Raw genomic sequence first — 117,682 nt, forward strand, 5'->3', positions numbered from 1 at the left:
CATGGCTGCGCACACATGTAGGTATTTTTCTGCCCCTGAAGAGAGTAAGTAAGTAATCTGTTCCGTTTGTTTGTCTGCCTGTCTGTTTGCTAGCAGTCTAGTATACAGTTATTAAGATATCATTTTCAAATTTTGTGTGATGCTAGATACCGACAATAGTTCGAGACTATTTATTTTTGGTGAAAAAATCACTCCAAAACTTTTTATTATCCACATTTTGATGGATCTTCTCAAACTTCATAACAATATGCTAGGCCTTGGGGAAAATGAGTACCTAGGTTTCAGTAAACATTTGTCCTTTACCTTTATTATTCGTGCCCAAGGTCAAAGCTGACCTTAAAAAAATTCAAGAAATTGCATCAAATATTATGTATCATATGAAAGGACATGGAGATAGTGGTACAACACACTTTTTTTTCCCAATATGACACCCTATAACCAAAGCTCTTGGCCTTCAGGGGGAGTTATGCTCTCTTTTTATGTCAAGTTGGGTGTAATTCCTCTGTTGTTTTGTCCTTTGTTCTTGATGTCCTGAGTTTTCCTATTATTAAGGTTAGGTTTGTTTTGTATTCTATCCTAATCATCTATCATTCTTTCTTTGTTGTCCCCATGTCTTGTCAAGTTTTGTTTGTCTGTGGTTTTGTGTTTAGTTACTTCCTGTTTTATTTTCTTTAGTCCTTCAACTTGTGCGCTCTTAGTTTTGCTTCCCTTATTTTCTAAGGAGCTTGCAAAGAAAGTGACTGGACTTCTTAAAGTTTCGTGAAGACATTTCACCTTTCATCTGAGTGGCTCCTGAAACCTGGAATACCTGGGGTTCTCCAACATTTGGTTTTAGAACTGAAGAAGCTTCTTGAATAAGAAGTGAAACATTTTCACAAAACTGAAAGAAGTTTACTCGCTTTCTTTCAAAGCTCCTTAGAATACCATAACCTGGATGATTGAGAGCCTACACAGACATATCTTCCTTTGTTTAGTTTTCCCCTATGAGTCTTAGCTATGCACCTGTTTCCACTCCCCTCATTATCTTGGGAGTATTTATTGTCTGCACCCTTCGTTCAATGTCACATCCTCCTCCTGTGCTCCTTGTTCCATGTTTCCCAAGATTTCCAGTGTTTCTTAAAGTTAAGAACAACCATCAATAAAGGCTTGATTTTTTTTTTGTTCCACTTCCAATCCTGAGTTCTGTATTTGGACCTACAACCTGCTTGCTACACAGCATTCCCACAGAAGACCCATCGCCCAGAACTATCTCCTGTTTATTGAACTCTTGTGGTTCCTGTTTTTGTTCAGTATTTTACTAATGAAATGTTGTTTACTGAAACTAATGTTTAACCAAAGTTTAGTAATTGATTAGTTGCTGTGAGGGGATATGAAAAATAATTATCTTGTCAGGCTAGTGGTGTTGCACATAAACATCTCACAATTTTGCATTTGAATTAATTACGAATGTTTCATTGTTTTAAGCACTTTTAAAGTGTTGTTCTTAAAAACATTTGAATTTGAGAATTTGTGGTTTTAACAAAATCAAAATTATTGTTAGTAAAATAATTAATCTGTAAAGGCCATTACTAAAAATTTTGTCTTGTTATCTTATATGGTTATAATTGGGTCTTCATAGCACTTTACTGGGGTTAACAAAACATCATTGGCTGGTTTAATAGTTGACTAAACTCAAACAAAAGACTCAGTATGTGAGCTGCTGACAGTTTTGCCCTTTGTACTCTCAACTATTCACCCCAACACTTCCTAATAACCCAGCATATAAATGTAACTTCAACAACAATAAATAAAAATGATGATTACTTTTAATAATTATTAAATGTACAGCACCTTGGTCAACAGTGGTTGTTTTAAATGTGCTATATAAATAAATTTGACTTTGACTATTATTGTACTGTGTAATTTTACATCAGCCCAGTCCTCCAGCCACAACACCAGATGTATATACTCTTATGTAAGAGTATATACTCCTTTTATCCAGGTAGGTTTCACAGCATCAAAACAGTTCACCGCTGCTTTGCCTCTCTCTCTGGACTTCCGGTTTTCACTCTCTATCAGCTATCCCAGTAGGTCCAGTCCAACCATTTTTGCTCTGCTTCTCCCAAGAGCAGAAGTTTCGTTCATCCCAACACCTCTTCTCTGTGGAATCTAACATCCCTCTATCCCTGTGCAGGGCTGATGGACAGAGAAGAAAATGGAGGAAAAGAGAGTTGAGTGAGAAAAGCACTTACAGTGAGTGGATTGGTGGTTTTAACATTTCCAATAAATTATCAATGAATTGGGTGTGTGCTAATGTTATTTAGTGTCATATACACACACAAGGCAGAGTGTGTTTTTAAAAGTTTTATGGCATGTAATGGACTGACGGTTGAGACTGTTTTTAAGCAGAGCTGTACATGAAGGGATGTGTATATGCATTAGGTTTATGTCAGGAAAGAAAGATTATATTGCATTTTTCCATATTTAAAACCTAAAAAAGTACATTATATTAGTCATTCATTGGTCAGTTTACAATAAATTGTTTACAGCATCTATACTGTATTCATACTGAACTGAAAGTAGGCACTTTAACATGTACAGAAATTCTGAACAGTGACTGCTAATTTGTATTTTGTGGCCAATTTCCAAAAGGGATGTGACTCCGAAGATCGTTAGAGCACACAGGTATAGCAGAAGCTTCAGTCAGTGTCAAAAACTAGGCTGATTCAAGAGAACAGCCTGGAGACAAGGCAGAGGAGGCAAAACACATCAGCGAGCCAGCCAGAGGACTGGGAATGGAAACGGAGCAGTTCAGGTGGCTGGCTTTGTTTCTTGTGGAGGAGATGGGGCTCCTGGCGAAGGCCTAGCAGGAAGCCAGTGTCGACGAGGACATAACCAACAAGGAGACAATTTCTCCAGAGGCCTGGCTGGCGGGCCGGTATTGGAATAGGAGACAAGAGCCTTCAGGGTGCTAGGCTGCCAGAGGAGACGAGACACTCTTGGATGGGATGGAATCAGGTGACTGTGGCAGGACACTCAGAAACAGAATCTACTGAAGAATCTGGTGGCTCGGGCAGAGCAGCAGTGACTGGTGGGGACCCCATAGCAGGCCCTGGATAGATGCAGATGTAAAAGCAGGCTATGGCTGGGCCCTGCTTTGGCAGACATGGGCAGAGTGGTACTGGCTAGGGGGATGGTAAGTTATCTGAAAAACCTCATCCACAGAAACCTTATGTGGTATGTGCTACACATTTTTCTGCAGGTCATATCTGCTATCCTTCTCTGGTTGTCAGTATCTGCATCAAGGCTACTTTATCTCCTTATTCATTATTTACTTGTGTACCAGACTCAATCTGAGCTGTGTTTTGATGTCATGTGGGTCCTTTTTTCCAATTCTCTTTTGTCTTTGTAGACTTATTTTCCTCCATTCTTCTGTGCAGAGATATTTTTGCCCGTAAGGACTTTCTCTTACACAAGAGTGTGTATTTCTATTTTTTTTTCCTTTTTCTTGATTTTTTTTATCTAGTGGGTTTGTAAATAAAGCAACCCAAAACTACACTTTACCAAAATGAAATTGTAAACCTCATGTCTCTCTGTCCTCAGCTGACTCTACATTATGCCAGTAGTTTAGCATACAGTGCTGCATAAATTATGGCCAGCATGCATACTTGCTATTTTGGTATTCACAGTAGACTATAAGTTTTTTTTTTTTTGTCTTCAGGTGGAATTTGAATAAGTATTTGTAGGAAAACAGCTTATGTGTGAGGTCATTCATAGAAATCTCACCAGCATAATATAGAGATTCAAGAGACTCTTGCAATGTGGTCAGAGGTACAAAGTGCGCATTTGTAGATGTTCAGTGTTCTGATGTTCATTGTATGACCACAGATATTGATCACGCACTGTTAATTAGCTCTTAATGAGGCTCTACAGTCCCAGTTCTAAGGAATTCAAGCACAGTAGAAACGTAATTTTCTGAGGAAAGCTTTTATTTACCTCATTTTGGGGTAAATTTATCAAACAGTTTCTGTTGTTTTGTTTGGTTTACTTATTTGCAATTTTACATCCCCATGCCCACTGAAATAAAAGTTATCGAAAACTCACCATTTATTTAGAACTAGATTGTAAAAAAACTTGCAAAAAATGTCAGGGGGCATTGCTGAGAGGGCTGCAGTGACAAAACCTGCTTCTAGAGGGATTCTAGGAATATAAATATTATCATACTCTGTCTCTCTCTGGCTGGGGGATTCTGCTGAAGGACCCTCAGAGGACTCAGTCTTAACCTGAAGGAGCTCACATCAAAGACAGACCTGATTGCAACAAACAGCTTTGATCACATGCTTCATCCTATCCCAGATGATGCCAGCTTCTACCTGTATGTGTGTGTGTGTGTGTGTGTGTGTGTGTGTGTGTGTGTGTGTGTTAGGGCTTTGGCTACCCTGTGTAGAGTAACTGGAGGAACAAAAAGATAACAAAAATATAGATATTAATTTGAAAGCATCAATTAAAATTTCAACCCATTATGTCTGTGTGATTCAGGGGTGTGGTTTGTGGCACAGCTGACGTACGGCAACTGATTATGTTCTCTCCCTAATACCGTAAATACTGTAAATTATGAACACTGACAAAAACCTACATTACATTGTTGCCTACATCATAGAGGGAGACTTTGCCCACACATCTAAACAGGAAAATGACCGGGTTAAAGTGGCAGTCAGCAGGTGGAGGAAGCCCTAATATTGGTTGTAGGGTCTCAGCATCGGGAAAAGAATCACAACTTAAAATAATTTCTATTGTGAGACCCTGTAGGTTTTATTTGTATGCAGGGTGTGATGCTGCTGCTCTGGGTTTTTTTGCTCTTTGTGGATTTACACAACTGATCTCATTTTTATGAGCTCTAATGGCCGATTTCCATCCACTACACTGACAGTATACTACTTATGTCAGAGATATCAAACACATTTTACATTGTGGGCCCAGTTTTGATCTCATATGATTCAGGCCAGTGAAACTGCCATTATAGTCAATGTGCAGATGTTTAATTTAATCCCTATGATAGCTAAATATGTAAAAGTGCTAATTCAACAGTATGTCTCACTTTCCTAGTAAATGTAAAATTACAGTAAGTAAATGTGTAAAATACAAAACTCTATAAACTAATTACTTTGGTGTAGTATGAATGACCACATGGGAAGTCATAAGTAAGAAAAGCTGTAAAACTTATGAAAAAACAATTAAAAAGCCCAAACTTTCTATTTCCTTCACATTTTCCAAAGCCATCCAGTGGGCCGGATTAGTGTTGGCATCTGCAGGGCCGATTTTGAGCCCGTGCCCAATGTTTGACAGCCCTGGTTAATACTGTCAATATTGGTATGAAGGTGGAATTTATTGAAGGAATCTAAGCATCAACAACTAAAATTCATATTAACTAAATACAAACCAAATACACCAGAAATAGTTTCTCATAACAGTATATTAGAATAACATTGGTTGTGTTCTCACTTGTTATGTACTCTATTAGTTCGTTGTGTCCCTCTTCATTTGAGTCTAACCCAGTGCCCTTGTGAGGAGGGTAGGATAGTAAGGTGACAGTGAACAAAGAGCGAATTAGACACGGTGTGAGCTGAAGTGCAGAGCAGCAGAAGTGAAAATGACTCAGAATGAATAAATGTTAAAGTTCAACACTTCCCCTGAGCAAGATACTGACAGAATTCACTTTGGATTGACCTCTAATTTGTGCAGGTGTGTGTCCTTTACTGATGTCAGAGCAGTGCCTATGGTGTACACACTTGTGCAAGTATGTCCTTTAATCTTTGCATGTCTGTGTGTATTTTGTGTCGGTCCATGTATCTGCATTTTTCTGTCCCAATGAGTGTGTGTGTGTGTGTGTCTGTGCATCTGTGTGCCCCCCCCCCGGGCTTTAATAAGCCTCTGTGTGATAAGTGTGGCTCTCTGCCCAGAGGAACAGGTTCCACTGCTGAACTTGCACTCCATCAACGTTTTGGTGTCTGACTGAAATAAAATGCCAAGCAGAGCCGGACACTCTACTCCAACTCGCAACTTACAGATAAAGCCCTGTAACTGCCTCACAGAGTTACACCACAGCTTCTTGAAGATAGTCAAATGTCAGAGCAGATGAGCACCTGTTGATGCATTTTGGTGACCAGATTACAAGACTGTTGGCACTGAGGACAGCACACAGAGAGAGCGAATAGGAGGAGTGAGTGGCAAGAGGAAATGTAAATGTTTCATTAACCTACATCTAAATCATTGAGGGCTATAAAAAAAAGGAATGAATGAAGTGATCCGGTACCAAAAATTGTGGAACACAATTGCAATTATGTATAAAATATTACTTTCACCAAGGAAAAGACTGAAGGATTGGCGATTTAAATCCAGCAGTATAGAGATAGAAGCTCAGACTTATTGTAAAATGTATAGCAAAGAGTCCAATTCATCATGTAAGTCATAGTTAATTTCAAAATTTTACATTATGTAAAAGAATCCAATACAGTTACTCAACCAAATAGTTTTCTTTAACAATAATGACAAGTTTTAGTAAGCATTTTGAAGTTTTAGAAGTGAAAAGTTTTAGATTGGAAGTTTAATCAAGTTTAGGAGACAGTGCAAAAACAAATTGCTGTAAGTGGCATTGCAGTGATTTGGTATTGCACTGCTGGACTCTCCAGTCAGCAGCCATGTTGGTGACACCTTAAAGCTGCGATTTTTTTACTAATGTACTAGGAAAGGATCCAAGGACGTATTTAAATAAAAAGACATAACTTTATTTTCAATAGTTACCACTGATTAAAAAAAAAAAATAAAACTTGTAGGATGTTGGATGACTTTTCCCAAACTTAATCCTTTCTCCTGCACAATACCTCCTACCACATGCATAAAGTTACAACAACATTACGCATCACTAATGACTCAGTCTAAAATGGCTACTTCACCAGCACACTTGGCTCCTCCCACCAGAGCATTTTAACAAATTGCATGCAAAAATTTAGATTATTGCTTGAGTAAGTCAATAAAATTCAAATACTTACCTTCTTTACCTTATACCATATTATGTGGACATATCTGCGAACATACAGTTGAAATCTGTCCTTATTGGCTTATATGGTAGGTGGGGGAGATGTTTGGCATCTTCGGGAGAATTTTCCCATAGTTTTGTTGTTAACATACTTTGAGAGGCCGTCTTTGATGGCACTAATCACAAGGGTGGACAAAGGTAGGGCGTTGTGAGGTAGCATAACGTAAGCAGCAAGGAAGGTGATAAGTAAACAGCATCAGCAGACTATTTAAGTTTCTTTTAAATATACTTTATTTCTGGCATCTCCATTTTACCATAAAACAATCCACCTGGTAGGCAAAAATCCCACTTGCTTTATACAGGACTTTACCCACACCTGAACCTCGTTAGTCGTTAGTTAGTCTAAACAAAGAACAGGAATAAGATTATGCATGAAACTGACAAACTCATTTACTCAGCTAAATGGTTTGAAAAGTAAAACACTGCAAACAATACAACTCAAAAGGCTTCTTTAAAGAAAATAAACGATACTATACACAATTTAAAACCCTTCATTTGGTTACACCCAGTGATGCAATCAATGACCTCATGACCCTATATAAACAGGAAGTACTGGGGCGGCCCTTGCCATATACCTGTCTTAAATATAGGACCTGAATAAATGGACAAACATGGTAAGTATAACCAAAGCAACATAAAGAAACATTATTTACCAGACATTTGCCTGTGAAGAGAAGAAAATTCAAATGACCTGATGGTTAGTAGTGTTTGCTTTAAAAATAACATATGCATGGATGTAATGGATGTAGCTAGTGCTACCACAAACAAACCCGGGATAGTGTGTGTTAAGCAAAGTTACACCAGCAATGTCTAAATTAAAGCATTATGGCTGACTGTAAAATAACAAGGAAATAAATTATCAATATGGTTAATTCCCAAGTGGTAAATGAGTTCATGCCTAACTACTTTGTCACAGGCATGAACAGCTAATAATGGACTATAGGGTGACTTTTACTAAAATATACTAAATCTTTCTCTTGATTGTGCTTCTACAGCACATCTTAACAAATCAGACAGTTTGTGCTGCTGTTCTTGAAGTTAACTTCCACTCCTCTAACTGTTTCATAAAACTGACAGCTCCACCTTTTAAAACAAGTGAAAGATTTGAGAGGGACGGAAGAAAAAAAGTACAAAGTAATGGGATCAAGCTCAAAAAATATATCAAGCAATCCTCAGTGTATTTTCAATTGGGACTGTATGATAAATGTCTACATCAAATATCACTCTACACCTTCTGGCAAGTAAACTAAGAAAAGGCTCCAAAATTGTGAGACATGGCAGCTTCGGTTTTTCAAATTTTACAGAGATGTTACTGTAAATTTGTTGTGGCTAATTTGTTTGTCCAAACGTCTGCAAAGCATTTTGTGAATATCAAGAATATTAGTGAGATTGTTTAGGTGTTGAGTTTCACAATGGGGTAAAAACAAAGTTCACTAAAGTTTAAAGTACTAATATAGGAATGCTTGATCCTCTATTCTATGCAGTACAACAGATGAAGGCTAAGCTCATTAAGGGAAACCTGCTGAGGGTAACACTGTATAAACACAACAAACCAGGCTCGTCTTTCTCTTTGAAGAAGTTCCCTCCTTTTTGACTGATCACAGAGCTGGTAAAGAGTCTGAAGGAGACAGTGGATCTTCTGGGCTGAGACTGTTGGAGGCAGATCACTGCCTAATTCCTGCAGAGGTGTACATGGTGCAATGTGAAAGTGGAGTACAACGAAGTATGACTTCAAGGGAGAAGGTCAAGTGAGTTGAAGGAGTGAGGAGCCATTCTGAGTTTCAGATGAAAAGAGAGCTGAAAATCTATGCTTCATGCTTTGTACTCAACAGCAGGGTTCCACTTGTGGGAGTAATTAGCACCGCAGCCTTTCTTTTGAAGTGAGCTCGAAGAAACAGTCAGGCAGAGAACTGCAGCTTGTGAGGGCAGCATAGTGACAGAGATATTCACTGCATAAAAAAATGTGGAGCAGGAGGTGGCAGTTAGTTCAATGCCATCACCTAATTTGGCATAAAGGAATGCATTAAAAAAAGAAACATCATATGGATTTTATGCAGCAATTAGAGGGGGGAAAAGTAGAGTCTGATGAACTGCAATGAAGAGTCCCTGTTCTTTTACCTGAAAAAGAAAAACCATAAAACAACAACTTTATTTCATTTTGATGATAATGATTCAACAGTTTGAGTCAAGTTAAACATCTGAAAATGGTCATGGATGTCAGATGTCAGAATATCTCAGTATTTCTTTTCCCGCTTTTGATTTAATAAAACCAGTATGAGTCTGTATGCACTTTATTCAAACCTGATGACCCATGTTTTGATCTGTCAATGTTCCAAAGTCGTCCGTAAAGGTTCAGGGAACCAGGTGATTGTGGATGAAAGTCCTCGACTGTCAGACTTCTTTGATCGTCAAGTAACATTAAAAAAACCTTTGATGTATGTATCATTCCACTGCAGAGTGACTCATACCTACAAAGATGCAAACCAGAAGATATGGGACATACCTATGCAGAATGTCTGCTGTGTTTCTTGGGTAATTTGTTGCAGATGTCTCTGTTTAGACAAGGCAAAACAACTAAAGATAAACACGACCTATTACGACTAGTTGAACTTTAACCTTAAAACAAAGACAGCAGCTGACATGTTCGTTGCATGCGTGTTAAATCAGTATACATCAGTGTTATTTGAAACTAGTTGGTACCTATAATACCTTCCATCTTGGGTGACCAGGGGTCCCACTTTAAGCATGGCTGAATTTTTAACCCTTGTCCTTCATCCCACATATTGAGACTCACTCATTTGTATTGATTCTAGTTTTCACTGCTGGAAGGGCACTTTTCAAAATTCTAACTTTGTAAAGAAAGCTGGGGAGGTGTCATCAGGGGGACACCTGCAGGTTAACCTTTCACTTTTGTCATCCCTCAGTGCAAACGCTACACCCAGCAGGGAAAATTGTGAGTCATCGAAGGGTTACAAGTTTTGTGGCTTCCTGTCGAATGTGATGGAAACTACCAAAAAGAAAAAGGAAATGCTGCCACGATAGAGACTGAGAATCACCTTTCACCAACTTCATCCTGTTGTAAGTAATTTCACAAACAGCTTCTAGAAATTTCTAGAAGTTGAAAAATTATTTTCAACTTCACATGTAGGACAATAGAACATGAAGTAGTACATTAGCTTTGAGTCACATGGGAAATGTGTAGATCAATATTCGTTGGGATCTCGTTACAGTAACACCAACTTATTTTTTCAGGAAGTTTAAGTCATGTTTGTGTAACCTGTGAATATGAGGACACATGAAAACTTGTGTAAACAAAATGTGGTGGTCTTCAGTGATTGGTTTGGAAAACTTAAATCCTTTCCCTACCTAATATATCATAACAACATACATGGTTTACTGGTCCTTTAAGATTGGATTAGCATAAAAACCAACATTATTTTATTACCAAGCCTTCCTTTCTCCACACAGCTTCATACTGATTGGGAATTTCTTTTTCTTTATTTCAAAGTACCAGACATGTAAATAAACATTCAACTGATTCTTTTCGTCCAGACTTTTCTTTCATAATAACACATAGTGGGAGATATCTGACATAAACATCCACTGATAGTATATGAAGACAGAAATTTGTCACAATCTTAGATCAAAATGAAATAAAATAACCATTTTTTTTTTTTTTTTTAAAGTAGCTTAAAGATATCTTTTAATTTTATTTTTAGGCTGTTGAATGGAAAATCCTTAACCTCACTTGTGTTTATCTCAACTACGGCTTCATTCCTTAACAACATAACATTTTTTTGCTCAACAAAGCTGGCTTTTAAAAAATCTGAGAACTTTGAATAACATCACGAATGGCACTGCCATTTTTCTATAGTCCTTGAGCAACAACTACTATGTCATTTACTTATTTGTTTACCATGTTATACTCACTGTTCTTAGGATACATACCCACACTAACAGGCACTCTGGCAAGGTGAAAATCCTATTCTAGACTAAATTGGACAGAGACTGGGGCAGCATCCAGGTCTGGAGGTGGTCTCTGGTGGGGGAATTTAGGGGATATGAGGCTAATTTGCATGTTATGTTCGCAAATACAATTTGTTGGTCTCATCTGCTCATGTTTGTGGAAATAACAGGCAACACAGATGACAATAGCAGCTGGAAGATGCCAACTAATCAGGATCTGTGCCTTCGAATTCCTCTCTGAAAAGCAAGGGCCAATTTTTTTTCACTTAATTATTGCACAAGAGCACCATGTTAGCACCCTGTTTAAACTTCCATCTTGAGTCACAGAGGTGCTAGCTTTAAATTGAAACAAATTGTTACTGAACACAGAAAATTGGAAACAGTTTACAGGATCTAACTTACTATAAAAAAATGGACAAAAATCCCATTATGTATTGATCCTGCTAAGTAGTATTTTGCATGTAACTTCATAACCTATTTTTCATCATGTCATAAATTCATACTGCAATACATGATCATGTTTCATTGTTAAAATGAGCACACAGTGTACATTATTTTATTGTATTTATTTAATTGCACAATCTTGCACAGACATATAAAATGAGGAGCTGAAAAGAGTTACTGGCTAGAATACTGACTAGTCTAAGAATGCTAGTCACAAACCTGGAGATGCTAAAGGATATTACTGCTAGAATTGTGACTTTAATGACTAGCAAGGCTACCTAGGTTACAAAGGTAGGCTGGTGAATTATTTGCTTGCCCAGTAAATACCTAAACTTGGTTAGTTCATGAAAGGCTGGTTTATCAGTAGTTAAATCATTTACTCGTTGTGACATAGACAAGCTCCACCATATTGTCAACAGCTCCTCAATACTCAAACTCCTCAATAGTTTTAAGCTAAAATTGTTCTGCAGACCTGAACTTTTCAACACGTCCTCATATATTAACATTTCTTTTACCTCCCTGCTACAAAGTGAAAATAGCCCATGTGAAAATAGACTGGGCATGTGTCCCGTAAAATTATAGTCTACAGCATCCTGCTGTGAGCTGCATGTGACAAAAAACAACTGTTTGGACATCATTTAACAGCATTTTCAACATTTCATTTTTTTGATGCATGTCTTCTTGTGTAAACTGACTTAAAGGTGTGTTTTGGATCTGCTTTTTCTTGTACTAATCAAATGTCCTGCAAGGGTTTGAAGAACTCATATTAGGAAAATGCAAATAAATGGAAATTAAATTAAAGGGGCACTTTCATGGTGTTTGTTTTATGGGACTACACCCAAATTGATCCCCAGGCTCTGGATATGGGTACGAATCAAGCATGAGCATGTGTGTGTGTTTGTCTATGAGAAGCTGGCATTTGTCAGGCATCTGGTTGGTACAATGTGTTCCCGGCAGGCGACAGGTGTGTCTCTTTAGCGGTCTCACACACACTCACACACTAATTAAAACCCTGGCTCACTGTCTATTCAGTTTAATCTGCTCACTGGAAGGTAGCCATGGCACCCAGAGGCTTCCAAGGTTGTGTGTACGTGGTGATCACCATGATGTTTATTTATATATATGTATATTTGTGCTGTTTGTAAAGAATGTGATTTGTTAAAATGATGCTTCTTTTACACCTGGAAGCAAAGAAATGAATTCCAAAGATGTGACAACTTAATATTTTATAAAAATGGAGCTAAAGTGAGACAAATGAAGAATATGAGCGATGAAGACATAAAATTTAAAACTCTAAGAATCACGACTCAAAATAAAATGTTGGCTGACTATGTAAAGTGTAAATAAAAACACATGGCAATTCATGTAAACCCTATGCTTCACTGAAAATCACCAAAAAAAGATTTCTTTTTTCTTTTTTAATATGTTCATTTTAAATTTGTTTTTTGCAAAATGTTTTAGAAAGTTGGGTAAACTCTTCTCTTTAACAACACTTTTAGAAGCTAAACTTTCAATTCAATTCAATTTTATTTATATAGCGCCAAATCACAACAAAAGTCGCCTCAAGGCGCTTTATATTGTACAGTAGATCGCACAATAATACATACAGAGAAAAACCCAACAATCATATGACCCCCTGTGAGCAAGCACTTTGGCGACAGTGGGAAGGAAAAACTTCCAGGAAGAAACAGGAAGAAACCTCCGGTAGAACCAGGCTCAGGGAGGGGCGGCCATCTGCTGCGACCGGTTGGGGTAAACTTGTTCCCATTGTTGCTGCTCAGAGTTTAGGACCTACTCTTGTTAATTTCAAAATTTTCCAGAGTTGCAAGCAAGCATCCAGATTCTTATTAAAGAGGCAAGCTTTTGAAATAGACACATGAAGTGGTTTGGCACTGCCTTGTTGACATATTTCTGATAAAATAAATAAATAAATAAAACAAACATTGTCAGGATGGCAGCAAAATCTGTAGGTATTGTTCAATATTAATTAGGACTTCCCAGATGTGCACACTGAAAATAAGGGATTGGCCAGCTCTTAGATTTATGTAAATATCTTACATGTATTTAACACAGGTGCCATACGCTATAAAGTTAAGTGTAACTATATAGTGTAGAAACTACATAATATGCAGAGCAGGTAGATTAAATTGTTGATATCATGTTTGAGTGAAGTAAGTCAATAATATAGCAATGTTAAATCCTGCGACACTGCACGGGATTTCAGTCTCGCGCGCTTTGGATCGTGGTTTGAGGAAGGCATCCATCTCAGTCAAGTTGAGCAGCCGCCTCTACTTTTTTTGGTATACCGAAAGAAGTAAATTGGGTGGTTGTTACATTAAATAAGTCTGCCTTGTAATTTGAACACAATAATTTCATGTTTCTATGAACGTAATTAAATCATGTAGGATCTGTACGAAATTCAACAACTTAATTTGTTCTTGTTGAGATGACATGATACAATCTAGTAAGAGTGGTTAGTTGCTGGACTCGTGAAATTAACAAGATCACATGAGATTTCAAACTGCAGGAAAATCACTGGAGTTATAGGAGGCAGACAACTACACACACACACACACACACACACACACCACGTGTATGCTATTGCTTTTTTATTGTGGTTCAACCTGTCAAGGACAAAAACGTACAGAAAATTCTGCATCAAGCCTTGAAATTATAGCTTTCCTACCTCTGTTAAGCCTGGATTGGTGGCATGGTGGTTAGTGCTGTTGCCTCACAGTAAAAAGGTTCTGGGTTCAAATCCACAATCTGGCTAGTTTGCAGTGGTTTCTCTCTGGGTATTTGTTTGTCAGTTGTTTGTCTCTATGTGATAGACTGGAGAGCTGTCCAGGGTGTACCCTGCCTCGTAACCTATCACTTCTGGGTTATGCACCAGCCCCCCTGCAACCAGGATAAAGATGGTAGTTGTTGTAGATCTATTCATTTTTTTATGGTAACCAGACTCTAGACTTTGTTGAACATTATGTGATATGAAGACAACATGTAGTATTTATGTGACCAAGTAGTACTGGGGTAAATGTTATTGAATAGTGTTGAAATAAAATGACAAAACTGTGAAGGATTAAAATATTCCAAGAGCTCAACTTACTTCATCTAAACATGTTTCAATCGCGTTTTATGAACACAAAATGCACAGGTTTATTGAATATGAATAAGATGTGTTGATTTAACTCAGTTGTTTAAATTTCTGCCAAAGCAAAACATTTGTGTGCAACCAATGTCCACTATTGAATCAAGTAAATCCAACATGCAATCATAGAATTTGTATCTTCAGCGTTTCTGATATTAAGTGCTTGATGATTTGGTGGACTGACTGTGCTGCATGTAGCTATGAGACTGAAGCAATGTTGTGCATGTTTCTCTGTTTGTCTGCATTGACACATATTGTTCTATTATGGTGATGTATCATAGAACTGTACTATATAGTGTATGTAAGTTTCTGTGTGTGCTATAATCAACCTAAGGCCTCAGCGAATTTATATTTGCAGAGATGTTCATTTGATTGTAACAGCAGTAGGAAACAGCAGTAACAAGAGTAGGACAGCTAAGCTAATTATGGTTAACCATTTGCAATTTAGTGAAAGCAAAAATTTACCTTGCAAAAATGGATAGGTTTATTTAGAAAGTCAGCTATTTACATTTAGTGTTCGTCCCAAGTAGGAGATTTTGAATTGAGTCTAAATTGACCGCAAATTTACTTAACTAGTTAAAATCAAACAGGCTATTACTGAAGCAGTCGAGGAATTACCTTTGAGGCCTCAGTCATAGGTATTAATGCAAACTCTAATATTACCCTAACCTTATATTTTTGTAAAAGGCAAAAGGGAAAGTGTTTCATGTCTGTAAGTTAAAATTGTTATTTTTGTTGTTTCCTGATTTATAAGAATTGGGAGAACAATTACATGCAAACAAAATGATGCATTTTGGTTGCCCATGTTTGGTATTGCTTTGGGCTTAGGGTAATCACTGACGATGACTTACACCTAAAAGAGTTCAAAATGAGAAAACGTTGCTCTAAAACATGTTGACATGGCAATTAAAATGAACAATAATCAAAATTGATCATGCAAACTAAAAGACTAAAACTTACTATGGCTACGTTCACACTGCAGGTCCTAATGCTCAATTCCGATTCTTTGATCAAATCCGAATTTTTTTTGTCTGCTTGTTCACACTACAAATAAAATGTGACAGCAAACGCGCTCCAGTGTGAACCCTCAAAGCGGCCCGCATGCGCAAAAGAAGACGTCACACACAACACGCTCTGTTTGTTTTATTGTTTAACTGATGGCCCTTAATATAAAGACTGTTAAAGGCTGTTAAATACAGTGTATTGTGCATTTCTGTGACTATTTATATTTGAAAACAATTGGGTTTTTGCATGTTATTTTTACATGTCTTTTTTATGTGACATGTACAGGTAAAATTGATGGTATAATTACAATGAGAAAAATTACACAGGAAATATTGTGGCTAGCTTTAAAGAAGAAAGATGTAAAAGAAACATATAAATGAGTGGATAATTTGAGCAGAAAAGTAAGGACTAGAAATCATTAATTTATAGAAAAGTAGAAGGTGAAAAAAGGCAGTGCAAGTGAGAAAACATGATGATAAAAATATTCAAGGAAAAGTTAGAGTTGAGAAGGGTGAAAGGTAAGGTGAAAAGTGAAAGAATGGTCTGAAAAATGTAGAGGGTCTAATGACAGGCTGTTAAATACAGAGTTAAGAGTAGAAAAAAGCGAAGATCAGAAACAGTAGATAATAAAGGGAGGACAGGATGATGGGAAGTTGGAACAAGACAAGAAATTTAAAAAGGAGAAATGCCTTAGATAAAGGAAACGAGAGAATGAGCCATATTGATCCAAATCCACCCCCTCCTCTTCACGGAGAGAAAGCTGCTGGGGAGTCAGGAAGGTGGCAGGTGGAAGAATTGTTGGAGGAAGGATTTGGTGGCTTCACTCCAGTCTGGTTGTAAAGCTCTGCAGGAAGAAAAGAAAACTTTCCTTACCAGGGAGGAGAGAGTCGGAGTAACATTTCGTGAAAGGACACTCACAAAGGGAGCAGCCACCTGCTGAGTAATGCCTTTTGATTAAACCAGAGAGGAACTGTTGTTCCTGTTGAGTTGCACTTTTCATCTTCAAAAAGGCCTTTGAAAACTTTTATTCAACATTTAGCAGTCCAGCTGAATTAGCTAGTTTCTAATAACTACCTTATCCAACTATCTTTATAGTTAAAATCAATAATTGTAGATTGTTGATCCAGAATAGTAAGAACTTACCTTACATGCATGGTTTTGTGTGTGTTGTTGGGGTTTTTACATACAGAAAAAGGAAAAGTTATTTGAAAAAAAAAAAAAAAAAGCTCACTACAGAGATTTTGTCATGAACTGACAAAAAGAGCACAGAAGGAAGTTGAACAAGTTTATTTGCAGGGTAGTTAGAGAATACAGAAATAATACAGTGATGCATTGAGATCCAGGCGAGGTGGCAAAGGTATTGGACACATACACACACCCTATCGTAATTGCTCACAGAGCTCAGAAAACACAAAGGTCTGAACAGAAACAGATTATTCCAAGGAAAGGACGGACTGAAAAGCATGACAAGACTGAGGCCAAGTATGTTACCAGCCTTACAGGTAAGCCTGATTATCCAACGATCTGCAGTCTGGTCAGCTGATCTCCGACAGGTAAACAGCCAGCAGGAAGGTGTAGGAACCAGGAGGAGCTGCAAACACACGCATACACGACAGGGACGAGAGAACGAGACAAAGACGAGGGACACGAAGAGAGAAGATAGCCCAGCGCTAGACGACTCGGAGACCATAACAGATTTACACTTACTGGTGTTACAATGCTATGTTGATTTTAAAAAATAATGTCATAAATACATAAGTATTTGATTCTCATTAAGTTCTCACTGGCTCCGCTTTAGGATTCGCAACCGTTGCTAAGTAGCATTTTAAAGACTTTACATTCATGCAAAGTTATTGCATGCTGGCTGGTCATATTTTTATACTGGAGGTATTTGCCCTCTTTGTTGTGATTAGTATTGGGGTCATTACCCCAAAAAAGTAATGTATTACACAGAACACAACAAAGTAATGTAGTACGTTACTTAATTACTTCAAGAAGAAAGTAATTCATTTTATTAATCACTATATTATTTTTGCGTTTCTGTGGAAAATTACCTGAAAACCATTGTCATTAATTACCAGTTAATAAGGACACACATATTATCTTTCTCCTAATATTTAGGTATGAACACAAAGCCGACAGCAAAAAGGAAAGATGAAAACCAGCACAGAGAGACTTCAAAGAGATCGCCACAGTGATTCTCCTGTAGAAACATGTTGAAGTTTTCAGGGGTTTTTTTGTTGTTTTTTTTAACGAGCGAGAAGACAAATATGCTCAAATTATAAGTTTTCACAATTTACTATGAAACAGCATTTCAAATTAGTTTTACATGGTGCCATGGACCTCCATCTCTCTGGCTCAGAGACAAAGGCTGCCACACCCAGGCAGTAAACACTTTTATTGTGGGTCACAGAAGCAGACATGTTAACATGATTGGTCAAAAGTTGGAGGGAAGCCACAGTTTCCCTTTTTTAACGTTTCTTATTCTGAACCTTTCTGGGCATCTCTTTATGTGTAGATGATACTTTTGCAGGCAACACTTCCATCACCATGACAACCACCTCTTGTCCTCTGGTCAGGCATGTAGAGTTCGAGAAGGGGCAAAAGAGCATTCCCTAACACCAGAATCTATGGCCCTGTGTTCTTGTAGGTATCACAACCACCACCCACGTTCCTGAGAGGTGGCCATATTCTTGTGTCTGTTAGTATCAGAGTGTAACAGTCTACATCCAAAACTATTCTACAATACTTATTTGTGTGCAGTAAAGGATAAAACAGATGTGTGGTGCAAATTATGAGGTATATAGCCTTAAATATAAAAATATATTCTTACAAAGTTCAGGGTCTGGTTGTTGGGTCAGAGATGACATTCGCTCACCTTTCACTCTGGGCTCTTGGCTAACTTAGCGTTAGCATTCTTGCAAAGCTCCAAAGTTGTGTGAGCAGCATAATGCAATTGTTTCTGTCCTCGACGCAGTTTGCTCTTTAAAAGGACGAGAGTGCGATGGTAAAATAAAATAAAAGTCCTCCTCCCGCACACAAACTGAAATCATCTGATTGTCAAGTGAAAGTGGAATCAATGAGTGTGATTGATAGACAATCAGACTAACAATTCCAAGGAATTTAACCGGTTCCCAATTGGAACAGCTTTTTGTGGTACTGACACATTCTGAGCTAAAAAAAAAAAGGCTGAAGAATTAAAAAAACCCACCATTTGATGCATAAAGATGCATTTTTTTACTAGTCATTTCATGTAATGCTAGTACAAAGGAAAACGCTTCAGTGACAGTTGATAAAAGTTAAGTGACTATTAACTTCACTCAGTAAGATGTACTCAAAAATAACATCAAACGTTAATCTGCCAATTACGCCACTTTCCTAATTTCTTGCACTGTAACATCTGCATCATTTCTCAGCCTGCTTTGTTTGGCTAGCAGTTTTTTTCCCCCAGTTTTACATGCAGCTGACCAAACAGAAAAATAGTAGATTTGTTTTATGTTGACAACTGTGGCAGACTGTAATTAACAGATGACAGGCCTTACAGTAATGCACAGATGCTCAAAAACAAACTGCACAAAAACTAGATAAATTATGAAAGTAGAATAAATGCTCACAATATGGCATCATATTGTTATATATAATTTTCACTACTTTCATATCACTCGTACTTTGACCCAGGACAGTCTGTTTTTTTTTGTTCATATATATATATATATATGAACTAAGACGAAACATGACAGAAGGCAAAGCGGGGGCAGGGTGGGGGTGGGGGTATGGAATGGTGCTAATGCAAATCCAACAATCAAATCAAAGCAAATGCAAATGTAATGCAAGCACACAGCTGGGCTAATTGGAAAATAAAACCCAATATAAAGGAAATTGCCGCAAAAATAACACAAACCCAGACAAGTGTTCAATTTGCACAGTGTGCCTTTATCATTTTGTTTTCTAATTTCAAACTGAAAAATCACTTTGTTACAACAGTCGGGTTTAATAAAAATTGGTCAAAGCCACAGTGCTAAAGTTTCACATTATTCAAGATTATCCAATTGCCTCCACGTGGATTAAAAAGAAATGTGACAGTGTCAGCAGAAGTCCTCAGGCTCTCGAGACCAAGTGGGTGAAAAAAGATTATTAATGATGGAAAGCAAAGAAAGAATGGTGAAGCTTGGGTGTTACATGAGTCGGGAGAGGAGAACAAGAGATGTTCTGCAAGAAAGAAAAGGAAGCAGCAGGGTGGATTAAGGAGAGGCTTTGGGGTGCGTGTGTGTGTAACCAAGAGGTGCTATGAAAAGCCGTTTTCTATTGAGACAAGGGTTCATGCCAAAACTGATGAGTTTGCTGCCTTTCTAGGGTCTTCTTTAAAATTTTCATTGCTAGGAAAACTATTTGCAGTTCTCTTTCTTTAATTTTAATTTTGATTTAGAGTTTCTGTTGAAGGAGGTTGAAGTATTTTTCTTTTTTAGCATGTTATAAATCCAATAGGTATCGCTAGTGGACAACCTGCTACACCTCCAAGTAAGCTCAGTGGGTTCTTATCTCATTTAATGGCCGTAGTGCTGCATTTTTACACTTCAACTTTTACAAGTGATGAGAAACTGGTCCAAACACAGCATAAAGTTGTCCTTTCTCAGCTAATAGGCAGGAGATGCTACTGGAAATCCTTTAGCAATGATTGTAGAATCTTGCAACTATCCCCACATTGGCACAATTGCGTATCACACAGCAGATTACAACTTTTCATTTTAACAAATACTTCTGTTGGGTAATAGAAAACTGCAGTGCATGTATAAATGTGGCCATATGAGTGTTTAGTTTGTGCTCTAATTTAAGGTCTGCATAACAATGCTGACATTCACATTGAACGTAGGGGTGACATGTTTAGAGTTTCACTTTAAACTTTACAATTTATGTCCCCATATTTGGACATTTAGGTGTATCCAACTGAACCGTTAGACACAAATTAAAACAAAAACAAAAAAATTACATGAAGCATTGAGCATTTACATGAAGTTTAATTTTAATGCAACTGACGTAAATGTCTATAATTGCTTTATTGCAATCGATACTCTCTAAACAAGGAAAATCCTGTGCATTAAGACAGAGAAAGAGAGATAGAAAAGTGGTGAGCCAGCACAGGACGACTGAGAGGCTGCTTTGACACAAAATAGATTTACAAATATTTAACTATTTACAAATTTACATGACTATTTCACCAACTGCTGGACACAAACAACATAAACACACCTCACCACAAGTGCACAGAGTTTAATTCATACCTGCTTAAATGTTTCATTTGTAACAGTTTCATTTGTAGCAATTACTAGAAGGCTGACTTCAAGAAGGAATTACAATAAAAAAAGGAACACAGTGAGACGGCTTTAGATATCTTGCGTTTGCATGCCAGGTTCTTCTATGAGAAGGAGGCACTGGTGTTAAAAGAAAAATTAGACAGGCTCTTGTTTTATCCTGTGAAGTCTGACATATCAGTTTTCTTTGAATCATTCTTGCATGTATGGGGGAGTAGAATCCTTTGGGGTTTTGTGTATTGTATGTCATGTAACATTTACCATTTTTCCTCTTTGAACCTGCGTCCCAAGGCAATGTAAGTTAATTTTTATGTCACCTTCCAACAAGGAAAATCCTGTTCAGGAAACATAAGACATGTAAAAAGAAAGAATACAAAATACAGATTTGAAAATGACTTCAAAGGATGGAAACCAATAAAAAAAACAAGAAAACAAAAACAAGCTCATATAAAATAAAAGAGAATACAAAATTACAGTGTTAGTTCCAGATCGAATTAATTCTTAACAGGAGTTTGAAAATCCAGCACAGTATTGACATGCACATGAACACCTTGCCTTACTTATGCCATGTCTGCATCTGCTCATGTCACAAAAAATCTGGATTCTTGTCTCCAAATGAGGCCAGATGTGGGGACAGTTTGTGGTAGACAGGCCAGTCTGCTTCAGTTTTCAACTACAGTATAATAATAATAATGCATTGGATTTATATAGCGCTTTTCAAGGCACCCAAAGTGCTTTACAATGCCATTATTCATTCACGCTCACATTCATACACTGGTGGAGGCAAGCTACGGTTGTAGCCACAGCTGCCCTGGGGCAGACTGACAGAAGCGAGGCTGCCATATCGCGCCATCGGCCCCTCTGGCCAGCACCAGTAGGCGGTAGGGTAAAGTGTCTTGCCCAAGGACACAACGACCAGGACAGAGAGGCCGGGGATTGAACCGGCGACCTTCCGGTTATAGGTGCCTTTCCCAACCCCCTGAGCCACGGTCGTATATTAATAATGATCTTATATAGAGTCATGATTACTGTAGCTGTCCACAAAAGGAAACATTTTAAGCATATAGCTGAATGTATAAGTAATTATATTATCATCACTTAAAGATCATTTACACTAGAGCTGATGCGCACTTATTAAAAGAAAAGAAACAAAGTGTTTTTATGCTGATGGTGCCAAGCCATGGGTGATTGATGGATGGGAATCCAAACCCGTTTGGTTTGGTTTGCACCTGTTGCAGCTGACTTGTGCCCAGCCTCTCCCATATGGGAGAACTGAGTAACATTTTGACTTTGACACTAAATGAGAAAATTGTAGTCCCAGAGCCTGGTGCACACAGCTCCAAGGACACTTTTTATTCAACTTAGAAGCCATGGCACTTTCACACTGAAAAAAAGGTGAGCAGGTAGGACTGTGGCGTTAGGCAAAAGGACCGTGTAAAAAGTCTGAGGACACCTGCTGGCTGAATTGAGAGTTGTGTAGTGAAGTTGTGAAAAAACAAACTGGACTGAGCCAAAAACTGTGCAACAAATTTTCCGTTAACAAACAAAAGCTCTAAGTTGTGCATTCGAGTCATTAATTCAAACACTGAGAAGCTTAAAACTAGACGGGGGGTTTTCCACTGTAGAAAATCAAGAATAAAGTTAGAGTATATTAATCATTGACTCTGAAGTTCAGCGGCACTCCCATGCAGTGCATTTTTGAGCTTATGTGTGACTGATAGGGCCATTAGTGGCAGAGAGCTTAAAGCTGTGCTGTTTGTTTACTTTTATGTCTGACTGACTTATACATCCATTATGTGACTGTGTGTTTATGAGGTGTGTGTGTGTGTGTGTGTGTGTGTGTGTGTGTGTGTGTGTGTGTGTGTGTGTGTGTGTGTGGATATCAGCATTTTACTCACAGAATTAATGACTGTGATCATTAAAAACAGCAGTGTGATGCCTTTGAGTGTTTCAGGCTTTGAGAGTAGGTCTGTCTCCAGTATTACAGGTTAGTTGTGATTTAAAGTGTGAATAATCTCGCTTTAAGTTTTATCATCAAATTACAGAACAAACTCAGCACACATGTTCACACAGAATACAGAAGAAGATGGACTGCTTATTTTGTTTTAATCACTTATATTGTATCATATGAAGTGAGTGCTGGAGCTCCCATTAAGTGGACCCACCACACAAGACTCATGTGGGTTGAGACATGGCTACTAGACATTTGCGAATAGGTCTCTTGACCAGGCCTGGCTCCAGGATGTATCAACGGACTGAAGATGGTTGCTAGATTTTGTCATCACAGTCATCACAACTCATAAATATAAACATTGTTTCTTCATTGTTAGTCTAGTGTTTTCAAAAGTTTTCAAAACCAGAGTGATATAACCTGTAATACCAATAACACCAGTTTTCTAAATGACTCATTAAATAAAGAAAAAGACTGCTTTAACAACCATTTCTTCCTTTGCTTTCACACTTCTAAGGTTGACAGCTGTAGCCTTAACTGACATTCTGGAGCCCTATGGTTCATCTTTCCCCCTGCTGTTCGGCATAATAACGAGGAACATCATAATTATATAGTGGATCAAAAGTGTCTCACTATGCTAAAGATATCCTTCACCGATAAAGATTTGTTAAAGCCCAGAGATCTCTTTAGAAATCGCAGTGACACTGGCAGTAGAAAACACTGCCAGTGTCACTGTGTTAAAATAAATTATTCTCTTTTTATTTGTAACAGTTTCCTCTTACCCAGTCAGACACCAGCACTCCCATAAACTGAGCAGCCCTGCATGGAGCTCAGCAAAAAACCCCAATTTTGATGGATGTAAAGCTTGAAAATGAAGGAAATAAAGCCAACTCTTAACTCTGACTCCCAGCCAGCCATAGCACCACAGCCTCGTCTTAGTAATGCTACAAATAATTATGTTGTCCTCTACAATCATTAAATTCTTAGTCAAGTGTTTTGAGTCCCAGACCGCCAAGTCACAATAATCTTAATTAACACAGAGATTGGGGAGATTGTGTATTAAAAAGAAGCAGTGGTAACTTAAAAGAACAAGGTAATTAGATTTATTAACATACCTCCTGCAGCATTATCGCTGCTAAATATCTTACTACTTTGCTTCCATGTTCTCACGTGTTGTTGTGTGGCTGTATTCTTTGTTTATTTAGTTCTTGGCCTCTTTATCAGACAGTGTGTCCTTTTTATGTTCTCATTAAGAACAAAAGCTTTAGGAAAAAGTGCTCCTGTTACAACTAAGGGACTTTTTTGTGCTGGATAGTTGTACACGTGTAGTTCAACCATTAATATTGACTTTCCATTTTAATTTGGTTTTCTTCACATTAGAGTTTATAACATTACCGTTGCTTTTATTGCTTGTTGTACATGATCATAAAATGCTTTATTATATTTCCCATTCATTTATGTGTCTATATGTTGTGATTCCTGTGTGGGAGTCAGAAAGCCTGGATAAATATACATTTTATTAAAACATGGTATGTCAGTCAGAACTCTGTGCACATACAGTAATGTTGATCCCTACCACTGGAGGCCAAATGTCCTCTAGTGAGATCATTCTTAAGTTTGACTGACTGTGTCAAGCAGGAGGATGTGGGTGTAACAATACAGTGTATTTTCTATTTTGTAATAGTTCCCACTGAATAAAAAAGTAGAAATGTATGAAGGTTGCTGTTGAATAAGAAGAGCAAATTATATGGCTATTTAGCCTCTGTAATGATACAGCTCTTTGTGCACTTTATAAGAAAATGTAATAAATAAAGGAAACAGCAGTATTTATTCTGTAATTATTAATAATCTGCCAAAGGTGATGACATTGTAAAGTGTCTCTTGGCTTACACTGTGGCAGTTAATAGTTTATTTGTAAAGTTCCCATTGTCCACAATCGGAAAATATTGCATGAGCATGACTTACTTTAATTCATATTTGCTTTTTGTATATTGTTTTAATTTAGCAGAAACATGGGAACAGATGTACATCATTCTGTGTCTGAACAACCACACTGAGCTGCTGAAAACACTATAAACTGGAAACCTGCTCTCATTACACCTGAGGCATTTGGCCTCCAGTGATCAACACTAACACATCATGATGTACAGAGAGACAGCTGACATATAGTCCTCTGAACCTCACTGAGCCTATTAGTGTGCTTATCTTGTATGCATTTGATTTAACTGGCAGACTCTTGCTTCTCATTTCCTCAACCCCCAGCATGCTCAATTGCACCATCATTTTTTATATTCTGTTTGACATCATTTTTTTTTGTCCATAAATCAGTTTAAAATTAATATGAATTTAACCAGAACTACAAAAGTAAATAATAAATATATGTCCACCCTATGTTCAGTAAGTTATCTGCTGTATATATGAGCTACAAGTTGTTTACAATCTGCATCTGTTTACACTGATGTATATTCATAAATAAGAAACAGGATCATGACAGATTTTAGATGATATTCATGCAATCTGTTCTCGCCGGGAAATCACAAGCAAACAAAATGGTGTATCCATTCTCCCTCATGAACATTTTGAAAGCTGCACAGATTAATACTGTTGCATTTCTACAGTCATCTTCCCTGCACTGTTTGAGCACATTCCTGTTACATTTACACCATCAGCTGTTGGTCAGTGAATTAATGTGGGAGCAGGAATCAGCATTGTAATGCTAATGTGCATGTGCAAATGCATGGATAAAATAGAACCCATGCAAACTCCACACAGGCTCTTATTATTAACATGGGATCCTATACAGTCCTGCAAAAAACTAAGTACAACCCCAACTCTTGCAGGACCGACTACTGTTCTCATCAACAACTTAGCATATGATGAAGACCAGTAGGCGAATCAGATGATATAAACATGGCTGAACAGAATCTAACTGGCAAAGCACAGGAGGCAAAACTAAACATAACACATGTGAGAAAATGGACTATCAAAATAAGAAAGGAAAAATAAACAGAGACAGAGACCCAGACTCAAGACACATAAACTTGCTGCAGGAAGAGAGTATCAAACAAAGAGACATAACTAAGAAGATAAACAGATGCACACTATGATCTTGACATGAAACTATCAACTAGACAAAGGTCAAAGGTAAACACATGCAGAGACAAAGGCTGACTACTCACAGAGGCAAGACATGGTGCAGGTGACGCAAGAAGGGACTAACACTATCACAAAGAACATGACATTTCACTATGAAGACTAAGTGTTAGTAGCAGAACCTAAATTTTTTCAAGTCCAAAAATAATTTTAAAAATCCATCAAAACGCATGGCCTACAAACCTATAACATTTATATTCGCATGAACTCACACAATATGTGCATATCATTGTAGCTAATATAACAGTTTGTTGACAAAGGTGTCAGATTGACAGGCTCTTGAGGGCCCTCAGTGCTTATCCTCATCTTTCCAACTGTCAGATGAAGCCAGACGGGACCCTGGAGACCAGTGGCTGCAAACCAGCCACATCTTGTATGGACAAGGCTCAGAAGATACATCAAAGAAAGCAAATAACAGCTTGTGATTCAGAGGCAGAAGTGGAAACAGGATTATAAGCTGAATATTCAGAAGGGTCATTTGTCTAAAAATTTATGCATATCTCTGTTGCAATATTAAAAAGGGTCACTGTTTCGTTTTCTGGGTCATTGTGTTTGGTAATATCTTATTGTCAACTCTAAATGCATGGTTTGAAGGAGTGACATCCTGTACCCTGATGCCCACTCAAACAGCTCCTGCATCCTGATAAGTTCTCAGAAGCCTTTGTTGGTTTTGTCATGCTGTGTTTGAGTTTCTTGTCACTGTTCTTGTCAGTTTCCCCAGGTTGCACTTAGCAGGAGGTTCCAAATGCTTTCAGCCTGCAAGACAAATCCGACAGTTTTCTTATTGTTTCTTACTGTCTGGAGATGAGGGCTTCATTGCAGAGATTGCAATTTGGACATTTGGTCCTTTCTTGCTATCTTTTCCAATAACATTTTTGGGGCATTTTTGACAGGTTTATAAGGTTCTTACAATATATTATACCAGTGTGTTTAATATTTCTCTATAATCCATACAGTTATTAGTCCCCTTCACCACCAGCACTCTCCTAAAGCATTTATAATCCATATTCTTCTCTCTTTTTTTAATCTTGTCTCCTTCCATTTGCCATCTAGCCATTCATCCATCACACTAACAGTCACTGGAGTGCCAGATTATTTATTCTCACCTTTCCAAGTTTCTAATTATCCACACAGTCAAGTCTCACAGCACCAAAGCTGTGTGTTAGCAAGGCAGACACTGAATTTGACAAATGGAAGAAGGTGCATCATCAGGATCTATTAGGGTCTTTGTAATTAAAGGGCTGTAATAACCTCGGTAAAAGTCTCACATCTTAAATATAGTTGAATACAGTTTCGTTTGCAGTTTTCAGATCTATAGAAGTTCAAACATTTTGTGAAAGTCAGTCAGTCAACCAATCAGAACGTTGGACGTAACTTTAAGAATTGTCATCATCTTTATGCATCTGCCGCAGATACAATCATTAAACAGTGCCACGAAAATGATTACATAATAGAAGGTGCAGCAGCACAGATTATTTTCATACCTCAGCAACCACTAAATGTTAAAAACAAACCAAAAAGTAAGATCTGAATGGCAGTACACGGTAAACACCAGGCTAGTTAACTGGATTTTGAATTTATTCATCATTTAAACGTTAACTGAGAAGAACTTGCAAGGTGGTTTCAAAACCTGTAACGCTGATTATTAGCTGATATTAGCTGACACGCTGATATTAGTTGCTTCTCTAGATTATGCAGCACATTCTCATCCTGGGTCATCACATAATTCCAGATTGTCAGATACCACTTGTGTCTCACTTTACACACATAGTGCCTTCTGGCATCAGTGCCTTTTATTCATCGAGCGAGGCAATGTTGGCCATCAAGAGATAATGGCCCCCTTTACACACTGGATCATGAGCCAGGACGGGTAGTGATGGACCAACACTGTGGTTAATGTCCCGTTTGAAGTTTCTACCTTTCATTTCCCTGAGTTGTTAATTTGTATGATTTTTATTTGGTTTCATATACTGGTGGGGCTTAGATCCTACAGACTACTTGCTTATGATCAGGAGAAAATTGTGTCTTGCCCCTTCACAAAAGCCATCCTGCACATTCAAAAATGACAAGTTGCTAACGACAACTGCTCCTCACTGATACAATAAGCAGGTGTGTCGCAAACCAGGGCCAAAGGGCACCTTGTGCATTAACTATTGACTTTGAAAAAACAGCATTACATCACACTCAGAAAATGAGTATGGGCTGCTTTTATTCATGTAATGTAACATTAGAGACACTACATGATTATGACCTTCAGTTAAAGAGGTGTACCTCATTTCAATAAAACTCTTGTTTTGTTTGTAATGTTTTTGAAGCATCTTACTGCTCAGTGTCACTGCTGTGATTTCACTGTCCTTGCTCATCTCCACAGTTAAGTTCAAGGTTTTAAGTAATGACATGCAAGAATAAAAACCATGCTGTAACAAAACACAGCTACTTGAAAGCTGTTGTAAATGCTACCATGGAAGCCTGGATGTAGCTTTAACAAAACAGCTCACTGACTCACTGAATCAATAGGATTCATCTTAGTGTAAACATGAATCATAAAGTAAATTCTGTCATTAAATGAAGGTATCAAAGCACAGTTTCAGTAGCTGCCAGTAAATGTAAACATTCAGCATAAGGACCTTACAACCTGGGTTTAACAGTAAACAACGCCATAAATAGAAACCACAGTTAATATCTTTTATCACTTTTTATAATATGATTAATATCAAACTTTGTCATTTACATTTTAAGATTTTTCTTTTTCTTTTTTTGTTTTTTTGACCAGTCAATGCTAAGGCACCCTAATTACAGCTTCAGATTTATATCCTATCATCCTGGAGGATGATAGGATATAAAATAATCTAGGATTATACATATACATATATATATATATATATATACACACATATATGTGTGTGTGTGTGTGTGTGTGTGTGTGTGTGTGTGTGTGTGTGTGTGTGTGTGTATATATATATATACACACACACACACACACATATATACACACACACACACACATATACATATATATATATATATATATATATACATACATACATACATACATTTAGCTTAATTTGTCCCACGAATGTTCATGTAAACATGGTTCAGAATTTTATTGTCCCTGGTTGGAAAGTTAATATACTTTTGAAATTTTGACATAAATTAACATAATTAAAGTCTCAAGCAATGATCACAGCTCCCTCTGGATTTGCATTCAGCTGGCTGTCAGTCTTACAGTACAGTTCCTCAAGTGCTAATTTATCTGCATTTTACTGCCAGATACTCCCAAAGTTGGGGAGAGTTGTGTTCCAATAGTATTTGTATTAGTGCAATAAATGTTATATAGGTATACTCACAATCCTCTGCCTTTACTCTTACTGGTGTCAACACAAAACATGGAGTACCCTTCTAGTGCCACAGTTGCATTAGAAATTTTGTGATCTAGCAAGGTCTCGGTGATGATTGCTACACAGCTGGGAAAATTATGTAATAACTAAATAGTTAATGTTGTCATGATAGTTTTGTGTTCTAAGGTGCTAATCTCCAATATATGGGATTCATAAATATCAGGTGAGTATTTTTAGAAATACACCACTCAAAACATTAAGGGAAATAACTAAACCACCCATGAGATCTCAGTGAATGGCATTAAAGTTGAAAATCTTTTGTATAGGTCAAGACTTTTGTACCTGAACACTCTACATTAATCTTTTCAACAAAATCTCTTTTGATGGTGATGCTACACAGATGAAACAGACAAAGGATTTTTTTGCAGCCGGTAAGCAGGTTAGACTCAAGCACAGGACTCAGAAAGTCAAAGTTCAGAGCATTTACAGTGAAATAATTACACAATAACACAATACAAAAAAGGAGAAAAGTGCTCCAGGGAGGAAGGGAATCTACACATCTAATAAGCCACAAAACACACTCTCTCAACTCAGGGTTGGCTCACCCCACACTGGGAGAAGAGAATCCAGAAGCCGCACAAACACACAGAGCAGAAGGAGCCAGGGTTTCACAAACTGTGCAGTTCAACAATCCAGCAAAGAGTAACAGACCAGAGGTGGGAACCCGAGATGAGTCCCACCCATGAACACAGACTACTACAAACAAATACAGATAGATGAGAGAGGAGAGAGAGAAAACTAAGGCAAGGATCATGATCTTTAACACCAAATGTATTTGAAACATGATCGCTGGATAATCATACACATAATGAGTAAGTGTTAGATGAGGTGGCTCAAGTAAAACATGCCACTACTTCTACCATCAACTACTACTACTGTATGGGAAGCGACATGCTGACACGCTGGAAGCACACTAAAGCCCTGTCTAAAATATCATAGTTTTAGTCAACAAAAATCTAAATGTTCCACCATACTGTGAGAAAACTGGCCCAAGCCATAGAAAGAAACTTTACACTGGATGTGAAATAAGTGTCTGCATATTCATTACCATTATAGTGTATCTTGCTCTTGGCTGAAATGTTAACAACAAAATCAAGAGAGTTGTTTTATAAAACTACAAATTCTAATAAAGACACGGTGACGGCGGTAAGGTAAGGACCCATGTTGTAGGTGACGTCAGACGCCGGAGATTTGGCGGAAAAAAACAAAACAAACGAATGGTAGCCTAGAATTTAACAAAGTTTCTTTAATCTTCAGTATTGTCAAATAAACTAACCAACTGTCATATAACTAACAACATCTGCCCTATCATCCCTAACACCCTGGAGAACAACGAGGAGAGTTTAGACACTCTCCAAGAATACATCGACCGGTGCTTCGAAGATTTAGTAATGAAGAAGGCCCAGAGCATGTCTTCCCCGGCCAAAACTGAGACGCCATCATCTAAAAGATATCGCCCGGCAGACTCCCCCGGCACAACATCGCCTGCCGGCAAAGATATCGTCGACATCCTGGAGTCAATCGATAAGCGATTGTCCAGTTTTGATGCGAGGCTGTCCCTGGTGGAGATCTTACACCGGGAATTTCAATCTCTAAAAGAATCCCTGGAGTTCAGCCAGAAGCAGGTGGAAACACTTGCTGCAGAAAACGCCACGCTACGGGACTCGGTCAAATCTCTAATCGAAAATGTGACCCAATTAAACTTAGAAAATAAAAAAATAAAAGAGACCGTTATGGATTTACAAGCCCGTAGCATGAGAGATAATCTTGTGTTTTCTGGTATTCCAGAGTCTGCCGGAGAGGACCCGGAAACGACCGTGAGAAGCTTCATTAAAATCCACCTGAAGCTGCCGGAGGACACGGTGAAAAACATAGGGTTTGAAAGAGTGCATCGCATCGGAGCTCCGAAGACAGGAAGCGGGAGACCGCGTCCTATTGTGGCCAAATTCGGCCACTTTAAGCAGAAGGAGCAGGTGAAGAGTCGCGGCAGAGAGCTGAAAGGAACGGACTTCAGCGTGAACGACCAGTTCCCCAGAGAGATCCTGGAACGACGCAGGGTCCTGTTCCCAGTCCGACGTAGTTTTATTCAGAAAGGCTCCCGGGCTGTCATCGCCGTGGACCGGCTCTACGTGGACGGACAGCTCTACCGCGACCCCGGCATCACTCCATGGCTGTATTGACCGCACACCAGATAAGAATCCGCTACGTTATTCTCTTCACTCACACTCTCTTGTATTAACTTTTGCTTAACTATGTAATATCAGTTTGCTAATTTAGTATAACGTTACCGTCACTCTCCGCCAATGCTTTAATTGGAATGTTTCCGTTCTTATTCCTTTTTCCCCCTCTCTCTCTTGTCGCTCACCTTGCTCTTTGGTTTCCTTGCTTCTCTTTTCTTTCACTATGTCGATCACCTGTTTCCCTATCCATCCACAAAGGACACTGTCTATTTCTACATGCTCACTCTGCACGAACACGCACACACATACGTTTAAAGGCAACACATTTACAACAGCCACACAGTGCACACAGATATAGGACACACACGCACACATTTGCTCATTTTAGTTATTATGCACACACATAGTCAGACCTATGGAGCTTCACGCTGCGCATTTTCTTCTCTCTATTTACCAAAAAAAAAAAAAATGATGTGTTTCCATTTTCCTCACCCGTCTAAGCAAGACACACAGCATATGTCATTAGCCACAAACACACAACTATGGGCACGCTAAGGTTTGTCTCATGGAATGTGCATGGAGCTGGCTCTAGGGAAAAAAGGTTAAAAATACTTAACCAACTTAAAAAACTACAGGCAGACGTTGTTTTATTACAAGAAACCCACATGCCTGTCACAGGTCTGAATAAACTTAAAACACCTGAGTTTCCTAATGTGTTCTCAGCCTGTTATAATTCTAGACAAAGAGGAGTAGCAATTCTAATACATAAAAATATTAATTTCACAGTACTCGATACAGTTATAGATCCAGAGGGCAGATTCCTAATAGTCAAACTATCTATACTTAACCAAAAGCTAGGTATTGTAAGTATATATGGTCCGAATGTTGATGACCCCTCATTCTTCCACGGTTTTTTTAGTGCACTCTCCGAACACTTAGATTGCACAATTGTTCTTGGGGGAGACCTCAACCTGGGACTAAATGAAGAAATGGATAGGCTCAATACAACAGGAACTCAGCGTAATTGGCAGTCCACAAATATAATCAAACAGTATATGAGCGACTTTGGTCTTTGTGATGCATGGCGCTCCCTCCACCCTAACAGTAAGGAATATTCTTTCTTCTCACATGTTCATCACTCCTACTCTCGTCTGGATTATTTTTTGGTCAGCAGCTCACTGCTGAGGGACATTTCAGACACTGAGATTCATCCTATAGCTGTCAGCGATCATGCTCCTGTATCTTTAACACTAATGCAGAAGAATAATACCACACCAAGTAAAAACTGGAGATTTAATACATCGCTGCTCAAAGTTGAAGAGTTTATCAAATACTTTAAAAAAGAATGGACTTCATATTTAGACTTTAATGACATTCCTGGAACATCAGCATCTGTCCTCTGGGAAGCAGGGAAAGCTGTGATGAGAGGTAAAATAATCTCTTTCTCATCACATAAGAAGAAAGAAGAAAACAAAAATATTCAAGAACTGGAAAAAAACATCAAATCCTTAGAAAAAGCCTATGTATCACACCAAGATCAAGAAATATTAAACAATTTACGCAAAACAAAACTAGAATTAAATGAAATTATTAATAAAAAGACTAAATTCTTAGTACAAAGACTTCGCCTGCAAAATTATGAACACGGTAACAAATCCGGACAATTTCTTGCTAACCAGTTAAAAATCAATAAAGAAAAACAACTATATGTGCTGTTAAAGATTTATCTGGGAATACAATATATGATCTTAAAAAATAAACAAAATTTTAGGGATTTCTATGAAACTTTATATACACCACAAATAAACCCATCTAAAAACGAAATTGATCAGTTTCTGGACAACATAACTCTTCCAAAATTATTAGACACCCAAGCAATGGCACTGGATTCACCACTGATGCCAGGTGAACTCCAGGAAGCCCTGATAAGTATGCCCAATAATAAGGCTCCAGGTCCAGACGGCTTTCCTGCAGAATTCTACAAAGAATTCTGGACGATTCTAGCACCAGTTTTTCACAGAGTGTTGCAGGAAATCAAGGAAAATGGCAGACTTCCATCAAATATGAACTCTGCAAATATCAGTCTCTTACTAAAACCAGGCAAAGACCCTGTATATCCCTCAAGCTATCGTCCAATATCCCTTATAAATGTAGACCTTAAAATAATCTGCAAAGCTCTCTCGAAGAGATTAGAGAAAATAACCCCCCTCTTAATTCATCCTGACCAAACTGGTTTCATAAAAGGTCGGCACTCATCAACAAATACACGTAGATTACTTAATTTAACAGACTACTCATGCAGCAAAAACATTGAAACCATAATATTGTCTCTTGATGCAGAAAAAGCGTTTGACAGAGTTAACTGGAAATTTCTATTTGCAACTTTACACAAATTTGGTTTTGGAACCTCTTTCATAAACTGGTTAAAAATATTATATAATTCTCCAACAGCTTGTGTCAGAACAAATGATCAAACATCCTCCAGCTTCTGTCTCCTGAGGGGCACCAGGCAGGGATGCCCACTCTCCCCTTCACTGTTTGCAATTTTTATTGAGCCACTAGCAGCAGCAATTAGACAGAATTCAGTAATTAAGGGCATAAAATGCAAGAATGTAGAACATAAAATCAGCCTTTATGCAGATGATGTGTTACTTTTTCTCCAAAACTCACAAACCAATATCTCTGGGGTGATTGAATTGATAAATTCTTTTTCAAGAGTCTCAGATTATTCAATCAACTGGTCAAAATCTACAGTTCTTCCGATTAATTGCTCCTTCCATAATTCTTCTCCTACACCACTGCAATCTGGAAATATAAAATATTTAGGTATTAATGTCTCTCCTAAGCTTTCAGAATTAACTAAATTAAACCACATCCCGCTTTTAAAGACAGTAGAAAGCGATCTGGCTAGATGGAAATCTTTACCCATATCACTCATGGGAAGGGTTGCCGCTATAAAAATGATGGTCTTGCCAAAAATAAACTATTTGTTTTCAATGATCCCAAATAAGCCATCACAAGATTGGTTCAGATCTCTAGACTCATGTATTTCTAAATTCCTTTGGAAAGACAAACCCCCACGTATCAGCTTAAAAACATTACAAAGGACCAAGGATAAAGGAGGATTAGATCTGCCTAACTTTAATCACTATTTTTTAGCCAACAGGCTTCAGTTCATCTCTAGATGGTTTAAACACAGCTTCTCAGATGAGCCCTGGCTAGATGTAGAACAGGCACTATGTAATAATCTAGAAATTTCAGACCTACTATTTATCAGCTCAAACATCAAAAGACATGAATGCTTTAAAAGCATCAACATCAGCTCTTCTCTGACAGCATGGTGGGAGTTTCTAAAAATGACAGCGTCCTCATTAATCCCATGCAAACGTACACCTATCTGGAACAACCCTGACATATTACAAAACAATAATATGATTAATTTTCCAGAATGGAGTTGTAAAGGAATTAAATACTTAGAACATATATTAGAGGGAACAGAATTTATTCCATTTGACAGACTAGTTACACAATATGGGATCAACAAGAAAAGATTTTTAGAATATCAACAAATTAAATCCATAGTAAAAAAGAGATTTAACCTCAGTCAAGCTGAATTACAAACACCACCAAGTGCGGTACACTTTCTTACTCTTAAATCCCCCAAATTATTATCTAAAATATACAGAACACTTTCTGAAATAGATGAATCAATATCCCTTCCTATTGCAAAGTGGGAAGCAGATTTATCAGTAAGCTTAGACCAAAACTTCTGGTCTCAGGTATGCTTAAAAACCTTTAAATTGATTAAAAATCCCAGTCTGCAATTAATACAATACAAAATACTACATAGAGTGCACTATACTGGTCATCGGATGTTCAAGATGGGCTTTACATCTTCCAACAACTGCTCACACTGTCAAGGCAATACACCAGACAATTACATCCACGCTCTTTGGTTCTGTCCACCAGTGCAGAAGTTTTGGCGTGAGATATGTGAAGACTTATCAAAGTGTCTGAAATGTAACATTCCAGCCTCCCCTTTAGTGTGCTTGCTGAGCAACTTGGATGAGGTCACTGCAGAAATAAACACAGCCCACATTGTTTTTACAGCCCTATGCATTGCCAAGAAAACGGTCCTCCTTAACTGGAAAAATAAAAATAATCTTAATTCTAATCAATATAAAAACCATCTAATAGATCACATTAGTCTTGATACAGCCTCTGCCACCACATTTGATCAATCCCTTTGGGCTCCTTTGATCGGCTTCATCACCTAGTGGGGGTGGGGGGTCATGGTTTGGTCCTGCCTTCGCTATTGTGGTTGATGTGGAGGTTGGGATGGGCTTAGGGCGCCAGGAGAACCCCTAGAGACGTTATCCCTGGAGGGCTCAACCCAGGGGGTTGTGGTCATAACCTGGTGAGTGGCTCTGGTCGCTCTTAGAGGGTGTTCTCCTCGTGGCTGCGTGCAGCGGGGCTGGGGGATGGTCTGTACTGGCGGACGTAGGTTACTGGCCTGGTAGCCTGGCTGCCCCTGAGTGGATCCGGGGCAGGCGGGGGGCTTGGGGTTCGGGGGTGCTTCGTCTCCGTGATGGGGCTCTGGCTGGGCCTTGGGGGCTTCGGTCCTCGTCGGTGTGTCGCCGAGGTTGTGGGCCGGTGGGTGCACGGGGGCTCAGCCCTGGCGCAGGGGCCTCTGGTGCATCGACCTAACTGGGGGACTCTTCAACTGGCAGGGAGGTTGTTCCATCCTTGCAGAAGTCCACTCTGCAGGTGGGGGAGAGACACAGGAGAGGTGGAGAATAAACCTAACCTGGGTGTCTGTTGTCTTGTGTAGTCTGGAGATGATTGAATGTTGGGGTGGGTATAGTTTCCTCTGCGGTGGGGTGGGGTGGGCCTCCCCAGGTCCTGTGGGGCTTAGCGGTGCTGCTGCCGTGGGCCCCGATCGGGATGGGCCTGGGCTCCCTTGCCTTGGTGGGTACTAGAGGACGGGGGTGCCTACTGGGGTCAGCCGGGGAGCTGGCCCTAAGGAGGGGCATCTTGCCCCTCCCTTCTTTTCCTCCCCATCCCCGGCTGCCTCCCTCTTCCCGCTCCACCACACCCACCCACACAGGTAGGGCCTCGGGGTGCGGGTGTGTCACCAGGGTGCAGGGGAGGCATTCCCCCCCCCTCTGTCCCCTTCTGGCCACCTGTGCCTCAATTTTATTTCACAACTTAGACATCCACATTATTCACACTCTCATAACACACACACACATATATATATATATATAGGGCCTTGAGGGTGATCACGTTAACGGCGTCCAGAGGACGGTCTGTGTATTCAACCCTACCTCTGGCGCCGGTGCCCACCTCTCAATTTTAAATCCATGTAGACATTGAGGGTTCTCGGGAGGGGCCATGCTAACACCTGCTGCTCTCTGGCAGCAGCACCATGCCCTCCCTTGTTTTAAATGCACTTTAGAACAACACGCAGCAACACTACACATGAGCGGGAGGAGGGAGGTATGGGGTCTTCACACACCCCCGTTCTCTACTAGCCATCGGGGCGGGGGGCTGGGAGGAGGTGTTGGCTGTCCGATTGGCCTCCCTGCTGCTGCGGAGCCTGGGGCGGTCTGCTTGCCTCCACCCCGGGGGAAAGGGTCACATCTCTTGGGTCTGGGTGCTGTTCCCCCTCTGGGGCGAGGGTACCTGGACCCAGGGCATAGAGTATGTTTGGGGAGTATGATTGTGTGTACATGTCTATGTATGTCTGTCCCTACGTTGGGTGAGTGCTGAGTGTTTGTATATGTGTGCATGAGGGTGGGAAAGCATGTTTATGTCTGTGTGTGCCTGTTTGTCTGTGTCTATATGTCAGGTCGAGTCTTAGACTCCACCTCCCTGGGTACTCCCAGGCCCTCCAAGTGTGGAGGCCTATCTCCCCTCACCACACTCCCTGCTGGTAACTGATGCCCTCAGGGGTTGGTGCATTGGTGGTTCTTGGTGTCCGGGGCTGGGCGCTCAGGTATGCACCAGCTCACTCCCGGTGGCTACTTGGCGGGGCCCGATGCCTGTCGCTCGGTCAGGCCTCTTCCGGGGCAAAAGGGGCCCTCGGGCCTCCGGCCTCGGGGCCTGCAACTCGGTTCACTCTGGCACAGCTGGCTGCCGGCAGAGCCGGCGGGCACGCCGGTGCAGCCCCCTCTGGCTTCTGCTCCGTGGCTACTGGGTGACCCCCTCGTCTGGGGATCTCCTCAGCCCTTCCCAGGAAGGTGGCACGGATGCCCCTCCGGTGGTACTTCTTGGGCTCTCGCACTCTGGGTCCTCTGGATGTCTGGAGCCTGGATCTCCTCCATGCCTGCTTCATGCCCTGGGGGACGGGGCTATGGGCCTCCACACCCTCTAGCAGACCGTTACATGGGAAAACCTTTTGTATACAAGCGCGTTGAGCCACACAGGTGTGCACACGGGTGTTCACTGTTCGTAGACATAAACTACACCTTTCTTAGCTGCTACTTCAAAGCACATTGTGCGCTGTCTGTCCTGCGTGCTGCACAACAACTTTCAATATTTAGTATTTACTGCTGTTCACACACAGCTAGATTAACGTGATGGTGTTGTGTTTAGTATGTTGCTTTGTTTTTGTTTGGTTTTTTTTGCTTGTCTTCTCTTCTTTTTCTCTCAACAGGTGATCCAGGAGATTTTTTTTTTTTTTTTTTTCTTTCTCTTTGTCTTTATAAGTGCCCTTTCTCACTGTCCCTTTTCCCTTCTGTTTTTCTTTTCCTTCCTCTCTTTCTTTCTCCCTCCCCCGTCATGTCTGTCCCATCTGTAACAACTGAAAATAAAATAAATAATAACAACAAAGTTTGATCAAATGGACCAATACGGCAATGCCATGATGATCCATTTGGCAAAATAAATCCATTTGGTATCCTTGTTGGTCTTCAGACAACAATTCTGACGGCTTAAGAACCAAATGGGACAGACAAAAAAAAAAAAAAAAAAAAAAAAAAAAAAAAAAAAAAAAATAAAGACACATGCATTCATTATCACTGGGTCAAAATTAAAAGTCCTCTGTGATGATTTAATTGAAACAATGAAAGTGAGAAGATACACACATGTTTCTCTTTTTTTTTAAAGGAAGGCTGGAAAGAGGAGTAGTGTTTCATGAAAAATGGTGTGGTTTGGAGAAACATCAGGCATCAACACTTAAGGTAGTGAGAGGTGGCTAGTCATCAATGCCGTGATCTAATTTGCTCAAGTTAATTGCACCAAGTACTGAGTACTAATTAGACAATTATATACTTGTGGTGAAAAATGATCCACGCAGCACCTTTAAATGATTTTAAATTCTCCCATTTATCTTCAGTGACAGCTGGGCTCTGTGAATTCTCTCTGTGCTTATCTCCACATTTCCACCTGCAGTAATTTGGGAAAAGATGAAATTACTTGTTTGACATGAACATTTGTGCAGAACCTGACGTCCTGGTAGCTCACTGCTCCGTCCTGTCCTTTGGGATGATCTCTGCCGCTCTGACTTCATGGCTAATTTGACAGATAAAAGGTGGAGATGTTAACATGCAGCTAACACAATACCAGTCCCTCTGCTCCACACTGACAGCTATAACGTCTCTGAGTATGTGAGTGGGGCTTACATGTAAGTGGCAGGTCGACTGCACTTAAACCGATCACTGCATGAGCCAGCTTCTTAGCCCTCTGAGTTCAGCCTAACTGGTCTTCATGCTAACAAGCAGAGATGGGCAGTAACTTGTAACGCGTTACTGTAATCTGATTACCTTTTTCAAGTAACGAGTAATGTAAGGGATTACTTTATATGTACACTGTAAATCTAAGAAACTGCTACAAGAGGTCATACTCCAGAGGAATGCTATGGAGTGCTATGCTTGACAGGTGTGTCCACCTGTCACAGAGAGAAGAGTTATTGTACAGTTTCACAGAGAACAGTCGAATGATTTCCTGAAGCTTCTTTATGGCAGCATGGTTGAAGAAGTCTGAGGGAGAATGAGCTCTGCTGCCTCAGTAGTGTGGAGTGGCGAGTGGAGCCGAGATGGATTGTCTGTGATGGAGAGCAGTTTGTTCAGTGACCTCTTGTCCCTCACTGACTCAAATGCCTCCAGATTCTGGCCAGTGATGGTTCTAGCTTTGGGAATTGGTTTGTTGATCCTGCTGGCATCTCTAGCACTGATGCTGCCTCCCAGCAGACAACAGCAAAGTACTGTAGAAGGTGTCTATAGCCTGGTGTACAGATTGGTAGAAGATCTCCAACATTTTCCTGCACATATTAAATCAGGGATGCTAAACTCATAGTACATAGTAGACCACTTACAGCTCACTTTGATCTTGAGTGGACCAGACCAGTGAAACTCTCCTTATGTTTGACGCCACTGCATTAAAAGATCAGAGATTTCTTTGAAAGAAGAGTCTGCTCATCCCCTTATGTGCACAACGTTACTGTTGGTCCTCAAGCCCAGTCTGTAATTTAGGTAAACATCCAAATAACTGCAGCAAATAACTGTTTCCACCTCATGTTATGTCTTCAGAACTGTCTTAATACTTTCTTGTATTTATCATCTTAACTCTTTCTTTGTAGATTCAACAAAGTGCTGGAAACATTCCTCAGAGATTTGGACCATATTGTAGAGTAGCTTCATGCATTTACTGCAGATTTATGGGTTGAATTCAAGATGACAATTTGAGTACAGTTAACTCATTGTTATGTTTCATTGTAATAAGTGGTTATTGGAGTTACTGTTGCCTTCCTATCAGTTCAAAGTATTCTGACCATTGTCCTATGACCTCTGGCATCCAGACACCCAGAGAACTGCTGGTCACTGGAAATTTCCTTTTTTTAGACCAATCTTTGTAAAAACTAGTGGGGAAAAATCCCAGTATATCAGCTGTTTCTGCAAATGTAGCTATTTATATTAACGAGCAGTTGAACAGCTGTACCTAAGAAGAAAGTGGCTGGTGAGTGTACACTAAGCTAAGAAGAAGATGCTCAGTGAAAATGTTTACAGTGATTCATAACTGAAAATATAATGTTTGAACAAATGCAGTTTTTAGCAGCAATCATTTTATCACCAGAGATACCAAAGCATGCAGTAGTTTCAATGATTTTACTTCAGCATTAAGCACTCTTGAGACTCATTTGCTGTGTTAGTGGCAATCCCTTTATAATTAAATGGTGTTTTATGGTTTTAATGAAAACATTGCAATATGTCAGTGTAAACAGTGGCATCTCTGATCACGGGTCCTTTAGGGATGTGTGATCACCCAAATCCTCTCCAATCTCTTGCCAATTTTACATTGAGAAATATTATTCTTAGTGTATCTGTTTGCGCACACAATCTTTCACATAGAGGTGAAAGACTGTCTTCCATTCCTTAAGGCTCAGCCTCTCTTGGGTGGTCTTTTTAAATCAGTCATGCACATTGTCCTGAATTCGAAATGTGGCACAAAAACAAACCAATGGAGGCCCAGTAGAGTGCAATCAGATGAAGAGTTTATTAAGAACACACGCGTGGGAGGAAGCACACAGCATCACATCAGTGCACTTCTTCGTCCAAAAATACACAAACAGTTGCTTTTATAATGTCAGGGTTAACGCCCCTTCTCGCGGTATAAGGGGCGTTAACCATTATTTGTATCTTAAGAACATTATTTGCATCTTTTACAGACAATGATCAATTTTAAGAGCTAAATGCAGACGCTGAAGTTCCTCTTTCCAGCATCTTCTTCCAAATATGGCGATGATCTCAGGCCCTGAAGGTCCCCGTGGACTTGTCCTCCTCTTTTGGTACATCTTCTGTCACCTGTTACTAAGCAAACTCAAATGTAACAAGAAACTGAATACGTTCAGGCCTTTGCTCAAGCCTGTTTCTAGATTATATGTATTATGTGTTTTGTAGGCATGTATTGCAGTTTTAACCTTCTATAGCTCAAAGTCACTTACACAATAGATCATCCGGACATCGCGCCGAATGAGGCTTACAACCTTTGATTAATTGACTGAGCTTCAACTCTTTAATAAACACAAAATGCAATGTGTTTTTTCTCAAATATGTTGTTGACATCAAATGTAATTCTTTTTCAATTTCACTTTTTCTGACTGTATGTTTTTTCCACTGAAAAGTCATCAGTATAGTAAACATAGTAAAGCTGAGCATAAAAAACATATTTTTTCATTTAGCCACAAAAAGCAAATCAGTTTCTCTGAATGTTCAAGGATGTAATCGTTTCAGTGTAATATACAAGGCAGGCTCAGGTGAGAACTTTTTTAAGTACTGGCTTCTGTTGGCTGCAATATTTCCTGGCAGAAGAACAGAGCAAAGCTGCTATTGAACCTGGAAATGTGTAACTAGGAGAGATTTCTTTGTTAACCACATTATACTTTCATGGATTTGAAAATCTTTGAAGTTGTGACATAAAGCAGTATATGCAGTATATAGGGAAGCTTTATACTGCATTATGTCACAAATAATCAAGTTCCATACATAACATGATAGCATCAACAAGAATGTACAGATATTTTTTAAATGTAATGTAACACCATAGCTTCAGCATAACCAAAAAAGTAAATGTGTCTGTTCAGCCACAGAGCTGATTATCATTTTACTATTAGAAGCTAAAGTAGTTAGCTTCTGATTAGTCAAGTGTTTACCAGTAAGGCTTCTTTCAGAAATCAACCAATGTTCCCAAATACGTCACTGTTAATTAATACTTCATCTTATTAACTGTCGCCTGGGGTGAACACACATACACCCACAGCAACATGGAAAATGATTCACATACACAAACAAATACAAATTCCTGTCTACGAGTGTGTCAGGGGGAGTGTGTCAAAACATTTTCCACTGAAGTGCCCAGAGCAAAGCATGAAAATACAATAAGGGTCATCTGACCTCGCCACGTTACAAAAAACTGATGGGAAGCCTCTGCACTGCAAAGTGAAAGATTCAGTTTGCACATAGTCCTCTCTGTGTCTGCTGAGCAGTTTTGAAGGATGGAAGAGTCTAAAGGGGACACCAGAGGTTGGAGGTCAGACTGAACAAAAGAACTGAGAAGACTTTGTGCAGCATGTTTGTGCTTTAAAGCCTTAGTGTGTTCACAAAATGCTGGGGATGTACACCTTATAAGCATTTGATACAAATTCATTGTTTTTTTAATCCTCAACATGACTAATTAAGGAATCCAGCGGAGAAACTGTGTTAATAAAATATGTTGTTAATAATTTCTTAATAAAACAACAAAAGTTTTAGAACAACCCAACTTTTCCAGTTTTTTATTGAAAAGTATGCAGTTTAATGTCTCATCACACTCTGAAATGAAAGCATAGTACAAATAAGCAATTAGAGTTAAAAAGAAATCATGGAATCAATTCAAAAGGAATTCTAAACTATTGACTCTTTGACTAATTGGCGCCTGTTTAGCATAAGCTGTGAGCATGGACCTTGTATTAGTGACAATCCCATAGTGTTGCTCCACAGTCTGGGACTGAACTCTATTTTCCAAAATGACAACACTCGCCCCCACAGAGGGACTCTACATCCAGAATTTGGGAGAGGATGGAATGGCCTGTCTGCAGTTCTGACCTCAACCCCAGTGAAAAGTTTTGTGACCAAGCTGGTGACCAGCATGAGGAGGAAATGCCAGGCTGTTAATGGTTCTTTCACAAGGCCCCAGTTTGCTATAACTACCAATGTGTCTTGTTTCTTCAGATTTCAATCATCCAATCCAGTGTACAAAACCAGAGTCAATAGCAGAATAAGCTGTTTTGCATTGGTAATTTTTTCATGGGTAAAACGCACATACTTAACACTGCTGCTCAACCTATGAATGCATTTTCCCCATAAATATGGCCTCAAATAAGGGGAAATAAACAGGTTTTCCAATGGTACAAGATTTATTGCCAATAAGCAATAAATAATCAACCAAACTCAAAGTTGCTTAGATTTTGTGCTGTTAAATTGCAACCCAGAAGTAAAAAAAAATACACTTCAGTCTGTACATAATTATTGGTTTTGAAATTTGAATGGATTGTGTATACTATTCCTGTGTCTGACTTCCTGCCCTCATAATCTCATCTGTACTGTTTAAGGTATCTTCCATGAAAAATGGACCTGGCACTATTTATTAGTGAAACTGGGAAGACAAACACTTCTAGTAGCACAATCTCTAAAATACAGCTTGTCTGGTAGAATAATAAGCATTGTCTTGAGTGGGAGCAATCAGCTCCAGCAGGCACGTCAAAGCCTAATTTATTCTCAGGAAGAGAGCTGCCTTTAGATTTCATGTTAAATTTCCCTTAACTATCTCCAAGAAAAAAAATGTACACAAAAAACAAACAAACAGTAAAGCACAAAGAAGCATTGCTCTGATTTTATAATAATCCATTTAAGATGATTGATTTTTGGAAAACAGGATCCAGTTAACCATACGCTCACTGTGAGACAGACTTTAGTTGAAAACACATTACAATAAACACAAATGCCATGCTCCAGTGAGGACTGTCCATCTCATGACAGCGCCGACCATGCTGCTTAAAGAGAAAGGGAAAAGACTACCTAATGCACAGCAGCTGTGCTAATCAACTCCAAGGAGCACTGCTCCCTGAACCAATCTGCTCCACCTCTCCCTCTGCAGCTGAGAAACACCACACAATGCTTCCAGAAAATGTTCTAAAAAAATCAATAAAAAACAGACTGTAGGTCCCGTCACACACATTTCCCAACAATAGTACAATTTATAATGATTTGTTTGCCCTGTGTTGTATCTAGCCACAGATATTTAGTATGTATTCAAGAAGGCTGTAATTAGTCAAAACTAAATCTTCACAATAGCAAAAAAGATCACTACAATTAGACTCTATTCAGACCTAGAGTTCATTAACACCATCTAATCAGTAATTGCTCTGATGGGCTGACATTGATACAATAGCTGGATATGCTAAGAAGGCTGATTGAGCTGATGAGTTCCAGTTTCTTGTGAGTGTTATTATTCATAATATTTATGTAGATTTGACATATAAATAGATGATAATCTTTGCAGATATGAGAATATCCAGACTCCAGACAAGGAACAGTTTGTCTTCTGAGCAACACTGACCAACAGAAGACTGTATGCATGTAAGCAATTTGTGCCTAATGTCTAATTTAGCTTTGCACTGTATAGCATCAGTAAGTATAAGACAACCTTTTTGTTTGCTGACCCAATACAGCCAAAAACAAAAAACTACTGGTCCCATCTCTAAAAACATAGAAAACCCAAATTGGCCAATCACATTGTCCCCTGCTCTCAGTTAGCAGACTAGACTCAGTATGGTTTGTTGGGTGCTTCGTCCAGCATTTGCTAGAAATCACCAAGCTAAGTAGAAGTTTGACTAAATACACTGATCACATCTTTGATCGCACCCTAATAATGATCTAAATGATAAGATTATTATTGTAGTCATTTATTGTGAGGCAATAATAAAAAAAATTAATTTGTTCTATTGGAAATGCGACAATATACAACATCAACATCATTGTTTGTCTCTAAGTTTAAACTTAGAGATTATTCTGTACAATGTACTTTCTCATTAAGTGTATGTAGATGTCATTACAACAAAAAAGCGTTGCATTATTTCACCCACTGTGATGATGGTAGATCTTTGATCAAAAGTCTAATACACAGCTTTTTACATCAAATACAAAGTGTTTGATGTTTCAATCTGGTAGATCTAAAATAAAGGAGAACGTCAACAACAGGAAATACCCAACATTGTTTTTTACAGGCCGTAATTTAGCTTTGCAGTAATTGCAATGCTAAGTGGTGTTACACATAGACATAGACACTCACACACACGCGCACACACACGCATGCTGGCCACACGCCCGAACATACACACATGCACTGATGAACAGAAAAGCCTGCAATACATCTTGCACACGCACATACTCGAACTCTATTACAATGTCTGCCTGTAATTAGAGTCAAGGTGACAGAGTGCGCACACACCGACACACACTGATCACTGTATCTGTCAGTGAGTTAGTTAACCTCATTTACTTTGCTGAGAAGAATTCTCTCTGGTCCCTGCACAATCAGGAAATATTGGTCTGCATCTTTTGTTGTTTTGGTCTACTGTCTATCCATTTATGCACTTTCATAACAATAAATGTACCAGTATATGTGACCAGACTATGATAAAAGCAACATTAAATAAAGTACAATAAATGAGTTACAACTGGTTTTCAACAAAATAAAAGTTTAACTAACTTGTTATTCACCCCCATTCCCATAAACGTGAGTCAGCTGTGTCTGTCTTTGTGTTATAGAATAGAATAGAATAGAATTGCCATTATACACATGTATGTTGCATGTGTTATGTTATACACATAACTGTACACATGTTATGAATAAGCTGGTTGTGTTTTTGGACTGGTAGTGTACAATAACTTATCAAAATTGGCTGTTTAGACCGACTAACGGATTAACCTCCTCTTTCGACAAAATAGAAAACAAAACAAAAAACAATGCTCACTAAATTGTGCTTTTAAATAAAAGTTATGCAATGTTAAATTTCTTACTAATGCAATGTTTGCAGGATTTTTTGACACATGTTCAGTTGAAGAAACTGACTTATTTACACTTTTATTTACAGTTTAAGTTGGACTTAAATAAAAAGCACTGGATGGATGGAAGGATCCATTAGAACAGACAGATGATTATTCTTGTCATCCCTCTGCACTGCTGAATGTTTCCACATCTAGAGTATTTATCATAATTATACTCATAGTTGCAAAAAAAAAAAAGAAGCTAAATGCTCAGTAATGCATCTGCATTGCCAAGACACTATGTTTCTCCAGCAGAAATGCTCTGTCACCCAGAATATAAATAATGAATTTTGTCGGGGTTGTTGAGTCCAATTTTTAACTTTGAAAGGAGCCTCCTGCCAGGCGTTATGCAAAACTAAACTGATTACTTCCATGCTCCAGCTCTTTATTTAAGACACAGATGGAAAGATTTATATCAGCTTTGAAAATAAATAACAAATTAGTTTATTTTCATTCCTCTGAGTGTGAGTAACCAAGTGTGACTTGCTTGCTTCTCTCAATGTTGGTGTGAACTGCACAGAAATTAATGTAGAAATAAAGGTTCATCTGTTAAGTGAGATAGAAAAAGAAGGATGTCTCTAAAGCTTATAAAATCATTGTTGTGGATTGCCCTTTAACATTGCGGTCTAGAGGGAACTGAATCTGTTATTTAGTCACACTCAGAGCCTCGTTCTAATCAGTGATATACGCAGCGTTACTGATCGCTGTGTAATCAATGGTAAAGTTCTGAGAAGAACTGTATTACTCATGCAGTGGGATCCTAAACGTGTTTACACAGTTTACATATTATGTTTTCCTTATGGAGGTAGACAAATAAATAGATAAATAAATAAAAGTTAAGGTGAAGAGATTTTTACAGACAGAAAAGTTGTGATTGTGGTTAATGTTAGACTAATTTTACTTCTCTACAGTCCTGGAAACATGTCTGTGTGTGTGTGTGTGTCTGTGTGAGCGCCCAGTACTTCCAATGCTAATTACCTACAGAGGAAATAATGAAGTACATTTTGTGTGTGTGTGGATGCGCGCACATGCACATTCCATAATTTTGCTGTTGTTAGCAGTAATGCTAATTGCTAGCATCAGTGCTGATGAATGATGAAGGACTAATACAGTGCGTGTGTGTGTGTGTGTGTGTGTGTGTGTGTGTGTGTGTGAGAGAGAGAGAGAGAGAGAGAGAGAAAGAGAGTGTGTGTCTGTGTGTGGTGTGCATATGGATAGCAGTGTGTATTTTGTGTTTACACAATGTGCATGCACCATCAGTCACTGTCCTGTCATTAGCACTCATGCTAATTGCTAGCAGACAATCTAATGGAGTGGTCCCTCCGGAACATTCAGGAAGCTCAGACTTCCTTCAACACCAACACAACTCGCTTGGGCATGTGTGTGTGTCATGATGGGAGGATTAATGAAGGAAGCAGGGAAATTATCTTTCCCATTTAGTGTGTGTGACAGAGATACATTTGCAAGTCTGCATGTGTGTCAGCGAGAGACTGATAGAATTAATGACAGCGTCCAAAAGGTGTGTGTGTTTGTTTTGATGTTTGTGTGCACATGTTACTATAGACAATGAGAAATCAGTTTTAGGTAGTTCTACCACATGTAGTTAAGAACTTCTTAGGGAAGCAGCACTGATAGTTCACACCATAAAGTAACTTTTTTTTAGGGGGGCGGGGGGATCAGTGGGTCTTTAAGCTTTGATTCTGCATCTGTGAGTCAGCAAGGATAAACTTGGACCCCAGTGATGCAGAGTTCATCATAAAATGGTGAGCTTTATTTATTTCATATCTAACCAGTCAACCACAACATTAACTCAATGCATCTACCATATACTGTAGACATAGTCAAGACAACTTGATGAAGTCCAAATCAAGCATCAGAACATTGAAAGTGACTTAAGTGACTGAAATGTGAATTAGGTTGTTGTTGGTAGAAAGGTTGTAGGCTCAAAATAACTGCTGCCAACACATATGATGCTGTAACACAAAACTACTATCAAATGCACAGCGCAGTCTTGTTTTTTGTTTTGTTAGTTTTTTTAGTTTGTTTTGTTTTGTTTCATTGTTTCAATAAAGAACTATTCTATTTTGTTAAGCCAGGACTTGATTTAACAAAAGTAACGATGAGCAGTCAGGCATGTAGCTTTGTAGCATCTATTTATACCCATACCTGTTTCTAAAGTAAAATTGCTGTGGCAATCTCTGTGAAGGCTGGATTCACCAAATTTATTTTAATGCTTAAACACTAACTAACTGACAGGACTGGTTTGTAGGCCGGTCTTCAGCCAGACCACCTGTGCGTCATCAGCCTCATCAGCCACAGTATAGAAGACCAGCTTCTGCATTCCAGTCTCAACCTTCTGCTTTGTAAGTGTGTTAAACAGGCTCTTCCTTCCTAGGCTTCTTGGTAACTCTGCATTATTGTGTGTGTGTGTGTGTGTGTGTGTGTGTGTGTGTGTGTGTGTGTATTCTGCTATTTGAAGAGGCATGACTTACCTCAGTTTCCAATCTACAGTAGACACCAGAGAATGATGGAACATATTTGGTGGGCTATGAAAAGTATCATGAATCCAGATAGCTCGTTTTCAGATTGGTGATTGTGAATGTGAATATGTACAGTATGAGGCGGTAATGCAAAACAACAAGGTACTGGCTGTTTCTGGTTTTCAGGTTTTATTCAGAAAGTAAAGCAAAGTGCAAAATGGAAAGACGATTGGAAGACTTTTAAAAAAAAAACAGGAGAAAAGTTGATGATTATTGAGCAAACATGTCAGATACAAATTATGAAGAATGCCTTTGTGTTTGCTGCCAGTATAACAAGACAGCTTTGTGCTGTTTGTATTACGCAGCTCTTACCTTTTCAACCCAAAATAAACACTTAAGATTTGCTTGAAGGTTTTTGTTTCATTTTTTTTCAAAGCTTTCTCACATGCTCAGAAGCATTCATCAGCAGCTGTAACTTGCCAATGACACATACACACGCCTGGGGCGTCTGTATCCAGGAAGGGTCCTAAGGCTAGACCCCCCCCCATGCTAAGCGAGCCTACCACAGACATGAGCGAGAGAGATAAATATGAAGTCATGGCGGCTCGGACGTCGCCTGGATCAACAAGGTCCGCGTCAGGTGTTGAGGAACCAGGGCACTCTGATGAGAAGTTGGCTACTGGAACAAGAAGGCATCGGTGGACAAGAGATGAAAACAGGGCGTTGTTGGAATGCTACTACGCAAGTAACCCCAGCGGGAAGGGTTACATGAATAGGATGTCGGAGCACTAGGTGCAGTGACTCCCAGGAACAACATGTGAGATCTCTGTGCAGAAGAGTGCAGTCCTAGGAACAGCTAAGATACTACGCAGGACCCTCAAGCTCCCAGGCCTCAGGTAGAGGACCCAAGCTTGAAGGACAGACTGCCCGCTGGGGCGAGAGGGGAATTTTTTTTATTTATTTTTTTTTTTAAAACATACATTTACACACTTCTGCTCTGTGATGGCTTTTAGGCAATTTTGCCTTACTTTCCAAAAATGAGTAACATACCAATTGCAAGTCCAGGTTCATTTAGCAGAGTTATTATAATTGCATATTTTTTGACTTTTTTTTTTTTTTAATTCAGTTTAGTTTCTGTTTCCAATCCTTACTTTTACTTTAGTTTTTCTTAGCTTCAGTGTTAGCTTTAGCCTTTTTAATCATGGAGGGCACATGTCAGAGGCAAGATTTAGGAAAATCTGTTTTCCTTTCCCCCCCTAGTTTTAGTTTAGTTTTTTAGTTTTAGTTAGCTATAATAACCTTGGCACTTACCAGCTTTTTGGGGGAGCTTCCAAAGATGGCATCTCATCAACTGCCAAATTCATTAGATTCCCATCACTATGCACAGATTATAAACTCTATCGATGAGATCATGACCTATTTTCAAACATCCCATGTAGCTCTGAACTTTTCTAGGTGTGAACTAGTAAAAGTGCATCTGAGAATGCAAATGTTGGCTTGAATATTAAATGGTCTTTAAAACAACAACTTCTTAATAGAAAATCTGTGTAATGTTTCTTGTGCATGTGAGAATAGTGACGGTAATAATCCAGTGCATTTATAACAAAGGAGTAGGTTTTATGTGCTCTGTCTCCTGTCTAAACTACACTGAGTATTTCCAGTTTGTCTGTTTCTTTCTAATATCACCTCAATTGGTGTCATATTTTGAAAATAGTTGATGCATTTATGCTTAACCAAACCCATTTCCATGAGTAAGAGAATAATAATTTGAGAAAAATGGTTTCTTTATGTGAGAAATATCAGCTCAGCCTGCAGTGCAATATCTAGATATTAACTTACTACTCTCACTGCCTCCCAGATACAGAAATATCTGACCAAACGACAAAAAAATCTTATATGGGATTTAATAAATATGATTTAATACAATTTTCATGGAACAGAACATGTCATCGAATTACCGTGACAGTGCTGTAATTTAGAGGCCTGAGCTGCTGACACTTCACTTGCTGTCTCCAGTGTCGACGTGCTGTCGTGCTGAGTTTCAAAATTAAAAACATCAAACCATAAGCATCAGTTATTACTTTCCAAAGTGTTTGGTCTAATGATTCCACAGCAGGGAAATTGATTTCGCCTGCACAAGCTTTTCCATGCTTTTTAAAGCATAAAAACACATGGAGTGTATGATCTTGTTGACTTTAGTTTGAGAAACTTCTGAAAACTAACGCTGATGCAAAAGATTTCATCTGTCAGTTTTAAATTGGGCAGTGTCCATGAGCATTTTAATCTGCTCTTTGATAAAAAGTGGAAATGCCTAATTCTATAACTCTGATTAATTTTCTGACATTGCTACTAGAACGTTTTTACTTAGTTTTTCTTCTTTCTTGTTTTCAGACAGTAATCATCTAAAGCAGTGTTCCATGTTGTCAGGGACCAAGCAGTAAGGCATAAAGGACACAGGTGTTTAATTCAAGAAAGGGGTTTTATTGACCCAAAAGTATGAAAAGAATATTTAACAAAGCCAAAACTTAAACAGACAGACCAATAAAAGAGGTCAACTTAATAGACTAAACTCAAGATAACAATTAACAAAACTTCAAACCAAACATAAGACAAACTGACCTCCTGAAATGACACATGGGGGAACTTAAATACTGGTTTAGCTAAACCAAATGACACACACGGGGGAAAACAAAATGGCTGCCATATAACCAACTAATACAAAACAATTAAACAAACATGAAACACCCCCCAGGCAATGAAGCATGTGGTTTCGTCCGATTAGGCTGTCAGTGGTACTTCAGCTCTCCCAGCCCTTTGCCACACCTTTTTGCCAGACAGGAGGAGAAGCCAAAGCCCAGGTAACTCAAACAAAGAAAGATGTATTAATATAACAAAACAGAACTTTGACCTTGCAGTGTTAATATGTGTGCACGCCATATAAACATTGGAAGGTGTGATGGAAAAATAAATACATTTAATAAAGAAACAATATTGAACAATAAGTAGAATATATTATAGTCGTGACTGTAAATTAAACTAAAGTGAATCAACTGGTGGTGAGGTGTGGAGCTTACCATGTGTGGCATGCCATCACACATGTAAAAGCAGAAAAGTCTCTGAGTAGCAATCATGGGATTTGTTTTCAGAGGATAATTGGGTCATTATGTCAAACATCAGTTTGATATTCACATATGACAAATGACAGAATGAGCTCACTAGTCAATCAGATCATGTGAGTCTTGATTAAAAGTTTAACCTCTGCCTGCTCTGGCCTGACAGCTCACATCCTGATTAATAGCAGCCATGCATTCACGTGGTACTAATATACATATCAGAAGGTCAGCTTTCAGAAAAGCACCTCATGGTACCTTTGCAGGAAAAACGTGTAGACTTTTTACAGGGGGGTGTTTTTACCCTTTTAGTTTCTACCTTATAGAGCTCAGTCATTAATTCTGGTCACAAATGTGCACCTTAAAGTAACAATACAAACAATACACATTTTTAAAAAAGTGCATAAATAAGCACACTTCACATTATCACCAAACTGAGAAGCAGCACAGACCAGACCATATACATGTTATTTAATAGTGTGTTTTCTAATTTATGCCATAAGTGTGACTAGTTGTTTTTGTTTCTTGACATACTGGCAACCTTCAGGGTAAACCCCACTTCTCAAAGCTGGCTCCAGCTGCTCCCAAACCTGAGATCCTGAATTAGATAAAAGGAAGAAGGCAGATGGCTGGATGGCCTTTTGTTAACTTCTGACTCTGTCCAGATAAAAGTCTCATCTTTTCCTATAAAATCTGCCTGAAGTCTCCCACATTTGGGTTGTCTGTACATCATCACTGTGCCTTCAATGTAGAAGACAGATGCAGAATGTAAGTTGTCAGGAGATATTATATGTTTTTGATTTAGTTTTAATGAATAATAAAATGGTAAAACTTTAAATAATAATTATTTTCTCCACCTTTCTCATTTTGTTTTTTGACAAACACAGGCTCCCTCATATCTCATTGCCTTTAGGTACAAAAATTAATGCTAGGGAGAACCTTTGTGTAAACTGGGGAAAATAAAGTTAAGATGTTAAAATATAGCAAATGATGCCCATACCTTTTTTCTGAAAATACAAGCACATTTCTGAATGTGTTTTCTGTGCTCATCTACAAGGTACTCAAGAGAAACGAAAAAGTGAGAGAAAATAAATGTGTTGGCTGAATAAAAGATGCAGTATGCCAGTGTAAGATTTGAAACGGAGGTCTAAAAAACACTGGCTCTTGAAAAGAATGCAGCTATCAAAGGACGAGCTGCAATCGATCATAGAGGCATAAAAAAATGAGCATAAATTAGGAGCAGACGAATGGTGAGTAAATGTGTTATTAGCACCATTAACTAACTATCTATCTCTGGGATTTCTCTCTTTACTTATTTTATTTCTTACTTGTTTTTTGTTTTTTTTTTAGTTTTGTTTTGGAGTTTTCTTAATCTCAACTAATTTTAAAAGAACAAGGATGTTTTTGACTGGCGTGTGAAGAAAACCAGATGTAGTGTTACTCTTTTTCTTTTTCTTTTTTTTAATAAAAACACTTTGTTTAAAGAGAAATATTGCAGTACCGTGTATAGCCCAGACTGTTCTTCTCTTGTCTGGTAGCAGATATTATATATATCTGTATATAGAGATTTTGTAGTCTTATTGATTATTCACACCACGCCACACTGCAATTCAGATTCATATATTCATACAGCTTTTTATTCAGTGTAGCAGCATCCACACCTACAGCATATTTACAGTCACCAGTTAACCTAACATGCAGGAAGCCAGAGAATCCGGAGGAAATCCACAAAAACAGATCACCATGCCACTGTAAGTCTATCAGAGCTTATGTGAATTCACTGCTGAAGCACAACAAAGATTTTTTCCAGCTTCACGTCCGAAGCTTGCTACTCACAAACCAGCGGGAGGCTTTTATTTTTAAGGGGCTATAGGAAATGCAATGCATTAATCAATTTGCTGTGCTTTTCTTTTAAGCTTTCTCCAACTAGATACCCACCCAGCTAGCCTTGATGTTTACTAAGTCATTCTACTTTGCAAGGCAAGGATTGGCAAAGCAAGAGTCGCCTTCATCCAGCTCAAGAACATTCATTCAAGTCATTCGGAGAGCTGACCCTGACTACCAAGATCCGACTGTTCAACTCCAACATGAAGTCAGTACTGCTGTACGGAGCTGAAACCTGGAAGACAAATGAAACCTCAAACAGAAAAATCCAGACATTCCTGTCTCAGAAGGATTCTCCACATTCGCTGGCCAGACACAATCAGTAACATCAAACTATGGGAAATAATCTGTCAACTCCCAGTAGAGGAAGAAATCAGGAAGAGAAGAGAAGGTGCTGGAAGAGAAGGGCACGCTTTACACAAACCGCCAGCCACCATCACCAGGCAGGCTTTCAGGTGGAACCCCCAAGGCAAGCGAAAGAGAGGCCACCCAAGAAACACCTGCCGACGAGACCTTGAGGCAGAAGCAAAAAAGAGGGGCTACACCTGGACCCATCTATAAAGAATGGCCCAGGACAGAAAACTGGAGATCTACTTTTGGCAGCCCATACCCTGGGAGGGGTGATGGGTAGTAGTAGTAGTATTCTACAGTTTTACTCTTTTACCCACTCCCTCCCCCATCACCCTACTTTTATGTTTCTCCATGAAGGTAAAGTTCTTTAAGCCAAACATTGCATCACTTACATATGTAACTTATTTAGTTTCACATGTTCAACATATGTTGAGCCAAAATAACAAATCTGAAGCAGAGCCCCAGCATGCCATCAAAGGAGAGAAGCACATTCTGTGTCTAGTTCTTTGGGGGGGACACCCTTGCAAAATGAACAGTATGACTAACATAGACTCCTAAAGGGACACTTTGAATACACATCAGATCTAAGTGTGAAAAAGAAAAAATATGCTGGATATCTATACTGATATGACTGGGTAATGTGTTAAGAATGAAAGGATGCCACACGTTTGATGAAAATGAAATGTATCAACCAAACAACCCCCTCTACCTCTTAACTGACTAGATCAGTGCCCAGAAGTTTAACTTCTGATGTACTCTGATTGAAAAATAATGTCTTTGAATATGTTTTGTGGAAAAGAGCTTATTAAGAGCCCCCCTTTATTTTTAAGTGTGATGTTCATTGGTACAGTCCCAGACATCACAGATGGATTGTTTCCTTCCCTCAAGCTATTCAAGCGTTTATTTGAAAGAATCAGACTCAGATAACAATAAAATATTATCATGGGATACTAATACACATTTATGTTTATTGAGTAACTGTGAGGACCCAACCACAAGTTTATGAAAGGGCAAATTTTAGTCTAAAACAAAGACACTATCCTCAAGCAGCCATGTGAAAGCTGGGAAAAGGTCAAAAGTTCTTAAGGCGTAAAGCTAGAGGTAGTCCTGTCAAAAATGGAGGTGCAAGGTACACCAGTCACACACACACAATCCATCACAAAACACACATTTTTTGTTTTTCTGTGTAAAATTGTTTTTGAATGTTTTACTTTTTTGAGGTTGTTTTGAGGTTGTTATGTTGTTAACTGACTCTTTTGACATGAGGGGGAGTAAATAATGAGTTTAATCTCAAGCTGCTGTGTAGCCGTACCCAAAAGCTCCCACTGCAAGTAAGTGTGACTCGATGAGCCTGAGGCAGAATGGAGCTGACAAAGAGAAAAAAACATGAAGAGTGTAATGTTCCCCTTACCTTTTAAATATTAAAGGTAATACGCCAAGATATGCTCAGAGGCAATTCAAAGCCAGCCCGCTATCATGAAATGTTGCATGACTGACATGCAAAGTAATTTTACATGTTATCACTTTTTTTTTTGTTTTTCCTTGTCATGCCATTTCTGCTGACTTACATGGTGCAGAGATGAATGATGCCCTAACACCCCCCTCAACCATATCCCATAACCAGGCACTTTATAATCCCAAGCCATTTTACCTTAACTTGTCCCAGGAATAGTCGTGCAGGCATTGTTTCATGGAAGAAGCTCAAAGTGGTAAGAAAAATGTCCCAGAAGTAGCATGATTTTTATATTTAATTTGATATTGTTACTGTGGGCAAAGCTACAAAATGAATCTAACCACAAACTTAGGTAGGAAAAACTTCCAATTCCCTTGTGTCACTGTGCCTTCTGCTGTTGGTTGGTTGGTTTGTGTATGATCTCTAACAGACACAGGAAACCTGTAAAGATTTGGTAAGTTGGTTCTTCCTGTACTTAGTCTCTCATTCCTTTCCCCTGCCTCTCCTCATTCCTCAAACATTACATTTTTTTATTCCTTTATTTTGTCTTTTGTTAGTTAATGCCGTTTCTTTGGCTCTAAATCAGTTGTGTCCCTCTGTGTTGTGGTCTTTTGAGCGAGCTGTAACGGCTGTGAAATCAGGTCCATATATTATGCTTCGTGCAGATGCTCTATCAGATTGGATTTTGTGAGGCTGGAGGTCAGGATAGTGCCGTCAGCTTTCTGTTGTGTTCTCAATCCATTCCTAGTTATTAGGGGGTGTCAGAATACATTTATCTGGTGTGGGAGGTCGCCACAGTAGAGATGTACCATTAAGAGGGGTATGTCATATTATAGACATGAGGTGAATAACTCTGATTATCTCTTCCTCTTTATCATGGCACTTGTTAGTTTTTGTGCTCAAAGTTGATGTGTTAGAAGCAGGAAAATGGGAAAGTGTATGGATTTGAGCAACACTGACAAGGGCCAAGTTAAGATGGCTAGACATCTCCAAAACTGCAGTTCTTGTGTGGTGTTCCTGGTCTGTATTAGTCAATATCTATAAAAGTGGTCCAATGAAGGGCGACGGGGTCATTGGCAGGTAAGGGTGAACTACTGGAACTCAAATTGCTAGAAGTGTTCGTGCTGGTTCTGATAAAAAGGTGTCAGAACATAGAGTCCATTGTACTTTTGTTGCATATTGCATGGTAAAAGCGTGTAATAGACACGCCGTCGACCACGTCCATTTCGCACTTTGCCTCGTATGGACACATGTGCAAAAGTTGCAGTAAGCTGCAGTAACAGCAGAGGGAAATATTTTAAGCCAACCTGAAAATAATCACAGGAAAGCGTTTAAACAGAAATTATTAACACATTTATATGTAAATATTTATTAGCCGACGAGCTTGTTTCTGGCGATTAGGGACCCTGGAGTGCACTTCATATGTTTTTTGCTGTTTTTTGCTGGTAATGCAACTTCTGCATGCATTAATTCATTGGTGGACCAGCGTTAAAATCTATAAATTGCTTTTAATATAAATGTAGTCCTGTAGGCACCTTTGAGACCACAGAACAATCACAATATATATCCCCGTAGTTTTTCACACATATACATACTGTGCTTTGTGCAAAGTTCATCTTGGGTGGCTGAATAACTGACCTGAAGGTCTCTGTTCCATCACACAACTGAGTGCAATGTCTTTATCATTTCTGTATTCACCATGTGTGTCTAGTGTGTATGAAATGTAGAAAACGCTCCACATTTCCAGTTGGGTAAACAAATGGTGGATTAAGATGTAGTGTTTAAGTTTGAATCTATTTCACGGCTTTGTGTGATCTGAATACTGACATTAGCCCCGAGGATACAGAATAAAGAGGTCAGAAAATAAATGTAATGTTTCTTGCACAAACACACACAGACACACACAGTGACCTCATTTCCTGCAGTTTGTTCTGTTGTTTTCTATTACATTCACTTTTAATCTGACTTTATGTCTTCTGTTCTGTGAAGAACAACTTTAAGGCCACCCCAGTATTATAAGTTGGCTTCATAAGTAAAATTAAATAGATCCATGAAAATAAATAAAGATCTTATACATCCGAGGTTTTGTTTTCCAACTTGGCAGAAACTGCATATGTAATTGCCAGCAATGTCTGGAAGGGATTTAAAAGACAAAGAATTGGTGAAGACCAAGGTTTGACCATCTTATGATCAGATTAAATTCAAAACAAAGAGCAGGAAATAAGGCTGTTTATAATCTCTGACCCAAAAAATAAGTTTGGAGGTTTGCAACATCTTTAGTTACACTACTCTGTTATAGCTCTAATTTTCTTTCGTTTTTTTCACTGCAATTTTGTTTTCTCTGGTTTAATTCACCATGCCTCTTCTTGCACTGGTTTCCTTTTAGGAACTAGCATTTATATGGCACATATTTGGTCTTCCAAACCATGTAAGCACTTTATACTACAAGCTGCATGATACCTTTTACTTATTTACTTTGACTTATTTACTACTTATTTACTTTACCCAAGTACTCAGAAGAAACCAAACATGCAAACTCTACACAGAAAAGTAAACTGCACCAACCTTTTATGTCTTCTGGAGAGGAGACGACATCTTTTATAAACGGTCTGTGGTCCCCGATCAGAATTTTATCTCATATGAAGCCAATCTGTTCCTATTCCCAGAGCAGCAAAGACTGCCACATTACCCATGCCCCTGCTGTTTCACAAAGGTGAAAGGTATAAGGTGTCCTTTGGAGTCGGTCCTGTGATGCAGCACATTATGACAGTTGTGAGATGGGTCTGTCAATCCCAGCTGGTCTCATATGGATGCTTGTAAAGAACAGCTTGTCATCCTTTTCAAGCTGGGATAAATATTTGTCACAAGAAGGATTCATATTTATAAGGTGATTTGGTGCAATCAATCATTTCTTTAACCTTAAAAAGGAGTTCTTAATAGAAAGTCAAATAGTGTGTACAATGGTACACAAGCTACAGACTCCTGGCTGAAAAATTTGTAACTAAGGGACTGGCATCAGAGCCTACACATAGCTATGCAGGTGTTTACTATCACCAGGGGGCAGTGTCACAATCAACTCGCTGCTCATAAATATGACAACCAGATACTGGTGACGGACTTCTCACCTGACTTTTGAAGATAGCTACTCAACAGCCACCACATATGGCTTTCCATATATGATGGATGTCATATTGTCAACCTTCATATTTGAGACATCTTCACCTTCTTCACAGCGTGTGTGCGTGTGTGTGTGTGTGTGTGTGTGTGTGTGCCTTGTTGAAAAGGGCAAGCAGCAGTTGCCTTGGCTGTGAATGTCATTGGCAGGCTGTCTGCTCTCTTCTCTTCACCTTGACACTTGTTTTCTTTCATGCTATGGCTTTTTTTAAATCTTCTCTCTTGTCTCTTTTTTTAATCTGGTCTCTCTCGTCTCTTTCTTTGTGTCTGTCTGTCAAATCCTTTCTCATTTTACATCTTTTCTTTAGTTGTTCCAGAAAGGCATTCTGCCCTCTATTTCACCTCTGTCTGTAAGAGCTTCCAGGTAATCGGTCTCTCTCTCTCTCTCTCTCACACACACACACACACACACACACACACACACACACACACACACACAGACATTTTAATCTTCTGTGTTTATTTTGAGACAAACTCATTATTCATGTTTCTTCTTAACATAATTTAAATAATAAATTTATAATAAATTTTGCATTGGATTTTTCTTTCGTTAACAGAACCCAGCAGATTGACTGATCGACTTGTGCGATCCATCTCGTTTCACAGAGCCAGTTGCTACTCATTTCTTCATCCTGAGAGACAGAGACCTAAAATGTCATTTGTTCTGAGTAACAGCTCCCACTCAACATAAAGGCCAAGGAGAAGAAAATTATTCAACTGAGCAGTCAGGGATGGGGATGGCTGCATTTATCTACATGCAGAAATGGCTGCGGACAAGATGGAGAGCAAAGAACGTGCCACAAAGAGGTAAAAAAGAAGAGGAAAACAATAGCGTAAGAAGTGCAAGGTTAGCATGCTTTGCACAAAACGAATGCTAGAAGTGCTTCTATAGGTGAAGAAAAGCAATTATGAGATGACATTCATGTCTTATTCCTCCACAGAGCCTGCTCAGTAAACAAAAACTATTAATAAGCAGCCTTTCTCTTTGAGCCTCACCTTTTCTAATATATACTCTAAATACTCACCATAAAGTATCAAATGTTTATCACTACACAGCTTAAAACGGTCCAGCAACTTTGCTAAAACTAAACCAAAGCACCAAGCTCTTTTAGACGAAAATAGTTTGTTTGTTTGCCATTTCTAAAGGTTTACATTTCAAGAGGAACCTGCAAGTTTGGTGCACAAACTTTACATAGACATCTCCTTTATTAGCCTTTGGGCTGATTCAGCCTGCACATATGGTAAATATAAAGTCTGTTTGATGTGCACATATTTATCAATGTTTTCTGTCAGGATATTGTTTTGTGTTTATAATCACACCTTAAAGTTGGATAACTATAATTAATCTAGGTCACATTTGAACATAGTTCTGAACGACAGGAAAAATGTAACATTTTGAAACTTCTTTTTTTCTTTTGTAGTATTGTACTCTTTTGATTCAAAACCAATTTGGCCAACTGTAAATGCTAAATGTCTGCAATGTCATTTTAAAGATTTGAAGAATAAAGACTCGGTTAAGATGTGAGTGTGTACCTCCTGATAAATGTCTAATGTAAGCTTTGAAAAGGCCTTTTTACACAAATATACAGTGGCCTTGAGAGGTCAAATATACTGCAACTTATGAAAAAAACACCAAGTAGAAAAAATGCTGCAAAAGCATACAAAACACATGGAAGTTTAATAAAGAATAACGCAATTGTTTTGGAGGAGACAATAATGTCACAGAACAGCTGCAGAAGTGACAAGCTAACAGTAAGTGACTAATTGCAAAGTGTATCTACAGTATTACATGAAAAATGCGATAAAACACATATTACTTTGCATCTTTGTCATCCTCAAGGCACAGAAAAAGCCTCTGCTTCTTTTAAGTGTATCTCAGCGCAGTCCTTTGCATTTTTTAGTTTGTCATTTTGTAGATGACATTATTCATTATTCATCATGTTATTGTCTCCCCAAAACTTGCATTGTGTTTTGTGAGATTTTGTGTCTGGTGTCTTGTTTTGTGTAGTTTTTTTTTAAGATGCAGTGCATTTGAACTCTCCGGGCCACCATACAATTGCCATAAGATATGGATACATGAGCCCAAATATAATATAATATAATATAATATAATATAATATAATGTGTGGGATGAATGTTACCACCTTTGAGTCCGAGGCCATGGTTCTTAGTAGGGGGAGTGCAGGAGTGGAGTCCAGGTTGCTGCCCCAGGAGGAAGCACGTACTTCAGGGTCTTGTTAACGAGTGAGGGAAAAGTGAAAGCTTGGCAGATTGATTGGTGCAGCATCCAGCAGTGCAGATACTGTATAATATACAGTCTGTTATGGTGCAGAGAAAGCTGAGCTTGAAGGCATGTGCTGTTGATTTACTGGTTGATGTTATTTCCTAACCTCACAGACGGCCATGTGCTGTGGATACTGACCGAATTATCAGAGCAGGTGTCTTGTCTCACACTTAAAGATAGGATGAGGAGCTTAGTTACTCAGAAGGGGCTCAGACTAGAGCTCCTGTTGAGGGGCCTACTGATGGGGTACATTTGTCTGACTCGGATGCTTCCTGATGAGGTATTTCGGGAATCCGTACTTATTATAGAGATAATGTCTCTCAGCTGGCTTGGAAAAGCCTCAATATTCACCCAGAAGAGTTAAAGGGACTGACTAAAGACAGAGCGGTCTGAGCACCTTTGCTCTTCTTCCCCTGTAATTAGGATCTAGGAAAAGAACATACCATATTGTGTTGTATAGCATCATATTTGTACATGGTAATTGCAAACAGTGGATGTTTATCTACACAATTCCCAGATTTTCCCACTACCAGGGTAGATAGCGTAGACCCTAGGTCACCAACAGGTGGACTGTGGTCCATCCAGACCTATTACTAGATTTTGATGCGACTTTTAGTGTAAATACAACAAGGTTTAATCTGTCCTTTGTATTTATAGCAGTCACAGTAAACACACAATCCAATTCTGTGCTTTGGAACTCACCTCGTATGATGCCACTCAGCCAATTAAATAATTTGTTTAGAGCGTGTCTGAAAACAGAAAACTCTGCGAGGAGACCAGATGCAGAAGTTCAAAGAAGTAAGTCAGGGAAACAGACAGAGAAAAAATGAGGGTTAAAGCTGAAATGGTTTACATGTGAAATGTAGCTAAGAAAAAAAAAGAAGAAAAGGGGGAGCAACTTTTCAAGACAACTTTTCAAAAGCTCTTTTTATTTTTGAATGCTAACCTTATTTTATTTATTACTGTGTTATTATTGGAAAAAAACCTCCAGTTTATTGTGAGAAATATGAATAAGTGTTGTTGAAATACTGTTGAAATGTACGTTCGCTTTACACTACTTTTTTTATAAGCAAGACCTGCAGCACTGCATGTGGCAGAAGTCACTTCCCAAAGACTTCCTTCATACACCACGCCACTGGTGATGGGTAAAGTGCAGGTCGTTATCAAACAGTCCTAACATGCTAATAAGGAATGAATGTTTACATGATATACACAAGATTTCCAACAATGTTGCTCTTGAAATTTGCTCCCAAGCTTTTCAACTTGAAATGAAATCCAAAGAAAAATATGAGGACAACATAGTTCACACAATCATTTGTTATGTCAAAATTCCAAAGTAAACCTTCTTATCTTTGTTGAAGTTTCAGAAAAATATAGTAGAGAGAATCAAAGCATCAGAAAGAATGTCGTTGTGTTTTTCAGGACGTGAATTTATTTTATTTTTTGGTCAACCTGTCCCATCACAAATCTCCCACTGTCCATATGCTGTGTGATTAATAACTATATATGTAATTCACTTACATTTTTATAGCACTAGATTACTACAGTCGTCCTTGGGGCACTTAATATTGTGAGTATAGACCTGACAATATTAAAGACAGAAGCCGAACCAGCCTCTATAAGCACCCGTCAGGCAGTACTGATGGGAAAAAAAGCCTAAAAAAAATCCCACTCAAAAACATCAGGAAGGGCAGCCATCTGCCTCACCTGGTTGCGGTTAAGGGAAAGCCAAAAAAAAAAAATGTCTGAATTCTCTGTTTCACTATTAACGTTCCATTGTATTTACAGATAAGCAGAGGACGAGAAATATAATAATACAAGCCAAGAAATGAAGGTTTCTCAGCAGACGGTTTCTTTGAACAGTAACACTGTAATAACAGTTTAAGGCACCATGTATTGATCACAGATTTCCACTGTGTTATTGTTGGGGGGTTTTTTTAGCACAATGGGACTGGTATCTTCCATATGGCGTGAGCTTAATGTAAAATTTTAAAAGAACTTTGAATAAGTGTGGATCAATATGAAATATAAACGTATGTGACTGCAAATCATCCACTGCAATACAAAGAGAAAATATATACTTGCCTTGATTCTGTTATAATACCACACATGCATGTTTGATTTTATCAAATATGCCGGTTTTATCTCACAGTAATTAGACAATTTCACCTTTCATCTCTTTTTACATTCTCACTCATACAATCTCTTTTGTCACTACACTCTCAGTGGGAGAAATGACTGATTTTCCCATTCAGTTTAGTATGTAGGACCAAAAACAATCAGTGGTGACCAGGGTTTTAATAGTTTTGCAATTTTCATTAGTTTTTATTTTTATTTAGTTTTGACTCCAGATTTTCAATTTTATATCAGTTTTAATTAGTTTTTACCATTTGTTTGCTAGTTTAGTTTAGTTTTTTTTTTTTGAAAATCCTTAGTTTCAGTTTAGTTTTGATTAGTTTCAGTTATAGTTTTAGTTGTGTTTGTAGTAATTAAGTGTAACAAAATCCCAGTTTCATCATATCAGTCATGCTCTTCTGCTTATCCTTGGGTATGTTGCTATTCCAGCTACCATACCCTGCACCCTGGACAGGTCGCCTGTCTGTCGCAGGGCTAACACGCAGAGACAGACAACTCACATTCCCACCTATGGGTTCTTTTAAAAAATAAATAAATAAATTAGGGCAGATGAACAACCGTTGATACCAGGCAACTATAAAAGGTATATCTTGGCCCCAATGAGACTATTAACTCTTGCAGGACCGGGTGTTCGTAATTTTGGTTCAAGTGAATTGATAAACTTTTTGAAGGCAATTGACTCACACAGTTGTAGATATCCCAGTCCTGTTGTCTCGGGATGGATCACACTGCCAAAGTCTCGTTTTTATTTTTATTTCCGTTAACGAAAATGTTTTTTTCACTTCTAGTTTTCGTTATTTTGTTAGTTTTCGTTAACAATAGTAACCTTGGTGGTGACTACAATTCTCCATTTGATACTTTCTATGTATTAAATTTAACACTTCCTGTATATTTTATAATCCAGAATCTCAGTAGTTAAGATCGTCTATTTCATGGTAACACCATTTTTCCAGAAAAATGATGAACTGAAGGCATGAAACAAGAAGCAGTCTGAGATAAATAAGGATCATATTAAACTGGGTTTTCTTCCCAGCTTTCACATGGCTGCTGCAGAGATAACGCAGACGATCCGAAGAGGAACAGAGGTGAACACGCACAGTATATACACACAGAGGGAAACGAGGAAATGGCACACAGCAGGGAGACACACCTGACACTAATCAGACGAGACGAGACCGGGAGGAAGCAAAACAGATTACACTGACATAGGACCTGGACCTTCAAAGTAAAGCAGGAAACACACAAACACGGAGGCAAGGATGACAATGAAGACAGAACACAAAGACCTGAAACGTGGGGCAGGAAGGCCCAGAGTAGACATAACACAGAACACAGGGGAGGCACATAATCAATTCAATTCAATTTTATTTATATAGCGCCAAATCAAAACCTAAAGACTAGAAATCATGATATAGTAAAGAACGAGGGAGCTAGACTAATACTGAAAACCGAAACCAAGACACTAGCAGTGAAAACTTATGATGAAATCAAAGATCAATAATAGTACAAAACTCAAAACACTGAGTCGCAGACCCAGGACTGTGACAGTTATTATCCAAATTAACCCTAAATAATAAAAGGCCATTTAATCCTTCAACAATATCAACAGCTGGCTGCCATTATAGCTCACCTGATTGAGAAGTTGTCCCATGTACTGAGGATTAGAGTCATTATTGCAGAAATACAGCTATTTCTTATTAACTGATGACAGCATTTCTCCTAAGTGAAGGTCTAGAGCAAACAATAGTCAGGCTAAATTTTAACTGTGTTGTTGCTGTAAAAGTGTAAAAGTAAAAGTGACCCCTGAAAGACTCTACAGGACGTGTATTGTATGAAACCTGCGGGTTGGCACTTTGGTGATTGTATTTGTTTGAATTATTGTCATTTATAATACGATATTCAACACTCAGTTTGCCCCTGCAGAGAATCAAGATTCTGTTGTTGTTTATGGTGTGCATGCTTTCCTATTAAGAACTAATGAGCAGTGTGTTTGTAACTTTTTATAGCCAGAATGAATTTCAAAAAGGTCTCGGTCTGTGACAGATTAATTATATTTTTCTTATCTACGTTATGTTTTGTATTACAAGGTGTCAACAGGTCTTCTGGACATAGTTTCAGTTTGTAAATGCCTGTAAAATAACAGATGCTCTAGAGGCGAAGCTTAAAAGAATAGAGTTGGCAGCTGGTCCCGAGTAACCAGTAACCAAGCCCTAACTGATGAACTGACAAATCATTGCCATTTATCTACTACAGTCAAGGTAAAGAGAGCATTGTTCTCTTTGTTTGAATTACAAGTGAATGGAAAAGTCAGAACATGCACAAGTTACAATTACAGCATGCTTTCTTAACTAACAACTGTCCGTCAGAATAACTGTAATGTTTCAATGCATGAATTTACATGAATCTTCAGATTCCATTACAGCAGTAGTGTTTATTTATAAGCATATAGTTTTATTATAAGTTTATTTATAAATTAAATATAAATAAATATAAGTAAAATTCATATTTGTAGTAAAGTCAAAGTATATTTTAGCATCAAAATAGAGTTGACGTACCTAAAGTAAAAGTACTCTTAAAGCAAACGAATCTTAAAAGCATGCATAATCTTATACAATACAACAGATCAAACATGTGAATTAATTAATTTGTATATAACTGTGGATCATTTTATTATTTATATACTGCAGGGCAGCTTTATTTATAATATAGCAGCACAATAAATTTGTAGATATATGTTTTCAAAGATTTAAAATAATTGGAAAGTGCAATATTTGCATCAGGAAGTAGAAAGAACCATAGCAGAGAAATATTATACATACATTTATCTATTGTGATGTGTAACACATTTGATACATGAAATTTTATGCGTTTTAGAGACCTCTGCATCAGCAGTGGGATTTTTTTCCACCTGAAAAATATGAATAAATTGTACAAAACATTTTTAAGCAATAAATTGCATAAAAAAAATGCTAGGAATTTGATACAAATTAAAACTCATATGGGAACTGATGTTTAGTTTTCTATGTTTTTTTGTGTTTTTTATTCATCAGAAGGTTTAGTGGACATTCCAGGTTCATGGTTTAGCTTTAAAGGGTTAAAACTGTATTTGAAAATATTAATGCACATTACAAAGATCCTCCTTTCATCTGCCTCACCTGAGGCCAGTCATGAAATACAGGTTAGTGTCAACTGAGACAACAAGAGACATCACCACCTTTACCTAAAGGCAAGAGTTTTCTTGCAGAACACATCAGTCATGAAAATGACCTCTTCATAGCTATCTGGATATTTTTTTTAACAAATATACTCTTAAAATAACTACCTGTGGATAATAATACAGGGAAAAAAACACAAAGAATGACCCAATTTCACTATGTTAAGAGAGCGTTAAGAGAGAGCTTGAGAGTGCTAAAGTTAAGTTGGGCAATCAGTTACAGCTAACATAATATATATGATATTATATATAAGACGCATAATAAGAAGTACTTTACCTTTATGGTTTTAATACTGTTCCTTGATAGGGCAGAGTGTGCACAGACTTAAAGAGTGATAAAATGTTCACTCACAGCATAACTTTTTTTTGATAACATAGAGAACATGAATGAACTCTGATTAACTTATTTTCCAAAACTGAAAGTACATTGCAGTTGTACCAGAGCACAAAAGCTGGGTTTCCTCATCTGTGAAAGCATCAGCAAAAGGACAAAGCCAGAACAACAGGGTGAAATAAAACTCCACCCCACTGCTGACTTCCTCGACCTGAGACAACCAATAAATGTGAATTCACAGATTCATTTGAGCTGTTGTGCAGAGAATACAGACACACACTGACAGACAATTACTTTCACTTTCAGCATAAAACTACGAAGTCTGGAAATGAGCTGCAGAAAAGAGCTCCTGATACTGTGAGTACTAGAATGTTTGTGGAGGTCACTGAGGGGAAAAAAGGATTAGGTGGATAAGGGAACCTTAAGATTTTTTTTTATCTGTGTATCTGCTCTGCTTAAAGCTTCTTTCAGAGAGAAAATGACCACACAGTCAGAGGACCATCTCTCCTGTCCTGTCTGCCATGACATCTTTGAAGATCCTGTTATCCTGTCATGCAGCCACAGCTTTTGTAAAGCCTGTCTGCAGAGATGGTGGCTTGACAAACCAATAAAGCAGTGTCCGGTTTGTAAGACGATATCTTTACAGAGTAATCCACCCCGTAACCTGGCTTTGAAGAACCTATGTGAGGCCTATTTACAGAACACAGATCAGAGAGCTTCAAGAGGTTCCCAGACACTTTGCACTGTGCATTCTGAGAATCTCAGGCTCTTCTGTCTGGACCATCAGGGGCCAGCGTGTGTTGTCTGTCGAGATTCAGCAGTGCACATCAACCACAGATTCAGCCCCATCAATGAAGCTGCGCACATTCACAAACAGGAGCTCCAGGAATGTCTGAAGCCTTTAAAGGATAAACTGAAGCTTTATGAGGAAGTTAAAGGGAAATGTGTTCAAACTGCAGAACACATTAGGGTTCAGACCCAGGAGACAGAAAAGCAGATTAAGCAGCAGTTTACGAAGCTTCGCCAGTTTCTACAAAACGAAGAGAATGCCAGGATCACTGCTCTAAAAGATGAAGAGAAGCAAAAGTGTCAGAAGATGAAGGTAAAGATTGAAACTCTGAGCAGAAAGACTGCAGATCTTTCAGGCACAATCAGAGCCACAGAGAGGGAGGTGAGAGCTGAAGACATCTCTTTCCTACAAAACTACAAAGCTGCAGTAAAAAGAGTCCAGCAGCTATCCGTGCTTGATGTTCCTCAGCTGGTCTCAGGTGCTCTGATTGATGTTGCTGAACACCTGGGCAACTTGTCCTTCAACATCTGGAGCAACATGAAGGACATTATTTCATATACTCCTGTGATTCTGAATCCAAACACTGCTCATCCAGATCTCATCTTGTCTGAAAATCTGACCAGTGTGAGACGTGCAAGGAAACAGAAGGTTCCCGAAAACCCCGAAAGGATTTATCTCTATCCTTCCGTCCTCGGCTCTGAGGGCTTTAACTCAGAAATTCACAGCTGGGATGTTGAAGTTGGAGACAGTCCAGTCTGGGCACTGGGAGTCTTTTCGAGATCTGCCAACAGTGAAGACAAAAAATGTAACTTATTAAAACTTGTTTTCTGTGATGGTGAGTACACAGCAAACTCCAGTGACGGCCCCCCAACTGTTCTCTCAATAAGAAAGAGATTTCAGAGGATCAGAGTTCATCTGGACTGGGACAAAGAAAAACTGTCATTCTCTGATCCTGATACTGACACACACATACACACCTTCAGACACACTTTTACTGAGACACAGTTTCCATATTTTAACTCGGTGAATCCACACCCACTAAAGATATCACAATGTCCTCTCCGTGTAGTTACGTAACATGTGTGATGGTCGTTGTTGGCGATAATCTTTCATCTTTTTATGGTCTCAAGTGATTTTGTCACATTCACTTTGACTCACTTCATGGATTAGCAATGATCCCAGCAGAAAGAATGTAGACCTGGCTGTTGATCCTGTGCGACCAGTAACCCGTCTGGAAACTACTGCACTTATAAATAAGGATGTAACAACTGTCATTGTTTGGTAGACTACCATTTTAAATGAAGCAAACCTAATATTATAGTACATTAAAAAAAAATCAACCAATAAGTAAAAGGAGCTGTATTCAATAATTAATTTATATTTTTTTAATTACGTTAGGTTATTTTCCTGACGCACCAAGAAGACTTGTTTGGCACCCATTAATGCAGGTTTAAGTGATGCCAGCATTAAAGCCCTTTCACAATAAAAAGTGTCATGCACTGCACTGACCACTAGGTTTGAGAGGACCCAAAAAAAGTCATTTTTGTATTTTTTTTTTAAGGTTTTTATGTGTGCTATAAATGCCCACTCCTGTCACTCTGCGTTTCTATTGGTCACATGCATGTATGTCCACCAATGTGTGGTCAAAGTGTTCCCCACCTTTAAAGGAAGTAACCTTACTTCCTTGACCTAAAATGGCTAAATATCAATCTGTGTGCTGTATGGTTTGTTTACGTCTGTGTTAAGCTGCAAAGTAAACAGTCATCTGGTTATGATGTATAATGCAAAAATAAATAAATACCTGATGTGCAGATGAAACAGATTTCAGCTGACTGTCTGAACATGACTCCTTTCATTTTTTATTCTCTTAGCATAGACGCAGCAGAGACCAAACATTGGCAGCTGCATGGTGAAACTTTGTCTTTCTCTCCTTTGCTGCTCATTCTTGTCGGATTGCATTTAAGGTGACAACAGCCAGCAGAGAGCTTCGGGTTCAGTCGATCTGCAGCTCGGGAGATTTAACCTGTAGCTGTAATTGCTATCGACATCACAGCAGCTTCCTCCTTCCTGCTGTGCGCCTAAGTGTGTAAATGGGACAGTTCTCACCAATTACAGCACTCGTTCCACCCAGGGGGCATAGCAAAATAAATTTGGAAAGCTCTGAGAAGATGCAGCAGAGGGTAAAACAATGTTTCTCATTGTTTCTAATTACAGTTTCTTTCTTGAGTCCTAAAGAATGTGTACTCTCCATACCATTATATTATGAAGTACATGAAGGTAATCAAGACATTCAAAGTATCAGTGATCATTGTGTCTCATCTAATTATTATATCCCTTTAAATGTCTGAGAGATGTGACAGACTAAATATTGCCCCTTGATCAATCGTGCTTGCAAGATTTTAATGTAAATAGACAATGGCAACTGCAGGGGTGTGTTCGACACTGGCTGTGTTGTGTTACTTAATTTCACAGTTCTGCCTAACAGACACTGGCAGCGTTATTCATGCAGTTGTACGTAGGTGAGTGGTAGGGAAAAAGGCGTTTGGCAGAGCGCTCTATGCTCATACTGGTCAACCATGCCAGACTTGAGAGAGCAGTCAGGTATGACTCCTACCATACTGTGACCTCCCAGATGCAGCATCCATGTTTTAGTGCATTATGGCACACTGTGTCACCCACTGTTGGCCGCGCCCTAACCCATCTTAACTGGGCTTTGATCAGGCTGATTCTGTGTAGTGATTGACACTGCACAATCCACTGCAGAAAACAGTTACCAGAAAATTCAGTATTTGTGAATGATGATTCATAAAAGTGACCAGTTATATCTTTCAGCTGCTCCTGTTAATGGTCACCTCAGTGAATCACCTGCCCCTACAGCAACACTCTGCATGACCTCCTCCACTACATCCTTCAACCTCCACTGTGGTCTTCTTCTTTTCTTCCTTCCTGGCAGCTCCATATTCAAGATCCTTTATCCAACATATCCAGTATTCCTCCTTTTCACATGTCCAAACCAACTCAGCCTGAGCTGTCTCACTGATGTACCCATCTCCACTGTTTATACAGTATTATATTAGCAACTTTTGTGTTAATGGGATATAGATTTCAGCCAACAATGTTGTCTTGCATCAGTTTCCCCCAAATGCTTACAAAAAAGTGACTGACGCTTTCTGCACTCTAACAGTCGTATGAGAAAAACGAACCCCAAAGGCTTCTGGAGATTATTACAACCTACGGTAACATTTGTTGCTGTAAATCCCTCTACATCTGTCATCCACCTGTCCATCATTTTTCCTAACTGTTTATCTAACTATGGTTATGGGAAGTTGGAGCCCATCTCAGCTGAAACTGAACCTGAGGCTATGTACTCTCTGGACTCTGAAGCTTCGTGCTCTGAGGCAAAAGTGCTAACCACCAAACTTCTTCCATCCATGCAGAAATTATAATGTAGTTATAAAGACATTGAGTCAGGAGGAGATATGGGAGGAAGGAAAGGCTGACCTTAGACTTTACTTCATTGGCTCAAGCTGTGCCCACTATCCTTTGGAAAAGTTGCAGCATATGGTAATTTGCATTATTCTTTAAGTAATATTCTGATTAGTTGGTTATAAACCCGGAGCCATCCCTCCAGCAGTTAGCAATAGGTGTTGATGAATAATGCAAATTTCTTTGAAATTGGATTCCTGCTTCTTCTTTTCTATGATTTTCTGCCATTTCTGAGCTCTGGAGAAAATACTACAATCGAGAACATTTTTTTAGTTTATTAGCAGAAATTCCCAGAAATCAGAAATTATTACTTATTGGATTTATAATGGATTTACAATACATGGGTTTACCAGCCAGTAACAACAGCACTATGGTAACTAAAGACCCCATGGTGTTTTTAGAATATATGCAGTTAATTTATGTGCAGTATTAGAATAAAAAATGAGGGTGTTTTGATTATTCTACTACTGAGATAAAATGGTATAAAATTTCAAAGTAATGATGTCCATCCTCTGTATTTATGTATCAAACCATTCTGTTTCTCTGTCTGTGAGTTGCATTTAAGCCTTTAATCTTTATAAGCACTGTGGCCTGAGGGCCAGAGTGTGTGTTAGAGTATGTGTGTGAACAGGTGAGGCAAATAGACTGTGACAGCAATAATGCTCCGTGTAATGGAAACAACCAGCACATCACAGTGGTGGTTCATTCTGCTCTCAGCTTCAGTTTGCTCTGTGAGTGTTACATTTAAAACTCACCTGTTCAGTCCTACATGGGTGGAGGTCTAATAGGTTCAAGTTGAAAGTGCATCACTGGGCAAGAGAGCAAGACACAGCTGGATTTCCTCTGTAGTTTTGAACTCCAGTCGATTTAATATTTCTGCAAATCACCATTATTTAATTACTACAAAATTGCTTTATAGGCAAATTACTGTTTAGCAGATTTTGAGCAAGAGATGGTCTTTAGATATGGGAGCCAAAATGTGGATACATAGAGACCAATCGTGGTAATTGACACTGTCAATGATTTTATATCTTGTGTAAATATAAAATATATATAAATATTTACATATCTTGATGAGATGATGAGATAATGCTCCCGTGTGTCACAGGAGCGTGTCGTCTTTTGTATTTAATATGTCTTGAGCATGCCTTGAGGACCGTGTCACAGAACTTCTGTTCTGATCTCTTGAATTTCTGGTGTCACCACTTGCACTTTCACGTCTGCCATTTCAAACTTTAAACTTGCACTGAGAGCAAACATCAACCTCTACGGGAAATAGATCCAGTCTTAATGTCGAGGACAATCACTGTTAACGAGAGCTACAGTGCAAATAAGGAAAACTAGTAAATGTGGTCAGAACAAGACTCCCAGAAATAGAAGATGAAGCTATGCAGGAAGTCTATAAGAGCACAAGGACACTGCCAAATTTCTGTTACATGTTTTTTGGACATGGGTTACAATACATATGTAAAGATATGTAGATATAAGTGGTTATTTGTGTCAGTGTGTTTATCCCAGCTTTTTTTTTTCACTGTAAAGAGTTAATAAAAAAAACCATATCTGTCTGTCAGTTGGCATCTTTGCAATTCAGAAGTGCCCAGAATCCAAACAAGAATTGATTTAAGATCCAAATAATGAACATTTGTATGCAACACAAATATATGTATTGTTTTATGTCAGTCTAAAACAAAACATTAGCAAGCCCAAGGTGTTAACAAATGGTTCACTGAAAAGCACTTCTACTAACAGAAGGTAACTGCTGCTCACAGCTGCTCAAAGCACTAAAGCAAAGCGCACTACTGAGGAATTTTCTACAGGCAAACAAACACAGCTACTCACTGGTAGTTTAGAAACACACCTCAAGATCACCACAGTACTGGCACTCACACTCTGAAACCGGGCAGCTCGTCTTCTCAGCTTTTATAGCTGTGTAGTTAATTGCTGCGTGGGCTGGTTTCTCAGGAGAAATGGATGGCAGCTGAATCGGTGGGCGTGAAGCACCGGCACACGGTAGGCCTGCTAAAGCCACAACAGGTGCAATGTTAAACTGCCGACACTAATACAAACCATTGGATTGCACAGAAACTGAGAAAACATGTTTAATCTCTGCTGGAGGCTCACATTATGTTCCCGTGTTCTTTTAAACATGCTAGTTCCTCAATTAAACATGTTCCTACTAGAATTATAACGAAAACATGCTCTTAATGGAAAATAACAAAAAAAAAAAAAATTTAGAGCTGAGAAACAACTGCGACACTCTTCTCAATTCATCTCCACCCCTCCACCCTGAAGCCATCTAAGCCTTTCCCACCAGCCACTTCTCCCCTCTCCCTTTGCTCCCTGTCTCCTCTGCCACATGATGTTCATCCCTAAAAGCTCAAAGTTTAATTATTCAGTGTTATGGGAGGTGAAGGAGACAGTTTGATGCCTGCTCTACACGTCTGAATTAAGAATCCACCAAGGTCACAAACACAAAATGACCTGCTTGTGAGTTTCCAAGATGTTGGGTGGTTAACACAGCTCAGTCTACACTGCTTGTTAATAAATTCACTGATCCTGTGTGCTGTGCCACTTTGATGGCTGCATAAATCATCAGAAAGTCATGCAAAGTCACTGGTATGAGTAAGTATGAGGTACATGTATGAGGATGTATATATTTGTACAAGCATTTAAGTGAAAACAAATCCGATTTTGCTATACGCTCAATCTTTCCATCCAACCTCCTTTTTACTGCTGTAGAGCTGTAACAATGCACTCAAAGGACAAACAGAAGATCAAAACCACTCCTTTCCCCATATGGCCGGTAGAGCGGTTGTATGGATGTGAAGCTTAGAAGCGACTCGCTAGCTTACCTTTTTCTAAAGACTGCTCACAAGTGGAACCACGTGCTTCCCCTGACACATTTAAATATCACCGACTGACATGCTGGGAGTTGAAAACTGATGCTTTGAAGCATCACTCAAGATTCCTCTAGTCAAGCTTTCATTTATCCATGTGACAACATGCACGCGATGCTCATGTTTAACTCATGAGCTCTGATTCCCTTTCTGCTGACCCAGCCTTTCCCTTTAAGGAACATGTGTGTAACATAGATTCAGTGCTGTGGAAAGTGAGAGATGTTTGACACTCAGATGGATCAGGTAGATGGCTGTGTTGTGATTGGTAACTTTGTTGGTAACCTTATGTGACTTTAAATCCACCCAACCATCAATCAGGCACAGATGGCAAAGAGCCTCGAGAACACTGTAACTTTGAAAAGTCATAGCTAAAAAAAAAATTGCTGTGAATCAAATCATTTCAAATACATAGACATCAGCATATCAGCTGCATGATGCTGTGCTGGAAGCAAACAAAAACTTATCTTGAGAAACAGTTGGTGTCACTTTGCCCTACCCTTTCTAATTAAGTACTCACATCAGGCGCTGATAGACAGTCACGGATGAACATGCATACGAATGCTGTTCAGGGCTCACTTATAAAAAATTCAGCTTATATACCCATGTGCATAACATGGCATAGTACATTAGAACCAAAGCTCTGTGAAGTCCATAATTTATGAAAGAGGTATCAATATTGCAATATTGTGAATATCAAAATGTGAGCGGTGGAAAATCTTTGGTGACTAAAAACAAAAACAAAAAAACCCCTGAGAAAACAATGACTTCTAAGACAGAGCAGGTCAGCCAAAATATGATTAAGTGATATGAAACAGGCCTGTCAGAGAATATACAAAGACAAAAAAACAAAATTACAGATAAGAAATCATGCATTAGTGTAATGATGAGCTAATGGCTCTCAGTTATCTTGTCTTTGATCCAAATGACAGGGACTGAGCACAAAAACACAGCGCAACTTCAAACAAAGGACACCCCTGAGGATCCAGCGGCAGTGACTTTTCTGGCCTCAGAGCAATAAAAGTACATTTGGTACTCATTATCCATAATGTGCATTACATGTTTTTTTGTGTGTGTTGTTTTTTGTGTGTGGTTATTTTAGACTTCCTTTTAAGCTTGTACACCAGGATCCAGAGGAAATGTCGCTTTGACATTTACAGCATTTATCAATTTCCATAGAAACAAACAAGAGACACTGGGTATATGAAAACATGTATATTTTTTGGTTTGGCATGTTTTTAAAATCTAGTGGATATTAAAAGCAACTTCCACCAAAAATTCAAACTAAAAATTGTGGACTTATGGGACAAAAACCAGAGAAAACTAGTTGCAAGCAAAAACCATTAAAAAAAACATAGTACCATTAATGTCTCCAGGGCAATTTGAAATCTGCCCCCCGAGGTACATTTGAGAGGAAAAATGTACAGCTGTTAAATCAGCCACCTGCTCTTTTCAAGTCTATTTATCTGCGCTCATCATTATAATTAATGCATCAGATGTCATGGACTTGGAAAGCAGATACGTTTGCCTGTCAAAGAGCCTCTCACTGTGATTTAAACTTCTGATACAACCCAAGTAACGCGTGCCGATAGAAGCGCTTATAAGGATCTCAGCACAATTCATCTGAATGAACAAATAACCAGACCCTGTACAGCCCATAATCTTCACGACAGCTAGCACGTCTGTAATTACACAACATCTATCCGTTTCATCCATGAAAATGATTTGAGATAATTACCTCAGCTGTCAGCTCTGCTCACCACTGTTTGAATATTGATCTTTTCCACTTTTTTTAATAATCCTCTCTTTCTGTATGCCTCTTTCATTGTAAATGTGTTGCAATTCACCACCCAGTTAATTCAATTCACAACTGTTACAGATTATACTTGCTCATTAAAAAGCCCATTGTGTGCAGGATGTAGGGTGCTCGTATTGTCAATAGATAATGTCTGAAAAATATGTCTGTTTGGTTTTTCATTGCACTATATATTTTTTCAGGATTACAATGGTCCCTTTATAGCAAAAGAAAAGCAGATCTTTTTCCACAAAGTCCACCATGTTTCTACAAAGTGTTCTCATTTAGTGTCTCTAACGTTGGTGCCATAATACACTGACATTAATGAGATGCGATCATCACTCTAGATTCATAATTTTTCAATGTGCATTGTTGCTGTTGCAAAGGGGTGTCGTTTTTATCTATAGAATATTTTCCTGAACATAAACCAAGCTCACTTTAGTTCATAAACATAACAACTAAGCAACAGTAAAAAAAAATAAGGGACTGGGGAAAGAAGTGAACCCAAACAGGATAGAAAGAGTCTCATAAGAGATATGTACTCACCACCTCACAACTTCCTGATGCAGAATTTTATGTCTAAATCTGAACCATTTTATCTTGCTGGGGAAAATTTCCATACCCAGTAAATCCAACGATGGTGATGACAGTAATGATGAGACACAGACACATTTGTCAGAATGTGTTCCACAATGAGAATGTGTTGTATATGCATAATGTCTGCTTTAAGGTTGATGGTCAAAGTAGCCTTTGGCAGTTTTGTGTTTACCTTTTGATTCCCTTGTTTTCACTGTTAGACAAAGCACAAAAATACCTACTACTAGTTATTAAAATGGTTGTGGCTTAAGTTAAAATATAGTCCTTCACTAACACTAATCTTGCATTTTAAAAAATATACATACTTAATGAATTTAAATATGACAAGTTGTCCATATTTGACAGAATAGAAGTGCAGACCTGTTTCACTGGAACCAGAAGTGCAACGCCATACAGATGATACAAAGGACACTGTTAGCCCTTTAACACTTGGCTGGGCACAGTTGTTAGGGTTTTCCATTAGGTGGTAAGACCTGGTACCAGGTACTTTTTTAGTACCTATTTGGCTGTGGTTTCAAGCGTTCTGAGGCAATCCGAAAACGTAACATCAACAGACAGTATGCCACCGACTGGCTAGTCAGAGGCATCACTTGATGAGTCGTGAGAGCGTCTCCTTCATGAAAATCAAAACAGCCATTTTTGAAACCGGGCAACACTGTGGTCCCCGAGTCTGACAAAGAGCCAAGTCTGATTTTTAAACTATGGACCAAGGAAACACTGGCTCTAGAAAGCATTTTTTGCTGCCACATGCCGGAAAGGGAAGTTTGGATGGTTGCTATGGACAGTCTCAACTGCCTCAAAGAAAGAGATATTGTAGCTGAAAAAACAAACAAACAAAAAACCATTGCCCCTAAACACAAGACAGAAAACTATAAAATAATGCAAGGATGTCATTTACTTCAGCCATCGGTGTACAAATGCTAATCTGGGTTATTTTCATTTTAATTAGCAGATTTTATCTTTTAAAAGATCTGCACAGAGCAACCTTTTTAATGATGACTTACCAGCTCATCTTCAGTCTCTGTGGAGTAGAGCTGCACAGAATGCATGAGTGCACGATTCACAACAATGTCTGTCAAAACTAGAGAGCAACTAATACATGAAGTGTTGTAAATTCTTAAATAATAGGAAAATTGAATTGTGCATCCAAAATAAAGCAAATCTGTCTGAATGTTAAGGGCACGCTACATTTTAATAATGTCTTTAGGTAGAATATAAACATTTCTGAACACCATAATTGTTGAAAAGAATCCATTGTGGAAAGCATCATTAAACTTTTAACTAAATTCTTCTTTTTTTACACTGTAAAAGCAAAAATGGGCAATTCATGTAAATTTGACTTCCATCTCCTTTCCCAGAAACAATGCCTTCGTTATTTCTGTAAAAGTTTGCATGTTTGTGTTTTCCAATGCAAAAAATAATCATTTCAAATTTTTCTTCTATTTTGTTTTTCTATTTTTTTCTATTTACTGCCATTTTTTGTTTCCTGCATTGAAATACAAAAACAGAGGATGACTGTTGAAAGACTGCTGGCAGACCTGTTCCACCTCAGTGATACCTGGGGGATATTTAATGGGTGTTGTTTGGGTTGTTTTTGTTACTTTATAGGACACACCAGGATTTTGCAATGGGAAACAGAAGGAAATACTGTATATTTCTGTTGTTTGGTTCAAGCGAAATGTATTATTTTACGTTTTTAAATAGAGGTCTATGGTTGAAAGGATTGGAAATACATCCAGCCACCAAATTTGATTTGACATTGTAGGTTGATTGTTGTTTTTGTTATATAAATATTTACTTGTAATATGTTTGTGAATCATTAAAATTATCATATAGGGGCTGGAAGGGTTACAAGACACCATCGATCATCACAAACCACACATCATTATTGCCACAGGCTAACGATGCAAAAGTTGCCACCATCACCAAGGGAGCAAATTTCGCTGGCTGACTGGCCAGGCTGCACCCCCAGGCTGTGTGTGGTTCTGCTGAGCGGGGGTTTTCTTCTCTAAACTGAGAGGTTTGCTGGGTGAAGACCTCGGGCAAAATAGTGCATTGTTTATATGCAGTTTATGCATCAGAAACTATTCAATAAACTGCATTTTTCATAGACAGAGGAGTTAAGATAAGAAACACTGGAAATATCAGAAAGTCGAGTTGATCTTTTTCTCTTCCATCTGTGCTTGGATTCTCAGTCTGGGTCTTTGGCTGGCTTTTCTTATGGCGTTTCACACATGTCTACTGTAGAATGGAAATTTTTTTTCACACAGCCAATTAAACTATAGTCTACTTATAGTCCATACTGCAAACATTGTTTTGTATTTTCTATCTCTCTGTGCAGGTATGTCCTATGCCCAGACTGGACAGTTTGCTGCTCTGTGAGTTGTACAGTTAAGAAGCATTTGAAGCTGATATTTTCTGTCTCTCTGTGAAGGCCAGGGCCAACTATACACCACAGCCTAAAGGCAGAGTTGGCTTGCTGAGGCCGGGGTGATTGCCGGCTTATTACTTACAGGGTGGTGGGTCTGGGAGGACAACTGCTGTTTCCTGTCGGAGTTGTCAGCGTGTGAAGTGTAGCTGATTGTGACATAGCTGGCCCTGGCCTTGCACTGCGTGTTTTATCCCTTTTGCCAGTGGGGCACTGGAAAGTTTTATCCCTCCATTTTTTTTAACATTGTAGCAGATATTGTTTCCTATTGATCTCAGCAATTTAGCTAATAACATATATTTTAGAATTTTATTGGTCGTCATCTTTTGCTCACAGCTGAGACTCTCGGCCAGGCCGAGAATCTGTGTGTAACAAATGTTTTCAGCTTTGTATCATAAGTACAGTAGAAAGTCTCACTGAGCGATACAGCGGCCTGCTATGCAACCAGCTTTCAGCGTGATCAACAACACAGTGTAATTACTGCTGCTGCCTTCTTTTTATCTAACATCTTAACATATGCACGTCTCACTTTGAGGTTGTTAAACAAATGACCAAACAAAGACACGCTGTGCACTGCACATCAGTTTGCGGGCTAGATAACTAATTAGCTGCTCACATTAAAAGTATGTAGCTCTTATCTACATATACTTGTAATACCACTCTGGCTGCCCAAGACTAATATCTACAGTAAAGGTACTTTCTTGTCTTGTAGCCTGCTTGCTGCAGAAACCAACAGAAAGAAGCTGCTCTGATTATCAGTAAAGTGCTTTCTTCTTCCACACTCTATTATGTTTACTTTCATTGCAAGTTTTTAACCACGTGAACTTTGCTTGTCTGTCTTCTGATTGCTTCTTGCTCTGAAAGTAAGGTGTTGTTGAGTATTCTCATGTGTCTTTACAGCTCACCTCACTGTCACGCTGAGACTTCAGTTAAATTCATACAGATCAATAAAAGTATGAAAGCATCCCACTCTTTGTTCATGAACCCACACCAACATCATTTGACCTAAAAAAAATCATTCCTGACGTACGAGTTAAAATGAAAAAACGCCGCGGTGATGGATTCTTCTGATCTGATGGTAGAGTTCAACAGCAGTACCGCACTCCCAATAGTGAGCTCCCATAATTCATCGGGGGCCTTGATGCGCAAAACTGCTGCTGTGTGCTGTATCCCATCATGTGTTTGATTCATCAAACGCAGACACACACGTGCAAAAATAAATGTAGTCTTCACTGGATATATTTACTCAGCGAGAACTGAGAACTCAACAAGGCAGTTTGATTATACAATGAGATTAGAACAGTTTCTACTACAGAAACTGAATCTGAGTACTGCTCACTGAACATACTGGCAATATGTGGGTAGGATTGTTTTTTGCAATATGCTTTGGGTCATTGTCTATTTGCATGTGTGCAGCATTGTCTGATGAGTTTTGTGGCATTTGGCTGATTCTGAGCAGAGAGCAGAGCCGTGTTCACTTTCATCCAGCTGCTTCGTTCAGCAGTCACATCATCATTAAACACTAGCGACCTGGTTCCAGTGGAAGACATACATGCCAGAAATTTAGAGAAATTTCTAAACTCCATTGATCCATTTTCTTCAGAACTGCGGGGGCCTGGAGCCTGTCCTAGTTGTTAGAGGCAGAGTACAGGCAAGACACATCCCCAATCTAACATTCATATAGGCAGACAATTATTCACAGTTCACAGTCACGTCGAAGGTCAGTTTTTAGAATCATCAATTAGCCCCATACAAGTCTTTAGGCTGTGTTAGGAAGACAGAGTACCCAGGGAGTAGCCACGTAGACACAGGGATGACATGCAAACACAGGATGTGAGGCGATCCTGCTAGCCATCATGCCACCCTTTGTGCTCGTTCTATTAGATGTTTTATGTCAAAGTCTAACCTGCTCTTCTCGAGTGTAACCCATGATGTGCACCTTGCTGTATCGCCTCTGTATTTCCATTCATGGTGGTGTCTCTTGATTGTAGACTGTGACGATGACACGCCTATCTCCCGGAGAGTGTTCTTTACTTGGCTACATGTTGTGAAGGGTTTTTCTTACCCAGAAAGGAATACTGTAATTATCCACTTCAGTTGACTTCTGTGGTCTTTCAGGCCTTTTGATGTTGCTGAGCTGACTAGTGTATTCGTTCTTTTTGAGAATGTAGCAGATTGTTGATTTAGCCTGAAGTTTTTGCTACCTGTCTGATGAGTTTATTTTTTATATCCTTCTAATGATGGCCTCCTTCACGTGCACTGACATTTCTTTCTGACCTCTTAGAAATGATGTACTTGATGTTCACAGCTGATTTTTTGAGAAAGCGAGTGATTAGTTTTGTAATTTTCTGCATCCTGAAAACTCTCAAGACTGTCTATTTAAAGCTGTTGGAATTCAACGTAGGGACAAAAAGCAGCATTACAGAAGATCACACTTGTTTCAGACATGCATCAAACAAATTTTAAGTATTAGACAAAGATAACCGGAGTAAATAAAAATTCAATTTTTAAATAATGATTTAATTTATTAAGGGAATAAAATGCTGTCTAAACCTGGCCCTCTGTGAAAAGGTAATAACCCTCTGTTGTTTCAAAACATTTCTGTAGCTGCACCCAGGCCTTATTACTGCCATACAATTGAATTCAGTTCAATTCAGTTTTATTTATACAGCATCAAATCACAATAACAGTTGCCCCAAGGCACTTTATACTGTAAGGTAGACCCTACAATAATACAACAGAGAAAGCCCCAACAATCATATGTCCACCTATGAACAAGCACTTTGGCAACAGTAGGAAGGAAAAACTCCCTTTAACAGGAAGAAACCTCCAGCAGAACCAGGCTCAGGGAGGGGCATCCATCTGCCATAACCGGCTGGGGTGAGGGAAGAAGACAGGGCAAAAGACATGCTGTGGAAGAGATACCTGTTAAATTAAGTGTTTGTTTGTTTTTTTAACATACATGCAAATTAGTTTTTTTCTGGAGCTTTATTTACATTCCAGTTTCCGCGATTATGAAGAGTAGACAGGGAGTTGACCTAGATGATACTGTCTAGCATAGAGGCAGTGGACTTTTTCATCAGATTGTTTAACACAATCCTGGAGAACAAGAGGATGTCTGAGGGATTGAAAAGAAGTGTACTGGTACCAGTTTTCAAGTACAAGGCTGATGTGCAGCGCTGTATCAACTACAGAGGGAGAACGCTGATGAGCTGTATCATGAAGATACAGGAAAGAGTAGCTCTTTCGATCTTTGCTGTATCTATCAAATAAAGCCAGTTAAAAGGCCAAAAAATATATTTAAAAAGAAATATGGAGCTGCCGAGCAGGAGGAAAAGAGGAGGTTTGTGGATGTAGTGAAGGAGGACATGCAGAGGGTTGGTGGGACAGAAGAGGGTGCTAGGGATAGGGTGAGGTGGACCCAGATGATCTGCTGTGACAATCCCTAAAGGGAGCAACCGGAAGAAGAAGCAAGATTTACATTCAAATTTCTGCCAGATAACAACTGCACAGATGTTACTGAAAAAAAACCAAAAAACAAATATTAATTAAAACAGGAAAAAGAATCTCTGGTGAGCTTTCTCGGTATGAGAAAAACTAACAACAGCCTTGCAGGCCAATCTGCCCCCAAAATGTAAAATGGTACCTGTGCAACAGAAGTAAACCTAAAAAATATTGAATTGAAATGGAATTGTTTTTCTTTCAAGCAACAATCACCAGCAAAGACAGTGACTTCTGGGTCTGATTAATACTTTATTACCTGCCTGCTGTTAAACAGCAAACATCCATCTGCAGTTAAGCTTACAATGAACTTCACTTCATTGAAACAAGTTAGATGTTTTATGTATCTTAATATTTCAAGCTGGATGTTTGTTGTTTTATTATTTAGATAAGATCTGCTTTCTTCATCTGTGTTTCTGAAAAATGTCTCATGTCTATATTGGAGATGCAAGATTCATTCATGTTGTAATAACACCTATTATTACACACAATACATTTTTTTTAATGTTTCCCCTGTTTATACTTGTTTCAAAATATGTTGGGGGTCATAGTATATTCCAGGTTTTATTGAATGGTTTTGTTTATATTTGGGTTTTTATAGCTTCATGCTTGCAGAGAATTTTCCTGTTTCTGTGTTCACAATTAAAAACATAAGTCCCATAAATCTATTATATCTGTATTTAAATCTACTGTTTTTAATTTTAAATTGTATTTTTTGCTCATATTTATTTATTCTGTTTTTACTATGAACTTTAATAAGTGAATTCTATTTTTTAACTCTGCTTCCACCTTCTGGAATTTGCAGGTACAACACCTGCAATGTGAGAAAATTTGCTCTCTGTAATCATTCCTTCTGTTCATATTGTTGCTTTTTTTTAAATCCCTTTCCAATATGCATACAGGGCAAAGGATGGAGACCCTAAGGTTAAAATGAAGCTTCACTGTTGCCACTTTGATAAATAAAGTGAGTACATGAAAAAAAAAAGAAAACACATCTTTTCATCATGAATATGACTTCATGTAGAAAAAGTTTAGGGGGTACAAACAAAGCTCTTCTTAATAAAGGACTGTAGCTTTGAAAGATCTTAGTTTAGTTAATAACTAATTACTTTATTGACTTATTTATTTGATTAAAAAAGTAAAGGCCTTAAATTTCACCACAAAACCCTCACAATTTATTAGCTTTCAGCACACAAATCAAACTATCCATCCATTCTCTTCTGCTTATCCTTATAAGGGTAGCAGGGGCGCTGGAGCTTATTCCTATCCCGGGGTACACCCTGGCCAGGTCATAACCAGACAGGGGCTACAAAATCAAACTTCAAAAATGAAAAAGAAGATTAAATTTAAAAAATAAAATAAAATAAAATAAAAGCAGAAAAGAAGCAAACATGAACATGTGTTATTCCAAATTATAGAGTACATGAGATGTGACCTACAGCTATGGGAAAATACAGCAGGTCTCAGTTTTCTGGCACTGACACCCATTTAAAATAGATAATTTTAGATGCTTTGTCACCTCGTCATTAAATCTTGTGTTTCTGGGAGGCTACATTGTAATGTGTTTTCACTGTCTGCCTCTGTAAAAGTAGATTAAAGATATTTTTAAAATCCACTCTGAAATAATGATTTTAAAAAGTGTATTTATAATCACATTACCATCATTTCAGTCGTTCACAGTGTCATAGGTCAGCCTACAAGAACAAAAAAAAGTTTAAAATAGCAGCAGATAAAAGTGTGACATCAGCCTTTGCAATGTAGGTCAAACTGTCTGAAAAGCCCTGGAGCAGCCACTAGGTGGGGCTATTTTCACATTTTCTTAAAAAAAATAAACTTTACATTTCATTCATTGCAAAAGATCTTGTCAGAAAGCAGCTGTAAGGGTAAAATCTGTAAATACTATTTTTATGTTATTAATGACGGAATGTTACAAATAAACGTTACTTAACCAAAAAAAATGTTGTGTAAATAAGTTGTGTAAGATTTATGTCAAGTTAGCTAGCATCTTATACATCCGGTGTACTTTTGTAGCTATCTTCACAATAAGAGCGGTCAGTATGAAGAAAATAAATACGCAATACGTTACCTATTGCCACTGCAATAGGCCCATATTCTCCACTTGCAAATGTATTTATTTTAAAATAAATAAATAGGCATAAAGTTGTATTATTTCTTTCTTATATCTTAAGTTATGAAAATATGTACATTTATATTATATAATGTATTATATAGTACTAGGATTGTGTAGTGGTTAGCCCCATTACTTCACTGCAAAAAGGTCCTAGGTTTGAATCCGCTGTCCAGATGGGATGTTCTATGTGTCTGGGTGGGTTTTCTCTCCAGGTAGTCTGGCTTCATCCCACAGTACAGTGACATGCATATTAGTTTAACTGTTGATTCTAAACCAGGGGACCCCAATCCCAGTCCACGAGGGCCGGTGTCCCTGCAGGTTTTAGATGTGTCCTTGATCTATCACAGCTGATTTGAATGGATAAATTACCTTCTCAACATGTCTTGAAATTCTCCAGAGGCCAGGTAATGAACTAATCATGTGATTCAGGTGTGTTGATCCAGTGTGAGATCTAAAACCTGCAGGGACACCGGCCCTTGTGGACTGGGATTGGGGACCCCTGTTCTAAACTGTCTGTAGGTGTGAGTGGTTGTCTGTCTCTCTGTGTTCGTCCTGTCCAACATGAACTCTGTCCCTTGCTGTGTGAAAGCTGGAATAGGCTCCAGCACCTTATGACCCTGAAATGAATACTGAATACCCTGGATACTCATTTGTAATCTTATCCATCCCGTTAACTGTCAGTGAAAATCTCAGCATCTTCCGCTCAGCCTCCTGTCTTTTTGTCAGTGACATTGTCTCCAAGCCATACATCCTAGTAGGTCTTACACCTGTTTCACTTGTTTCCACCCGTTCAACCCTGCCTGCGCTCTCTTCTTTGCCTCTCTTGTGCACTGTGCCTTGCTTTGGATGGCTGACCCCAGGTATTTAAACTCTTCTACCTTTGCTACCTCTGTTCCTTGCAGCTTCATTATTACATCTATCTCCCTCTCATTCACACACATGTATTCTGTCTTGCTTCTACTGACCTCTGAAATATTGTATGCTGCAGTGTATTGCAAACTAGCTGTTCAAAATGTCAGAAATGGGTTACTTAAATAAACCAACTGCATACAAATAATGCAAAACTCAAAATAAATCTAGAGTAATTTGAACGTACTCAGTATTCAGTAATTCCCTTGTTTTTTCATACATTGTAGATATGGAGGGCTGGGTCTCAGCGATTTTATTTTGACAGCTGAGACCAAAGGACCCGTGTAACTAGTAATAAAAGCGCTTCACTGGCAGTCTTTATTTTGAAGATTCAGACCGGAACAAGCTGTTTATCTGCCTCAACTCTTTCCAGAGCAGAGCGAGAACCGCAAAGAAGATGGCGGCGCTACGAGCGGTGGTGCTATTGGGGAACGGGAGGGCTCTCCTCAGCACCCCGAAAACTCTCAGGACCTCCAAGGTAGTGCGACAGATGAACATAGTATTTATCACACATGATAGAACGTGTTTAGGACACAGTTTAATAGAAAACCGCTGCTGTGAGGTGTCCTGGCAAGGAGCTAAGGTTAGCTTGGTGCGGACAGCGGGGTGAGACAAGGTCACTCGTGTTCCCACACTTTTTAGGATTTTACCAACAACTGTAGCTTTAATTTCTTAAATGTTTTATCACTGATAACCTCTTGATAGCCGTACCGCATCAGTGTCTCCAAAATTAAATGCCACAGACAGTTTAACGCAGGTTCTCCTCAATGTGTTTAGGAAGCTAGCCGGTGAGCTAAACCATGATGTCGTGTCCAGCACCCGGCAAACGTGCAACGTGGTTAAAATATACGTTGGCCAACGATGCATGGAGATTAATGTGAATTGTCTGGCCACTGTATTTGTGCATATTTAAACTCAGCTGGCGTGGGTCGCGATTGTTGACTTTCTGTCAGTAACGACACCTGCTGAAGTCGCTGAGCTAAACAGCTTGCTAAAGAGTTAGCATCTCAAGGACTGAAAGGACTTCCGGTGAATAAAAGCCGTCCTCAATTTCAATCGCCAAGCTAAATATCTGTGCCCTGTCTACAGTTCACTGATACGCGGTTCAGACGATGGATATAACCGAGAATACCTAAGAAGCTGAACGTAATTGTCATTTGGCCCCAACTGAGCTTGTGACCTGGTTCAGGGACAAGGAGACATTTTTCAGCTTTAGGTTCTTTGAGATCGTTTTGTTGTGATTATTGGGGATATAATCTTCAGACTGCAAAGATCTGGTTCCCAAACTCTATTTGCTTATTTACTAATGCTTAATCAGAGTGAGTATTCCAGTAAAGATGGAGAAGGGCATAGCGAGAAATAGCTAAATTGGGGCATTCCTGTTAGTAAATGACATGCATGTCAATCATTAGGCTATTAACTGCTATATTGATTTTCTTCCTTAACTGAAATAAAATACCCTAACTTAATGTTGCCAAGCATTATTTTATGTCAGAGGTTGAGGTTGGTGTGTTATGTTTGTTTTGCTGATGTGAGGATGCTGTCATCGCATGCTGTCATTAACACCTGGTTACAAAATCAGCAGTGAAGGGCAGTTTCATAAGGACAACCAGACTGGATTATATAAAGGGCCACTCAATTAACTAAACCTTGCACACAAACTTCTCTACCTGCAGCAGGTTTTGCTCAGGCTTGGCCTTCAGCTCATAGCAATTCTTCAGAGTAGAACAATAATTATTCTTGTAGTCCACAGAGAGAGGTGTGTGATGTAGAAGGATACCAGCCAAAAGGTCAACACAAAGAAGGAAGAGCTTAGGCTCACTGGGAAACTGTAAACTTAAAAATTAATTATGTACTCAGACCAAAAAATAAATTGTCAAATGTACTTGAATATCCAGTAGTCCTGTATACTTGGGCGCCATGCCCAAGCACATTTCAGCTCTAATATAATTTAAAGTAACTGAATCTAATGGATAGTCGTCTGTAGATTGCCCTTTTTGGATGAGTTTCTTAAAGTAACTTTTTGTGCTTATTTCCATTCACAGGCCAACATGTCCTTCGCCAGCCTGCCAAGGGGGAAGAAGGTTGCCCTGACAACGCTGGGTGTGGTCACAGCCGGTGGAGCCGGGCTTGCACTGATATTGCACCAGTCGGTTAAAGCATCCGAGTTGGAGCTTCATCCCCCTCAGTACCCCTGGAGTCACGCTGGACCTCTGTCCTCTCTGGACCATGCTAGGTGAGTTGAATGTATACAGACTGTTGAAGTGTTTCTAAACATCCTTCCAGTGATGAAAGGCACTGAATGTAAAACTGCCACTAAAAGAATTAGCTGGCTTTGAAGACTTGAGTTTGCAGAGAATTTCACTTTATTCACATTCATTTTCTTTATACAGTTTGAATTTTTCATTGAAAGTCTGTTTTGGCAGTTTCATGCAGCTCTTATAAAATAACTCTGTATGTTTCATATCTTTCTCTCTGCCTCCCAAAGTATTCGCCGTGGTTACCAGGTGTATAAGCAGGTGTGCTCAGCTTGCCACAGTATGGAATACCTGGCTTTCAGAAACCTCGTGGGAGTGTCGCACACAGAGGACGAGGTGAAGGCCATCGCTGAAGAGGTGAGTCTATATGTGGGGAGATGTGATCCTGTGAATAATCTTGATTCTGCCAATATTCTAAATTTAATGACTTAATGGTATTTTAGTCTTTTACAGACAGAATTTTTTTATTTTATTTTTTATTTTAGAAATTGTCTCATTATTTTTATCTTTAGAAGTAAGTTCTGCCCGTAGGTGGTGACCTCTCTCTTCTCATGATTTGTGTTTAGGTTGAGGTAGTTGATGGTCCTGATGAGAGTGGAGAGATGTTCACCCGACCAGGAAAGCTGTCAGACTATTTCCCAAAGCCCTACCCCAACCCCGAGGCAGCCAGGGCTGCCAACAATGGCGCCCTGCCTCCAGACCTCAGCTACATTGTGAACGCCAGGTAAGTCCTAAAAACCCGTGTTTACTCTGAAAGGTGCAAACACCCAAAAACTGCAGTATCCTTAGCATTAACTTGTTTCACCCTTCTGCTTCCTGCAGACACGGAGGAGAAGACTATGTGTTCAGCCTGCTGACAGGTTACTGCGACCCTCCTGCAGGAGTGACAGTGAGAGAGGGACTTTACTACAACCCCTACTTCCCTGGGCAGGCTATCGGCATGGCCCCACCGATCTACAATGAAATTCTGGAGTATGATGATGGTAAGAAGTGCAGGTGCATGTTTGGATAATCTTCTGTCCGGCTGCAGAAATGGGAGCACTATTTTCTGGGGGGGGGGGTTCCCTCTTTAGAAAGAGTTTCAGTTTGTTAGAGTGAACCAAAAAAAGAAGACATGCAAAACATGCCTTTTCTTTTACCTTTTAATATAAATACACTTGTGCTTTTGGGTCTCACTGCAGGCGCCTGATGAGCTTCCTTGTAGGGACATAGGAGACTGCAAGGGCCATGCTTACTGGTTAGCTATGACTGAAGTTTCAAACTAAGAGTGCAGGGTGGATTGCTCAGTAGTGATCATATTGTCTCAGGCGAATTAAAAAAATAAAATCATCATAAAATATAATGCTGGCTGGAAATGAATGTGGGAATTCACCAGATAGACCGTATTAAGCGTTTAATTTGCTCTCTTTTTCTGGAGTCTTCTGAAGTTCATGGATTTCAAAAACACTTGCGTTTCGTTCAGTGTGCGGCTCTTTGCTCAATGTATCCTTTTCTGGCAGAAAATATTGCCCACTCGTTCCGCAGGTTTAGTTTTTTTAAACACTGGTGTTTATAGATCAAAATCTGTGCACCATTCTGAGAGGATGTGACAGAAAGACGCCTCTTTGTGACTTGTGGCGTTCAGAGTGAGGCCTGAGGGAATCCATTTGCTGTGTTGAGTAGCATATTTTAAGTGTTTCTAGTGTGCTAAATTGGTTAAATCAACTCTTTTGCTGCACATAAATGGTTTCAATAACTTTATTGCAATGTAATTTGTTATTACATTGATAAATGAAGCATGACAGTTTTGGGGGTTTTTTTGGAAGGAACAAAAAAAGTGTTGCTGATGGTTTCTGTTCTCTTGTTTTCTTATAGGAACCCCTGCCACCATGAGTCAGGTTGCTAAGGATGTGTGTACTTTCTTAAGGTGGGCTGCTGAGCCCGAGCATGACCAACGCAAACGCATGGGACTGAAGGTACACCTCTGACCAACTAGAGTGCCTATTTTTTGTCTTTGGGTGTCATTTTAAGTGCTGGCATTCTTACTTGAGTGATACTCCAAATTTAGATATGTTTAATTAAATCAACACATGCAACTCTGCAAGATTTTTTGCAGGAAACATGTCGTGGGTATGAAATGCAACAAAAGTTTTTTATGTCATGCACTAAACTGTACGACTTGTTAAGTGACCTTCCTGTCGTCTCAAGAATATTTAAAACATGTCTAAGCATGGATCTTGGTATAGGTTAATGTTTGTGTTCTTTCTCCTATCAGCTGCTGATGGGCTCAGCTATCATTGTGCCTCTGCTCTACTACATGAAGAGACACAGGTGGTCTGTGCTGAAGAGCAGGAAGATCGCCTACAGGCCTCCTAAGTAAATGGATCAAAACACCTCTCACACACCCCAACCTGGGCCGAAAACGGAGAGGGCTGCGTTCAATGACCCCACAATGCTCACCATGTGATGATCTTCGCCACATAATTACTGACAAACACAAACATGCCTTTCTGAGACGGGGAACAGAACTTGGAGTGGATGTACTATGTTTATTCTTACAGGGTTTTTTTTTTTTTTTGTATTTACTAAGCTGGTGGCATGGTAGGACAAGTATTGTGAAAAATTTTTTTTTTTTTTTTTTTTTTTTTTTCAGTATCCTGAATATTGTGGTTCACGTTTGTTTCAGATTTGTGGTGTTCTTGAACGCACCTGCTGCAAAGTTTGTTTGATCGGCAACGAGTTAACTACTGGTAGCAGTTCCTGTTTTGACATCTCGTATCAGTCTCTTTGTCACAATTGACTGCTAAGTTGATTGACTGTCCATCTTTGTAAGATACTCAATAGCAATGCAAGTGGTGAGAAGTGAAACATCCAGGGTGTGTGATAAGTCATTCTTCCACCGTCTTCTCCACAAAGCATGCTCTAGACTTCAGTTTTATTGTACAAAATAAATTATCTTAAAGGAACCTTTCTGTGGGCATGTGTTTTATTTCAGACAGCAGCAGAATTCACACATTTAAATGCTGCCTATGACGTTCTGCTTCTAAACTTTGTCACATATTCATTAAACAATCTTCTGACTTCTGACCTCCAGAGAGAAACGTCACTGCTTCTTTGGTCTGATTCAAGTCTGTATTTCATTAAACTGTACAGAAAAATAAAATCAGAGTCACATAAAGTCAGTTTACATTTTTCTTTCTACATGGATGACACTGCCACGAATCTTCTGCAGCACTTTCAGATTTCTTTGTTGTTTGAAAAAACCAATATTATATTGATGTCAAGTAACATTTAAGACTTAAACTTTTTTTCCAAGCACTTCAACACATCTCCTGAAGTTTTGTTTTCATACACATTAGCCATGTTAAAGGAAAAAATTGCTTTTTCAAATAATGTGAAAAATATGTAGAAATAAGGCATGATTAGAAAGGAACTTAAAAGAAAAAATTGAATGGCGTCATTTGCACATACATTCAATTTGGCACATTATACTATGATTAAATCCATACATTCGGGTACGTGTTTTCCACAGCTATGTGGTGATGCTGGTGTAGAACCTATAATTGAATGTATTTGAATGACAGCTGGAATGGCCTCGAAAGGTTTTCAGTCAACACTAACTGTAAATCCTAATGAATGAATCCTTAGCGTGATACTCCCGAGTTCTTTCCTCAATGGAATCCAAACTTCCAGACAAACAGATCCAGGAGACTCTTTGATAAACTTCACTGAGGCCCTTTACTTCATACCAATATATTTCCAAACGTCATGGCGGTGATATGTTTCATATTAAACCCTTACAAAAATATTAAAAATGTAATGAGTGCCTTTTTTTCCCCTTTCTCAGTGCATGTCAAATTAAACCTTATATAGAAATGCCATCCAATAATAAACACACATAGAATGCATAAATTAATTGTACTAAATAATTATCCCACCTTTAAGTGCCAAAAAATATATAATTTGCATATGAATCTTAAATATTGCTCAAACTAATGAGTTATGAAATCTGACCAATTTAAAAATATTAACCTTTTACATTGATCACATCAAACATTGAATATGAAAATAACATGAATCCATTAATTATAAAAAAAAATGGATTTAGATTTCTACACTAATACTGTCTGACCAGGGCTTTAGCGCTATTTTCCTGGGTATTATCTTCAGTGGTGATGCATTTACAGTGTTAAAATATGGAAACAGCTTCTCGGTGAAAGTGTGTGTGAAGGTGTGTATGTGTGTGTTTGTATCTAGGTCAAAGAACGACAGTATTCCCCTGTACCAGTCCAGGTGAACTCTGACCTTTTTGGGCTTTGTTTTCAGTGTAAGAGCCGTGGAGGGATCCGATAAGGACCGTGCTATGTAATTACTATTAAAGCATCCTATTCTCCATAAACAGGACGGGCGCTTTCCCTTTCTCTGAACGGACTCTGCAGCAACACCCACAAACCAGTCCTCGCTTTCTCCAACCTCAACGTCCCAGCTGTGAGTCCCTGAGTTAAAGCCCTCAGAGGCCAGAACAATGCGACAGTAATCAAACCTCTCGGGGTTGTCAGGGAGCTTCTGTTCACTTTCCTTTCTCACACTGGTCAGATCTTCAGACAGAACGAGTTCTGGATTTGCTGTGTTGGGATCCAGAATCACAGGTGAGTAGGAAAACAGTTTCTTCATGTTGTTACAGATGTTGAAGGTCAGGTTGCCCAGGTGTTTGGCCACATCTATCAGAGCTCCTGGAACCAGCTGTGGGGCATCCAGCAGGGGGCGCCGTTCAGCTCTTATTGTTGCAATCTTGTAGTTCTGCAGGAATGAGACGTCTCCAGCTCTCAGCTCATTCTCTGTGGCACTGATTGTGTCTGAAAGACTGTCTATCTCTCTGCTCAGAGCCTTAATCTTCTCTGTAATCTCCTGACTCCTCTGCTGCTCTTCCTTCTTCAGAAGAGCAATTCTGTTCTCTTCTTCTTCTTGTAGAAACTGGCACAGCCTCTGAAACTGCTCCTTGATCTGCCTCTCTGTGTTTTGGGCCTGGACCTTGATATGCTCTGCCGTTTTCTCACAGTGTTTTTTTAACTTGTTGAAAAAGCTTCAGTTTCTCTTTTAAGGGTTTCAGGGATTTCTGGAGGTGAGCTCTGTTAACTGATGCAACTTCATTAATTGGCTTGAATTTGTGTCTGGAGTGCTCGTCTGAATGCAGACAGACGACACATGCTGGCTGCTGATGGTCCACACAGAAGAGTCTGAGATTCTCACCATGGAGACTGCAGAGGGTCTCAGACACTGCAGAACTTCTCTGTTTCCTCTGTAACACTGAATCACACAGTTTTTTCAATACTAAATTGCAAGTTGGGTCACTCCTTGATGATGTTCTTTTACAAACTGGACACTCCTGTATTCGTTTCTCGTTCCACCAGTTCCTCAGGCAGGCTTTGCAGAAGCTGTGGCTGCATGAGAGGACAACAGGATCTCTAAAGATATCACGGCAGATAGGACAGGAGAGATCATTGTTTGATCTGTAAGACATTTCTCTCCGGGTGAAGCTGAAAGCACAGAAGGAATGTAGTCAGTCACAACTTTATCCTCACTGATATTTACTTTACCTTTGGATCATGCCTTCAGTAAACTTACAGCAAACTTCAGCACACGGTGTTGTAGCAGGTTGAAATGCCAGAATTATGGAACCTCCTCCTTTAGCTGCTCTCTCACAGCAGATGCTGCTGATGTGATCTGCCTGAGCTAACTAAAGTTTCTTGTCAGTTGAGTTTGTGTGCTGGGCGGGAGGGGATGGGGGGTGGAAAGCAAGATGCGGAAAAATGACTGACACTTACTGGAATATCTCAGGTGTGTTACATAAGGGGCGGAGCTTTAACCCTGTAAAGCCTGAACCATGAAATAATTGCCACAAAATCCAGTTCAAATGATTTGGGAACCAAACTTTTTTATATAAACTAAATATAAATATGTATTTTTTTAAATTTTGATTATTTTGATTGTATTTTAAGGTTGTCTCAGTCACTTTGTTTCAGCAAACAGGAGTTAAATTCCAAAACCAATTTAAATGAATTCCAAAGTCTTTATTTAACAGAGGAATCTTTTCACTTATTGTAACTCACCCTTCTTCCTGCTCAGCATGAACTATTTGTCACTCCCTCAAGTTCCAGTGAACATGTTGGAATGTGCAAGGGATTTTTGATATGCTGCTTTGCAGAAGGAACCAGCGGAGTTAAAGTGAGAAATGCTGACATGTTGACATCACTGGGAAAATTTTGAAGATTCACTAAAGTTTGAAAGGTGTGTGGTCTAAGCACAGTGAATGTATTTGTAAAAGTGTAGCGAGTAAAGATATTTTAATCTGGAACAAAATTATGTGTAGCATTTGGGTTCAACATTTTTAAAAGTGTTTCAAAATCAGCTTTTATTGGTCAAATTTAGTTGAAAAATATGTAATTTGTAACAAAAATGAGTGTGACAAAGAAAACACTTGTTATGTTAAATTTTAAACACAGCACAGCAACAATAGCATTTACAGATTCACAAAAAATTTAAGAGTACACACTGTGTCAGTCATGTCCTCAAATTGTTGGTATGTTATCTGTGTGTCTTCACACACAATGTTAGGATTTTAGCATGTATACTGTATTCATACCTTTGAACGTGGCAGATTTACGACACACATAGTCTGTCATCCCCCTCAATGACAAGCTATGTGTGTCCTTATTTTCCTTATTATGTTGAGATAGAAATATCCTTACTCATTCTTTTTTTTTTAGTGCTTTAAAGATAACATACTTTAAAAATTGTGGTGCTTATATGTTGGCTGTGTTTATTTCCAGAGTTTGATGGTCGTGGAGTTGGGTTTTGACCCTTGTACACCTGTTTTTACATTTCTGTTTCTCATTATTTTAAATTTGGACAAAGCCAAGGAAGGTGTTCTTCTTTTGTCCCCGACCTTGTGATAAGTAATGTTGAAATATTGCTTCAACTCTACTGCCACAGTCACACTGAGGTTTAGTTTAAGTGGCTTTTCTCTCTGCATGTAGTCACATCCGTCCCACCTTTCATTCATGGATAAATAAACAAGTGTGCTGTTGATTTAAAGCTGCCCTAGGCCTTCATTAGGAGCTAATCTGTTTCTGAAAAGGGTTTCCTGCCTGCTGATTCAGACTGCATTCAGACACTACGAGCTTCATCTGCATCACAACACAAACAGATTAGGCTAATAGCATTAGTGGATCTCACTGGATCATTATTATCATTATCATTATTATTAGTTTAACTTCTGCCTCAGCATTGTAACAGAAGGATGTAGGTTTTTTTTACTGTGAAAACTAAACTGATTTTCTACTTTGGTAATTTAGAAGAAAAGGAGTCAGTGTTGCTTTGTATTTGTTTCATGGTGGCAGTTTTCAAAAAAAGACTTCCCAACCTAATCTCACACATTCACTCATACAGTTTATCATCTGGGAGAGAAACTTACACATTTGCACAAATGCTGTCAGATGAGCTGTTTTTGTTTCCTGTGAATTTTGCAAATACTTTTGCAGACTTGTATTTGACTGTGGAGTTAAATATTTATGCTGTCTTTAGGTCACACAGACACAATTAGCTGAGATTAGCTCCTATGTGGAACCTCAGGGAATCTCATTCACATGGAAAAAAAGACTTCTTAGTTCTAATTGGTGACCATTGTAAAGCCCCCATTCCCATTTAAACCAGCAGTCATCATTTTGTTGTCCTGCTGCTTCATGCACCTCAGACTAAAACAGCCACTGGTCTCTTCAGTTTATTTTAGACTACAGAACTACAGGACCCACAGTGCGATCAACTACTGCTTGATTTTTGGATTTGTTCTTTCTTTACAACAACGTAAGATTGTTGTTTGCAGGCCGGGGGCACTTGGCTTTCAGGGTTGTTTATAAGTCAGCGTAATCATTATGGCGTCTGTGACAGTTGAAAGCAGGCTGGCATTTTCCATCGATCGGATTCTGGGTTTGGAAAGACCCAGAAACTGCCTGAAACTCCACCGACCCTGGGCAGGTAAGGAACAAAAGCTCTGAAGAGTTAGTAATGGGTAGTCTGTTAGTTAGTGATGAAGTGCTAACCTCTGTACTGTAATATGACAATATTTCCAAAGCATGGAAAAACAACAAAATCTAAAATAAACTAATTATCATATGTAATATTAAAGTTTAGGTTTAAAGGTTGATTTCTGCTGTTTTTTGTAGACAAAAAGTAAAACATGAAAGTTTATTTTTTAAATTTCAGCACTTCAGTACAATCGTTCATTCATTCACTTCACTATGAAGGATGCAGACAAGCACTGCTCTGTTACAGCAAAGCAAAAAGGAAATTTGGATAAATTAAAAAATGCAATTAGATTAAACTGAATCACAACATTGATTCATGTTTGTGTCATTATAAAACTTCTCAGTCTGTAATTTTTGTAATATAACATCCTCCAGTTGATACTAAACTTTGAGTGTTTCAGTCTGACACTTTCAGTATTTTGATATTTTTTTAAAACCTGATTTGGGGCGATTCCTTACGTCCGATTGCTGTAACAGGAATCAAACTGAGTTTATCGGTCTATGCTTTTGAAGAACATGCATTTTTCTTGTCTTTCATGTCTTTCTTTGTTCTCCTGCTTGTCCCTTTGTTGTTGTCCCTCTTACCAAGTGTCAATTTTATTTTACAGTTGAACACTGGCAACAGACTAGAAGTAAACTACTAAACTAAGCTTTTTCTGGCTCATTACACAAAACTATAAATCAAGCCAAAGTAAAGCATAATTAAACAATCGTCTTCATAGTTTTTCTTAAATTATATATTTCATATTTTGCATTTGTAAGATTCATCATTGTGAAAAGTAACTCTTACTTCCAGTGTTACTTTTAGAATTTGGCTTAATGCTGCCTAAATGTTGCGATTATAGAAGTTGCATTAATGCGAAATGCTCTTTCATTTTTTCCATTAAACCAGAAAATAATGTGGAGAGCGAGAACAGAGAACAACAGCAGCAGCTAAACTCCCAGCCGACATCAAACTGGAATATTGGACGCAGACCACGCACTGCCTTTACCAACAGCCAGGTAATCAGTTTATCATCCAGTTATTCAATAATTCTGTTCAATTATGATACAGTGATCATGACATCAATCCATTATAGGAGGAAATACAGGTTTTTTCCTAGTTTATTAATATCATTGTGTGCATCTTCCCAGGTGAATATACTGGAGACAGTGTTTCAGGTGAATTGTTATCCGGGTATTCAGCTGAGGGAACAGCTGGCAGAGAGACTTGACTTGGATGAGGACAGAATACAGGTAGCTTCATACAGAATACTGAAAAACTAAATGTATACCACTACACGTTTGTCAGTCCCTGCCCTTGCTCCTACTACATTTAATCTCAGGACTCAGTGATGGTTCTTTTCCTCTGAAACTTATCAGATTTCATCCATCAAACTCTGTTTGCAGGACTTCTAGGTCAGCGGTGAGGTTTAAACACTAGATGTTAGACAACAGATCTGGATGTATTTGCTTAAGTTTCACATAATCCTGTGCCATCTGCCATCTCAAGTTAAACTGGAGCCAATCATGTTAGAGTTGGAGTTGATAAATAATTTGATTCAATTCAGTTCTGTTGTATTTATTTAGCACCAGATCACAACAACAGTTGCCTCAAGGAGCGTGATATTGTAAGGTAAAGACCCTACAATACTGCAAAGAAAACAGAGAAAACCTCAACAATCATATAACCCCCTATGAGCAAGTGCTTTGGCAACAGTGGGAAGGAAAAACTCCCTTTAAACAGGAAGAAACCTCCAGCAGAACCAGGCTCAGGGAGGGGCGGCAACTAAACCAACTGAACTGAATCTTTACCCAGACTGTCAGAACTATGAACATGAGAAATAACAAGTCAGCACTGTTAAAAAGTGTTTTCATAAACTGGCTTTGTGTTTAGGGTATCAGTATTTAGCAGATTTAGTTCATATAATAATGTGTATATACAAGAAAAAAATATGTGAAAAAAAATGTCCACCCAGTCTCTCTCTCTCTCTCTCAGATCTGGTTTCAAAATCGACGCGCCAAACTGAGGCGTTCGCTCAGAGAAACCCGACTGCAGCTGGTTCAAACAGCTGTGGCTGACCTCGGGGTCGGACATGAGGTCATTGGTCATCTGCAGGTCAGGTTGGGCAGGCGAGGTGACAGAGAGCTCCTCTCTCATCTACAGGTTGAGGCAGAGAAAGAAGGCTGATTAACGACTTTTTCTTATTAACGACACATCATCAGTTTCTTCCCGATTCTGTCTTTTGTCTTTCTTTTGTCCAAAAACATGACAATGAAAAAAAATGGAGACAAATTAATGTCCGAGTTGTTTCGCACTGTTTTATCTCAGTGAGCGGCACAAACCCAGGTGATTGTTTTTGGCACTAAAAATAAATTCCTCAAGTTGAACATACTGATAAACTATAATGTTTGACATTCTGGAGATTTGGAAGTTAAAATGTTTAGTAAGATCTGCTGTAGATCGGTCTGTGTAATGCTGTCTCTGTATAATCTTATTGTGTCTCACTGTGTGAATAGGTCTTGTAGAATTATAGGAATTATTTTATGGTTACTGTTCATAACCATCATCTTTATCATTGCATTAATTATCATTTCATCGAAGTGTTTATTGAAGCTGCTGGCATTATGTTATAATTTACATTATAGGGGTTATCATAATCAAATATTAACATGTTTATTATAGGTGCAGTTATAACTACTTTAAAATGATTGAGTTAAATATATATGTATCATAACTCATATGCTGAGTATATTGTTACAGTAAAATAGTACCTGAGCAAAGGCCTGAATGTATTCAGCTTCTTGTGGTATTTGAGTTTGCTTAGTTACAGGTGACAGAAGGATGTCCAGTCCATGGTGACCTCAAAGGCCTTAGGTCATCACCATATTCGGAAGAGTATGCCACAAGGAGGAACCTCTATGTTGCATTTAATTCTTAAAATACATGAATGTTCTGTACATGCAAATTATGTGCTTGTAAACGCAAGAAGGGGCGTTACAATACCCTGATGTTATAAAAGCAGTCTAGAGCGTATTTTGGGTAGAGATGTACAACTGTTTTGCAGTTTGCACCTCTCCACGCTGCGTGTATTCATTAAAATCAATTGTTTGATTGACCTCTTCTGGACCATCATTGTTTTACTCTCGTCCTCAATTTCGAACCCGTAACAGTCTTTATTTTATTAGCAATCCACATTTTGATTAAAAATGATTAGGCTGTTGAATCTTGTGTTCGTTTGTTTTTTGCACCATTTATCTTTACTTTAGTATATTTGTGGCAATGGGCCAGCATTTATATCTTGTGCTTTAAGTCTTACTGAGTGCTCAAATTACTCCTTACTAAAAGCTACTTTGACTATACATCGCTTTGAACATTTTTATCTGTCTCACATCCACAGCCAGATGAGAATCGCCAGTTAGCCTAACATGTCTTTTAAATTTGTTAGCATCCAGAGAAAACCCATGCATCTGCGACCCCTAGGGAGAACATGCAAACTGTGACTTGGGCAGGTTTGCCACCTTATTAGTGGTGAAAGACTGCATAATAGTGAAGCTAGGCCTCTCGTATTCAGCCAAAATAGCTGTCACCCACTACCTCTGGAGTGTTGTATCTGATATTAGGATGTGGGCACTGATCTTTCGGGATCTCTGGGTTGCAGGATGTATGGATTGGGCTTGTTCCACCTCAAAGGATGCACCACTGGATTAGGTTCTTGGGAGTCTGGAGATACGATCAATAATTTAGGCTCTTTCTCAGTTTTTTTCAACCCATTCAGGGTTGCGGTGGGACAAGCGTTTAAGAGCATACAACCTGGAAATGTCACCATCCACCAGTTCATCACAGGGTTAACAAAGTAAGAGAGACAACCATATTTACGCCTTAAGCCGAATTAGAGCCACTGAGTAACTAGAAACCACAGTGCTGTGCCTGAACCCAGACAGGAACTGCAAAAACATACAAGCTCCTTCTGGTGCCTGACATTTGATACATCAGCTGAAACAAGTATGAAAAAGTATCAAAGTATGTGGGAAATATCCAAAAAGTATCAAAGCATAAAAAATTACAAACAACTGGCCACAGTCAAATAAATAACGTATTTCTTGATATCCTCTGTATTAATGAATAGGTAATATTTCTTTCTTTCTATTGAATTTATTTATTACTGTTGTTAATTATGATGCATTTGTTATTGATTATCAATAGCCTTAAATGTAACTACTGATAATCACCACAAAGATGATTATTATTATTGTAAAACATACGTAACTGTATGTAAACCAGCGTGTAAACCAGCGTGTCCACAGGTAGACCTTTGAATAAAGAAAACAAGGCGAAAGAAAAAAAATACGCGGCCGGCGTTGATTGGCCCAAGCTTGCCCCGGAAGTGAAAGTGGAGGACTGGCGTGTGTGTCTGGAGGAATCTGTCGGTAACATTTTTTTGTAGCGGGTGATTAGAGGTTTAGAAAATGGACACGTTAAACAAATTGAAGCAGTTTGACGCTTATCCTAAAACTCTGGAGGATTTCCGAGTGAAGACGTGGGGAGGAGCGACCGGTGAGAAGCTTTAATTTTTCACAGAGCAGCAGCCATTCATACATACAGCCTGTTAGCTGCAGCGGCTAACAACAAGGCTTTTGCTTCATTTCTCCTATCAGTGATCAAATACAGTGCACATGAATAAAGTTACAGTCGTGGCATGCATGCTCAAGGGAAGCCTGAAATCAAGCAGAATAGATGTCTGTAATATTTACATTTCCGATAACAGAGCAGCGATGCAGCTAGCTCAGTAACAGTTGAGCATAAAGTGGCTGCAAATGCAGAGAAACCGGTAAATCGCATATTTTGAGCAGTTTGTGCCACAGGCTTTTTGTAAAGGACTTTTAATTTTGCATGATTTTACAAGACTGATGACTAGTGTGTAGTCTTGCTCCTGTGGTTTTTATAGAGTAAATCTTTATTAATTCGAGAGAGGGTATTCAAGAGGTAAAAACAGATGTGAAAAGGTTTGAACTAAATTAATTATACTATGATGACAATAACATAAGAGATGGGACAAGCATCATTAGAAAATTTATATACAACATATCTATTACAGCGCAGTGTGCAGACATTTGCTTAGAGACAGTGTTGTTATCATGATGTGTGAACTACAACAGTATTGTGGAGTTTGGTAGGAACTAAAATTGTGTAGAGGATGATTTATAAATAAACGCGAGACTTTTTAATCCTTTTGATCTTCCAACAGGGCTATTGTTAATTATAATCCTGGGATTTTTTTAAACTAATGATTGTCAAAATTGTCAAATTGTTTTGTGAATATGGAAGAAGAAGTATGTAGTATGTAGCATGTATCATCTAAACCAGGGGTGTCAAACATAAGAACCAGAATCCGCCCAAGAAAGACTTGAATCTGGCCTGCCCGGCGGACGGCTTTGGAAAATATGAAGAAATGCATACATTTTTGGACTTTATTTGTCTAAGTTTTACAGCTTTTCCTGCTGATAAAGATTAGACAATGGAGTGAGTCGGCATCCTGGTGTGTCACATGATGCCATTTTCCCACATTCTGTCTTTGTCTTAGAAGAATCTTTTTGATGCTCACATCTTTTAGCATTGCTGTAACAGAGAGATACTAACCTTGATTTACAGACTACATTATGAGGTTTTTTTTTCACAGTAGACAGAGGTTCACCTCACATTTGGACTTTTGTCTTTTCCACTTTCATCTTTATTCTCAATTGCCAATTGATTTCATTTTGAAACAGTTTTTGCTTTTGTTATTCAGATTTATGGACTGTTTAGTTGTTTAGATTTAGGAAAAGTTAGAACATGATCCTTGAAAAAAGAGCATTTGGGAGCGTCAGTTCTGTCTCAGTGATGCCAAAGGACTAGACCAAATTTCAGTATCGCCTTGACGCTAATCACTGTGCCACCATGCTGCACCACTTGAATACATTATGTATATTAAATGTATTATGTAAATATTAAATGTCATGGTGTCAAAAAATATCTAGACCTAGACGTAGTTATTCGGCAGAAGATCTTTGACTCAGCGCTATCTGTAGCATTCAGCTGAGCAGATGATGGTGTAGGCTAGTTTGTGGAATTATTGGTGCCATATTATGTATGTATATATACAATCTGTACACACGAGAGTTAGGCAATATATGAATATTGGATTACTTTTGGAAAGAAGGTACAAGTAATAATAATGCTGCTTCTTTTCCATGTTATTATTGAACACGTATTCCTTTCATGTAATCACTTGCTTATAGTTCAGAGTTTTCTCATTATACAGAAATGTGATATTGTGTGGTGTTAAAATGCATACTTCCTCTGTGTCTCTGCAGTGACTATAATCAGTGGTGTCATCATGCTAATCCTGTTTGTCTCTGAGTTGCAATACTATCTGACTAAAGAGGTGAGTTTATCCACTTTAATTTGATGTCCTCTTTAGAGAGTGTCATCCTCCACCCTGTGAAATTAAACCCAACACCTGGCACACAAAGTAATAAATAACAGGCTTTATTTCCAAAACCGTTTTTTTGTACACTTGTTTCTGAGCTTCTACATGTGCAGGCCAGTGGTCTAATCAAACATGTCAGAAATTCATTTACAGAAATTTCACAGCTATTTTTGAATGTGAATATTCTAGAGCTAGAGCTAAGTCTTTTCAGTAAAATTTAAGAAAATATTTACTGTCTAGTGTAGTCTCTAAGTATGATGATTATTTTTGTTCTTGTTCCCATATATGATACCAAAATGAATACTTGGGGTTACAGCAGGCGACTTAAGTCTCATACTGGGGCTTAGTGCAGCATCTCCATAAAACAAATTTCCAATAAAATTTCCATTATGAATGAATCTGTATTTACTATCTACAAAGAACCATAATCATAAATCTGGTCTCCTTTGATACCAGTTAACTGAAACTGATGACGTGGTTTCCAAGATCCTGATTGTGTTAATGTTTTCTACCAATGATTAAAAGTACAGACTGCTGATATAGGTGGCCTGAAATACCTGTTAGACTGCTCTGATGAGTCTGCATATGTAAACAGTGAAATAGTGTGTGTGTGTGTGAAGGATTTGAGAGTTATAATACTAACTTATTTTCATTGGCAGCTGAAATGCAGTTAAGATCAACTCTAAATCCAGTAAGAACCTGAGTGTTAAAGTGATGTAGCATTTTGTTTTGACCTCACTGCATGACTCAGATCAATCAAATCAGCTGATGTTAACTGATGTTTTTTGAAATTCTATGTGAAATATATCATGTGAGGGTTTTCTCATAAACTTTACTGTGTTTAGTGCAGAAATGAATACTTAAGTTTCTGTTTCTTTGGTGTTTAAAAAACAAAAAGCATCAGAGATAAATTGTTCCCTCACTGATTAAATATGTTTGTTTGAACTGGTGTTTCTGTTTTACGTGGATGACTAAGTTAACAATCATCTGTGCCCGGCAGGTCCATCCTGAGCTGTATGTCGACACGTCACGGGGAGACAAACTCAAAATCAACATCGATATTATTTTCCCTCACATGCCGTGTGCCTGTAAGTTCTCTGTTTTCAAGAAGCTCCAGATTGATGAAGTTAGCATGCTAATCGTAACATATGTTAATGGTAAAGACCAACATCTGCTTTTTCTCTTGGCAGATCTTAGTATAGATGCAATGGACGTGGCTGGTGAGCAGCAGCTGGACGTTGAACACAATCTGTTCAAACAGCGGCTGGATAAAGAGTTCAAACCTGTCACCCAGGAGGCAGAAAAGCACGGTAAAAGCTGATGTTAAGCTCACCATTAAGGTGCTGATACTGTTCAGTGTGTGGAGGTGTGCATATTTGATTTGTCAGCGCAGTGGATTAACAAATAATGTCAAGATATGTGATCGTTTTTTGTGTTTTTGTTCAGTTTTTCCTTTGTTTGTTTGCTTGTTTTCTTGTTGCAGAGCCTCTGCATTGCAAAATTCTTTGGGCATATTTTTAAAACAGACGATGAGTCAGCAAACTCGTTCCATTTTCCTGCTTAGTTTTTTTGCTTCCCAAACATTCCAGTGATCAACATGATGCATCACTGATACACGCATAAGATCTGTGACTTATTGACAAGTGAGAAATACAGAGGAGTTTTACAGTCTTGTTGCTCTCTGAGAAAATTCAGAAAGATATGCTCACAAATCCAAAAGTCAAGTTGCTTCTCTGCACTCTAGTATAGAAAGCACCGTTGACTCAAAATACAAATATATGAAGATGACAAGAATCTGTACAAAAAGAATATTTCTTACATGTGTATGCTATTGTCATATGTGCATTACTGACAGGATATTAGGTCTTTTTACTGACATATATTTAAAAAAAAAACACACAACTATGTCATTTAGAAAGGGCTTAACTTCCTTAGAGTGATGTGCTGAGGTAAGGATGTTGTTAGGCTGCTAATCGTCACGATTATTTTGTGTTTTCTTGTTCAGAGCTTGGTAAGGCTGATGATGGCGAAGTGTTTGATCCCAGCACGCTGGACCCAGACAGATGCGAGAGCTGCTACGGAGCTGAAACTGAAGATCTCAAGTAAGACACAAACACAGGCTGCTCTTTCTGTCTCTGTTTACTTTGTTTACTGTATGACCCTGTGTTAACTCGCCTTGGTTCTTCTTGCTGTGTGTGTCCAGATGCTGCAACACCTGTGATGATGTGCGGGAAGCGTATCGGCGGCGAGGCTGGGCGTTCAAGAGTGCAGACACCATCGAGCAGTGTAAAAGAGAGGGTTTCACTCAGAAGATGCAGGAGCAGAAGAATGAAGGCTGTCAGGTTTACGGCTTCCTGGAAGTCAACAAGGTATGAACTCTTACACGTCATCCTTAATAACATGGCAGGGCTGTCAAAGATCAGCAGGCTTGTTATCTCTCGGGAGGACATCCAGGGTTCAAAACGAGAATACTGCTCAGATGACATCAGTAGTATGTCATACCTGGGATGACACAACTGGCTCACCTGTATTTTTCGTCAAGTCTCAGAATGATACATAACTGTGTAACTTTATGTTGACATTGCTGGTTCTTGTTTTGCAAGATCCAGAATTTCCAGCCTATGAAGAAACTGCTTTGAGAGTTATTAATAGCGAATAAAAGGCACAGACAAATAAGAGTGACATTTACTTATGTAAATAAGTAAATGTCACTCTTATTTGTCTGTGCCTTTTATTCGCCGTTTCCTTGAGCACCAGTTTCAGTCATAAGCTGGCCTTATTTCCCTAATGCAGCAATGTTGTGCCCTGTTATTGGGACCACTGTGTGGAACATGATCTGAGATGATCTTTGAGCAAAGTTAAAATATAACAAGATAACATTTTAAAAAAATATTAATGTAGCATTTTTGCAAGAAAGAGTTTAACAGGAATAATATGTTATAAATGCAACTGCAATTTAAACAAAAACTCCTTTGCAATGCTATCACTTGACATTTTAATCAAAGTGAATTTAATACATTGATATATCTGTGTATACATAGATGTTTTATGTTTTGCGGTGGGTTTTTATATGCTTTAGGTGGCAGGAAATTTCCACTTCGCTCCAGGAAAAAGTTTCCAGCAGTCTCATGTCCACGGTAAGAGATGCTGCCACTCCATTCAGCTCACAGACACACCTAACCAAAGGTTTTTAACACCCTTATTTTATTTTTATTTTACTAATTGGCAGAGCTTTGTAAGTAATTATAATCAGAAGCCCAAAATACCTTTAAAAAGCCAGAATCTATAGAACTGTTGGCATCTCAGATTTGCATCAAGTTTCTAAATACGAAGCTTTTTGATGAATTGATGTTTCTATAGGTAACGTATTTTATCACAGACAATTCAGCAGTGATCTGAGACAGAGCACTGTAGTCTGGAGTGTTTCACCTGGATTTCATCACTGCGCTGTTTGAACGACACCTAAATTAAACAGAAAGAATTGCAGTTAAATGACTGTGACTATATTTTTCCAAATAAATTTGGAGTGACTAGCAGACAAGTTTACGATGCTGTCATAAGGGTGTTTATAAACCTTTGATGGGTATGTATGTTCATCAGTCTCTCTGTCTGTATTTATTCATTTATCCAGCCATCCATCAATCAAATGTCCACATTGAGCCACACGTGTAAATCTATTCATTATAAACAGCTGCAGAAAATCATGCACAAAAAGCTAGCTTATTATTTTACATTTTGAAAAATGTAAAATAGTAAGAATAAATATAAATCAGTTTGGCTTTAGCATTTATTACTTGTGAAATAAATATGACAGCAATTTGTCACTATTCAGACTGCTTTGTTGAGAATACTCACTTTAGCTCAGTGATAAAGATTTTGACATATAGTAGCTGGGATTGCTACAGTGCAGTCAGCTGATCTTGTCTACCAATACAGGATCTGAGACACGCACTCACCAGTCAGCGGATAAAAATGTAAATTTAGGCTATTTTTTTTTTTTAAAGGCAATGGTCAGTGTGTTATATTAGCTAAAATCCATAAAGTTCTGAAATCTTCAGTCTTTTATTTTGAAAAGGTTTTATGATTTCACAGGCAGAAAACAATACATTCTTTTATTCATGCTTTGCAGTTACTGGAAAGAGGTACGAGTGACACTGCATGTCATTCGTGTTGTTTTTCATGCACTGCCTGGGAGTTTGACTGAACCCACATCAGGTTTTACAAAGCTGACTGCAGTGTTTCATGATGGGTGTTATATTCTGTACTCAGAGGTTTCTCTTTAGAAGACGGCTGAACTTTGAGTTTGTAGATAAACCAAAGAGTTTTTCTGGAGCTAACAAATCTGTTCTGAACTGTTCGTAGCAGATTTATTTTCAGCCAAAGTGCAATTTTCTCATCATTTTACCTCTCACATAGTGTTTGTCTACGTTTTTATTCCTTTTATTCATTTCTTCCTTGTGTTTCTGTTTTGTTTAATATCATTGTGTATGCATTTTGCTCATTATTGTGACTGGAAGTGTTTTGTTTTGTTTTGTCTGCCTGCTAAATGTTTCCCTCATAAGTACAGTCACCACATGAGGTCTAAGACACTTTTTATGCTTTGACTGATTTATTTTGTAAACTTGCTTATGTAATGCCAACCAGTACTATCAGGATGTGGAAGTTGGACTTTTAAATTGTTCTGTTTCAAATTAAAATTAAACATCTTCAGCTAAGACACAATAACAGTGGGTTAAGGCATTTCTTATTCTCATTGATGACTTAGACCTCATGGAGTACCAGAGCAGGAAATTAACAGTAGCCAGCTACCACATGCTAAAAACATTTATTTTTATTTGGTACACAACACTACTTCTGATCTGACTCTAAAACTGTCTGAATACCAAATTTAAAAGTATAAAGAATCATGTGTTTTAATAAAAACCTGGCTGGCTGGTAAAACAGTGAAGGAAGCTGACGTTTTACTGCACTTTCCACTGTTGATTTTAGTTTCCTACCTGGAACATAAAACACTGACCTTTGTTCTTGAGTTGCTAATGTGAGATCATGACTGAATGTCATCGGTGTAATATTTAAATGCTTATCAGCAGAAACAAGAGACAAGAATCACTTGAGGACTGTAAGCGAGGCTGTGGCTGAAATAAACCAGCTTCATTATTACTCTGGTCCCAAATCATCTCCAGCCTGGACTGACCTTAAACCCTCTGTACTGTGTGTGTGGGACTGCACAATTACTCCGACAGGATACAAACTGTTTTCTAAATCACAAGGGGCTCAAACCTTTTAGAGCTGACAAATATAATCCTCCTCAATTGGATATTTTTCTGTGCTGTAAATCTCAAGCTTATAAATCAAAATGTATAAAGGAGTTAAGCTTTTAATACTCCTAAACAGCCAAATCACAAACACAAAGAGCTTGTTTTCATTGCCCGAGTTGTTATTAGTTTCTTAATGGAATAAATCTAAAAGTATTGAGCATAAAAACTCAGTTTGTCAAAGTTGTGCAGCCCCTACTGACACGCCCAACCACTTTAATATAACATGGTTTGCTGTCTACCTGCATTACTATTGTGACTCTTTTCTCCTTTTTCTGTAGTGCACGCTGTGGAAAGTAAGTCCATCTTTTTTTGCAGATTTTATTTTTTTTATTCTTTTGAAGAACAGCTTTAATGCAGTTTATTAGCCTGCTTATTGTTACAATAAATTGTTGCACATAATGAAGAACACTGCTCAAAAAAATGTGGGGAAAACACATTAGCTAAAGACACCCTGAAAAACAAAAGTGAAAAAAATGATATGGCAGGCTCGACCATTTCTCCAAAATCAAACCCAGGACCCAACACATCAGCATGAGGTCTGACAGTGGGTCCAAGGAGTTCATCCTCATATCTAAGGGCAGTCAGGGTGCTGTTGCCTAACCTGTAGAGCTCTGTGCGGCTTTATGGCAAATGCCAGTCGGGCTCCACGGTGCCAGGTAGCCTGTTTTTGATTGCCTGGCCAGAGACATTCAGACCAGTGCCATGCTGGAGGTCATTTTTTAGCTCTGGCTGTCATCATCCTGCTTCATCACAAAGGAACCGACACTGGTTCTGCTGATGGGTTAAGGAACTTCTATAATCCTGTCCAGGGCTCCCAGAGTAACTGCCCGTCTCCAGGAATCTCCTCCATGCTCTTGAGACGGTGTTGGGAGACAGTCTTCTGGCAGTGGCATGTATTAATGATCATCCTGGAGGAGTTGGGAGTACCTGTGCAACCTCTGTAGGGTCCAGGTATTGCCTCATGCTGCCAGCAGTGATGCTGACTCTAGCTAAATGCAACACTAATAAATCAAAAACTGTCAGAAATGACAAAGATGGGAAAAATGCCAGTGTCCTCCGCCTGTAAGACCATTCTTGTCTTGGAGGTTGTCTCATTGTTGCCCCTCTAGTGCGCCTGTTGTTAATTTAATTAAAACCAAAGCAGCGGAAACAGGTCAACAACCCCCTCTGCTACTTAACTAGCCAAATCAACATCCTAGGAGTTTAACTGACTTCATGATGTTCTCTGATTAAAGAAGTGTTCCTTTAATTTTTTTGAGCAGTTTACTTACTGTCAATACATATACCTATGCTGTAATTAAGCAAAGTGATAAAAAAGTGTTGGATTTCAAGGGGAGTGTTGCTGATGGGTGTTGGGGAGTCCTGCTGCACTTGTGTAAAGCCTTTTGTTACTTCTAAGGGGACCTATTATGCCTTTTCTGATTGGCTGTCATACACATACATATATATACATATGTATGTGTATGTGTGTGAGACAGTATATACTGCTCCAGTGGTGGACGCTCTTATTAAACATGGTTGAACTTTAAAATAATGAGGTCAGCATAGAAGTAATGGTGTGAGCCAAAAGATCCGCCTCCTAAACACTCAGTTTCACTTTTTTCCCCCCCTACTGGCTTTGTCTTTAGAAACCCTGGATGTCCCTAATATAGTCTCTCTTACTTTAGCTGTGAGCAGAACAAAGTAGGCTTACAGGGAGCGGGAAGGGAGAACTTCAGAGAGAAGGCGAACTGAAGAGTTGCACTCAGTATAAGATGAATTATTTTGGACTGTAAATCATGCTAAACTACTGCAGTATAGTGCAAGAAAAAAAACACATGGAGCAGGAATAAAGCAGAATCGGTTCCCTTTAAGTCAGCATCATCTTTAAAGTTTGAAAATGGAAAGATTGTGTAGGTTCAACATAACTTGACTTCTGTAGACTGCTCCTCTTCTTTGCTTGATGATCGAAGCTCCAAGTTACAGTGTGTATAATAATGGCAAGCATCTGCGTACCTAACATTTCTGGTCTCTGGGCTGTTTTGTTCCCCTGACTGTGTAACTCATGAGTGTGATAAGTAAAATTCCAAATTCATCAAATACATAATGACACCCATTGTACTGGACCAGGCTTACAGCTTGTATAAGAAAAAATGTATTTTAAGTCTGCTTTTCTGAATTTGTAGAGGTATTACTTTTTTTTTTGTCATAAAATTTACTAAACCAGTACCTTTATTACTGCACATACAAGTAATAATTGCAGTACAGGGGTAATACATTACTGCTAAGCATGTGGTGAACTCAATCCTTTGGCTACACTAAGATTTTGTCCTGATCAGCTTCTGCACTGTGCAGCTGTCACTTGTTTGTGTGATTGTAGTTCTTCCAAAAAGGTGACGAGTTTGTCTGTGGAGCCATTGTAGAACTTGCTGCTTGTCAGTCCCTCTAAATCCAACCTCCTTACCATAAAAGTGCCCTAAATTTATCCCATTTTCGAGACTCCAGCATTTGACAGATATCTACCAACTCTGGAATGAACTTTTGTGCCAGGGAGCCACAGATTCATCCACCAATTGAGTCAAACAGCTGAACAAAGGGGCACTACTCAATCACACAAACTGATTTGAACACATTTTATTTCCTTCACTACACATGGCCTGTATTTGCATTTTTTATTTTTCAGTAAGCGATTTAAAGTGGTTTTGTTTCTTTTGCAGTACACGACCTGCAGAGTTTTGGCTTGGACAATGTAAGTAACACAAATTTTTCTTGATGTTTTCTTAAAGTTGTAATTTCAAGAAGGTGTTCATAATACATACTGCAAGTATGTAACAGTCCAAGCTATCTGGTTGTTTCAGCAGTGAAATTTTATGCCTACTGCTCGTTACTCAGGACTTTCCGAGATCTGCTAACTTGTAATCTCTCTCTACAGATAAACATGACCCATCTGATAAAACACCTGTCGTTTGGTAAAGATTACCCCGGTCTTGTTAACCCCCTGGATGGGACCGATGTCACAGCACCACAGGGTGAGTGATACAAGTTTTTGTTTTTAATATCAGTAGTGCTGCTGACATCAAAGCAGGAGCAGCCTGGCACTTAATCTCAAGTGTTTACTTCTCGGATTAATGTTTCCGAGTTGGACAAACCTGTCAAACAACTGTTCAGTGACAAATTGATCAACAACTCCAAACTCTTAACTGTGGTTAGAGATGTGCCAATTGTGAACTTCCAGGTTTCCGGTCATGTTTAAAATAGAAGGTTGGCTGGTAACCAAAAGAAACCAGCATTGATAAGAAAATGTATTTCCCTGTTATGTCACTGAACTAAATATAATTACCTGTGTTACCAGTTGTTTGTTTCTTTTTTTTGTAAGGCATCAAAAAGTAAATCACATGCCCCCTGAAAACCATTTCACGAATTTGAACTTTTATTGACAAAACTAGACTGTAGGCTGAGATGAATGGACAGAAAGCTGTGACTGGGAATATTTGAAGAGTCCCATGGTTGAATATTTGTATATAGGTCTTTCCTCTTGTCTTCAGCAGCGAATACCCATACCAATGGCCATAAAAGTGCCAAACGTCCCTCCACTCTGCATCATGGTCTTTCCTACTCCTCCCATGAGCTCCCGGCCACGCATCCCGATCCTGGAGACAGAAACAACAGTCTTACTTTTTATTCATGTAACCTAGAGTGAGACGCTCCATATTTAGCCTCAAGATTGAAACATGTTAAAGCTTTAATTTCTTCATCGAGTCAAAGCAAGCAACATTTACATTAAATTTAAAAATTCCATATCTGTGAGCATAAGACACATTTTTTTAATAAGATTGTTTTCAATTATTGTAGCAAAACACACAAAACGCACTGTCTGGATTTACCACTTAGATCACTTCGAGCAGCACTATACTGTTACATCTTATGTACATAGTTTGTTCCCAGACCAAATTCAAACCCACCTGAGACAGGAGAAAGTACCAAACATGGCACCAGCAGCCATTCCTACTGCAAAACCCATCATGAAGCCCATTTTGACCCGATCAAAGCAACTTGGCTGGGTCTGGCCATATGGACCTACAGCCACCGGCATCTACAGAGAGCAACAAAAATGATGACTTCAGAGATTATAATATTTACTAATTTCATCAGTATTAGCTATTTTATCTGCAAAAGCAATGGCAACATAACCACTCCAGCCATAAAAGTAAATAAGTAAAAGTAAATAAATAAAAGTAAAACTTACTAAAACTGATAGCATATCATTTTTGTTGACCATTTGATTAGATTAACCACTGCAAGTTCTAGATTGCAACTTGTGATTCACCATTAATGAAACTCAGGGCTGATTCTAGTATTCAAATGTTTTGTCTGATAAATGGTGCTTTTTTTAGCTATTCATTCCCCTTTTCTGGCAGGAAAAAACCACTTAAGTATCCAAATACATGAACTGTTCAAGATGTTTTTCCTCATGTTAGCCATAAAAATGTACCCATCCTGAAATAAATCTCAGTCAGCGCTGTCAGTAAACATCAGTAATCATCTTGGCAATATCAGCCAACAATATTATTCCCACGTGAGAAAATTACATGTGTCGGGTTGTATTCTTCTAAAGAATATTATTCTTTAACTGGCACAACCAGGGCTTTGAACTTTATTTATGAGTTCAGGTGTCAGAGGCTACAATGTCTCTAATTTATGTCAAAATAGAAAGAAAACTAGTACTACAACAGCAAGATTACAAATAAAAATAGTACAGTGTATAATGACAAAACAGTAAAAGTGCTATCTAGGACCTTATACAAAAAAATGTATTTAAATGCAACAATGATAACAAAAAATAACTAAAAATGGGGCTAAAGAAGAGTATTGAGATTATACAAGAGTAGTGTAAACTGCATTAATAAAAGTAGACTATAAATCTAAGAATAGCTGCAAGGATGTAGGTGAGCAGCTGTCACGGGTAAATGTTCAGGTTGAAGCTTGTAAACAATCTCAGATCACTGCATGGTCGTCATTACAGCTCAAAGTGCCTACAAGAACCTTGTTGAGTTTTTTTGCAATGAAAGTATTCAAGTATAACAATTATGTACTAAGTGTTTGTTTTGGGGGTTTTTTTTGCCTTAAGGTTACTCAGTTAATCCAGCGATCCCAGTTGCGCACGCATCCCAGTACACTCTGCAGTTACCATCAGTAATTAGTTTATTTTCCAGCTACGCGCATTTCTGTATGTTTGCTGACTTTGTGGATACACTTGTGCATCGTTGCCAGTAATATTATAAAAACATACCTGAGATCAGTCTGTAATGAAAGTCACTCAAGTTAAAACCATTACAGCTTAAAGACATTTTAATCTGTTGCGTTGTCTTGCAATAATACAAATCAGGTCATAGACTTATTCTGTTCCCTAACTGGGATGCTAGGCTAACGTTAGCTTGTCCATGTGTGTTAACGTTTGCCGTTTAAGAGCGCTTATATGTAAACCAAGATAACAAAGGAAAGTGTGGTCTCCTTTGGTGATTTCAACTCGTCCATGATGAAACCTATCAAATTCACGTTTTCTCTCCGTGTGGTTTGTTGTGCTAGCCTAGCATGCTAACGTCACCTGTGGCCTTGAGACAGACGAGGCCCGGTCCCACCGACAGCCTGTGTGATTTCTGAAGAGAATGAGTCCGAAGTCACGCTTACCTTTAATTGTGTATTTAAAACTTAGTTGTTTTTTAGATTTGAAACTTCAGGTTTCTCGTGAGTTTGAGCGCAGTTGCTGTTAAATGCCTTTCAAGCAGACCTCCATAACCGGACAGAGGAAGAAGGAAAAGATAGAGGAAGGTCATAAAGAGCTACAGTAACGTAGACGGGGGGAAGCAAACAGCGCCATCCTGTGGTTGTTTCATTACAACATTTAATACAATTTTCCTATTTATTTCCATTAAACAGATAATTGTGTGAATTCCCAACAGCATTCACACTATTGTGTTCTTTAACACATTACTGTTACTCCTTTGTTTTGAGGTCAGTTTTTTAAAAGCTGTGGTGTAGATTTAATCCAAATTTAAATCACATGTTTGAGTACAGAAACTACCTACCCACCCCCCCTGAAATTTTTTAAGATTCTGACATAAAGTTTTACTAATCAAAAAACATTTTGGTTCTTTGGGATATCCAAGTAATGGATTTGCGGTTCCTGGTCTCCTCTGTCCTGCTGCCAGCTGAAGGTGTCTCATTTCCTGAGGTATAGATGAGAAGTGGCACAAAGCTAAAATATAAAAATAATGGCAGGAGAAGGACTCTCTAAACAGCTAGTTATGTGCATTCATTTTAAGTTAATTGACATGCTGTGATTCAGCTTCGTACCCTCACTGTGTGTGTGTGACTCTTTTTGTTTAGGGTTTGAAGTGTTGTCAGATTGTGCCATGTTGTAAACTGAATTAAAAGTAGCCCTAAATATAAAACATGTGATGAACACTTGTTTTAATATCTGAGACAATAGAATACAACGGTGGTTGGGTGTGAAGTCTATAGATTTTTTTTGTTATTATGTTTTTAAATGTGACTGCTTTCATATTTTAATGGTAAAAACGTTCCTCCCCACAGCGTCAATGATGTACCAGTATTTTGTGAAAATTGTTCCTACCATCTACATGAAAACTGATGGCGAGGTTAGTCGAACAGTTTGTTCATTTTTACTCTTCAAATGCACCAAAAACATAACAAATATATTACAGCCCTGATTACTGAGCTTTTTGTTGTGTTTCCTTTTTTTCACCAGGTGGTAAAAACAAACCAGTTCTCAGTCACCAGGCACGAGAAAGTGGCCAACGGGCTAATAGGAGACCAGGGGCTGCCAGGCGTCTTTGTTTTATATGAGCTGTCACCCATGATGGTTAAATTCACAGAGAAACACAGGCAAGTTGTAACAGTAGCTTTCATTATTGATGACCGTTTTTCAAACACTATGATAAGTTTTTATATTGTGAGTGTGCCATTGCAGTAAACCCGTTTGATTTAGTAGATAGGTCATCTATAAGACTCAATATTTACTTGCATGGCGACAATGGGAACAAAAAACTCCCTTTACACAAGAAGAAACCTCATATTTTTTGCCAAATCTAAATACCAAATAATTTCTCTCTCGATGTTCAGATCCTTTACGCACTTCCTAACAGGAGTTTGTGCCATTATTGGAGGAGTATTTACAGGTCAGTGGTGCTATTTACATATACCTTTTTTAGCCCTCTGTTATTACTTGTACAATAAAATATGGATATAATATTAAAAATGTAATCAAACTGTGTTTCTGTGTTTATCCTACCTCCTGACCTGAGCAGTGGCCGGTCTGATCGACTCGCTCATCTACCATTCAGCTCGTGTCATCCAGAAGAAGATAGAGCTGGGGAAGACATCCTAACAGCGCTCCCCAGTGGCCTCCACGGTGCAACACAGACCAAGACACTGACAGAGCCAGAAGGACAGAGAGAAGAAGGGCAGAAAGGTGGAGGGAGAAGTTTGAAAGCGGGAGCACAGCTCTCCATCTCTCTGTCTTCTCTTAGGTCGAGGGAGAGAAATGCAGAGAGAGACAGAGGTTTTAAATCGTCCAGGTTTTAAATTTCTCTGCCTCTTTTTTTGTTCATGAAAAAGTCTGGAGAGGAACTTGTGCGTTTTTGAATTTTCCTCTCCACACAGGACAGAGACAGAATCAGAGATTGATTTTTCTGTGATTGATTACAAGCACAGCAGCAGATGCACACCCAGCCTCCGGGGGGGAAAAGGACCTGCGCACCGGTCCACTGTCAGATCACTACACCGAATGATTGTTGAGGAGCGTGGTTGAGCCCCGTGTATAGAGGAATGAGAAATACAGGCCATCTATCACTTATTCACCTCATATAACCTGGACTCACTGATGAAATTTCACACAAATTGAAGCCCCAGTAGGCCTTAAAAGTCACAATCATGTAAAATATGCTTGTCTTATTTTATCTTTCTTACTCTCAGCAAGTTCCACAAAAGAGCTAAACCAACCCTGCTCTATTGCTGCCAAATGGCTGTTTTGAATAACAGTTGTAAATCAAATTAATGAAGCTAACTAACCGGCTATTTTAAGAAATAACTGGGAAGCTGTTGTTTTTTAGTATTATGTATTTAGATAGTCAGATAGTTTGTTGGTTTTGGTCTTTTCAAAAGGGATTTATTGACAAGAAAAATATTAAATTTAGCCTGACTTGCAAATTCTCATCACATGTTCCCTTTATGTCTTTCTGTACAACTGAGAAGTTGAATTTAGTGTTTAAATATTGCTAAAATGTAATTAACCCCCCTGTCCCTCCAAAAAAAAGACTTACGTTAACACCTAGTTGAATCCTGAGATGCACTTTCCCAGTATATTAGTTTCAGTGTTGAATATTTAAAGGTTCAAATACAACTCATAAACAAACTTCCGGTAAAAAGATGAAAAATGTCATTTTCACCAATTTATTCTGGCGATGTGGCCTGCAGGTCCTCATCAGAGCTCTGATAAATACCCTGACCATGTTATAAACCAAGCAGGACCTGAGTGGAGTAAAACACAGGCGTGCTAAATAGATGACAGAAATGTTTCAGTGTTGTGTAAATGAAAGCTGTGTAGCCCAGCCCTCAATCTGTGTGTAGCTGGGAAAAAATGAAATGATAAAATCAGAGCACTGCAAATATTCCCACATAATTAAAGCCGCTATGTAAAGACGTCTGATTATTCAGTCAAACCGCTTTTTTGAGTAGACTTAAAATAGCCTCATGTCGGTGTCCTCCATCATTATTGCACCATCAGAGGCAGCTGTCTCAGATAATCACCCCTCTTTGAACACAGCATTTGAACTATTTGAATTGCTGAACAATAAATAAATAAATTCAAAGACGTGATTAAAATTTTTGCTTTCTTGCTAACAGTTATAACTTTTATTGCCTCAAAACTATTACTGGAAGTTGAAGGAGTCATTAATTTAAGAATTCTACATATGGTGGCTAAAAAACAGATGTTAGGACTGAGTCTCTGCCCACCTGACGCCCGAGGAGGGAAAACTAATGGGGATTGAATAAAACTCCCTCGGATTTACTGCTGGAATATTAGTTAAATTGCACCGTTTCCATCTGTCTGACTTTCATCAGGTTCACACACATAGGCACATCATGTGAGTCTGAGGATTACTGGTCTGAGGTTAGTGTAAGAACTTGACTCTATGACATATCATCGGGTTGGAAAGAAAATACAAAGATGAATCACAATAGCTCACTGTGGTGGTGTGTGTGGTTCTAATGACACATCTTCCAGACTGCACTCTACGTCCTCCTGTCCTCAGCATCCCCTTGACTTTAGTCATTCAATTATTTTCTCCCCTAAACCTGAACAGTGAGATTTGGTCACATGACATTTTATAGTGACTGTCAACAGAAAATTGTTGTAATTCATTTATGGTTATAGAGGAAGTTGCCTCCCTAGAGACCAAAGTGACCCCTGACTCTTCCCATAATGTGAATTGGAAATGAAATCTTTCCCATGATTTTACCATCATTTTTTTTTTGTATTCAGGATATGTGCAAATACACTGATCACTGCCTCAGGAGAGGGGCTGAATCCAACAATTCAACACTTTGAATACAAAAAAGATATTCTTGAATTAGAATACTGAGGGAAGCGGTTGATTTGTTGAGGTTTGTCTATTTCTTTCATACGGCGGGGTAACTAAATATAAATCTGCCCGCTTAGACTGCGGTTAAATTATTGTTTGTTTTTTTTGTGAAATGCGGATGTTAAAAATTTGGTGCAGCCAGTAGCTTCAGATGACGATATTCCTCCTCATCCCCGTGACCCGAGTGTTATTCTCATCCAAAAGCTTCAGTCAGTAAATGAGAGGGGTCAACAGGCAGCTTCAAACCACAAGAAGAGAGCGTGTAAATGTCTGACTCTGTTCCTGACTCACATGTTGAGTCACCATGTGGTGTCCAGATGTTTCTGCCAGTTTGAACTTCGCCCCTGTTGTTTATTCTGAAGATCGTCAGACTGAACCGAAATCTGGGTTTGAAATTGTTGGTTTGGAAACGATCTTTTCTCAGAGAACCTCGATGGTGTTTTACATCATTAAAGTGTCAGGCTCGGCTCACATCAATGATGAACAATTTCAAGAGCATGCTGTGAGCTTTTTTGAGCCTTGAATTGAATTGAGGTTCATATTTTTGGGGGAAGATCAACTTTCAGTCCTAAGTGTTGGGTATCTTTAGCTTTAGCTTCTGCAGCTTGGAACTGGGAATCAGAAGCTGTCCCTCCTGCTGTGTTCAAGGAGAGCTGGAAACCCTCAAAGTCTCACTGAACCTCAAAACTAAAAGTTCCGTTTTCTGTCAACGCAGTGTTGGCTAAAAAAGTCCTTTGCAAAGTCATTACCAGATTTCCTCCCAGTATTGATGTTTGTTTATGCAA

The 117,682-nt window shown here is 38.7% G+C and overlaps 5 protein-coding genes and 1 long non-coding RNA gene across 9 annotated transcripts; 5 read left to right on the forward strand and 1 right to left on the reverse strand.

Annotated features, from left to right (window-relative positions):
• The first annotated feature begins 9,413 nt into the window (after positions 1–9,413).
• LOC109202253 (uncharacterized) lies at positions 9,414–12,281 on the forward strand. The gene is made up of 3 exons (XR_002062217.2): positions 9,414–9,607; positions 10,000–10,153; positions 11,212–12,281. It is a non-coding gene; the product is annotated as an uncharacterized LOC109202253 (long non-coding RNA).
• Positions 12,282–52,936: 40,655 nt separating this feature from the next.
• LOC100690928 (nuclear factor 7, ovary) lies at positions 52,937–69,242 on the forward strand. Of its 2 annotated transcripts, XM_025906986.1 has the most exons (5): positions 52,937–53,054; positions 53,721–54,396; positions 59,224–59,473; positions 66,941–66,991; positions 67,096–69,242. In XM_025906986.1, the coding sequence occupies exon 5, from the start codon at positions 67,113–67,115 to the stop codon at positions 68,499–68,501; it is 1,389 nt and encodes a 462-aa protein (XP_025762771.1). In that variant the 5' UTR covers positions 52,937–53,054; positions 53,721–54,396; positions 59,224–59,473; positions 66,941–66,991; positions 67,096–67,112; the 3' UTR covers positions 68,502–69,242. The 2 variants fall into 2 exon arrangements, with proteins under 2 accessions (XP_025762771.1, XP_013128693.1); XM_013273239.1 differs by lacking the exons at positions 52,937–53,054; positions 53,721–54,396; positions 59,224–59,473 and adding an exon at positions 66,419–66,863.
• A 16,244-nt stretch (positions 69,243–85,486) lies between these two features.
• On the forward strand, positions 85,487–90,209 carry cyc1 (cytochrome c-1). Its single transcript, XM_003448369.5, has 7 exons — positions 85,487–85,643; positions 87,211–87,401; positions 87,654–87,780; positions 87,990–88,147; positions 88,246–88,406; positions 89,278–89,378; positions 89,678–90,209. The coding sequence occupies exons 1-7, from the start codon at positions 85,563–85,565 to the stop codon at positions 89,780–89,782; spliced, it is 924 nt and encodes a 307-aa protein (XP_003448417.1). The 5' UTR covers positions 85,487–85,562; the 3' UTR covers positions 89,783–90,209.
• A 1,753-nt stretch (positions 90,210–91,962) lies between these two features.
• On the forward strand, positions 91,963–97,979 carry hesx1 (HESX homeobox 1). Of its 2 annotated transcripts, XM_019358509.2 has the most exons (6): positions 91,963–92,051; positions 93,561–93,690; positions 95,271–95,436; positions 96,379–96,488; positions 96,621–96,722; positions 97,465–97,979. In XM_019358509.2, exons 3-6 carry the CDS (start codon positions 95,334–95,336, stop codon positions 97,654–97,656), a joined length of 507 nt encoding a protein of 168 aa, XP_019214054.1. In that variant the 5' UTR covers positions 91,963–92,051; positions 93,561–93,690; positions 95,271–95,333; the 3' UTR covers positions 97,657–97,979. The 2 variants fall into 2 exon arrangements, with proteins under 2 accessions (XP_019214054.1, XP_025762970.1); XM_025907185.1 differs by lacking the exon at positions 93,561–93,690 and having other exon boundaries at positions 91,999–92,051.
• Positions 97,980–99,831: 1,852 nt separating this feature from the next.
• Positions 99,832–114,914, forward strand: ergic3 (ERGIC and golgi 3). Of its 2 annotated transcripts, XM_003448367.4 has the most exons (14): positions 99,832–100,023; positions 101,820–101,890; positions 102,936–103,023; positions 103,126–103,245; positions 103,941–104,037; positions 104,139–104,304; positions 105,015–105,072; positions 107,532–107,546; positions 109,950–109,981; positions 110,165–110,261; positions 113,827–113,891; positions 114,002–114,138; positions 114,376–114,431; positions 114,561–114,914. In XM_003448367.4, exons 1-14 carry the CDS (start codon positions 99,936–99,938, stop codon positions 114,638–114,640), a joined length of 1,170 nt encoding a protein of 389 aa, XP_003448415.1. In that variant the 5' UTR covers positions 99,832–99,935; the 3' UTR covers positions 114,641–114,914. The 2 variants fall into 2 exon arrangements, with proteins under 2 accessions (XP_003448415.1, XP_003448416.1); XM_003448368.4 differs by lacking the exon at positions 107,532–107,546.
• On the reverse strand, positions 109,852–113,078 carry romo1 (reactive oxygen species modulator 1). Its single transcript, XM_003448366.5, has 3 exons — positions 112,921–113,078; positions 111,195–111,325; positions 109,852–110,882 (listed from the first exon to the last, which is right to left on the reverse strand). The coding sequence occupies exons 2-3, from the start codon at positions 111,323–111,325 to the stop codon at positions 110,774–110,776; spliced, it is 240 nt and encodes a 79-aa protein (XP_003448414.1). The 5' UTR covers positions 112,921–113,078; the 3' UTR covers positions 109,852–110,773.
• Positions 114,915–117,682: the final 2,768 nt, after the last annotated feature.

The sequence above is a fragment of the Oreochromis niloticus genome, linkage group LG5, assembly GCF_001858045.2.
Source record: "Oreochromis niloticus isolate F11D_XX linkage group LG5, O_niloticus_UMD_NMBU, whole genome shotgun sequence".
NCBI lineage: Eukaryota > Metazoa > Chordata > Actinopteri > Cichliformes > Cichlidae > Oreochromis > Oreochromis niloticus.

Excerpts from the sequence above, each read along its gene's own strand:
- LOC100690928 (XM_025906986.1), top strand. The coding sequence starts at position 67,113 with ATGACCACACAGTCAGAGGACCATCTCTCCTGTCCTGTCTGCCATGAC.
- cyc1 (XM_003448369.5), top strand. The coding sequence starts at position 85,563 with ATGGCGGCGCTACGAGCGGTGGTGCTATTGGGGAACGGGAGGGCTCTC. Across the intron at positions 87,402-87,653 it reads TCCTCTCTGGACCATGCTAG|TATTCGCCGTGGTTACCAGG; the intron begins GTGAGTTGAATG and ends TGCCTCCCAAAG. Across the intron at positions 89,379-89,677 it reads GCAAACGCATGGGACTGAAG|CTGCTGATGGGCTCAGCTAT; the intron begins GTACACCTCTGA and ends TTCTCCTATCAG.
- hesx1 (XM_019358509.2), top strand. The coding sequence starts at position 95,334 with ATGGCGTCTGTGACAGTTGAAAGCAGGCTGGCATTTTCCATCGATCGG. Across the intron at positions 95,437-96,378 it reads ACTCCACCGACCCTGGGCAG|AAAATAATGTGGAGAGCGAG; the intron begins GTAAGGAACAAA and ends CCATTAAACCAG. Across the intron at positions 96,489-96,620 it reads CTGCCTTTACCAACAGCCAG|GTGAATATACTGGAGACAGT; the intron begins GTAATCAGTTTA and ends GCATCTTCCCAG.
- ergic3 (XM_003448367.4), top strand. The coding sequence starts at position 99,936 with ATGGACACGTTAAACAAATTGAAGCAGTTTGACGCTTATCCTAAAACT. Across the intron at positions 104,038-104,138 it reads GCTGAAACTGAAGATCTCAA|ATGCTGCAACACCTGTGATG; the intron begins GTAAGACACAAA and ends GTGTGTGTCCAG. Across the intron at positions 114,139-114,375 it reads AAATTCACAGAGAAACACAG|ATCCTTTACGCACTTCCTAA; the intron begins GCAAGTTGTAAC and ends CTCGATGTTCAG.
- romo1 (XM_003448366.5), bottom strand. The coding sequence starts at position 111,325 with ATGCCGGTGGCTGTAGGTCCATATGGCCAGACCCAGCCAAGTTGCTTT. Across the intron at positions 110,883-111,194 it reads GGTACTTTCTCCTGTCTCAG|GATCGGGATGCGTGGCCGGG; the intron begins GTGGGTTTGAAT and ends TTCTGTCTCCAG.